Consider the following 144,179-nt stretch of genomic DNA (forward strand, 5'->3'; position numbering starts at 1 on the left):
CAGACCCGGGGGGCAGCTCACCTCTGTGCATACCCCTCCTGTGGCATTTTCAGTAGATGCCCTTGTATGCATTTGAGAAGGAAAGAAAATCTGTCCGATAGTCCATTCTTCTAGCAGATCTTCCCTTTTCCTTCTGAGGCCAGATGTTAATCTCAAAAACAGCCCTTTCTCTGCTGTCTCAAAGAGAGAACTGAAAGTGCAGTATCGGCTGAAAAAGACGAACTCTCTGCACACAAACCCAACACCTCCTGCAACAACCGAGAGGCCGGAAACTTCATTTGCTTTGTTTCTACACAACCGATCAATTGAAACCAATCAATGGAACGCTGCGGGTTTGCACGTTCCTGCCTCTGTGACGCAGGTACGTGGTGCCGCCTGGTCTGAACAGCAGATCAGAGTGAGCGCACACGTGAACACAGGCCAGTGCATGCAAACACACACCAGCACACATGCCAACACACACACACAAGCAAACACACGAACACATGCTCCTCTAGTGGGATCTCAAGTCCTCATTTGGGCTCTCAGTGGGGAAAGGCCAGTTCAAAGCAATCATCCTGAGTGACGGGATATGTCTCAGATGTCTAAGTATTGTATAAAGCTCAGCCTGCATAAAACTAGGTTTTTATATCCCTTTCCTCCTCAGTGTTCTCACTAAATTCAGCCTGGAGAAGAGAAGGCTCCACGGAGACCTTATTGTGGCCTTTCAGTGCTTAAAAGGGGCCTGTAAGAAAGATGGGGACAGACTTTTTAGCAGGATCTGTTGTGGTAGGACAAGGGTGATGGTTTTAAACTAAAGGAGGGAGATTCAGGCTGGACATAAGGAAGACGTTTTTCACACTGAGAGTGGTGAGAACTTGGCCCAGGTTGCCCAGAGAGGTGGTAGATGAACCATCCCTGGAGACATCCTAGGCCAGGCTGGACAGGGCTCTGAGCAACCTGAGCTGGTGAAGATGTCCCTGCTCATGGCAGTGGGGTTGGACTGGATGAGCTTTGATGATCCCTTCCAACCCAAACTATTCCATGATTCTATGATTCACCTGGTTAAAATCTTAGTCCTTTACCCGTCTAGTTAACTATCACCCTTATATTTTTAAGGAGTCTGTGGAAGGGCTCCTCAGAAAAATCCCCATAAGAGCCACCCCCCGTCCCTGTTGGAAACCCGTATTTGCCACCAGGATCTGCACAATGCCACACAATATAATGACAAATATCATTTTCCTTCCCCATGTTCCCCTGTTTGCCTGAGCCTCCCCATTTTCTGATGTCTCAATCTTGGAATTGCAAATGTAAGGGTTTGTTGGGCAGCACAGTTTAGCCCAGCTGCAGCTTCTCATCCTATGGCAACAGAAACTAGCTATAAATAATCAGGTGGTGACTCATTAAAACCAATAACCTCAATAATTAGGCTTACTTAACATTTCCAATTATATAAACAACAAAAAAAATACCTTAAGGTTTTCCAATATTTTTTACTTCTCCAGTTTCTCATACAGAAATTATCAGCATCGGGCACTTGTTTCAGTCAAATTTCCTCTCTACACAACAGTAAATGCATAGAATGGGGCGAAACATTTGCTTTGCCCATATCCCACTAGTGCTAAAGACTCTGCAGCGCTTTTTCCCTTCTGAGTAAGGAGGAGCCCGACTGCAGCCCTGCGCTGTTCCAGCTGCCACCGCTATAGGAAATAACATAGGAAAATAACTAACTAACTAAATAACTGCAGGCAGAACTGTCCAAGTTTCGAGTTCCTGAAAAAAAAAAAGGCAAAAATATGTGTTTAAATCAACAGGGATAGAGTCTGGATGCAAATTTCTGTCTGGATTTGAGGCTCGGTGGGTGCATCTCTGCAACCAGTTGAAGTTGTGCCCTGGGTACCACCTCTTTTCTGCTACCTGCCCCTCTCTAAATAACCCTTACCTGCCCATTGCCTCTTGCCAGGGTGTAGAAAGAGTCACGGACCAAGACAAGAGCTCTTGCCCGCTCCCAAAAAAGCCCCAGCAAGTACAAAAATACAGTGTTAAAAATGGAAAGTGCTTGTGGAGGGAGATCAGCTTGCTTTGTTATGCAGTTTTATGTCCTGGAGTTCCTTTTGATGTAAATGTGTGAAATTACACATTTATTGCAAGATTGAAATGTAGCCATGGCAACGTGATTATCAAACGGTTGCATATGGAAGTATAAATCCATACGTGTTTTTGGCGGGTGAGATTAGGCCACCCGGGAACGGGACTCAATCTATGCCAAGCTCAGGCCTTCCGTCTCCAAAAGGAATCAGCTCTGGCTTCTGTGCTTGGGAAAACTGCATTTCTTTGCATCCAAATTTTCTCCATTCAGCCGCGTTCCTCACCCAGGGGATGCAGAAGGGCAGCTAAAATAGCTGGTACGCTCAGAAGAGACACAGCATCAACGCTGCCGCCAAGGCTCATTTAAACCAACTCCTTTGCTCAGCCTTGCGAGGGACGAGGAGGGTTCAGCCAGGAGCTGTGTCCCTGAAGAGCCGGTTTAAGTTACACCTTGAGCGATCGTCGGGCTGTGTTCATAGATAAACACCCCAGGCCAGGCTGGATGGGGCTCTGAGCAACCTGAGCTGGGTGAAGATGTCCCTGCTCATGGCAGGGGTGGCACTGCATGAGGTTTGAAGGTCCCTTCCAACCCAAACTATTCGATGATTTACCGTGCAAGAAAACAAGCTGTGCAGCCAATGGCACCGCGCTGGGAGCTGCCAGGGAACTCCCCCACCCACGCTCCCTCATGTGACAGCGATCTGGTGACATCCGAGGAGGGGACGAGCAAAGCTGGCACGTGTACTAGCTGCAAGGAGGAAAAGGCTGTGCCCTTACAGCCTCAAAAGCGTGACCTTGCCAGCCATTCTTTGGAAAAAGGGCCCATGGATTAGTTTTCCAGAGCCACCAGTGACAGGCTGAGACACAGTTTGGCAGCTGAGGAAAGTGCGTCGGATTCTTCTGCCTTGGACATGAGGCGGGCTCTAAAACTTCACACAGCGGTGTCTGCACCTCAAGTCTGCTCAGCTTGGTTCTGTCATGTCTGGAGTGAGGAGTGAAGGGAAAGGGAAAGGGAAAGGGAAAGGGAAAGGGAAAGGGAAAGGGAAAGGGAAAGGGAAAAGGAAAGGGAAAGGGAAAGAGAAAGGGAAAGGGAACAGGAAAAGGGAAAGGGAAAGGGAAAGAGAAAGGGAAAAGGGAAAGGGAAAGAAGATAAAAGGAAAAAAGATAAAAGGAAAAAGAAAAAGAAAAAGGAAAAAAAGAAAAAGAAAAAGAAAAAGAAAAAGAAAAAGAAAAAGAAAAAGAAAAAGAAAAAGAAAAAGAAAAAGAAAAAGAAAAACAAGGAAAAGAAAAAGGAAAAAAAGGAAAAGGAAAAGGAAAAGGAAAAGAAAAAGAAAAAGAAAAAGAAAAAGAAAAAGAAAAAAAAGGAAAAAAAGGAAAAGAAAAAGAAAAAGAAAAAGAAAAAGAAAAAGAAAAAGAAAAAGAAAAAGAAAAAGAAAAAGAAAAAGAAAAAAAAGGAAAAAAAGGAAAAGGAAAAGAAAAAGAAAAAGAAAAAGAAAAAGAAAAAGAAAAAGAAAAAGAAAAAGAAAAAGAAAAAGAAAAAGAAAAAGAAAAAGAAAAAGAAAAAGAAAAAGAAAAAGAAAGAAAAAGAAAGAAAAAGAAAAAGAAAAAGAAAAAGAAAAAGAAAGGGAAAAAGAAAAAGAAAGGGAAAAAAGATAAAAATGAACGTGCACCCCAGCACGCAAACAGGCCAGTGGGGAGCAAACAGAAGTTTCAAATAGACATTCAAAGTTTGGCTGAATTTGGTTGTAGATGAAAACAGAGTAGTCGAAGTGCACGGATTTGTCCTTGTTTTGCTTTTTATTTTCCAGAGACCTGAGGTGGCTCTTTCAGTGAGAGACACAGAATTAGGGCACAGTCCCCTGACAGGCACTGGAAAGGTGTCCACAGCACTGAGGTTTGGGTGCCTGAGGCAGGAGCCCCAGCAGCCCTCTGGGGGCAGCAGAAAAGCTCCAAAAACGTGGTGAGCAGCTTATACAGAATCACAGAATATCAGAGGATTGGAAGGGACCTGGAAAGCTCATCCAGTGCAATCCCCCCATGGAGCAGGAACACCCAGATGAGGTTACACAGGAAGGTGTCCAGGCGGGTTCTGGAACTGAGGGGCCCAGAAGTGGACACAAGATTCCAGTTGTGGTCTCCCCAGGGCAGAGCAGAGGGGCAGGAGAACCTCTCTGACCTACTGACCACCCCCCTCTAACCCACCCCAGGTACCATTGGCCTTCCTGGCCACAAGGGCCAAGTGCTGGCTCATGGTCATCCTGCTGTCCCCAGGACCCCCAGGTCCCTTTCCCCTACACTGCTCTCCAACAGCTCCTTCCCTAACTTATACTGGAACCTGGGGTTGTTCTGCCCAGATTCAAGACTCTACACTTGCCCTTGTTCTATTTCATTCAATGTTTCCCCGCCCAGCTCTCCATCCTGTCCAGGTCTCTGATGGCAGCACAGCCTCTGCCGTGTCAGCCACTCCTCCCAGCTTGGTGTCACCAGCAAACTTGCTGACAGTCACTCTGTTCCCTCTATTCCTGATGTCCAGTCTGAATCTCCCTCCTTTAGCTTAAAACCATCACCCCTTGTCCCATCGCAAACAGGCCCTGCTACAAAGTCTGTCCCATCTTTCTCATTAACACGTATAACAGTTCCCATGTGACAGCTCGGGGCGGTTGCCATCAGGTGGTTTAGTGTCCGACTAAGCTGTTCTATAATTCTATATGAGGACAGCTTCCTCAGCAGGATGTTCGTCTAGTTAATTAACCCCTGATCCTTATTTCCAGTGGCAACAGGCTGCCCAGGGAGGTTGTGGAGTCTCCTTCTGTGCAGACATTCCAACCCGCCTGGACACCTTCCTGTGTAACCTCATCTGGGTGTTCCTGCTCCATGGGGGGATTGCACTGGGTGAGCTTTCCAGGTCCCTTCCAGTCCCTGACATTTTGGGATTCTGTGAACATCTCTTATTTATGTCCCGAGCGAATGGCTCTTGTAGTTCTTTGCCTAATAGATCAGACAACCTGCTCCAACTCGGCACCTTCTCCTGCCACACGTGTTTCTGGGCACCCACCACATCTCTTTTAATCTTCCCTCCTGAAAGGATCCACCACCCTCTGCTTTCCAAACCTTTCCATCCATCAGCCGTCCTCCTCAATTTCTTTGGACCGTGAGGTTTTATAGCAGAACACCTTTACTTTTTCTCAGAGACTATTTTAAATAGCGATTTCACAGGAAATCTCTGGCTTGAATGAAATATAGGGTCTCGTCACTAAAGACATCCCCTTCTCAGTAAACACGAGGCTTTTGATTTATATATGGTTCTTAACTTAAAAAAAATAATAAATTGTTGTTACGCAAACAATTTGCATCAGTTTCTGCCTGTGGCCATGCAGACATGGGTCATTCTGCACACAGACCTGCAGCAGATTAAATAGCTGATATTTTTGCCTAACCGTGAATTATCACTGAAATAAGGGCAGCACATCTCTACCGTTAACACGGCCTGATGCGATGCCCGGTCTCCTGTGACGTGGGTGTGCTGCTGAATCGCCCAACATCTGGACACGATGCCGCCACGACATCTGCTCCCCAAATTTGGTCTCTGCTGCTTAAGCAAACGGACCAAAACCCTCTAAGAGGGGACGCGGAGCTGCCATCTGCATCTCCTCATTGCACTGCCCTTTGTAGCCCTTTGATCCCTATAACCGGAGAAAACTAATGGGAACACTAGAGTCTGAAGTGGCTTGAAGCCATTTTCGTTATTGTTGGATTAGTGCCGGGTGGGTACGAAATCTGCCGGCGTTTGGCTCAGAGCAAGTCAAGAGCTTTCTGCGTTTTGCAGAGCGGCCTGCCTACTGCTTTTATGAATGGAGTTTAAAACAACAAACACTGTGAGGCTGTTGCTAAAAGCTTTTCTTATTTTCTTTTTCTGGTGTCCTGTCTGCTCGGGCCAACACAAGCCCTGAAATCACAGAAATGGGCAGGAAAAGAGAAGCAGAGGTTCCCTTTCTGTTCTCTGCCCGTACGTAGTTGAGCAATTATACAGTTCCAGGTCTGCAATTATTCCTGGCAAGGTTTATTCATCTCATGGGAGACTTTTGGAATAACACGATGCTTTTGCAGGGAGTGTCAACCGCCAGGCGAACGTGCCTTCCAGATCTTTTATTTTTTTTAAATATGTAAGTAATTGTTTCTTTACGGTTTGTTCGTTGCCTTTTAATGACTCACATTTTTACCTTGTCAGCTTTCAACAAAGGCCCTGCCCTCCCTCCCGGTGCTACAATCCTCCCAGATCTCACCCGCCGTGCCAGGTCACCCAGGGTGAAATAGGGGAAAAACGAGAATCCGTTTTGTCGGTGCCCTGTCCAGATGTTCTGCTCGCAGGAGCTGATTTTAGGGGGCCACTGAAGCTACGGGCACAGCATAAAAAATGAGGTGGAAGCACGTCTCTAATGCATTCAAATAGAGGTTTGTCTGTGGTTTATTATTTGGACAAACACATGCATTTTCATGGAGACGGCGACAGGCTCTGATCCCCAGCGCTGCGTCCGTGCCAAGCGTCTCATTCCCATTCCAGGCTCCTGCGGTGCAAAAGTGCTCTTCAAAATTAAGAGGCAGAAAGCTTAAACATTCATAAAACTGATTCTTTAGCTTTAGTCGCAGTGAAATACAACTGCGTCTTTTTTAGAGGGTTTTTTGGTGTGTAACTTTTCCCCCTTCATTCCGCAAAAAAAAAAATGTATTCCACTTGAAGCAGGGAGCAATTATGGAAAATTTCAGGCTGAACGGTTCAAGCGTGGCCAACTTGTAAAGTAATTGGAAACATAGAAAGGAAAGTGTTTGGCAACATGGGATAAAAGGTGCTGTGTAAGTGGAGGATTCTTTTTTATTGCAAGCTCTTCTCTCTCTGATATGTTAATTGTGTTTTGCCTGATCCCCTTGACAGTTCATTAATTTTTTGTCCAATTGCAGGCTGTTGAGTGCAGATAAATTTCAGACTATTATGGGAACACCCTAGAAGTTTGTATAGAAAGGAAACTCTCTGTTTCCTGTATCATCCTTCTGGGGATCTTGAAAGAGTTCACAAAAGCCACTTAAGCAAACTTTCTTTGCTGGATAACGGAAGGAAAGGAAACTGTGAACAAGCAAACAACACTCAATTCCATGAGACAAGAGATACTCACAGGTCATTAGAGAGAAAGTAAAGTCGTTGAATGCAACACACAGACACACAAAGTATCTTGTGCTCTAAAAATAACAGGAATTTCTGCACCTGCACACCATTTCTGATCTATAAAAAGGTAAAGCATGGAAACCACCAGTGAGACAACGAGGTGGGTTGTTTGTCCCTACAATGCATTAAATCTTTTTGAAGTTTTTCACGGTTCAAATAATAAACTGCGGGCTGAATTGGAGATGGTCATGGATCAGCTGAATAGCTTCAGTTTCTTCCTGTCATTAACAGCACGGTTGCCGGAGATCTGCCACAACCAGCTCTGAAATGTTGGTCCTGTATAGATCGAAAGCAAAGCTCTGCACAGCTCGAAGGTTTCCAAGGGCTGGCTTGAAGGCACAGGATTCAGATGGAGCTCGGAGGGATTGGGCAAAGCAACAGCGTTATTGGAAATATCGGAGATTTGCAAGTGGCTCACATGGAATATGGATTTGGTGGTATTTGATATCATATAGAATCACAGAATAGTTTGGGTTGGAAGGGACCTACAAAGCTCACCCAGTGCCACCCCTGCCATGAGCAGGGACATCTTCACCAGCTCAGGTTGCTCAGAGCCCCGTCCAGCCTGGCCTGGGATGTCTCCAGGGATGGTTCATCCACCACCTCTCTGGGCAATCTTGGCCAGTGCTTCACACCCTTATTGTAAAAAAGAATTGTTCCTAGCATGACTAAATGCACATCTCGTATCTGCTTAAACCACAGGAAAACTTCTGGTTGAATTTTACAGTCCACAGCAAGGCACGAACCTGCAGGAATAAATCGTGTGGGGAATATTTGGTGAGCGGTCAGCAGAGCAGGGAGTGGGGAAGGGAATAAAAGGGCAGATGCACAGCAGCATCTTTCATTTCTGAGAAGCTCAAAATAAGCCAGAAGGGATGACATAAAGCTGACATCCCTACAAAACACACTCACCCTTCTCAGAAAAGGAGGAGTTTGTGCAGCAGAGTGACTGAAGATCAATATGAAAGAACCAGGCCACATGACAGGTAATTTTGAGGACTATCTATTATCTTGGGCATCTCAGAAAGGAGGTGGAAGAGCAAATGAACTATGGAGCCAGCACCAGCAGGTCTCCAGTTTGAGTCTGATAGATGATAAGGAAAAACAAGAGGCGGCCGGTGTCTGTTCCGTACCTGTTGTATAATTGAAGAGCGGATTTCCGTCTCCAAGGGCACTGACTGGCAACTTTGGAAAAGCATTTAAGAAAACATCGATTGTGAAAACATTGTTTCTGGAAGATTCTACAACATATGCTTCTGGTCTGACCAAAACCACTAACAGGGAAAAAAAGAAGAGCGAGGAAAATACATGAAACTCGCCAGCAGGAAAAATAAATATATTTTGTTCAAATTTGGAGCGATCCAAATCCCATTCGGGCCATTTCTTGTATCATTGGGACTGGAAAAGGCCCTTTTTTTGCAGAAACACAACTGATTACTTGAAAAATCCAAAATTCTCAAAAACATTTCTCCTGGTCTCTTCTTCAAGTTCTCCGCAGTAACAGTGTTTCCCCGGGGAGCTTGTTAAACCTCCCACATAACCTCATTGCTAGGAACTTTCTCTCCTCGCGGTTTTATTAATTTCTTTATTAAGGAAGAAGCCATAAGCTCTCAAGTCTACTCTCAAGGTCGTACATAATCTCCAGTCAAATAGTCCCCTCCTGAGCTCCTGTCGTCTTTCTGTGCTCTGGCCCAGGTGAGTGCTAAGATGTCCTCATGAAGAACATCTGTCTGCACCCTGAATTAACTCATCGCCTGTTTGGAAAAACGGGCTGAGACCCATTCGAGGAGAAAGGTTCTTTATTCTTGTTGTGACATATTGAGAAAATGTTCCCGGTTGTGTTTTATTCAGTAATAACAGAAGAAAAAATAAACAGGAATACAACATTTTTGGTCGTACCGAAACAGCCCTGGGTCTTTGAGGTACTTGAGTTGGGAGCTTAGTCACCAGGCTCCCCTTAAAATAAAGATGCTGCTGAACTGATAAGATTGTCTAAGTAGGAAGAGCAGAAGGATTATTGGGTTACCCAGAAAAGTGGTGGATGCTCCATCTCTGGAGACATCCCAGGCCAGGCTGTTTGGGGCTCTGAGCAACCTGAGCTGGTGAAGATGTCCCTGCTCATGTCAGGGGTGGCACTGGATGAGCTTTGAAGGTCCCTTTAATCCAAACCGTTCTATGATTCTATGGAAGGACATCTCTGTCACCTTCCTGGTTTCCTTGCTGTTGGCACAATGTCCACAGGCACATCTAAGAAAAAGCAGTGGCACCTCCGGGTCCCCCTCCAGCAGGTTGTGGTCGTCGCCTTGGGAAGAGTTTGATGAAGATGATGAAATTGCTTGAGAAAGAACTGGAATTTTTATAGTGAGAACTGGACGGTGACCTACCCTGGGAGAGACAATATTATGTGAAAAGGTCTGACCATGATCTACTGATCTCTATGAGCTGAAACAGGGTTTAGGATTGTTGCTTGAGTCAATGTGTGTGGTTTATCCAGCAGAAAACTATTCCATCTCTATGTAGGACTTCCCACCAAATCAGCTAGATGAACTGACTCATCCTGAGCGTATACGATGAAAAGGAAAAGTTGCTCCTTTGGGGAGCAACGAGCTTTGAAATCATTTTAGCTGTAAAGTGAAACTAGACCGCAAGATCAGCAGTGCACAATATCCACACCGCTTGAGGTAGAGGGACTTCTCCAAATCAAACATTTCACGAAAATTCAGGACTGTCCTGTTACTCAGTTCTAGGAAAAAGCAAAAACTGTCTTGAGTTAATTCCACAAACTGTGAATTTGTCAGTTTTCACCGAACTTTTTTTTGGGGGGGAACAATTAAAAGAACCGTAAAAAAACCCCTATATTTTGCTGGGGGTTTTAATTTCCACTCCAATCAACTTCGAACTTTGTAAATGCGTTTTATTTATTCCTCAAAGTTTAAAATTACTTTCATATGAAACGCTTTGGGGTCTGCAGTTGTTTGGTTGTGTTTGGAAATTCAAGCAGCTAGAATAAAAATTATTCACCCAATTCATTTCAGTTTGCCGGTCACAAGTACAACACGAGTCTGCTCGGCGTTATTCTTGAGACTTGGGTTGCTTAAGTCATTCAAATAGATTTCTATTTCAGAAACAAAACGAGAGCCAACAATTTCACAATTAAAAGCTCGAGGGTTATAAAACTTGGCTTCACCTAAGACTCCTAACATTGTTTTTATTATCTTAATCACTAGTTTCTTTACATACTAATTTTCCATCCCGTTGCCAACCAGTGCCAATCCAACTCACTTCTCCATCACCCAGGTGAGTGTTACTCATGTTTTCAGGGGAAGGTAAAAAAACCCTGAATATTGTCAGCACAACAGTGTCTATTTTTGCTCATGGACTTCTGCTAACACTGAGTCACAGCTGCAGAAGTCACCAGCTCAGGTGTAGCTCCTTCTGTGTTGTTTCCTAGGACTTCTCCAAAAATACAGACAACACGGCTGGTTTTTTTTGTAGATGAAGTTTTCATGACACAGGGCTGAACAATTTGAAATCATGTCTATGCTGGGATGCAGAATATTGCAAACTCTGATTAGGTATGTGACCGATTAAGCAAGGGGAGAGATGAGATAAATCACAGCACGTGGTTGTAACAGGCCTTAGCAGAGCAAAGAGAAAAGCGAGTCCTCCAGGAAGGCTACAGAGTCTCCAGGTCCCATGTGGGCGATCAAAACAGACGTGCCCAAAAACACCTGTGTGATTTAAATCCAGCTGTAGCGAAAAGGCTGCAAAACAAGGCGGCATGAATAAATGCTCAGTTAACTTGAGGTCATGTTTTAGTGTCTAGAGATATAGAGTAAGACACCAGAATGCTGTGCTGCCATTCAGCAAGACCTGGACAGGCTGGACTGGGCAAGGGAAGAACCTGATGAAGTTCGACAAGGGCAAGTGGAACAACCCCAGGCACCAGTACAGGTTGGGGTGGAGCTGCTGGAAAGCAGCTCTGCAGAGAAGGACCTGGGAGTTCTGGTGTACAACAGGTTGACCATGAGCCAACAATGTTCCCTTGTGGCCGAGAGACCAATGGTACCTGGGGTGCATTAGGAGGAGTGTGAGCAGCAGGTTGAGCGAGGTTGTTCCTCCTCCTCTGCTCTGCCCCGGTGAGGCCACATCTGGAGTTCTGGGTCCAGTTCTGGGGTCCCCAGTTTAAGAAGGACAAGGAATTACTGGAGGGAGCCCAGTGGCTATGAAGATGCTGAGGGATCTGGAGCATCTTTCTTACGAGGAGAGACTGAGAGAGCTGGGGCTGTTCAGCTGGAGAAGAGAAGCTGAGAGGGGATCTCATCAATGTTCATAAATATCTCCATGGTGGGTGTCAAGAGGATGGACCAGACTCTGTTCAGTGGTGCCCAGTGACAGGATGAGGGGCAACGGGCACAGACTGAAGCACAGGAGGTTCCTTCTGAATATGAGGAGAAACTTCTTTCCTTTAAGGTGCCAGAAGCTGGCCCAGGCTGCCCAGAGAGGTTGTGGAGTCTCCTTCTCTGGAGACATTCAAACCCACCTGGACACATTCCTGTGTGATCTGCTCTGGTGAAGCTGCTTTAGCAGGTGGGTTGGACTGGATGATCTCCAGAGGTTCCTTCCAACCCCAACCAGTCTGTGATTCTGTGTTGTGACCAGATAAAATATGCTATTTTATTCTGCAGTGGACTACCCCAGGTGGCTATCATCTGTAAATTAATCCGTGAAATGTCATGTTGTTATGAGAAAGCCTCAAGGAACCAAGATCTCTCAGGTGAAACTTCAATCAAGTCAGCTTTCCAGCAGGAGCCTGTGAAGCCAGAATATGAACTGGTCATTTTTATTGTGTTCACCAGTGTAAACTGGTCAGCTTTAACCTGGGTAAAGCTAATAGGAATGAAGCCACATGAAAATAATCTCAGACTTAAGCAGCCTTCTGTACTTCAGGCTTTAGTTCAAGGTTTTGATTCTTTGCAAATGCAATACGATGAAAAGTCTCTATTTTTCAATTTGGCTTTCAGTAAAAATAAAGAGACCAAAATACAAATATCCCTGTGCAGCAATGGAAACCTCATCAACATCATAGTCATGGCTTAATGTCAGGCAGCTTGGAAGGAAAGCTGACTAATCTCAGCTCATTGCCCAAGCGGAGAGGAACAGAAAGAGTAAATAGCATTTAAAAAAACAAAGAGGTTCTTGAATGTCCATTGCAAGGGAAGAAGTGACTGAACTGAATAAGCCCTGCAGTTCTCGGTGCTTAAGTGAGGACTAGAGCCAGCATTCTTGAAGGCCTGTCAAGTCATCCCTTGTCAGCTATAAACTGCACCGGAGCTTAATTCCTCACAGTTTTATCATGGAGATAATTATAGACCACATACATTCAAAAGGCAGGATAATGTTTGCAGCCATTAATCTGATTTTTTTAGCTGTGCAAACCAGGAAATAATGATAGGGAACTCTCTTGTTCTTCAAGCCATGAACTCATGACGAGACCTCACAAGTGGCAGCAGCGGCAAACGCATCTTACAGCCTGGATCTTGCCAATGTAACTGCTACCAGCTCGAGTCTCCACCACAAACTGTTTATTTTCCATATGGGGATGGTATGGGAAGGTATAGCTGCTGCTTTTAGTCCAGGTTTCAGCCCAGGAGAAAGGTAAAGAGACCCTACACCCGTACCACCCTGTTTGCTTCAGGTGGTTGACATTGCTCCAAGTGAACTTTGGGCGCAAGACCAGACAAAGGTCTGTACCCGCAGGTCCTGTCTGAAGCCATTTGCCTCTCCGAATTTCAAAATCAAGTTTGGCTACCGCAGGCAACCTAAAACCAAGCAGCAAATCCGCCTGTCTGGGTCCCAGTCACAAAGTCACAGGCGTTATCCTGCTGTCTGTGACTTGTCTGCTCGCGGAAAGTCTACAGCCCTTATGTGACAGGCAGAAATAAGAAGCACCCCAATGCTTTTAGGAAAAGGCATCAAGGGACACAGGCTATTTTACACAGTAGTTCCAGCTTAATGACAGCATGTGTTGGGGGAGGGTGTGCAGAAGGATAAACAGCAGTTTCAAGCCCAGAGCACGGATTTCCCATCAGATATCTCACCCTTTGTGAGAGATACCCTGGGGATAAGTTACAGGCCAAATATGTAAAAGTTAAGACACATTTTTCAACTCCTGCTCACAAGTGTCCTGGCTAGGAGACCTCACCTGGGCTTCTGGGTGCTCTGATTTGCTTTAAGTCCAGCCTTGGGCTTCCCAAAGCCACCTGAAGGAAGAGACACCTCTATGAGTCGGTTGTGTCAAATGTCATTAAGTCTGAAAGTAAATCAAAACAATCCTGTGAGGTTTTGTCCATCCAAATGAAGAATTGTCTTTTTTTTAAGTCACAATTTTCAAGGGTTTAGGAGAAGCAACAGTCTCATGAGATTTGGATAATCTAGGAAACCCTGTGTTTCATGTAAAGCAAAAATCACAGTCGATGCGAGCACTGGCAAAGCGTCAGTTAAATCCATTATCGCATGATAATGCTCAAACATTTCATTAATTCTGAACCAGCTGTCCTCTGCTCCCTTACCCCTTTCATCATCCAAACATTTCTTTAACTGTCTGAGGGAGGGGAGAGGGAGGATCAGACACAGCCTCGTAAAATTCCTTCACCCGCTTTGCCTGCGGCAAGTTATTTCTTTTGACACGCATGTAAAATAATAGTGGGGGTGTTGTTTGTTTGGCTTGGCTGGCTGGTGAATTTTCATAACCATTTTGTAAGCCAAGTACCTGTGAAATGGAGTAGAGAGAACTCACGGCAGCTTGTTGATGATCCTGCCGCCTGGTTAATTAACGTGTTTCATTAAAATTGGGAAGACCCCTGGCTCTGATTTCTACGCCAAGACAGAAGGTATGGCTTTTAGAGCGGGATATTGCTCTCCAGTGTTCAGAGGTCCTGTATATATTATTTTTTTAAAAATCCTTGATTACTGCACACAAAACCAACCAGTGGAAGCAAGGACAAGTGAGGGATCGGCACCATGGGGGTTTCTCCATCTGTGTGACTCACAAAAGGGAAATGAGCAGAACAAGAGTCATGGAGAGATTTTTAAGGTGACTTCTGGATGTTTCCTTCAGGAAAAGCTCTCGCTGAAGCACCTCAGCCTAGGGACACGCCAAGGAACGGGACTCAAAACCACTGAGGGTGGTGAAACACTGGCCCAGGTTGCCCAGAGAGGTGGTGGATGCCCCATCCCTGGAGACATCCCAGGCCAGGCTGGACGGGGCTCTGAGCAACCTGAGCTGGTGAACATGTCCCTGCTCATGGCAGGGGTGGCACTGGATGAGCTTTGAAGGTCCCTTCCAACCCAAACCATTCTATGATAAAGGTTGAGCCTCACAAACACTGGGAAGGAGAACATGTCTCTAGCCTCGCTCTCCACCACCGTTCAGGGGCTTTTGTTCCAGCCCCACAAACACCAGCACACATCTGGACAGCACATCAGTCGCTTGAATGATGCTCGTGCCTCCCCTGCCAAGACCTGAGGATGCGTTTATTTATTATGGGTTAAATATTTAGAGTTGAGTAAGAACCTCAGAGGAAAAAGGCGGGTCTGCTCTCTTGGGTAGTGTTTTTTTTTCCACCCCCTCAATCTCATTATAAAAAATTGGATTTTTAACATTAAAATGTTTTATGGAAAATTACCCTTTCTGACTCGCGGCTCCGCTGAAGCCTGACAGTCAACAACCCTCAAGCGAAAATCACTTGAGGAAATAGAATGGAGAAATATCCTGACAAATCGAGACACGTCTGGACGTTGCCTGAACAGGCCTGAAATGTCAGGGTGAGGTAAAGACCACACTTTGCCGCAACAGCGGGCAACAAAAGGATCCAAAAAAGTGGGATTTCTTCCAGTTATTTTAAAACAAAGTGCCAAAATGTCAGGTTGACACAAATTTATGGGTAACAAGAAGCATAATTTAGAGGTTGTAACTACACCTGCACTTTGAGACTCCTGCTTAGTGATCTCAGTTGTGTTAGGGTCTCATATAATTTCCACTGAAGCCTTTTCTCTGACTTTTCTACTACTATAAACATCGGTATATTTTGTTTCTTCTATGGAATAAACTTGAATGTTTTATTAAATTATACTGCATACATTCCGTAGTGATATAATGGATGTTGTTTTGCTGCCAAGAGTAGGTGTTACACTGGGTTGTTGTCAGTACTGTAACTTTATCTTTATCTTTTGGCTAATTAAGATAATTATTTTGTGACTTTTTTTTTTTTCAAAAAGCAAGCAATGTTGTTACAGTATTTTTAAACATCAAAAACTCCATCATTATTCAAAGAGAATTTGGGAATCCTCACCAAAGGGTTGTTAATTTAGTGAGCTGTGCATAACCATGGTCACGCATGCTTTTCAGTCCTTGGTCTGAATTAGCCTAAAAATAAATATCTATTGATAACAGCATTCTAGAATAAAAGATTTTAGTTTTTCTGTTTCTTTAGGGCCCGCAATCATGGTATTTTTGGTAGTCTCAAGCTTTTTAACAGCACATAGACGTGCACAGTTATTCCACTTTGCCTTCTGTGGTTTTCCTTTTTCTGCAGCCTGGTATGCTTCGTGGTTTATTTATTCATGAGCTGCAGAGAAAGAAGTTCACAATAAAAAACAATTGTTTTGGAATATATATACTTAACGGCGTGCCGAGAAACAAAAAGCAATTACGCTTATGCAAGTAACGTGCATTTTTACATGCCGCTCACACGCTACTTTATGCATCCCCGGTTTATGTAAGTAACGAACATTAAATATTACGCTGCCCTGCCCAACGCAATCAGCGCAATTATGAAATGTAATTGGGAATAAAAAAAGCATACACAATACGGTGTTTGATGGCGAATTTGCAGGGGGTGCTCCCGACACAGCAGGACTGTGGCTGCCAAGCGTTTAGATTTCCCGGTGGTCGCTGCGTGTTGTATATTGAGTGCTGTACGTTGTAAACATGACAAACGCTTAATCGCACCCTTGGTCTGGCGTGTGAGATGCTCTTAAAGTGGAGAAGTGGGATGACACCTCACGCATGGCCAAACCTATGGAAAAGGTGTTATTTTTCCTCCCGATGAAGGAAAAATTTTGACAATTTCAGGCTGGCGTGTTTGCAGTATCTCAGATAGGGACCTGCACTTTCCGATTTGTTTGGAGCTTTGCGGAACTTTTTCTGAGAGGGGAGAGGGGCTCTGTGCCGTGTTTCTGTGGAAAATACACTTTTATCTCTGAAGGGGCAGGTGAGGTGGCGGCCTCCAATCACCCCCAGGTCACCACTCGGACACTCAGCGATCACAGAATCACAGAGTATCAGGGATCAGAAGGGCCCTGGAAAGCTCATCCAGTGCAATCCCCCCATGGAGCAGGAACACCCAGATGAGGTTACACAGGAAGGTGTCCAGGCGGGTTGGAATGTCTGCACAGAAGGAGACTCCACAACCTCCCTGGGCAGCCTGGGCCAGGCTCTGCCACCCTCACCAGGAAGAAGTTGCTTCTCATATTTAAGTGGAACCTCTTGTGTTCCAGTTTGTACCCATTGCCACTTATCCTATCACTGGTTGTCACCGAGAAGAGCCTGGCTCCATCCTCCTGACACTCACCCTTTCTATATCTGTAACCATGAATGAGGTCACCCCTCAGTGTCCTCTTGTCCAGCTCCAGAGCCCCAGCTCCCTCAGCCTTTCCTCACACGGGAGATGCTCCACTCCCTTCAGCATCTTTGTTGCCCTGCGCTGGACTCTCTGCAGCAGTTCCCTGTCCTGCTGGAACTGAGGGGCCACAACTGGACACAAGATTCCAGGTGTGGTCTCCCCAGGGCAGAGCAGAGGGGCAGGAGAACCTCTCTGACCTACTGACCACCCCCTTCTAACCCACTCCAGGTACCATTGGCTTCCTGGCCACAAGGACCCAGTGCTGGCTCATGCTCACCCTGCTGTCCCCCAGGACCCCTAGGTCTCTTTCCCCTACACTGCTCTCCAGCAGGTCGCTCCCCAACTTATACTGGACTTATACTGATCTCCCTTTACACACAGGAACAGCCTTGGGAAGGTGCCGAAGGGCTCGTCATCCCCCCGAGCAGCGGGAGCGGCTGCTACACCTGTCCCCCCACACCCCGCCCCCCCGCTCCCCTCAGGTGCGATCGCCCCCGCCCCTGGGCCGAGCCCCGGGCAGCCCCGTAGCCCGTCCGCCCGTCGCCCTGGCAACACCCCCTGCCCGCCGCCTCCCCCCCTCCCCTCCTCCAAGCCACGCCCCCTCACTGCATATTCATGACCCCCGGCGCGGGGAGGGGGCGGAAGCGGAAGCGGGAGACGGTTTCCGAGGAGCCCAGTATAAAGCGGCCGCTGGTGCCGGTGTCCCCGCCGCGCTCGTGCCGCCGTGAGTGACCTCGCTCCTTCCTCCTCCCCCCCCACCCTCCCCGTCGGCACCGCCGCCTCCCCCCACCCACGCCGCACGGAGCAGGTCCCGGGTGCAGGGGGAGACCCGGGGGCAGGTAAGGGGAGCAGCGGGTGAGGGGCCTCGGGGGGCGGTTGGGCCTCAGGGGGCGGTTGGGCTGTGTGGAGTGAGGAGGGGGGTGGGGAGGTAAGGAGCGGTTGGGGAGCTCTTGGGCGAGGGTTTGAGGTGAGGAAGGTGAGGGGCTGGGGAAGGTGAGGAAGGGTTTGGGGTGAGGGGCTGGGGAAGGTGAGGAAGGGTTTGGGGTGAGGGGCTGGGGAAGGTGAGGAAGGGTTTGGGCTGAGGAAGGTTTTAGGGGAAGAGTGAGGAAGGGCTTGCATAGGGGAAATGAGAGGCTGGTGAAGATGGCAAAGGGTTTGGGGTGAGGGAGATGAGGGGCTGGTGAAGGTGAAGAAGGATTTTGTGTGAGGGGGATGAGGGGCTGGTGAAGGAGAGGAAGGGTTTGGGGTGAGGGGGATGAGGGGCTGGTGAAGGGGAGGAGGAGTTGGTGGAGGTGAGAAGGGTTGGGGGTGGAAGTGAGGAAGGGTTTGGGTTGAGGGGCTGGTGAAGGTGAGGAAGGGTTTGGGGTGAGGGAGAAGAGAGCATAGGGAAGCATTTGGGGTGAAGGTGAGGAAGGGTTTGGGATGAGGGGCTGGTGAAGGTGAGGAAGAGTTTTTGTGAGGGGGATGAGGGGCTGGTGAAGGTGAGGAAGAGTTTGGGGTGAGGGTGGTGAGGGACTGGTGAAGCTAAGGAAGAGTTTGGGGTGAAGGTGAGGAAGGGGTTGGTGAAGATGGTGAAGGTGAGGAAAGATTTGCAGTGAGGGAGATGAGGGTTTGGGGTGAAGGTGGGGAAAGGGCTTGGGGTCGAGGCGGAGGGGCTGATGAAGATGGGAAGGGTTTGGGGTGAAGGTGAGGAAGGGTTTGGGTTGAGAGCCTGGTGGAGGTGAGGAAGGGTTGGGGAGATGTGGGTGGGACTGAAGGTGAGGAAGGGCTGAGATGCTTTTGGGTGAAGGAATTATGGGACTGGAGAGGTGAGAAAAAGGGAGGAGGAGCTTTGGGTTAAGGGGTGTGCAGAGCTGTAAAGATGGGGAGGGGTTGAGGAGCTTTAGGGTGAGGGAGATGTGAGGCTGCAGAGGGGGGAGAGGGATCAGAAATCAGGAGACTGAGGTGAGGAGACATGGGGCTGCAGTGATGGAAATTGGAAAGGGTTGAGCTCCATGGTGAGGGCTTGGGCTAAAGGAGATGTGGAGCTGCAGAGGCTGGGAAGGGGTGAGGAATGAATGGCAGGATGAGGTTGGAGAGGCTCAATTAGAATGTCTGTGATAGTCCTAATGAGCTGGAGATGGGATGAGAAGGTGGCCAAGTGCTCCTTTGGGTTTATAATGGGTGGTGAGTCTGCTGGAAGGGGACTTGACAAAGGGACAAAGATGAAAATACCTGTTGCTTTTCAGACTATTAAACTTCACTAGTCTGCCATTTGAATAATATGACACTTAATCTGTAACCTGATCTCAGTGCTTTACCATAAAACAGTTGAGTCTGGCCTCACCTATGATGGTGGGAGTGGACTGAGGGAAGAAATTTCTTAGCACTTAATTCTTAAACCTCCGGTGAAAGCTGCAGTTTTCCTTAAGATAACATTATCAGTGCTGTGCAGCCCTAAGGTGCCCCTTTTTTAGTACCTTTAGCAGGTGTTGAAGCTGTTTGACCTTGAAAAATACTGTCCCCATGGGGCACTTTTCTGTTGTAGTGACTGGTCTCTGGTGTGTATAGAGGAAAAAAGGAGGGGAGGGAAAGCTCTGGCCAAAGGCTCTGGGTGCAGTGAGTGAATCAATGTTGTTAGAGCTTGACTAATGCAGTGAATTACAAATGGGAAAGGATGGGAAAGATATTGCAGGATGTTGAATGTTGGATAGAGGAGGTGATTTCTCCTTCAGGAAAGGAGAGATGGTATAAGGCATGGACCCACAGGAATCGGCAGCACTGGAAGTGCGGAGCACAGATATCCTCACAACACTGCAGTTTCCTGAGAAGAAAATGCGCTGTTAGAGCATGTATCCCTACTGCTCTGTAAAAACTGCTCCAGTATGATCTGTGTCATGTTCCACTGCCTCAATCAGACCCTACTATAAAATATTTAATGAAATATGCTTGAGCAGGTGCTCAAACTCCAAGAAGGCAAGCTGGTGTATACCTTCTGCCTCCCTCCCAGGGTTTTTTGTACCTATCTAGCAGAAGTGGTTGCTGATGTGATTGCGGTGACATAATTTGTGCATGTCTTCATCCCTCACACCAGTATTGCAAAGGATAAGGTCTTCCTCACTTGTTTTGATGATTATACTGGATTGATGAAATATTCAGTGGGCCTCATTTTTCCTTTCCTAAAAAAGGAAAGGGGTTTCAGACAAAAGATTAAGGCATTTATATATAATAGATATATTTAGTCTATAATATAAATATCTATAATATAATCTATATATTATATAGACTATCTGTATCATCTATAATATAAATACGCTATAAATGCTTCCAGAATACCTTTAACTGTAAGTTTGAAAAGCTGAGACTACCTTAAGCTCTTAAAACTGCATCCTGCAGTCTCCAAGGCATCTGAAAACATCGATGAGTTCTTGTGTCTGTCAAAGGTAGTGGCAGCTGCTATCTTGGAAGTGAGAGCTTCATTCCTGTACTAATGAGATTAAATGGGGTATTTAAGGGAGTTTTCATGACAAAATAGCAATTTCCATGATGTAATGGATGGGATCAGTGAAACGGCTTCTATTTTGGTTGGGGATTTGTAATATCAGAGGCCAGTTTACATGTGTTGGCTCATGCCTCTGAGCAAGTAAATTATAGCAGTTCTTGCACTTAATTATGTATGACTGAGGCATCTTCAGTAAAATTGAAAACGTATGGTTCTATAGATAACCCTCTTGCGTAATGTGTGTTAATTCCTGCTGGAACCTGCTGCTCCCTGGGAGTTTGTGAAAGGAATGAGCAGTATCTGCTGACATGATCTTGTTTGGATGCTGTGAGGGCTGCTTGCAATAGAAAGTAATCCTCTCCCTCAAAGCTAAAATGTATCTCAGCAGTTCTGTCTGTTTTAAATACACTTGGGTTGTAATGCCTTAAGCTAAGGGAGGATGTCTTCTGCTGGAAGTGTCCTTTATTAGTGGTGAGAAGGTGGTTAGAAGACTGAAATAGCTGGTGAACTTGCTGCTCCTTCTTGTCATGCCATGACTGAAATACAATGTTCTTCATGTGCCTTTTCAGTGTGGCAACACAAGGGGAGTATTTACATGGCTTCCAACAATGCACAGTGTAACTCCAACTGAAACAATATATGTAGGTCTAAGTACATGTCACCTTAATTTTTCACACTGAAGCAAATGTGTAGCCTAATTGAGGGGCTTTCTGAAGCAACTGCCTTTGTTCTGCCATGGGGAAATACAGGCTCTGAGCAGCTTAGAGGAAGCAGGCTGAATTTGGAGCCATCTCACAAGGCTGTGACCTCAGAGGTTAATTAATTACCTTTAAACTCTCTCCAGTCCTGGATTCACTGACAGCTGGAAAGTTAGCTCTTGATAAGTTAATATTGCTCTGCTTGTGTGCCAAGGCTGGAATGTGTGGACTCTGCCTCTGTCCCTATATAAACTTGTTTTAAATGGATTGTTTCTAAAAGCTTTGAGAATACTAACATTGGATGGCATCTGCAGAGTATTTCACGAGTGAAACTGCATTTAATGTCTGGAAAAAAAACCTAAAACCTCCTTGAAGTCAAAATGTTTTGCCAAATTAGAAAAGATGCTTAAGGTTTGAGTGGCATCTTATAAATGCCCAGGTGGGAAGCTGATGGCAGAAATGACCCACAAGCTGCTGGATAATGCCTGCAGTTGTGAATACAGTTGCATGTAACACTTCTATACTTTGAGCAGACACTGATTTAAGCAATAAATAGTTCCCTTACCCTGTAGCATTTGATCTTGTCTAGTGTAATCTGTAAACTCTGCCTGTAATATTCTACTGTTCATAGCTTCAAGCTTCAATTCGTTGAGCAGGCATCCAGTTTCACCCACTGTATGTGAGCACCTCTATTTGCACGTTAGGCAAAACCAGTGAAATCCTTTCTCACTGACCACAAAAGCTGCAGCTGGCAGTTCTCTTTGAGCTGAACTAGCAGCCTGTACCTCTGCTGTTACCCCTCACAGCAGAAGCTGCCCTGAAATACTTGCACCAAGCGATTGAGCAGTGTGTGTTGAGCAACAGTGCATGTGCAGTGGTGTCATGCTTGACATAAAAACAGGCGTCACTTCAGACTGACTTTAATGTGGGGGTCAGTGTAAAAGCAAAGCTACTGGAGTTGAAGTGGGGCTTTCCAGTTGATCTGCCAGGAGAGCTGCTATGGAAGTGATGAGGCTGTCATGTAGTGGAGGGGGAGGATTTGGCAGCTTGCGGAGTAACTGGTAATATGAACTGTTTTGTGCTGTGTTTGAGTTTTGCAAGAGTCACTCCCCTTTACTTGCAATACTTGCAAGGTCCCTGGCTGTGACCTATTCCAGCTGTAGGCATAAGATTCACAAAACTGCGCTGACAAGTGGCATAACCCTATGTGCAGCTGTTTACATTAAAGAAGGCTTAACTTATTTGCTAACTATTCTCCTAGAGCTCCTGGTCCTTCAACTTGCAGCCCTACTAAACAGCTTCCCTTCAGCAGGGTGGTTAACTTGGGGAATACAGAGTGCAATGCTTGTCACTCGGTTCATACACCAGTGCTAAACTGTTGTGTCTGAAACACCGGAATACTTTTCCTAAGCAGAGCATTATTCTGCCCAGTAGCTGCTTTAACAAGTCCAATCATCTTTCTATCAGAGCCGTGTGTTGAAGTCACCATACAGAAGCAGAAAATACAAATTATTTGGGCAAATCCAGTTGCCAGACAGTTGAAGCAGAATGTTGGTTGTTGGGATGAGTGACACTGTGTGTGTAGCTTGATGCAGCTGGTGTTTGTTTGAGAGTCACCTTCCAGACAGGAGATCCTGGACAGCCCAAAAACCAAGCCTGGGAGCAGACACTTAAACTGTGGAGCTCTGTGCTGTGGACTGAAGACTTTACATGCTTTCAATAAGCTGCTGCTCGTCAGGTGACTGTTTTAAGGTCAGCAGCTTATCAGTAACCCACACATCTTGCATTTGGGTCACAGCCCTACTCAGGGTAACCGCCCAAAATTTGTGCTGGTAAAGGATCTTGTATCCTCCAGCTGGGACTAAAGGGTCTTTTGAATCCTCGTGCTGAGTAGTTATCGCTGTCTTGAATAAACTGGTTATTCTGTTATGCTTGTGTATCACAGTTCACTCCTTTCAGAGTGGAACAAGATACTCTGCATGAAAAAGAGCTGAGTTCATACTATTAAATCTAGACCTGATAGAGTTGCTGGAGACTGAATTTGCCTCAAGTTTAAGCTGAGTTTTTGGCACCTCAGCAGAGGATTTGGAGCTCCGCAGTGGCTGAATTAAGGTGGTTTGTGTGCTGTGAACTGCCATCTTAGGGAACCTGGCACACGGTAGCTCAACTAAAGCCCCTTAGTGCTGGTATTTCCAACAAGTGCTGTAAAGCCATTTAGACTGCAGCTGGCATATTGCATTAAAACAACTTGGGAGAAGTAGCCAGCTTTCTCATCAAACTTGCTCTTGGCAAGCGACTCTGGCAAGCATCAGGACATAAGCCTTTTGTTGGGTAACAATTTGGTTTGGCTTAGGAGCTGCTTCTGACCTTGGTTTGGCTCATAGTCCACTTGAACATGAATCTCAATATATAGATGATGGGGTGTTGGTATCCACAACGTGGACAACTAATAAAACTCTTCCTCAGCTCTAAGTGGGTTTTAAGACTTGCTTTTCAGGACTCATATCTATGAAGGGTATAGGCTATTAAACTGGTCTGTTTAGCTTTAGAACACCTGGCCAGCTTGATAGTTTAGGTTTGACTTGCCATCTATTTTGCAGTGTTATATGAAGACTAATGTGGGGACCTGAGGTGCTCCAGGAGTGGACCAAGACCTGCTTTCCTTACAAGACTGAAATTGTCAGTCAATAGCTGCTACACACTTATGATGGTATAGAAGGGTAGAAGGTAAACAAAGAGCCTTAAGGAATAGACTGAAGATGCTTTTAAAAATCTTGGTGTGTAAATAGCAGCAGGAAAGCACACCCTCAAATTGTTTTGCTAAACTATATCTGAGGTGGATTTTATTGATGTTCCGGGGAGAGCAAGGCTGTCGCTTTTAGTAGAGTGGAGAGAGAACTTAGTTTCCTCATCTTGTTTTAAATGAGAGCTCTAATGTTTTCGTAACTGAAATTGAAACCAGTGTTATGCTGACCCTGCATATTTTCTATCCTCTGCTGGCTGGCCTGGACTACTTCTGCATGCAGCATAGTTCATTTATTTTGGAGACTTGAAAACAAGCCATTATCACCCTTTGGTGCCAGATAAATAAATGATCTAACTGGAGGCTGAACCCAAAGTGTTCTTTTACAAAAGCACAACTGCATGTCACTCTTACCGTCTTTATTTTGTCCTTGAATATATGATCTGTCTTCCTGGACCACATCCAGAAACCAGTGGCTTAACACAACAAGCGATGACTACAGAACAGTCAGATTTCTTTGCCACTTAATTTTCTATCATCACTTACATGCAGCAAGTGGTCTTCCAGAATATACTTATTCTGAGTGCTGCTTAACCTACAACTTGCTTATCAATTGTGGGACTACAAATAGGAAGAACAGAATCAACTATTAAAGTAGCATTGGTGCTGGGGTTTTTTTGCTTCTTGGTAACAAGAGCTTCAGGATTTTTTCTTTTGTGGGGAGGGAAAAGGTGCAGGGTAAAAATACGGCTTCCATTTTACACGGGGAATATCTAAGCAAGCAAACTGGCCTGTGCAGTCTGGCTCTGGGTACTCCCAGAGGAGCGATTTGACAGTCTGAACTATTGCTCCTTAGAGTAGTGTGGTTGGCCAGCTAAATCCCAAGAGTTCAGAAAAAATAACCCAAAACAAATGCACAACTTGCTTTAACACTAACACATCTAGTGCACATGCCCTGTTTGCTGTCTGAAGTGGATCTGGGGGAATCAGCTTGTGATGTAGGTTTGTTCTTTTTCTTGGCTCTGGTTCTGCTTCTAACTTTGGTGGAGAGAGGGAAAAGGCTTACATGTCTCAGTGCGGGACTTATCCTGATTGTTTCCAGCACCGTAGCACTTCTGTAGCTCCAGCTGCCATTCACATTGGTTGTCACAGCCTAAAGGTCAGAAAATTTCGCTCCTTCGATGGGCTGAAAAGGGAAGTGACTTGACAATTATCTGTACCCTTCATGTTTCTACAGCCATCGCTGGCTTTGGGGTTGGAGCTTTTTCTGCTGCTTTGCTTTCAAATCACTGTTCCAATTTGTTGCCTTCTGTGTGATCTGTTCAAAACTCTTTAATTTACAGATGTATGGTTAGTAGATCTCTGTCCACCGCCAAAATGGCATTGAACCGGGTAAGATGTGTCCTCTTCCAGACTGTCACTCTGGATAGCTTGCATGACAACTCAGGATGCTCTTGGAAAATAATAAACCTTTTGACCTTACAGTACTACTGTGATCTCTAATCTTCTTTGTATCCTATGAACTGGACTGAAGTGCTAGATAAGTGGCCTTTCCACTGTGCAGTAGCTGTACATAAAAGGGTTTGGGTTCCCATCCCATCTTGTGCTAGCGTTTTCCATTGATACTAATTCATCTAGTAAGCTTGATATTTAATTGCTAATAATTCTTTTACTAGTTTGGAACAGCAGGATATGCTTGTGGGCAAGTCAAAGTCTTTGGTGTGATGACTTAAGATAGATCCTTACTGTGTCTCAGGGTATTCTTAGCCCATTCATGGCTGGGTCTAATTAATATCACTGTATGTGAAACCTAATGAGTCTCAGGGATCATTGGTATAAATTTGACTCTGTGCTCCTTGACCAAATTTCTTTGCATCTTCCTATATCTGCACAAGCATGGAAAGATACTTAGACAATTAAAGTACTCAATAACTGAAAACTGCTAAATGTACATGTTCATCAGGCTCCAGACTTCAACTCATCCAGCAGCCCAACATGGCACAGTATTTCCCTGAGCTGTACTTAACAGCTTTCTTTTCCTCATTAACCACGCTCATGAATTAATGCTCTTTCCAAGAGATCAGTTCCAGTTCTGTGTTAAGGCTGGTTACTGAATAACTGGTTGTAATGAATGCCGGAATTTATCATAGGGACAATAATAGCTACACTGTTCCCTCAACTTCAGCCTCTTTCAGAAGCTTTTGGTCAACAGACTCACTGTCTGGGTGGCTCTGTAAGGAGTGTATGTAGGTATTTCTAAATATCTTCGTTACAGGATCTTTCAATGAACTTAAAGCTTCCTTGGTTGTGGATCACAACCTCACTCTGCCTACTGGGAATTTAGTAGTTGTTATGCCCCTGATGATCTTCACTGATATTTGAAGTTTTCGAAGCTTTCAACAGATAAAACCACAGGCTGGTAAGTGGCTCATGGGCAAACATCCCTACTAGAGAAAGCTTTAAATCCCTCCATAGCAATTATTGTATTAAGACTGAATACATACACCGTAGCTTACGAAAGACAAATTTTAAGTAGGGAATAAGACTTTAAAATTACTGCATTCCAAATGATTTGGAGATCTTGCCTCTAGGAAATGGGACAAGCAGGTGCAGCTTCGTGCCTCAAGCATTCTTGGTAAAATTGCTTTGAATTTGAAACAAAAATCTGAACTAGAGAGATGTTCTAGGAGCAGTGTTGGTAATAGTTCCCAAAGGTTTAATACCAAGGGTATATTGTCTAATAAGAGCAAAGTCTAATGCTGATGCATGTAAATACTTTTCTATGCATTTATAACATCTTTACTGTGCAATATACTGTCCATTTTGCATAATGAAAGCAACATGTTATCTCCAGTAAGAGCATTCAGTTCACCAACATTGCGTCTACCTGTAACTTGGAAAATGAGTGGAAACCTGCCAGTGGCAAATACTAAATAAAAATGAGTTCCTTCTTTTTGCTTCAATGACAGCCCAGCATCCTTTCTAATTCTTATCTGGTGTCGTTATGCTGCTGCTGTTATGCTTCATTTTCTTGCTCACTGTTGTTGTAGGGATTAAATAACTTCCTTTTTAATTGTCTGGGTAATAGTGATATCTTTTCAAATAATAAGAGTGCTGGCCAATTCTTGGCTTTCACTGAAGAAACTTATTAAATACTGGAGAGCAAACCAGGAAGCCCAGTCTGGAAACTTCTCAGCTCTGTTATGTCTGACAAAGCACGAGCCCAGAACTTTCCTTTATTAACAAACTGTGTCTCTATAAGTTGTTTGGTGAAAGCAGGTAAGACTAAAGCTAAGCTAATGTGTCTTTTTGCATCTGAAAGGGTTTTGACTTGTAATAATGCTGTCACCCTTATAAGAGACTGAAAATATAGGAGGCTTACATGACTGAATACATCACAAATTGGTTTTACCTGGGCTTGTAGTTTAATGTCAGATCTACACTCCCCAGACTGCTAAGTAGAAGGTTAGACACAGACTTAAACTTCAGATTAAGCAGGTAAAGCCTAGAAGTCTGGCTGGCTTTTCTCATCAAGTGCGCAGTTTAATTTACGGTGTATGGCAGATGTATCCAAAGTGACAGACAAGTGTCACTGTTCACCATCTCTTGGGATTTGGAGGATGGATTTCATTGTATGGCTGCCAACACTTCTGAAATTAACTTAATTGCAGCAAATGGTAGGAAGTGTTTAATAACAAGCACGTGAGAAGGTGTGTATGTGTGTATTTTCCCTACAGCAAAGAAATCTGGGATCAAGTCACTCCTGATCCTACCCAGATGGCTGGGTGAGTTTCCCCATGCCTGCCCTAAAGTAAACTGGAGTCTGTTTTGTACTATCCTTCAGTAGGAATTAACATTTCATACCAAACCTGGGAGACTTGTGTATATGCTCATTTCAGTTCCATGTTTTGAAGGCTTTTATATTTACAGAGTTTTGTGCTCCATGCCAGCGAAGGTTTAAGCCTGGTTGAAGCTGGTGGTTACAGGACAAATATTCTTTCATTGAGGAGAATACAGGATGTAGTTGCACATTTTATATTCATCCTGTTTCTCTAGACTTCACGTATAACGAGTGGTGGAAAGTGAGCTTAGAAAGCTTTCCAAGCCAACAGTTTATCTGCACAGTCCAACTTGAGTGTGTATAAGTAGGAAGAACTTTGCAGACATCGCATGAATTCTTTTCCTGTGGCATTTTTTTCCTAGTAAACCAATAATTTTTTTACCCTCTAACTAACCAAATTAAATTATCTTAAACTCTGCTGCTTGACTGAAAATGAGGGTGTCAGCTAAGGCTGTTTAAATGTGGAATTGCAGCTTAGAAATAGAAGTACCTTTGGGGTTTAACATAAAGGTTTAAAACAATGAAAGTGACCTTTTGGACTATGTTTTGCTATATGGTGATATATATGTCTCCAGATAAGTTAATGGGTCAAAAGTCCAGCTATTGGAAATATTTTTATAGGGGAAATATGTCTGACTTAGGCATTTTCTACTGGAAGAACAAACTTTAAACTGTTACTGGATAATAAATGCAGTTCACTCAAATGAGATTAACAGATGTGGTGCCCCTGTTTTGTCTGTTAAATTTTGGCCACTACACAAAGCAACATTAAGAAACGTCAATTCAATTTAGGCTCTTAAAACCTAAAATATTTAAGGAATATTATGCTTAACTGTGCATTCTTAAATCATAGAATCTCCTGAGTTAGAAGGGACCTATTTCTTCAAATCTTACTTCTTCAAAAATCTGGCAGGTGACTGTTCAAACAGTAAACACATTAGTTTATTGCATAAGGTGGTGCTTTAAGTTGAAAGGTAGAATGACGAAGCACAGCTGCCGAAATAAAACAGCCCAGAAGGGCAAGTGATGCTTTTCATTCAAATAAGCTTCAACGACAATGAAATGTTTCACCTTAAGGGCTCTGGAGAGATCACTTTGTGTTCCTTAAACAGCTTTTACATTTGAAACCTGCTGTCAAGCTTTACTTTGTTTAAGAAGAGTCATGTGAGGTGATCCTCACCCTTATTATAACACTAGAACAAAATGAAGAATAGCAACTTTCAACAGGACCCTGACCTGGGTTTTGATTCTCTGCTGCAATCTATAGGTCTTCCTGAAAAACATATACTCCCTTCTCTAGTTAACCCTGCTAGCAGGAACAATTAATAAGTATTTCCAGTTTATTATAGTTTAATTTCACTGTCCTTTGCCATCTTTGTAGCCTTCTGTTCAATAAACCTGCTCAACCAACTGGTGATGCTTCCAAACCAATGTGAGAAAACTCCCAAAAAGCCACTTAAAAATACTGGTTTGGAGTCACTACTCTTTGTTGCAAAAGATGTGGAAAATGTTGTAATGTTCTCCAAGTGCATCTGAGTGTTCTACCCACTTCTGTGGTGGCTTCATAGAAGGTTCTCAGATCCTCACTATAGGGATGTGATATAGGCATTTGATTTTGTTTCCCTGCTCTTAATAGCCATATGTATGATGCTTCATATACTTAGGACTAATATATACTCCTGTATCAAGGTAACAATATTTTTTCTGCTCATCAAGTACCAAAGCAAGGACTTAAACAGGTACAGGGTAAAGTTGTTCCTTAAGCTGAATGGCAAGTTAATACCAATGAACTGTTGCCTATAAATATCTTGCAAGCAATGATGGAACCAGCCCAAAGCAGCAAAATAATTTAGGGGCAGATGTGCTGTCCCTTATCAACTCCATGTGGGATAAATGGATTTAGCTGGTTCTGATGTTGGAGAAAGGAATCCTGCAAGTGTTAACTATCTTCATGGGAACTGGCTTGCAAGCCAAGCTGCTATCTTGTACCCGAATAAACTGATAAGAGAAAGTATTCCGTTAAAAGTAGAACAGTTATTTAAAGAGATAGTATTGAAGACCTAAAACTCTTTTGAAAATGTATTAGGTAGTATTATGCAGCACTCATTCAAGTACTTTGGTTTTGCAACTTGAACTCATCCCTTTGTAGGAATTATGACTGTCCTGTTTTTCCACACAAGTGTAAGCCTGTGATTTCTTCACCATGGAAATTAAGAATCCCTTTGAGATTTGTCCAGTCCTAATCACCTAACAGCTTCAATCAGATGTGTGTTCACATCATACTTGATCTGGCCTCTGCATGTGGTTTGTAATGCTCCTTGCTTGGGTTGCTGCTGTGGGCAGTTGTCATCATGTCCTGGAAGATGAACATCAAGTCAGTTTTGAAAACGGAGAAATTAGCAGTATATTATAGCAAGTAAAAGCTGCCAAGAGCTGATCAGGAGTGACAGATGAGGGAGCTGGAAGTGTAACATCTAGGATAGTGTGAGGTCAGGCTCAGCTTTCCAGGGGAGCAGTGAGGAGACTCTGCATCCATTATCCTTATAGGATCAGATAACAGAAAACAACGAAAGCTTCAAGCGAAGAGCTGAATGCCCAAACTTGTGATGTGCCTGTTCCTCAACAACTTCTGCTGAACCACAAAGACTAAACCAGAGCAAAGAGTAGAGGCTAAAGGTCTTGTACCAGTATTTCTTTTACCAGAGATGAAGCTGGACTGAATGTGAGTGGAGCAAGATGAGGAACAGTGTGCAACCACAAATTTTAAGAAGGATAATGGTGTGTGGATGACAGAACATGAATGGAGATCTGTTTATCTCCATGAAGCCCGTGCTCTTGCTGTGTGATATTACTCGAGAATGGTCTAGTAGGTTAGAGAAGGCTCCTGATGACCTGTCAAAAGGTTCATTGATCAGCTCTCATTTTGGTCGGTCCTTCCTCTGGTATGTTCTGTGAATAGCTGTACTGCCTTTGAGACAGGACGTCCCTTAATAATGTTATTATTAGATGTATATTAGACTAATCAGAAAGGCTTATCAAGCAAGACATTGTTCCTGTTGATCCTTCAAATGAACACTCTGAACAACTTCACTTGCCACTCTCCAAGTTCTACTTCATATGCATCTTAAATATCAAGGAGGTAATCAAAAGTCTTCATCTGTATACACATGACTGGTTCTGGGGTCCTGAATTTAGCTTGTAGCTGTTATTTACATTGAAAGTATGCTCATATAGACTATGGAGTCCCTTTTCCTTCCTCCAAGATGGCTTGCACTAACTGCATTTGTATTTTGGTGTCTCTTAAAACAATCCAGGCACAAAACCCAACCTGTTTTGGCAGGTGCTCGGGTTGCTGCTTCTGTCTCCGTCTCTGAACTGAATTTCCCACTTGGCTTGAGACCTCAGGACTGATTCACAATAACAGAAGAAGAAAAATGGTTGCTGGTTCTCTGACTCCAGTGAATGCACTGCTGAGAAGAGGATCTAATGCCTTTCTGAGGATATTAGATGCTTAATAGCATAACCTGCTAACTCAGCTGCTGCACTTGAGTACCATGCGACTCTGCGTACTGAAATTCTGGCATTTATTTTATTGTCCTCCTTTTCTCATGCAGCATTCAGTGCCTTCAAGTATTAAAGCAGCTCTGCCTACCAACAGAAATACCTGTGATACTATCTGACCACAAATTCCTTCTGCCTCGGCGAACAATCTCGAAAGGTTCTCTTGCTGGTATGCAATTAGCTGCACATAAAGAAGCAACCACTAGATTAACTTTGCTTTCTAAACAATTGTTTGTATAGGTTGAACTTCTCGCTACCGCATTCTTTACGCCAGCAATCCTGCGTCTAGAATATGACTCAAGTGTAATCAGCTTGAACCTTTCAACTAAGTAAATGTTGGCTATGATTTGTTGACCTTAAATACCATTTTTAAGCAAAGCAACTCTCCTCCTACTAGAAAAACCTTGGCTAGTCCCATAGAAATTATTGCAACAATATTTTCTTATGAACACTCAAGAAAAAATTAGGTGTGTAAGATTGATTCGCTGAGGATGTTTTAGGTAACGTAAGGCTGCGTATCTGCTAGAAACCTCCAACAGAATATGCTTGTGGGAGACCAGATGCTTTTCAAACCTTTTTTTGGGGGAGGATAATAGTTCATAAGGCAAAACAGTGGTGAAATAGCATGGACGCTGGAGCTTGTGCAAGAGAATAGTGTCTGACAGTCATTCCCAACTTAGGTAAAAATGCCAAATTCTGACAAGACTTTGCCAAGTGTTTCATAGCTTGACAAAGTCACAAATGGGAGAGGTCTGTGTCCTTTAAATATTTCCCTGTCTTTCTGTATCAAGTCCAACTGCCAAGCACTTACAGCCTCTTATTATTTCAGCATGTGTGTCAGTAAATATCTTATCCTGCCAGTTCTGACAGGGTTGCAGCTTGGCAAAACACATTACTAAAATAGCATTAGTTCCTAGGCCAGGATCAAAATATGTATTCATCAAGCTGCTCTTAAACGTGGCCACCAGCTTTCTCATATTACTTGCACTAAAATTGTCTAAAATGGATGGTTTGTCTGTTTGTTACCTGCATTTCTTTCTCTTAGTGTAAATTTTAAAGGGTATGTTTCACCTACTTTGCTTAAAGTACCATTTGTGGAAGCTCTTATTGTATTGTTTGTAGATGCTGTAAATCTGAAATCAGTGTGGTGATGCCACCCTTGTGAGCACTGGTTTATCCATATTACTGGCCAAACAGTATTCTTCTGGTATTATTTAATATTTATTAATTTAATAGTCTTTTGGTTATCTTATAACTTAAAATATATAGGATGTGCATGACAGCTAGGTCAGTTCAAATGTTTATTTAAATAACTGAGAAAGTAAATCAAATAGGGGTATTTCATAAACATAAATGCGTCTGTCATGCTTGGGACAGTCCTGAAAACCTGAAGTGCTTGAGCTATAATGCTTGTTTCTAATCACTTGTGCTTCAAAAGGGAGACACCGAAGATGTTTACCATAAATCTGCTGCTGCGCTAACCTATAGCACGTTATTAGTGGAAGGGAAAAGATCTTTCTCATTGACGAGAGTTTCCAACGTTCATAGTGAATCAGTGCAGGCTCAGACTTATTTACCAAGCTGTCACAGTGACGATGTGCTGGTTTGATCTGTCAGTTCACTCAAAGAAGGGAAAATGAGAATATTTAGTGTAAGGTGATATAAGCTGTTATGTGTAACTGTTTACAAACCCTTCGGAAAAGCTGAAATGTGAGAAACCCTCTTTTTGTTTTTCTCCGAAGGAGTAATGATTTCTTCAGAACTAGTAAAATCCAGCCAAACCTCAACTTCTCAGCCTTTCCAGAGTGAATAAAATTCTGTGGATGCTTTCCTTTGGCCAGGAAGGCCAATGGTACCTGGGGTGGGTTAGAAGGAGGTGGTCAGTAGGTCAGAGAGGTTCTCCTGCCCCTCTGCTCTGCCCTGGGGAGACCACAGCTGGAATCTTGTGTCCAGTTGTGGCCCCTCAGTTCCAGCAGGACAGGGAACTGCTGCAGAGAGTCCAGCGCAGGGCAACAAAGATGCTGAAGGGAGTGGAGCATCTCCCGTGTGAGGAAAGGCTGAGGGAGCTGAGGCTCTGGAGCTGGACAAGAGGACACTGAGGGGTGACCTCATTCATGGTTACAGATATATAAAGGGTGAGTGCCAGGAGGATGGAGCCAGGCTCTTCTCGGTGACAACCAATGATAGGACAAGGGGTAATGGGTGTAAACTGGAACACAGGAGGTTGCACTTAAATATGAGAAGCAACTTGTTCCTGGTGAGGGTGGCAGAGCCTGGCCCAGGCTGCCCAGGGAGCTTGTGGAGTCTCCTTCTGTGCAGACATTCCAACCCGCCTGGACACCTTCCTGTGTAACCTCATCTGGGTGTTCCTGCTCCATGGGGGGATTGCACTGGATGAGCTTTCCAGGTCCCTTCCCACCCCTGACATTCTGAGATTCTGTGAAAATCTTAATTTAACAGTGTTTTCCTGAGACCGAATGATCTTAATGCGTTTAGGGACTGGTAATTGGAGATAATTCCAGCGAATTAGACTTTGCAAACTTTAATGATATGCTGAAGGAAGTCAGCTCATGATCTATGCTGTGCTCTTTTTTTTTTTTGTCTTGAGCTATTGAATTGCTTCTGTAATTGTCTAATACATATTCTGGCAGTATTTGGGTTTCTGAAGCATTTACAGCCTGAAGAAACCAGCCTGAAATTTTTAAAGCAGTGAATAGAATTAGTTCAAATGCCAGTACGTGAAAACGAAGTATTGCACTTTTAGCGTAGGTACAGTAACATCTGCAAGGAATATCTAATTTTGCGTATATTAAGTAATCAATCCGGGATTGACTGTTTTTTTGAGATGAATATTCATTCAAAACACTAGTCTCAACCTATTATAGAAAGCATTGCTCATTCTGGAGAGTAATTTGCAAATGGTTGCGCTGGTAAACTTCATTTCTCACCCTGTGCAATCAAGAGAACAGCCTTGATGAAAGAACTTGCAAAGAGAAGAAAATGCTGGTGGCAATGATGTACTGATATTGAAAATGATTCTTGCACCACCAGCCCCACTGGGTTCATTGTCTGTCTGCAGGAAGGGAGGATGGTTCCAGTTAATCCACTTGGTAACATGTTAAGATGGCAATAGCTCTAATTTTGTTTTCCTCTGCCCTACCTGGTTGAGACAGAGGGAATGGATCCATTGACTTCTGATGGGGGAGAACTCCCATGTTCATGGTTTAAAAACTCGTGCTTTTTAGTGCCTGTTTTACCAGCTGTTACATTTTCTGCTATCTGGGAAGGCTCCTCTTGCTATTTATGCCCACACCACCTTCACTGTTTACCCTTTTAATGTATCTATATTAATGGACATGAGGGTAGCAGGAGCATATGTGAAGTTTTCTACCAAGCAGCAAACCAAACAATAAGTTGAATCAGATAATGCTACCTCCTCAGTTTAAGAAAATGAAGTATTTCCTACTAAAAACACCAGCAGCAGTGATTTAACAATGTAACCTGATCTAATATTAGTAGCAGCCTGTGTCTTCGGGGAACAGTATAATATCCAATCCACTGAATTAAGTCTGTTTCACATTAAATTCTGGATCCCTTTTAGAAAGATGGCTTCCTAGAATTGTTTCAGTAATATCATGAAGACTCATGGTTTCCTGCATCTTTTTTTTCCCAGTAATATGATCAGGCCAGGGAAATCACATTGGCCCCCAAAATACAGAGAATAACTAAGTGCTGTCTAATTATGTTCTCCCTTATATCATGAGGACCTTCATCTTTCCACCTGACATCTTAAGCTTTTTATTCCTCCCTACTTGTCTGGGCAGAAAACAAAGCCCATTGGGGAGTTTGTTATGCACAGGTCGCCGTCTGTGACCACATAGTCACATGAACTAAAATATTCTTGATAATTTTCCAGGTAAGCTGGAATTGGGTGGCAAGAGGGTCCCAATAAAGCAAGGGGGCTTCTAGTCATGGCCACGCTTTACAGAAAGACGAAGGCAGGACACCCTATAGCAGATTTAATCCTGGCAAGGCTGGAGTTGGAATCCTCTTTATGTCAGGTTTGAATCATTTCTGGAATTTTGTATACATACTGAGGAAAGGGTGCAACAAGCCTTCAGCAACCCTTTCAAAGTGAAGCTGCACACACTGTTGCTCTTGTATTTCTGGGGGTGGGGGGGAGATATCTGTATATTTTTATGGATTTTTGGGGGGGGGTTGAGTATGTCCAACGTTCCACATTGACAGCAGAACTGCTGGAATCATTTGCTTCTCTTAAACTAGTATATTTTTCAAGAGTTATGCCCTGGCTTAAACAAGGGCACGGCGGAGGTTGTAAATATATCACGTGGATTACAGCGTGTGAAGAGTCCCGAGGGCAGGCAAAGTTTACGTTGCAAGGAATGGAAAAAATGCTGCTTCTCCATGTGAGGTGCATTGCTCCATATCATCTTAATTGCCAACATGCTGTATCATTTCCACCCTCCCAGACCTTCCTTCAGTGGCTTAAATGGTGGGGTAGCCTCAAAAGTAGGTCATGATGCAAAAGCATTGTGCTGGGTCCAGGGGTTTCAAGAAGAACTTGTTAAAATATATATTTTGTATTGTTTATAGGGTTGCTTAGACATTCTTGTAGAGCAAGCTGGTGTGTTTCAATGCCTTTGATCACCGGAACGATGAATTAAACGTTAGGACATGTCAAACGTGGTTCTTGATTGCACCCGGTCAGCCTTAACCTTTTCTTCCTTTGGCAGGCTTTTAGTGGTTCCAAACAGGTTAGTCCAGTTTAATGTAAGAGTGTTTTAAAATCAGAGGTTAACTTTTCTCTCCGGATCTGGAGCAACGTTGCTCACACATGTGGCTGTTGTTAAGTAATATGTGGTATAATAGCCTTTTATTAAAAATTATTCCTGAATGAGTATAGTTTCCCCCTCTGATAGAGTTAATACAGAGAAAGCAGTAGCTAAAAATCTTGGTGTTTGCATGTAAGAAAAAGTCTTAATGGAAATTTAAACAACTACTTGCCTGTAATTGCTGCCTTTTTGAACCAAAGGCCTCGTGACTCATATGATGGTGTTTCTAGAAACTCACAGGATGTTTTTTAGTCTACGCTTTTATGAAGGATCAACATAATCTGACTATGGAAGGATAATGCCCCTTTGCTGAACTTCAAGTAAAGTAGTTGCACAGATTTGTCCAGCTGGGCCAAAAGCTCCAGGTACGTTTTCTAGATGCTTTTCATCCCTCTGCAGTGGCTGAACATTTTGAGTCTCGATATGGGCCAAAGAAACTTCCCCTGTGGCCAGTTCTGTTACTATAAACAGCTGCTAATAATTAGTAACAGAGCCGCAAAACAACCGAGGAGAAAATAGCTACCTGTTGGCTTTGCACGTGGATTCTGCTGTGCATCTGAGTCCTAGGAGGCAGAATACACATTGGGATTGCCAGTCATGCTGGGAGAGCTTCTTCTGCCTTGAGAAGGCATCTTGAGCTGGGTAGGTGAGTCTGCTCTTTGCCCTTGTAGCCACAGCCATCCACCGACAATGGTTTTACTACGTAAGCTGCAATTTCACATGGGGTGTTGCTACCTGAATACTTCTGACTGCCCCTATCCCTCCCTTCCCATGTTGTCTTGGTATGGATCCATACAGCCATGCAATCAGATCAAGCCCAACTGACTTTATAAAGGCTTTTTTTTGTGGTTTTCTCAGCTTAGTTTTCAACCTACATTGGTTTCACCGTCTGGTTTGCTACTCAGACTGTGCAGGAAGGGGTGGGAGTGAGGAACCTGGGGCAGAGAAAAGGAAGAGCAGGCTGCTGCTGTTGGACGAAGTATTTGTGATTGAGAAACCTATAGTATAATAAGCTGGTAATGTATTTTATGCGATATTCCTGTGCAGGCAGCTCACCTTAATCCAAAACTAGCCTTGCTAGCAAAACAGGCAGATGTAGTTTCCTGTTATAATTTGAAGCTGCAATCAGCTTTGTACTACACCGAGTATCCGTCTAGCTGCTGTCTCTATGAAACAAACTTAATCCCAGGGGAGTCATCTGTACAAAATGTGTTGGATGGGCACCTTAGAGTCATTTTTAATGTATTTTGAAAATGGGTAAATTTTTGTGCTGGAGCCGTGAGAGGAATGAAGATCAACCTTGTCTTTAAGAGCTGCTCTTGCACAGCAACGTGCTATTGCTCTGGCGTGGTGGATTTGAACTCAAAACATCAGGAATTATCCTTGGACAAATGCCATTTTACTCTTGAAAAGGCACAAGGCCGAGTGATGGATCATTTTGCAAGCAAGTCAGATGCTGAAGCAGAACCCAGTGTCCATTTTTCCACTGGATGATAGAAAGAATAATAAGTGGTGTTTGTCTGGAATACAGGGGTAGGAGCGTTCAGCCAAACATTTATTTAGTCTGAGGAAAAGCCAGATAAACTCAAAATGCCTTTCTTTCCAATACTAATATTAAAACTAGACTTAAATCAGTCTAGGTAACTTTTCAAGAGGTTACTTGAAAACCTTAGCATAAACCAAGCTGGCAGAAAAGTAAATACAATAGAATGACTGAGCATTTATAGGCTTGCCAGGCTAATGTGATTCACAGGTGAAATAGTATGGTTAACAATGCGTATATGTGGGATGTGCTCATTGAAGAATTAAAGGAGGGTATGGTGTAAGACTCTGGAAGTCAAATCTTGTCCTGTTAGCTCATGGACTCTTTTTCCAGTCAAATAGTTGAGTATTTCATGAAGTAGAAGTACATGTACCTTTCAGTGTGTTATGCAGAATATCACATTAGGATCTGTTAGTGACTCAGTGACAACTGAGACCAGAATTATTGAAGCAGAGTTAAATTCTGCAAAAATTGGTGCTCAGCTATTTATTTCTTGTGGTAAACCATGAAAAGATGTTTGTATTCAATGATGGCTCATGGTATCTCGTCATCCTTCTTTTCAGTGTCAAGAGGGTAGAATTGCTTTAAACTGGAGAATGATTGAACTGGAATATTTCCTGATTTGCTAGAAAACAGTTCCTGCAGAACAAAATTGAATGCAGCTCTTTACTATGATTTAAGGAGACTTTGAGCAATTTGTATACTTGCATGTCAAATAAATTAGAGGTACATTGAAATAATGGAAGAGAGATTGGAGACAAGACATGGCTGGGTCAGTGATTGGAAGGTAATGCGATGAACTTTAGAGATTAGGATGAGAGAAGTTCCTTCCACTTTTTCTTAGGCTGTGCTTATTTCTCCTTTCAGATTTTGTAGCTAATGCACACCTACCCTGTCAAAATAAATTTCATACACCAATAAATGCCTTAAGGATTGTCTAACGGCTTCAGAGGAAGAAAGAGCTGAGCTTAAGTTTCCTCATGGTATCCAGTTGGGCCCATTGAACTTTATCTACTTGCCAGGCTTTATTACTTTTATCATAAATTGTGTGTGATTACCTGAAACTTGCTGCCTACTTCATAGCTTAATTAAAGTCATGTGCCTTGGCACTGGTGTGGAAAATCTAGTTGTTGTCGAACAGTACATTCCTATTCCTTGATAGCAAGAGATAGATGGGAACATGAATTAAATATAGTTCAGTCTTCAAAGCTTCGGGCAATATCACCGTTAACCCCATTTATTGGGGAATTATGGGTGTACTGCCAGTCTTTTCTTTATGGTGGTGTCACATATGCAAAAATACCGCGTGTCAACCTCTAAGCTACAAACCAGATTGAAAAGCGTGATAAAAGTCATTTGCCCCAGGGAAAAGAAAAGCACTGATTTTGGGGGTCACAAATATTACCTGTCTAAGTTGTCGTGTTTGGAAACCCTAAAGAAAGGTGGTAATTTCCCTCTGGTTCTTTAGTTCACGTGCTTTGTCTTGAGCGCTGCCTGTTTTAGGCACAGGGTTATTGTGATACAGCCTCCTCAAGCCTGTAATGTTGTTTTGTGCTTCGCGTAGTCGTGTTATGACTTATGCCGAGATGGAAACTAGATAGGAAAAGTAGAACAGCTAAAATTACAAGTGACTTGAGGAGCTTTTAGAAAATTGCTTCCCGATTAGTTTTCAGAATATATCACTTGCCTGCATTGTTGAAATATTCATATGAACTACTACTACTACTGCTTTGTAGGTTTTGTTGTTGTCGCAATGTGGCCAAAGGTCAAGGCAGAAAACATGCAATTAGGCTGAAAAAGAGCCTGTGTAATCAGTCCCCTCCTCCTATATCCACTTTACAAGACCAGGAGTATTTCTTTAGATAAACTCTTTGTACCCACCCTCTGCACAACATCCAATATTAACCCATTCTTCATTCTACTTACTTATTCTTCATTAGTCATTAAAGTGCCTTTTAAAACTTGATGGGAATTATGAGAGTCTGTGGCAGAATGTGGGACGTGAGAACTTCATGAGAACTGATGTCATGTGCCATTTTTGAGCTATTTTCTTTAGCTGCTGCACGGCTAGATGGTCAGAAAGGTACAATTGAAAAGGAAATTCTCTTTCTGAAATATTTTGGCACCATACCTCCCGACGGGTTGGAGGAAGCAATGCTAGCTCTCTTAGTATTAATACCCAGTCTGCTTGGATGACAAGTAAAATAAGCCTAATTCATCCCTTCTTAAAAAATAATAGGCTGGTGTTATTATTAGGTGGACTCCATGCAAACAGAATCCCAGAATGTCAGGGGTTGGAAGGGACCTGGAAAGCTCATCCAGTGCAATCTCCCCATGGAGCAGGAACACCCAGATGAGGTTACACAGGAAGGTGTCCAGGCGAGTTGGAATGTCTGCACAGAAGGAGACTCCACAGCCTCCCTGGGCAGCCTGGGCCAGGCTCTGCCACCCTCACCAGGAACAAGTTGCTTCTCATATTTAAGTGGAACCTCCTGTGTTCCAGTTTGAACCCATTATTCCTTGTCCTACCATTGGTTGTCACTGAGAAGAGCCTGGCTCCATCCTCCTGACACCCTTTATATATCTATAACTATGAATGAGGTCATCCCTCAGTCTCCTCCAGCTCCAGAGCCCCAGCTCCCTCAGCCTTTCCTCACACGGGAGATGCTCCAACACCTCTGAACTGCATGACTAAAGGTAAAGGGACTGAATTGGAAATCACTGTGGATGCTCAATACTACAATAAAAAATTGTCAATTGGTTTACTAGCCAACAAACATGAAAAAAATAATGTTAGATGCCTTCTTTGGTATTTTACTCCTTTTACTTTGGAGTTCTTTGCTGCATAAAAGCGTCTGTAATGCTTCCAGCAGGTAAATGAATTTGTCTCCCTTTTCGATAAGGAAGAATGGCGCTATTCAAACTCGCCGAATTCAAAATGAAACTTGGAAAAAGCAGTGGTGGAATCTAGATCAGTGTAAAATGAGTCTGAACACAACAGGGCAGGACTTGGGAACGAGCTGGAAGACTTTTCTGAGAGGCTGTTGTTATTCTCTGGTATTAAATATGCACTTGGAGGCAGATAAAAGTGCTGCAGGAAGACGAGCGTTATGCTTCCCACAAAATTGGCGTAATGGAACAGTAATTCTCTGTTCCTTTAGATAAAACCTGCCCATTGTGCCTCTGCTGTTGCACTTGAATACTCTAACTGCTTTTTCTGGCATGTTTAAAATATATTGTTCTTCTTATCTCAATTACAGCTTCAAAGCCTGCCTCCATCTATCATCCATTATTGTCTCCTGAATTATCTGATTACTCCCTGTCATCTTCCACTTCAATACCAACTTTTTCAGTCATCCCTTAAGAGTCTCATTCCAATGGGGTAAATCTCAGATATTGTCTCTTGATCCTTTCCAGTGACAAATGTTGCAAGCCCAGTGTCGTCCCACTCACGTAACCAACTGTCCCAGTGCATTGTGAAGTTCTGGTGGGATGAAGTGTCTTTGTGTCTAATTTTGCTGCCCTCAAACTGCGTAGTATAATAAATGAAGTGTTTAGGCAAATTAAGTTAAATTCTTTATAGATTTTAAGCATTAAAAAAAACCCTCTACAGACTTTAAAGCTGTCGTGTACATGAGTGTTATCCATGACCCATAGTCATTGACACAACACACATATTCTGGGTGATTTCTGGATGATAAGACCTGATACATAAGCTTTTATATTCTACAGAGTGCAATTTTGCCTGATTCTGCCAACAATTAAACGTTTTATTACTAGTCTGCAATTAAAATAATTGCTCCTACTCTGTAACATGTATTTTGTAGATTTTACTTACCCAGAACTTGTGTTATAACAAGTGGATGTGTCTTTTTTTTAATACTCACAGTGCTTAATTTCATATTTATGACAAACCAATAGCCCTTCAAGGAGTGATTTGAAAACTAAGACAAGGAAAGATAATCACTTCCCTTCCCATCCTGATGCAAGTTCAGTGCTGTTCTAACTACTGGAAGGAGGACAATAAGCTTAGTAAATGCAAACCCGAACGGATGGAAAAACCTTAATAAAAACAAGGTATTTATGAAGAACTTGAATAAATACCTGTGTGTGCCATAATTCAGTAACTGTAGGCACTGCATCCCAGCTCCTCCTGTTAATTGAGTGCTTGTAGAAATGCTATTTTGAGTCAATTTTGTTCGGAGCGATTTAATGCGTATAGATTAAAATTTGGAGCTTAAAGTGCTTATGGATTAAAACTTGGAACTTAAAAATGCTTGTAGATTCAAACTTGGAACTTAAAACTTGGCTTACAGCAGTTGTGTTCGGTAAGTTCTTTTCACTTCTCTCATGTGATTTAAGGTGATTTAAAGGTTCGACTGGCTCCAAAGCAAATTATGGTATTATGTTGTTATTGATGTGATCAAATCTGAGAACTCTGGTCATCTTGGGGAACCTGGGGAAGAGGAAGAGCCCAGATCAGAAAAACACGTTTCTGAATGGAAGAACAAAACAGATGCAATAAACCCACTGAGGGTACCAGGAGGAGGGAGTTCTCAATGTGATCTCATGCTGCAGTTTTAGTCGAGCAGCGCGTCGGGTCGTGCTGCAGCCGAGTTGCTGTTCTGATGTGCTTTAAACCCCAAACATGTCACTTTTCTTTCCCGAAGGCTCATTTTTAGGTTCACCGCTTTAATGATCTGGTTTATGCTGTAGCCCACGAGGAGGTTTTTCTTGCCACAACTGAAGGGGCAGCAAACTGTGGCGTGGGGATGTCTTAGGCCAGTTTTGCTGCCAAAGCCAACATCTTGTGGAACGATACCCTTGGGGGGTTTTGTCCTGGGATACCAGTTTAGTCATACTCTGTGCATAGATGTAAATCCGCATCTGTCTAGTACAAATATTTTGCAATCTGACATTTTATAAAATGCTTTACTTTTTTTCTCCTAAGTGCTTAAACACATTTTGATTGATGTGTTACAGTTTGTGTGTCTGCTTAGACTTTGTGGCACAAAGGATGGGGAAATACAAGAGAAACTTGTCTGACTTGGTTGGAATACATATATTTTAATAGCTTTAGCATGTGATGGAAGATATTGTACCATTCTACTCTCATGGACTTCAGCAACCTTAAGGACGTGGGACTAAGATGCTCTGGTCTTGTGTGCAGAAAGTGAAGATGGAAGCATGTGCTGTATATCTGTATCTATCTATATATCTTCATCAGAAGCTTAAATATTTATATACCAAACCTCAAAGTTATATTCCTAATGGCTTCTTTTTGCTCGTGTTTGCTTGAGGAATGGTGGGATGGTTACTGCAAAGTAACTGACGACTTCCAAAAGTCTAAATGGAGATGTCTGTGCAGCCTAGGAGTAAATGGTAATTAATGAATCATCTTCCTGGCATAGTTCTGGAATATCCTCTGCTGTTGCTGAAATGGAACCTGCATTAAATTTCCCAGAACTTGTTTTGTGCTTGATGTTCTGAGGATCTGATGTATTTTTCTGTGGCTTCATGTAGGACCACAAACTGGAGGAACTTATGAGTACAGTCATTTAAATATGAGTAACTCCATTTCAATGGGAACTCCAGGGGTAGGAGGGAATGTGGAATAAAAGACCCTACACCAGGCAAGGACAATGGAAAGCATTAAGCAGGAAATAGGGTATATGGTTAAAGTGGGGGGGGCCACAATATCCTGAAAAACGCTATTGAAATTTTTAAATGCTTGCTTTTTGTTGCAGATTAATCAGCCGCTCGATGGGGATTAACAGTGGAGCACCTCTTTGTGTCGCCTTTCCACCTCTCTGTAGCAAGAATAACAACTTCAGCACTTCTTCAATAATAATTATGAAACTGGTATTAACTGAATGGCAATTATGGATTTTTAACTCTAACTCACAGTAAACCAGCAAGCCATATGTGGAAATTCCTACCAAATAGCTTTTCGTTCTTGGTGTCTCGTATTTATACACGAAGTTGCAAGATACCTGTTTGTACAAGAGGAATATCAGCGTTATTTGCCTGAGGAACAGAAGCTGAAAGAGAAGACACCTTAACTTGTTTGTGGAGTTATGGTAGTGTTATTTATGTAGATATAACAAATATATATATATATTTTTATGGTAATGAAAATGGCTCCCCAGAATGCTGACTCGGAATCTATGCAAGTTCAAGATCTACCTGTGGCGCAGCTTCAGAAACCAGAAACCAAGGAAAACGAAAGCGGTGAGGAGACCATTAGCGAAGGATCCATCGACCGGATACCGATCCGCCTGTGGGTGATGCACGGGGCCGTCATGTTCGGCAGGGAATTCTGTTACGCCATGGAGACAGCTTTGGTAACGCCCGTGTTGTTGCAGATTGGTAAGTAATCCTCATTTCTGTTGTTTGAAACGATATCTTTGTGCGTTGATTCGAGTCAGGGGAAGAGAGAAGTGGGGTTCTACCAACTGAAGATACACCAGGTAAAATGGACTTTGTGCTTTTGTTCTTGGCTGTGCAACAGATTCAATTGTGACCACGTTTAATTGAGGAAGATTTCTACCTACATTCATCTTAGGTCTAATATTGCTTCTGTCTGTTAAAACATTAACCCAATTTGTTTTGAGTTCCCATAACCCCAAAAGCTTCTAAAATTCTTTATTAACAGTTAAGTATCCTAGAAATCAGAAACAACATTAGACTCTAAAGAATTGCAAGGAAGCCTATTTTCATTTATGGAGAAACACATCGGCTTACAACACTTTAGAATAAGTAGCTAAATGGTCTTTTTGAACTGCTAGTGAAATGTTGCATTTGTTTCAAACCACTAGTGAGTCTTATTCTATGTGGTTAATTTGCCTAGTTTGTTATAATACGTAAATACACATGAATAAACCATGATACCAATGGCTTTAGATAATAATGGGGATTAGAATAGGAGTAGACTGTTAAATTTTGTGGTGAGTACTGCAACAAGGTTTCCAATAAACTGCTTAAAGTATTAAGAGTATCTGGTATTACCTTTATCAAATCCAGAAAATCTTGTTCTCTATCAGGTATCAGAAAATATGACATGGAACTGAATGGAAGTGCCAGACTGAGCATGTTTTGAGTGAATAAATCAAGGATGTGTGCGTACCGGATAAGTGTATCTATAATATATGCATATTAGATGTTTGCTAATGTTTGCTTTGGCTTATACATGCAGTTGTGCCTTAGAGCATGCTCAGTTGTGGCCAAACAAAACTACTGCACCACCTCTCAAAAATAGTGTTTGTTGAATACTATTTACAGCATTTTTAAAGTTTTGAGGTTAGCATCTCAAATGACACATCTGTATTTTTACATTTGACATGACAAAAGGGCATGAGATTCAACTGGTGCAGCGTACGAATGGTTTTATCTTGTCTTCCTATAGTTCAAAATGTGTTTTCATGTGAAATTAGTAGTCAGTTTATTTGGAATCAATGGGGTTCGCTAATCAGTGCGGTTAGTTGCCACGAGATGTGCTGATGGGTTATGCCTCTAGGTTTTCCTGAGAGTTTTCATGTTCATAGCCTATCAAATGTTCTTCTTGGATCTACTGGTGGCTTAGTTAAAATAGATTATGAGCATTACCCAAATAGGAGCTGAATAAAACACATGCATCTTCATCTGGGAATGCTTATAATGTCCATGACTTGTCTTTTGGGTAAGTTGAGATTTAGAGACTTAATTCCTTTGCTTTGGTTTACCAGGAGTACAAAAACTTGCATCCTGCTTTACATGGAGAAGACTCAGATTTATAAGTGACCTGTACTTTTTGATGGCTTTTTTTTGTTTGTGCTAGCACTTGCATGTTTAAAAAGGCAAAGCTGACTTTGGGTCAGACAGAATAAATAAACCAGCCTCTTAATTACTGACCAGTCCACTAGTTTATGTTGCTCTCGTGAGCTCTTCAAGCAGATCTGTTTCCTCCAGATAATTGAGAAATGTCTTTTCCCTTCCTCCCCTAAGCCCAGTGATCCCAATAACATTGGGATTTGGGGGGAAGGGAAGAAAAGAGCTCTTGCTTCTAGAAAAACCAGCAAACCCACCAAGCGATGCAGAAAAGGCTGTGGGGATGCAATGACGATGCTCAATACCTTGGAGATAAGAGACGGAGGCGGCTGGTTACAAATGTTCACACTTTGGGAACTAATTGAAATTGTTCGTGCTCCGGCTCACGTTCCCTCAACAGAGGAACAAATAATGTTGGATTCAGTGCAGGGTTAAGTTATTCACGGGTGACTTATCAAGCCTGTTTGGTAATTGCTTCTTCCATGGTTCTGTTTACCTTTATCACCCTCAACATCTGTCTGCCTCAACATAAGCTATATTTATTCCTCACTGCAGGGGGTTGCTTATTGCTGTCGAACTGCTGTAAAATTCCCTTTGCTTTGGCTAAAAGCAACATTCAGTTGTTTTCTGTCAGATTCAATTGGCTCCAAACTATTTTTGAGAAGTAGAACCTGAGGAAATGTGGTGATTCAAGCAACGAACTTTGCTTTTAATACATTGAAGAACTAGAAGTTTTAGGTGGGCAAAAAAGACTCTTCCTTACAGGTGTATGTTGAATATTGACAATTAAGCTTTACGGTGTGTGCTTGTGTTTTATATCATGGAGAAAACTTTGGCCGTTGAAATAATCTCAGTTATCAAACACCACCATTAAAACCTTAGGCATGTTATTGTGATGTTACACGCTTTCTGCTCACAGGTGTTTGATTTTCCTCGCAGTTTCCATACCCTGGATCAGAGGCGTATTTATGATTTGGCAGATGAATGACCTGTCCTATTTGTTCTGGAAGCCACGAGATTTCGGCAACTGAAGGAGATGGTTCTTTTATAGTCCCTTCCCAGTTCAACAGCAGTTGAATTCTCAATGTTTCAAAATTTTCCTGAAGTTTGGAATTTTTAATAAAATGCAGCAGTGAGAGCTGGATCGATGGATACTGTGAAGTGGAAAGGTCTGCTGTACCCCTTCCCAAAATAAGGGCTGATTTGCTGGGCTTAGATTGATGTTACGTTGCCATGTCAGAAATGCAGCTACAAATCCGTAACAGCCTTGTACTCACAGAATCCCAGAATGTCAGGGGTTGGAAGGGACCTGGAAAGCTCATCCAGTGCAATCCCTCCATGGAGCAGGAACACCCAGATGAGGTTACACAGGAAGGTGTCCAGGCGGGTTGGAATGTCTGCACAGAAGGAGACTCCACAACCCCCCTGGGCAGCCTGGGCCAGGCTCTGCCACCCTCACCATCAAGAAGTTGCTTCTCATATTTAAGTGGAACCTTTTGTGGTCCAGTTTGACCCATTAGCCCTTGTCCTGTCATTGGTTGTCCCCGAGAAGAGCCTGGCTCCATCCTCCTGACACTACCCCTTTATATATCTGTAACTATGAATGAGTCACCCCTCAGTGTCCTCTTGTCCAGCTCCAGAGCCCCAGCTCCCTCAGCCTTTCCTCACACAGGAGATGCTCCACTCCCTTCAGCATCTTTGTTGCCCTGCGCTGGACTCTCTCCAGCAGTTCCCTGTCCTGCTGGAACTGAGGGGCCACAACTGGAGACAAGATTCCAGGTGTGGTCTCCCCAGGGCAGAGCAGAGGGGCAGGAGAACCTCTCTGACCTACTGACCACCCCCTTCTAACCCACCCCAGGTACCATTGGCCTTCCTGGCCACAAGGGCCCAGTGCTGGCTCATGGTCACCCTGCTGTCCCCAGGACCCCCAGGTCCCTTTCCCCTACACTGCTCTCCAACAGCTCCTTCCCCAACTTACACTGGAACCTGGGGTTGTTCTGCCCAGATTCAAGACTCTACACTTGCCCTTGTTCTATTTCATTCAATGTTTCCCGCCCAGCTCTCCATCCTGTCCAGGTCTCTGATGGCAGCACAGCCTCTGCCGTGTCAGCCACTCGTCCTAGCTTGGTGTTACCAGCAAACTTGCTGACAGTCACTCTGTTCCCTCATCCAAATCACTGATGAATATATTGAATAGCACAGGCCCAGCACTGCCCCTGAGGCACTGCACTGGATACAGGCCTCAACTGGGCTCTGCCCCATTGACGACGACTCTCTGGCTTCTTCCCTTCAGCCAGTTCACACTCCACCTCACCACCCGATCGTCCAGCCTGGCTCCAGCTGGAATTATATTAGTTGGGCATTTTCACAAGTTTTGATGTCTGGAAATCGTCATTAATCTTTTTTAGAGACCCGTTCAATGGGAAGTTCCTCCCAACTTTACTAGAAAAATAAACTGACAGTGCCTTCACGTGTTCATCAGTCCAAGGTGTTTGAGAAACCAAGTCATTTGTGTTAGTCTTGAGTATGTTCTGTGTATTACTACTACTGTTTGCTTCCCCTGTCACATTTCAGCCATGTCTTATAAATTCTATGGGAGCAGGATGAGGCCTTGGTCTTAAACATCTGGTACTTAATGCTGCTTGTTGGTCAGAGGGAATTAAAATCCCTGCTATTGTTTATTAATTACAGTGTATTTTCGTCTATCATTAAACTTGCCTTCTAAGGATTCAATCACTCAAACTACGTCCAGTTTGTGGAAAATTTGGATGTATTTTACAAATAACTTTGCAAGGGATTTGGGGTGAATAAAGGTGAGGAGAAACTGACGACTGGTGTGGTGTAAACTTGGAGAAACTCTTAGCTTTATGAAGCAACTTTTTCTATGAAATGACAATATGTGGTTTCTGTTAACACTTTAAACCATTAATAACGCAATTTGGTTATTTCAGTGGCAATTGAAGCTCAATTTGGGTTGTAGTGCAACCAGTAGATCTATTTCAGTTCTTCTGAAAGTTGGAATCCATGTGGCTCTTTCATTAGGATTAATATTCTGTGTCTTGGGGTGGCTGCTGCTTTCAGCATGAGAAACTTGCTGTCTAATGAGCAGCTGTAAACATGAGGCTTCAGGTTTTATATTTAATATGATAAAAGCTTTGCCGAGCCTTTACTGCTGCATCAAAGGCTCTTTCCATCGCTGTTGAGTGTTTTATGAATAGTTAATAGGCACAGAAGTGACTGTCAGAACCAGAACTGCTCCTCATTCCCCTGCTTAAATTAAATAACTTACACTGGTGCTTTTAAAAAGGAACTATATACATTTACATAAGACGCCAACAGTTGACATGTGCTGCTTACCTTTATAACGTCACTTAAATGTAGGGACGGTACCCTACAGGAGCAGCCTTTATTTTTATATGTTTCATATCTGAGTGCCCATCTGTGATATTAACAATGTTATTATGTTTTGCTGCGAGAGATAATGGTCCCTGGTAGGAAACATTAGCTAGTGTAGCATTAAATATTAAAGTAGGTTGTTTTAAGCTTAACCCTGAGCATGATGCTCTTTTTAGGCGATAACACTAAGGAACAGCGTTTCTGCAAACTCTGTATTTCAGTGCTAATTAACAGTTTTAATAAAGGCTGAGCTAAGCAGGACAGAATACCTTAAGTTATTTTTGTTTGGAATACAGATTATTTCATTGCGTGCTTTTGAATCAGCAAAATATAGTTGCTCTTGAGACACATTTCCTACGTGTGTTATACATGTAGAAAAGCAGTTCAGGGTTCTGGGCTGTCATTTCTCAGTTAAAGCATTTAGACAGATTATATCAGAAAGAGAAACTTATCTCCCATTCAAAATCCTTCCAGCCTGAAGCTTGACAGGCCGTGCTTAAAACGTCTTGAAATTTAGTTCATGGGAAGCTGAACTGGGTGGAAAAAAGTCTATTAAGCAATAACTCAAACTGCTGATTCTGAGAAATCTCCAAAGCGGCAGCTGAGAAAGGATTTAATATTACGGAGTGAATTTTTAGTATGAAGTAGTGAATCTCCCCATTGAAATTTAGTGTTGATACCTGTCTGAGGAGAATGCATGTAGGTAAAAAGGAGATTATGGAGACATGTTTAGAAGCCAAGCATGAAATGTTACAGATAAATGAGCTTTTAGGTATGTTTCTTCAAAGGAATTAAGGTACCAATTGCTGACTCAGTGCAGAGTGGAAGGGGATAGTTCCTGTGGCCAAACCTGAGATGAAAGGAGATCTAAAAACCTTAAAGATCTGGTGTGGGAGAAGGGAACAAAGGCACCAGATGAGCTTTTAGAGGCTGCCTGTAATTCAAGTGAGAAAGGACTCGTGTAGATGGAGCTGAAATAAAGCAGCACTATTTCAGCTCAAGTAATTGAGTTTATTCTGCATCTCTGCCAGAGGTGACATCTATGTTCACATTATGTGTATTTACAACTTTCTATGAAGCTGCATCTTACCTGACCTTGTCTTAACCGGAATAAGCTGTTGGAGTTGCCATAACCTGCTCTTTGACTCTCCAAGTTTAATTCCTGGACGATCCCGCTCGTTTTGGGCTCCCAGGCGTAGCTGCATTTGATTCGGAGTCAATTCCAGGATCTGAATTCCTCCTGGGAAGAATTAACGGCTTGAGAGCTGACCTGTACCAAGAAGGGATTGTAACACGGGTAACCTAAGAATCAAATTTACAGTGGACCCAGAATAATAAACACTTAATGAAATACATTTTTCAGCCTTGTTGGCTTTGAAGTTAAAATCACGCAGTTTGCATTCAGATCTCAAGCAGTGGAATGTATAGAACTGCAAATATTGTGCCTGAGGCATGTGTTAATCACTCCATAAAACCTCCCCACCCATCATTTTTTACTTATTGACTAATTTTACGCCCACTAAGGGGTTGTGTAAGACTAATTTTACTGTACTCCGTCTGTTTTTTTAACTAACAAGCAAGTCAGTATGGCTTTCATATCATGTACCGCTGTTCTCTTACACAAAGTATCTTCTGACCTCAAATCAACAGCAGCACGGTTCTTGAACACATGTAGCCCTTAGTTTGGTTAATCACAGAATCGACTGGGTTGGAAAAGACCTCAGAGATCATCCAGTCCAACCCTTGGTCCAACTCCAGTCCATTGACTAGATCAGGGCACTAAGTGCCATGTCCAGTCTCAGCTTAAAACCCTCCAGGGTTGGTGAATCCGGCACCTCCCTGGGCAGCCATTCCAATGCCTGACCACTCTCTCTGCACAGAATTGCTTTCTAATAGCCAGCCTCAATTTCCCCTGGCAGAGTTGAAGCCCATGGCCCCTTGTCCTATTGCTGATGCCTGGGAGAAGAGACCAATCCCCACCTGGCTACAACTGCCCTTCAGGTAGTTCTAGAGAGTGCTGAGCTCACCTCTAAGCCTCCTCCAGACTAAACAAGCCCAGCTCCCTCAGCCTCTCCCCACAGGGCTTGTGCTCAAGTCCCTTCCCCAGTCGTGTTGCTCTTCTCTGGACCCGCTCCAGCACTTCAATCTCTTTCCTGAGCTGAGGGGCCCAGAACTGAACACAATACTCCAGGTGTGGCCTCCCCAATGCAGAGCACAGGGGAAGGATCACTGCCCTTGTCCTGCTGACCACAGGATACCTTTCTTTAAAAGAAGGGTGCTATGCAAATATTAAGATATTTTTAATCCTGGGGGCACTAGGAGCACGTGCTTGCTTTTCATATCAAGGCAAATTCCACGTGTTCTGGCAGTTGTGCAATAACTGGTACTTCCAGAGCTGCTTTTTATATCGGTGTTCTGTGTTTCTTTAAGGGCACAACTGATAACACATTGTCAGCTGGTGTATCATGAGGATTCATGCAGGCTGTGTGAATTTAGATGAATAGTTTTACTAGGAATTCAGCAATGTCTCCCATAGCATGGAAGTCATTTCCTATTAGAGCAGCAGGTAACGTTTTGGTCCCTTTTTTTCTCTTTTTGGCTTAAGATCCGCAGGAGAAGCTGCTTCTAAAATAAATCTCATCCTTGCTCTGCTGCTTTCTCCTATTGCAAACTTTAATTCCTTGATCTTTTAATCGTGCGCTGTAGGAATGTTAATACTTTCATTTCTCCCTGCTTAAAGTGTTCACAGCAAACCTTGTGTATGAGAAACACCTCGTTGAACCCTCGGTTTTGCTTGAGAGCTTGTGTGACCTGAGGTTAGTCCAAGTGACCGTACGTGACACACAAGAAACGCTGACGGGTCTGAGAACTGTCGACTGATAGAAAGAGGACTCTACAAGCCAAACCATGCTGTATAACAATGAAGACCGTCAGTTCTTATATACAGATGGAGGCTTAAAAGCCATTTTTAATGTTGTCCTTTTGTTCTTCAGATCCGCTTTTTAGTTTTTGGAGGGGCAATTTTAGGCTGTGATTTGTGAGAAGAGCTTGAGGCCTCCAAAAAGAATCCCTCCCTAAGAAGGCAATGGGCATCTCTACCCTTACATCGATGATTCTTTCCAACACTAAATCTTCCCCGTCCAACATTCTGCCTCCTTTTTATCTTTCGTAGCCAAGGTTTGAGCTTCAACTTCTTGCAATGGCTTAAGTGTGCTTTGAAAATTTCTTTCAGTTGAGTGTAAATGGGCTTTTTTACTTCTCTTTTACTGAATTGTTTTGCGATTCTTCCCTCCCACACATATTGGACCCACCTTGTTGCTGTAACCCAGACAGGCTTAGAGCGTTTTTTTCTGCTTTCAGGGGCAGATCTATAGTAGAAAAGGGTATGTATAGGACTCAAGGGACTGCAGCATCCCTATATTTTTAGTGCTACACTAAGATTTCCTGGGGATGGTGGGGAAAGGGTGAAATAGAGGAAGACTTTGGCCTCCTGAAAATGTGCTAAAATTGAGTGGTTTTAAGCATGTCCCTTTACGCAACCTCTTTCCTCGCCTAAACCCTTCCTCTTAATCTGCTTTCCACCCACATACACTCTCAGCCAATTTTGCAAAGCCCACGTCTTTATACTTTGGTCTGAACACCCTCTGGTACATCAGGTGAACCTGTGAATGTACATGCAGGAAAAACAACCACCTGAGCTTCAGTTTTCTGGTCAGAATTTGAGTTTGACCCTCACTTCTAACCAAGATGTAATTTTACCATAGTGATAACAGATGTAACACGATAGTTCTATGGTTTTTATTACAAAGTAATTGTCACTGGGGTGATTTTCCAGCAGGAATTTGCTTGTTCTTTGCTGTAAAATAGAGACTCAAATAGATGCTTTTCTATTGAATATGGATTGTGAAACAGGTTATAAAAAGGGAATTGCTGCAAACTCCTTAATGAACAGGAGTCTTAATTTTCAAGGGAATAAAAATCTGGCTTTTGAAAAGAAATGAATGTCAAAAGGCCATTGGCAAATCAGTTAATAAACCTTGTTTCAAAAGGATTTCAAAGCAAAAAGTTTTGTGCTGCTCATTCAGGTTGACAATAAAATTTAGTACGAGTCCATTTAACTAAATGGGGGGGAAAAAACAGGTCATAGATTTGATTTACATTGGTTTGGATAAATCCTCAATAGCTCATGTCATTCCTCTCTCTGAAGTTTTGACTAACAGTGGGTACAAAGCAGCAGAGCCGCAGGTTTTCCCATAAATCAACCCAACAATATTCTATATTGATATCTGGTGATCTTCAGTTGGAGCTTCATGGTGAAGTTTTTGCAGAGCATGTGAACTGAATATGACACTTTTTTCCTACAGAAATAAATGGGATTTTAAAGGATTTCATTAGACAAGCAAAGCGTAAGTTGCTCACAGTCTGAATTACCTCAAAGCCTAAAAATCTGTAAAGATGAGGAGGTAGTGAAGGGGACTTGGGGACAGTGACGTGCAGGTGGAACTTGGCAAGTGCTGCTGCATCTGGTAGGTGATTCCACTTTGAGATTTAAGTCCTTTATTTATTGTCGCACCTCATTTGGGATAAAAGGTGTCAACTCCCACCACTGCAGAGGATATTCAGCAAACAAGGTTTTCCCCCCTTCTAGAGGTCTTAGGAAACTGTTCTTTGTATAAAATAGCATAAAAGTTCATGGAAACAGCCTTGCTAAATAACTGTGCTGTCAGTGTAGCATCTCTCTCAGCTGTCCATAGTTATGTTGAGTCCCTATATGGAGTATGTGTTTTATGAAGTTGTTTCAACCTTGAAATGCTCGGTGTCCATGCGACCTTCTGAAAGTTAAAGAGCTGGATGCAAAGACCACCTTGGGATTGGGGAAACAGAAGGATTTGAGCCTGAATTTCTCTTCTCTATAGGGAACGGTGCCTGCTGGTGCACAGCAAGCTTGGATGGCTCTGGGGAGCGTTCAGGTGAGGACAAGGCTGAGTTTTACACAGACACACAGGCCACTTTGAGCGTCTTAACTTTGAGTTTGTCCTCGTCTGGATCCTGTTTTCCGTTCTCTGGCTCAAGGGATAAACGGAGCCGGATCGTTTTCTATGTGTTCTCATGTCCAGACTGTTTACAAACACAAGTTTCCTCCTTTTATCGCTCGTGCTGCTCATAAACAATGGTCTTTCAATAGTTCAGTCTATTAGAGTTGAGGTCCCTCCAGGATAATTTGCAAATTGCAATAATATCCTCCTGGCTTTAAATGAGCTCTTGATCTGGAGGTGTTTAATATTACGTCCCAATGTTATATCTGGACACTTCTGGAAATTAAAGCATTTCTTTGGAGAACGGAGATCAAGTTCATGTAGATGGAAGGAGAATTAGTATTAAATTAGATGCTCTGAAATGAATATTCAACTTTGACACTCTAGCAGAAAATCTCCACAAATCTAAACCTGACCAAACGTCTTGAATATTCAGATAAATGATTAAATTATTATATCCTGGGGTAGATGAGTCGCAGTGGATACGGTTGCAGCATTCGCTGTGTTTTCTTTGCCCAATTTAGTCTAGAAAACGTTACAAAAATAGGTTTCTGGTGGCTTGACTTTGCTGTTTGTCACCTCTATGGTAGTTCTGTCATATATTTAGAAAACTGCTTATTCAAAGGGTTTGGGTTTTTCCCTAGGGGATATATATATTCCTTATATAAATTGAATGATGCTTTATACTGACTTTAAACGAAGGTAGAAGGAAACTTTCAGGATATTTAGGGAGAAAATAAGATGATATAATGAGTTAAAAAGCTGAGGGTGGCTCTTTTTTGGTCATTTAATTAAGGAGTAGTCATACCAAGCGTTCCCTCCTCTGACATCAGGGTCATAAATCGCATGGGACTCAATTGCTTTGGAGTCAGATGGGCGAGAGGTGATGGAGATAAATGAAGGGGAAGGTTATTTTTCTGCACTATGGATTCCTACCCCGTCGATGCGGCAAATGTGTTTGAAATAAGTTTTAAATTGTTCTAAGCTGTAACCTTCAACTTTCTGTTACGTAGGATTGACAAAGTCAGTCTTGAAAGTTATTTAGGTTTCTTTTGTTGGATGGCTGAGTAATGCTGTGTTGCTCACTACACCTGTAACATATAGATATATATAACTCGTTCTGTTGTTTAAACGACAAGAAAAAAGTTACAAGTAGAGTTATGTAAAGCAAAACTACTTTTCGCAATATGATAACAATACTTGTCTGGTTGTTTGAGCAAGAGTTCTATTGCAACAAGACTGGGGAAGGGACTTGAGCACAAGCCCTATGGGGAGAGGCTGAGGGAGCTGGGCTTGTTTAGTCTGGAGAAGAGGAGGCTTAGAGCTGAGCTCAGCACTCTCTAGAACTACCTGAAGGGCAGTTGTAGCCAGGTGGGTATTGGTCTCTTCTCCCAGGCATCAGCAATAGGACAAGGGGCCATGGGCTTCAACTCTGCCAGGGGAAATTGAGGCTGGCTATTAGAAAGCAATTCTGTGCAGAGACAGTGGTCAGGCATTGGAATGGCTGCCCAGGGAGGTGCTGGACTCACCGGCCCTGGAGGTTTTTAAGCTGAGATTGGCCATGACACTTAGTGCCATGATCTAGTCAATGGGCTGGAGTTGGACCAAGGGTTGGACTGGATGATCTCTGAGGTCTTTTCTAACCCAGTCAATTCTATGATGCTGTGATTTTGTTCCCATTAGGGCCTAATTCTCTTAATTCACCCACTTGGGAATGAAACGTTTGCTGTCTTAGTTGCTGGCGCACTCTGCTTGTTTAACTTCAGATATTACTGGCAAATTTATTCTTCCATGCGTGGCCTCATAGATTGGGAAACAACATGTGCGAGTAAAGACTCTGCAGTAAGAATTCTTTTTCATCTTGTGTGATCACGTTTTATTCCAAGCTATCAGTTCCAGTTATTTGGTGCAAAGCGACTCCATGGATCTCATTATCCTCCGTGATGAAATGCAAGGCGACTAATTTTTAAACAGCTCGTTAAGGGCGGGGGATGCAGTAAGTGTTTTAGTTGGAGTTCTGCCTGGGATTTGGGGGTTAAGTTCTGCTCTAATGACCAAAATTGCCCACATGTGCAACTTTGTAGTGTGACCCTGCGAGCTCAAAATACCAAGATGGAGATTATTATATGGGTAGAGTTCAATGTGAGAGCAGCTCTGCTGTTCAATCTCTGCAGTGCACGTGGAGAGCGTGTCTCATGTAAGTTAATGTTCAAGCCAAAAACATACCAGTTTCTATAAGAAAACATGTAGGAAAATGTGGAGTTTGAGGCAGGGTATGTAAACACCAACACTGTCTTTTTCATCAGCCCCCATAATTTCATTGGTAGAGGAACATCACTTGTGTGGGGGACACCCTCAATTAATTAAAATCCTCCTTTTACTAGCATTTGGAGGTCTAGAAATTGTTAAAACAACTGCTGGACTGCAGCATTTTGCCTGAATCAATGATCTGCACAGAAAACCCTCCCTGCAAACTGCAACTCGCAGTTCATTTGGTGGAGCAAATAGGAAAAGCACTAATAGGATTTATAGAGCCGTGTGAGGAATTACCTCAATAAAGGCGAATGCGTAGAGGAATGCAATTTCTCTTTAGGAGCTTAGTGTGGGTTATTTTCAAAATACCTCCTTTTTTTTTTTAAGTATACAATGAATAATGAGTTATAAGAATCTGTGTGTTATTGCTGCAGAATTCAGCGACGCTTTTAAAATAGCAAATCATTGAAATGCAGCGTTCCTGTTCTTAGCTGGTAGGGCTTCCCACTTGTGACAAAAATGATCCCAGGCGGAGTGTTTATTCTTATCATAAACAAACCTATAGTCCCAAAGACTTTAGAAAGGCCAGAAGGTCGATTTTTGCAGTGTAGTAACAATTAACAATACACCTTTTGTAAGCCTGTTGTGGGAATGGTGGCTTTTTGGGAGGCTTTGAGGATTGAAAAGAAGGAGAGTAAAGCACTTTGTGACCTGAGAACATAGGTGGAATCCATTCAGCTTTTTTCCCCCCTGTGACCAGTTTGGGGGCATTTTTAGCTGGGAAAATAATGGCTTTTAGAATATGAGCTTTACATGATGTACTTATAATGTTTATTAGCTATTTTTTTGTGTTAAGTCAGCTAGGGTAATTATAGAAGGAGCTGACCCTTAAAGGGACGATGCTAATGTTATCCTGGCTGAAATGGAGAGAAGATGAAGGTTCTCGGGTGGTATCTGCATGGGGACACAGGCCAAAACCCACCTTCTTGAGCCACTGTTTTCACAAGTGTGTGCTCAAGCTTAGAAAGTGGGGAAGAAGAGGATGATCTTTATCAACGTGCAAAGATGAGCTCCTTGCATTTTACTCTGCTGCGCATTTATTTCCTAATCCACGCAACTTGAGGCTACTTGCAATTCAAGGCTGCGAATGCCGTGCTGACTGTACCCTGCCTGGCTGCCTGCTCAACCAAAAAATGCTTGTCTTGGCTACCTTGGAGTCTGTTTGCCTTCCTTTTCCCACTTCTGTTCCTGGATACACTGAGCAGATGGCATGCTGGGCTAAGTAGATGCCAGTCAGTTGTTTGGCAGCATGAACTTGATCGTTCCTTGGGGTTTGGTGGGGTAGAACGGGACACATCAGGAGTCATTCTGCTGCGGTGAATGAGAGTTTAGTATCTAGTATTTTGAAAGTCTTAGGCGACTCATAAAATTTGGGATGTCCTAGCCACGTTCTTCATCTTGCCCTTACTTAGTTTTGTTAATTATAGAATCATTTCGGTTGGAAGAGACTCTTAAGATCATTGAGTCCAACCATAACCTGACTCTGGCACTAAACCATGTCCCTAAGAACCTCATCTACACGTCTTTTAAACCCCTCCAGGGATGGTGACTCCACCACTGCCCTGGACAGCCAGTTCCAATGCCCGACAGCCCTTTCCATGAAGAAATTGCTCCTAATATCTAATTATGGTTCCACCATAATTGAGGGCTGGTTAGAGCAGTGCAGAAGGGTGGTCAGAGCTTCCCTTGGACACTAAATCCTTGCACCGCAGTGCAGGACCGGGTCACCCAAACAAGGGCTCCGGCTGCACCCACACAAGTCTGATTTTAATTGAAAATTAATTGAAAATAAAAAGGGGCCTATAAGAAAGATGGGGACAGACTTTTGAGCAGGGCCTGTTGTGACAGGACAAGGGGTGATGGTTTTAAGCTCAAAGAGGGGAGGTTCAGGTTGGACATGAGGAAGAAATTATAGACACTGAGGGTGGTGAGACCCAAGTTGCCCAGAGAGATGGTGGATGAACCATCCCTGGAGACATCCCAGGCCAGGCTGGACGGGGCTCTGAGCAACCTGAGCTGGTGAAGATGTCCCTGCTCATGGCAGGGGTGGCACTGGATGAGCTTGGAATGTCCCTTCCAACCCAAACCATTCAATAATTCTAATTGAGAAGTTGTTCATCAACCAGACTTTGTTAACAGAGTGTGGGAAAGGGTTAGTTGAGTCTCATTGAACATGGATTTCAGAGCTAATGGTTCAGGTTTGACTCTACTTAGAGGCAAAAATACATGTTAATGCCAGGTTTTGGTTAGGATTTGCTTCAGATGTGTAAGTAGAGGGTCATATTCCAAGGTATTAATGTGTTAATTGCTGCAACAAAAGCTCTGCTGTTGATTAACAGACCAGCCTTGTGAGTTGATGCTGAAAGATTTTTCTATTGTATTTATAAGAGTCTCTTTAGTTGGAGAATTCCAAAGCGTCCAAGTGCCTCTGCTGATAAATTTGCCAATATTCGAGAAGCAGTGACGAAAACCCATATCGAGCTTCGGAGAAACTGGGATGCCGCGTATCTTCAGGCGACGCGTGTCACGGCGATCGATGTCGGTTGTGTAATAACGCACGGGGAGCCCAAATGGGGCATCGCGCTTTAATTACAGCCCGTAAAGGCAAGGGAAGGATTAGCGTGGCGAAAGAATTTATCGATTGCCGCGTTCCGTATACGTTCAGACGCTTGGGAGTGATGGGAAATGGATGTTGGAGCTGTGTGTGACCTTTGAGTCCTTCTGTATGTGCAGCTTGTTTAACTGGCCAGCAATAGGGCGTTTGAGACTGGGAATAAATACCCTGACGTTGTGAAGTTAAGCCTTGAGTGGCCATACTGATATACATATATATATATATATATATAGTTTAATACAACCTGCGCTTTTCTGGGACCGCGAAGGAAGCTCTCAGCTTTTTATTTGATATAAACACCATTCTTCTATCTCTAAATCTGCTTTTTGGTGGAGGTTAAAAGACTTTTCCTTTAATTACTGCTGGCTCAGCACGCTGGAAGTTGCATCAGATTTAATCTCCATTCAGTTTCAGCTCGTTAAGCTCCGTGATGGAAATTTATCATTAGTGTCAAAGTGCTGTATTTCTAAATATCGGTTAAGAAGCGAGGGAGGAAGAAACGTTAAAAACAAGTTTCCCGGAGCCAAAAAAGGATGGCACAGATAATATAGATGACTACAGTGATTCAGGCTGAGTAGTTGATAGGAATTCTTGGCAATGGTGCATTTCTTTGCCCTCTCTGGAGCTTAATTACCTGCTGCCACCTGGAGAAAGCTCATTATAAAGATTATAAAAGGTTTTGCTGCTGCTTAGGTAAACCTGGCACTTTTCAGTGGTCTGAATGTCCCTCGGCAAAAATAAACACTATTGTTTGGGTAAGGATATCATTCTGTGCAAGCTATAGGAATTGCTAAGCATTTTTACTATAATAATAATAAATAATTACAACAAAATAATGCAAAATGTCCTCACTCTTTCCCTGAGCAGGACATGTGTCATATGTGTGGCCTTTGATAAATAGTTAATATCAGCATATCTGTCTGTTAGCAATTTTTTGATATATTGGATAAGGAAGTAGATAGTGGGTTATTACAATGGCAGTAAGCTAGAAATTATCTACCTGAATTACTACAGGTTAGTAGGTTGCTACTGTAGGTTAGTAGGAGGGTTAGAGACTTTAACATAAATAATTAAAGCTCTAAAAGCTTTACTTGACAGCGTTTGTGATGACGCTAGGAGGAAAACCCTATTTGCCTGCTGTGGATCTGTGCGGTTGTTCTTTCTCCGATGCCTCAGCCCTCAGCTGTTCGGAGGCTTTTGCTCCCCCTTTCCCCTCCCATACGGACCTTTGGCTCCCTTCTCTTCCCATATGCTTCTCTTTCCTGACACAGCACCATAAAACCGGGTTATGAACCAGAAACCATCGGGGAAGCCGCATAAACCTTTCGACAGCTTTGGCGGAACAGCGGCGGAGCTTAATGAAACGTTCATGCCTCCCACGGTTGCCAAATAGAAGGGGAGGACGGTTGTAGGAGGTTGAGAAGCAATAATCGAGCCAGAAAACGGGGAGGACTGGCTGATGCAATCCTTCAAGGAGCCTGTCACTGCTTCCCTTGATTCCATTTTTCAGAAGGGTTATTTAACCCCGCGTGGTCGCCGCTTGCGAGGGTGATTTCCAAAGCGATTGCTATACCCAAAAGCAGAATAGCTTTGCTTTCCACACCTTAAAAACACCTCCAGGGCTCTGTACGAGAAACACCACGCTAATATTTCTGTCCTGAAGCTGTTGGAGAGCTAGAAGGCTGGTTTATTACCAGTTCAGTTGTGGTGGCTCTAGTCTAGTTGTAGGAGTGGCCTGTGACAGTTGTAATAGCTTCCAAATCCTTGGAATTTGATGTTGCTGCAAAAGTGTGACTTGTTTGCATCCAGCTACTGAGGGAACTTAAAATACAAGTCTTAAGGAAATGCTGGATGTTTTTTCCAGCATCTCTAACCTAATTTCGTCCTTTTGATATTCCTATTAATTGTTTTGTTCAGATATCTTAAATCTAGATCCAGGTTTCCTCTGTCATTTTGTCCTTGTGACTAAAGCAGAAATGTAGCTGCGTTTTAAAGGTGAGAATCTGCTGTAAAAGGCTTGGATGTCACAGTGACGCTGGTGTCCCTGTCCCAGAATCACAGGATGTCAGGGGTTGGAAGGGACCTGGAAAGCTCATCCAGTGCAATCCCCCCATGGAGCAGGAACACCCAGATGAGGTTACGCAGGAAGGTGTCCAGGCGGGTTGGAATGTCTGCACAGAAGGAGACTCCACAACCTCCCTGGGCAGCCTGGGCCAGGCTCTGACACCCTCACCAAGAACAAGTTGCTTCTCAAATTTAAGTGTTCCAATTTACACCCATTACCCCTTGTCCTTACCATTGGTTGTCACCGAGAAGAGCCTGGCTCCATCCTCCTGACACTCACCCTTTATATATCTGTAACCATGAATGAGGTCACCCCTCAGTCTCCTCTTGTCCAGCTCCAGAGCCCCAGCTCCCTCAGCCTTTCCTCACACGGGAGATGCTCCACTCCCTTCAGCATCTTTGTTGCCCTGCGCTGGACTCTCTGCAGCAGTTCCCTGTCCTGCTGGCACTGAGGGGCCACAACTGGACACAATATTCCAGCTGTGGTCTCCCCAGGGCAGAGCAGAGGGGCAGGAGAACCTCTCTGACCTACTGACCACCCCCTTCTAACCCACCCCAGGTACCATTGGCCTTCCTGGCCACAAGGGCCCAGTGCTGGCTCATGCTCATCCTGCTGTTCCCAGGACCTCCAGGTCCCTTTCCCCTACACTGCTCTCCAGTGGGTCATTCCCCAACTTACACTGGAACCTGGGGTTGTTCTGCCCAGATTCAAGACTCTACACTTGCCCTTGTTCTATTTCATTCAATTTTCCCCGCCCAGCTCTCCATCCTGTCCAGGTCTCTGATGGCAGCACAGCCTCTGCCGTGTCAGCCACTCCTCCCAGCTTGGTGTCACCAGCAAACTTGCTGACAGTCACTCTATTCCCTCGTCCAAATCACTGATGAATATATTGAATAGCACAGGCCCAGCACTGCCTCTGAGGCACTGCACTGGATACAGGCCCCAACTGGGCTCTGCCCATTGACCACGACTCTCTGGCTTCTTCCCTTCAGCCAGTTCACACTCCACCTCACCACCCGATGGTCCAGACCGCACTCCCTCAGTTCAGCTGTGAGGATGCTGTGGGAGACTGTGCCAAGTGCTTTACTGAAATCAAGATAGAAGAAGAGATAGAAGCAGACAGACAGATTTCCCACCCTCTCCCCTACAAAATGTCCCTGTGGATTTTTCCCCCTGACTTTTCCTGGTAGCTTTGCAAAAATATTCTGCGTTGTACCCTTGGCTGTCAGTGCCCTGAAGCACCGTGCTTTTTATATCCTTGTGATATCTGTTAATTATTCGTTCTCTTGATTGCCACTCCCCTCAGTGCCAACAACCCCATCCAAAGGGCTGAAATTGTGCTTCATCCCTCCACTCTTGCATCCCTAGCAGCCCTATCCTTGCTTTATATCTTCTGGAGCAATAACAGCCCAGCTGAGCGAAGCCGAGAGAATGAATTCATGGAGTGAACCAGAGAATTGTCCCTGCTGACAAGAGCTGAACAGGAGGGGGAAGGAGAGGATGGACGTCTTGCCTTCCAGAAAAGTACATTCAGATTGCAGGGCGCACGTCCTGCTGCCTGTGAGACGTATAGAACGTGCTGACGGGTTGCGAATGTTGCAGGCTAAGCTCTTATTTGACAAGCGCAAGAAGAATTTCAGGATGTGAATTCTGCCAGCGGGAAGATTTAAGCCACGGTTTTGATGTTGCTTCTATTAATATTTTACGCAGTGTTTATCGCAACAGGTCACTGACCGAATAAAGATGCCTGACAACTCGAAAGGCTGTTGGTTTTATGTAGAAAGCTGGCAGCTATTAAAAACCTCATGGCGCTGATTTTATTCTTCCTTGCAAGCAAAATGATCATACGTACCGGTCAGTATAATCTCCCTCCATTATCATTGTGCAGTTAGTTAAGAGCAGGGCAATGTTGTCTTATCATACAGGCTGGGCAGGTGTAATTTGATAAAGAGCAAGATTTTCACATAAAAATCAAGTCTGAGGTTGGGTTTTCACACCAGCAGCTGTAAGATACTGAGCGTTTAGAGGTACAAACTAGAGACTGCCTCTTAGATAATCTCAGACTGTGATTTCAAGTAGCACTTCAAATTATTTCCTTCTTAAAAGCTTGTACTCGCACACTTGGAAGCTGCTCAAATCATGGTAATGGGCACCAGGAGGAATTAGTGTGAGTTTTCATATCCCTCCCCTGTCAGTCAGAGTTGTTATTTCCACGCAGGAGTGAGAAGGTGAGTGCAATAAACTCAATATCTGAGTGCTGACCATACCGCAATATAGTGCTCAGATCACCAGTCCAGCCTATTCCAGTGCATCAATTCAACATATATTGGCTCAGGTTTGGGGTTTTTTTGGCAGCTCGGAGTCCCCCGTGAGCTCTAAACCATTGGAAGGTCTAAAATCTGAGGGGAGGCAGCAAGAAGCAAAGGGTTTGTGGTTGAAGTTTGATGGCGATACAGTTGTCAAAATAGGCGTGAAGATTGTTTGCAGTTTCCCCAGGGCACCTCGATGTGTGGCAAACTGTGTATTTATTATAAATACAAGGGAGTGGGTATCAAAGTACATTTATTCACTGATTGCAGCTGCGTTCTGTTCCTCATATAGACACTCCAAAGCTAAAATACTTGAGTTTGTAGTGGTTTCTATGATTGTCTTTTAACAAGATGAAGAGCAGATACTGAGGTTCTTAATTCTTCACAGCTTTTTGACAAGCGTTGGTTTTCCTTGCTGCACTCTTAAAAAATACAGTCGAAACAAAGCAGCTTGGATAAGCACTGTGTTTTTAAACAGATCAACGTGAAATATCTTCAGCAACACACAGTATTTGCGGAATATAAAGTATTTGCAGGGCATGAGAGCTTGTTGTGTTGGTTCAGAAACAGGCGTGGTGTTTGCTTTAAGAGTAACAAACACGTCTCTAGGTGATGATTTCTGACACGTGAAAACAGGAGCTTAGCATCCTATTCCCATATCAGATCGTATTGTTAAGCTTATAAAGAACTATTTTTCCCCCAATAGAACTTATCAAAAAGAGGTTTTGAATAGAAAGCGCTGCACGTGATTCAATCTCCCCTGTAAGCCGTGACCTGACGCAGCCCCTGTGCTGACGGTGACACACTGAGCATTTCCTGTGAACCCTGAGCGCTGCTGGTCCCACTATTGTTGGGCTCTTTTTTTTTGGTCTGGGAAAAAAACAAACCCTTATTTACTAGAAGCCAGTGTCCTGTTTGTTTGTAGCAGGCTGGGAAATGCCATATTACCAGGGTCTCAGTGGCGCTCGGCGCTGCTTAATAGAAGCTGTTGTTGTGTTTTGCTCTTTTCTTTTCCTCACTGATTTGTATGAGACTTCTCAGTCTGCCTTGTGACCCGCTCCACATTCAGTTCACGGCACAAATACTAACCTTGTTTATCCAATATGTTGGGTTTTTTTTCCCTCCTCGGTATTTCCTCAGATTAGCTGTCAGCAGAAGCCTAAATAATAATCCTCTAGTTATTATTCCTCCCCCAAAAAGGCCACCAGGTTGCTTTTCCAAGTTGGCGGATTCACGGTTAGAGCTGCTACCTGGCAAGGCAAGCGCGGTGATGGAAAGTTACAGGCAAAATAAGAAAACAGCGTTAAACCGGTAATGGGATGCAGCTGCTTTGGCCTTCGAGTCCACATGCGAGTCTCCGCAGCCTCTGGTAAAGCATTTCCAGCCCGATACTTCTCTTGGCCACACAAAATCCAAGTGACAGCCCGTTCCAGGTGGGTATAGCAGCTCTAAGCGCTTGGAACGGCTTACATTTGGCTGTAAGAGGTGGTGGTGAGGCGGTTGTATGGATGACAATGTAGTCAAAGATCTGTACGTTTGTTGTGCACGGGATGCTGGCCACACATATCGCCACAGCCAATTGATTTAAAATACATTCTGCATCAGTCCTTGCCACTAGATGGAGGTATCGGAAGGAGCATCTTGGTGTCAGAATATTCCCCTCCTCTCTCCGTTTCTGCTCATCATCATCTTATCCTGCCTTGGATGTCTTCTTAGCTGTCTTCCCATTTTAATATATCCTATAAAGTGGTGAAGTTCTATAGGTATAACAGCATATATAGGCAGAGAAAGGAACCATTAGGATATGTAATTACAGAATCCCAGAATGTCAGGGGTTGGAAGGGACCTGGAAAGCTCATCCAGTGCAATCCCCCCATGGAGCAGGAACACCCAGATGAGGTTACACAGGAAGGTGTCCAGGCGGGTTGGAATGTCTGCACAGGAGACTCCACAACCTCCCTGGGCAGCCTGGGCCAGGCTCTGCCACCCTCACCAGGAACCAGTTGCTTCTCAGATTTAAGTGGAACCTTTTGTGTTCCAGTTTGAACCCATTACTCCTTCTCCTATCACTGGTTGTCACTGAGAAGAGCCTGGCTCCATCCTCCTGACACTCACCCTTTATATATCTGTAACCATGAATGAGGTCACCCCTCAGTGTCCTCTTGTCCAGCTCCAGAGCCCCAGCTCCCTCAGCCTTTCCTCACACGGGAGATGCTCCACTCCCTTCAGCATCTTTGTTGCCCTGCGCTGGACTCTCTCCAGCAGTTCCCTGTCCTGACCTTCTTACCTTCTTTAACTTCAAAGTGCCCCTTGCAGACATTAATTTCTATAAAATTTCATTCTTGGCGCTTATTCCTGGGAGGCAGCAAAGCTCTGGAAGACTTGGGAGGTTTTGCGTTGTTCATACATACATATATATATATATATATATATACTCATACAATCTCTTTAAGTACTTCAGTTTTCAGTTCCCTTATTTATTTTCCTTCTGCCGCCAAATCATGCACGCCAACCTAAATATATATATCGTGTATGCAGACATTCAAGAGACTAAAACCAAAATAGCCTCTTTTAAGGAAAAAAAAGTGTTTTGGGGTTTAAATTCTCCTCTTTTGTCTGGAACTTTTTTGTTGATGTGTAAATATAAAATATCCTTCAAGTTGTGCTGGGGGAGGTTCAGATTGGATATTAGGAAAACATTCTTTATGGAAAGGGATGTCGGGCATTGGAACAGACTGCCCAGGGCAGTGGAGTCACCATACCTGGGGGGGTTTAAAAGATGTATAGACAAGGTTCTTAGGGACATGGTTTAGTGCTTGAGTCAGGTTAAGGTTGGACTCGATGATCCTGAGGGTCTCTTCCAACCAAAATGATTCTATAAAATGTCTAGCACTGCAGCAAACCTACTATTGAAATGCTGAAGGTGCTGCTGTATGAAGCATGAATTTGAAGAACATCATCTAGAAGGAATGGTTTGATGTCTTGGGACAGCGGAGGTGGTGCTCATTGCCTCGGGAAGCTCTTTCCTGCAAGACCCGTGGTAGGACAGGGCTGTGAGCTTTACAAAGTCTGACTTTCCAGCAACAGTCCTGATGGAATCATTTGGGTTGGAAAAGACCCTCAAGATCAAGTCCAACCATTTAACCAAACACTGGCGTTAAATCATGTCCCAGAAAACCTCATCTATGTGTCTTTTAAACCCCTTCAGGGATAGTAAAGGTCTCCCCTCAACCTCCTGTTCCCCAGGCTGAACCTCCTATTAATTTTTCCAGCCCCAGCTTCCCACCAGGAATCTTCTCTAATACCTCTCTTGAGCAACCAACTAAATTCTAATGTGACGATATCACCGGTTACGTACTTACGATAAAGTCATACGCTTCACTTAATAAATTATAACTGTTTTGAACTCTGCGTAACTGTATATAAAACACATGTGATGATGTTATGAACTGCTGGCTTACGCTTGGAATTCAATTTATAAAAGCCCTGCCACTTTGGTTATAGAAGTTGTCCTATGGCATTACTGCTCCAGCAAGAGGAAAAGCAGGTTGTGTTTGCGTTGATTATACATTTATTATATATTGATTACATTTATTATACATACCATTATACAATCTGTGGGAATTGCTTCATTTGAAACGTATCCTTTCCTGTTTACGTGGAGGAGAACTGAAAGCTTTTTGGAAATTCTTCCATTTTTCTTAACATGAAACTATTTATTCTCATCTAGATTTTTTTCATGTCTTTTGCACAGGAAGATGTTTTTAATGTAAATATTTGGATTTAAGCTTCAATTTATGATACTTAGATGTTAGGAAGATCACCCTTTTCGATCAGGGAAATTAAAGCCAGTCTCTGTCCCCTGACTCCTACAGGGAAGGATAAGCCTCCCAAATTGTAGATTGGGGAAAAACCCTTTCTTCCTTTCTTTTACAAACACAAATGAGGGACTTACTCTGATTTGGAGTTATTACAAAGTTGACCTTTAAAGCACTGAAGTCAAGTAATGCTGGCTGTAAAAATCACTGTGTTTTTTAATAGTCATAGGACATTTCTATGAGAGTTGGTTAACTGTGGCTACAAAGCACATTCAGTTGTCTCAGTGTATGTTGGAATATTAAAATAAGGTCGCTTAATTGTATCCGTTTTATTTACATCTATCTATTTAAGGCTGTTTATTCATATAAAATAGGATGATGCTTGTAATGCTACTACCGGAGCTCTCACCAGCCTTCAGCCCTTGTGTTTATGTAGAACAACTGGATGATTTACTACAAAACCTTCCCACCATCTCTCAAGTGTTCACTGATGGATGAGCTCAATGGAGATGTCCCAGCTCATCATTCACAAGTCACAACATCATTTAGAAGAGAAACTTGTGTTCCTTGGCAGTGATATGACAACAAATGATTTTGGATATCGGTGACAGTAGAGATGTGCTGCCCTTATTTCACTGATAATTCACGGTTAAGCAAAAAAATCAGCTATTTAATCTGCTGCAGGTCCGTGTGCAGAATGACCCATATCTGCATGTCCACAGGCAGGAACTGATGCAAAAATTGTTTGGGTAACAGCAATTTGTTCTTTTATTTTTAACTTAAGAACCATATTTAAATCAAAAGCCTCATGTTTAATGAGAATGGGCTGTCTTTAGTGACGAGACCCTATATTTCATACAAGCCAGAGATTTCCAGTCAAATTGCTATTTAAAATAGTCTCTGAGAAAAAGTAAAGGTGTTTTGCTATAAAACCTCACGGTGAGAGGTGAGTAACTACTATAATGATAAATCACAGAATCGACTGGGTTGGAAAAGAGCTCAGAGATCATCCAGTCCAACCCTTGGTCCAACCCCAGTCCATTGACTAGATCATGGCACTAAGTGCCATGGCCAATCTCAGTTGAAAAACCTCCAGGGCCGGTGAGTCCAGCACCTCCCTGGGCAGCCATTCCAATGCCTGACCACTCTCTCTGCACAGAATTGCTTTCTAATAGCCAGCCTCAATTTCCCCTGGCAGAGTTGAAGGCCATGGCCCCTTATAGAAACTGAGGAGGATGGCTGATGGATGGAAAGGTTTGGAAAGCAGAGGGTGGTGGAGCTCCTTTCAGGAGGGAAGATTAAAAGAGATGTGGTGGGTGCCCAGAAACATGTGTGGCAGGAGAAGGTGCCGGGTTGGAGCAGGTTGTCTGATCTATTAGGCAAAGCACTACAAGAGCTGTTTGCTCGGGACAGAAATAAGAGATGTTCCCACTGGAAATAAGGATCAAGGGTTAAATAACTAGAGGAACATTCTGCTGAGGAAGCTGTCTTCATAGAATCATATAGGATTATAGAATGGTTTGGGTTGGAAGGGACCTTTGAAACTCATCTAGTTCCCCCCTGCCATGAGCAGGGACATCTTCACCAGCTCAGGTTGCTCAGAGCCCCATCCAGCCTGGCCTGGGATGTCTCCAGGAATGGTTCATCCACCACCTCTCTGGCCAACCTGGGCCAGTGTTTCACCACCCTTGGTATCTAAAATTCCTTCATGTCCAGCCTCAATCTCCCTCCTTTAGTTTAAAACCATCACCCCTTGTCCTGTCACAACAGACCCTGCTAAAAAGTCTGTCCCCATCTTTTTTACAGGCCCCTTTTAAGTACAGAAAGGCCACAGTAAGGTCTCCCCAGACACCTCACAGCAACCTCCGCTGCGTAACTGCCGCTCAGCGGGATGGCTCTGGAGGCAAAACGGGATGAGTATTTACACATTGCCATTTCTTCCGTATCCTGCAGAAAAATCACTCACCCCCAATGAATCATAACCTGCCCACCGTTAGGTTTAGCTTGCCTTGAACTAAATGTTTCCTCTTTCCCATCGCTAAGTTATTTTGAAGCAGATTCCCTGTCTATATGCCAGCTCAGGCGCTGATCCGTGGTTGCATCCTGGAGCAGGTGAGGTGCTGGTTAAACACACCAGGATACTTTCCCCATTCCCCATGGGCACATTTGGTCCAAAAGTGCAGGTTGAAAGAGGTAAATTTCTTCTAATAACTCTTTACTCATTTAGGCGGCTGTCGCCATCAGCTTGTTCCTTAGCCAGAGTCCAATCAAATAGACCTTAAATGGCCTCAGACCTGGTTTTTTGAATCCTGATGATGAAACTGGTTATTAATTTAAAAAAATAGCATATTTTCCTATATCGTGAAGTCCGCGTCGCCGCAAGGAAAATCTGATTTATCTGGTGGGAGAAGCCGGCGTTGTTTGTCAAGATTTATTTGATGGTACTTTAAACACCAGATTAGATTTCCAAATTCGCAGCGTGGACTATTTTGGGCAGGGATTGGTATAATCCTGCTCGGTACCGGATGCCTGAAAAAGGCAGCATGAGGTACAGGTTGATCTCGCCAGCGAAGGTCAAACACGACTCAAATTCACAATATGTGGTTTTGCATAATAAATGGTTTTCCTTCCAGGGTAAAGAAACTGAGTTTTTCAGTCTTGACACTGCGAGAAATTTGGGTTGTTTTGAATGTTTTGCTAAGAAATCTGATACCTGATAAAGGGAGATGGATCTTGAAGGAGCTCTGGGTCATTCTGCCATCTGCAGGTCATTGCTTTTCACAGATCCTATGAATAGTCACCTCAGCTCTGAAAAACAAAAGGCAGAGATAAGCATAATGAATAATTGCTTTTTCTTTTCTTGTCCATTGTTCAAGTTTATAAATGAACATTGTTGTGCTTAGAAATGGGGCATTTCATACAACAGCCACATTCTTTCCATCGGTGTCAGTCTGTTAAACCTCTTTAAGGTGCTGGTCCTAGATGAACAGCGTCGCTATTACGTTCATCTCACATTTAACGTTAAAAGTTTTGCTAAGAAGGGGATTTGTGTCCGTGACAACCAAGTAACTTTCCGAGCATCCCAAAACTCTTGGATTTTATGGTCCACAAATGACCAGAGGATGCAGCAAAGCTATGGGGCTTCTACACTGGAGAGCTGAGGGATGCTTATACATAAAGGCTGGCAAAAAATAATCAGCACACATGGCACAAGTGTGATTTTTTGAACAGCAGTAACTCATCTAGACTGGTGATTCCATTGTTAGGGGGGTGTGTGTGTGTATATATATATATATGTTATTTTTTTCACTTTTATTTCAGTACCTTAACTATACCCTTTATTACCTTTAGGTATTTGAAAGTTTTATGATCTATACCGTCCTTAGGGTTTTTTAACCATTGATAAATCTTAACTGAGTTGTTGGAGAGGGAATTTACTTCTGCTAAATTTCAATTTAAAGCTACGACATGAGTGCAACGTATGGAGCGAAATGTTTTGTGTGTACCAAGCAACTTTTCAATGATATCTATTTTTCTTTCAGGTCTTCCCGAGCAATACTACAGCCTCACCTGGTTCCTCAGCCCCATCCTGGGCTTGATCTTCACTCCACTCATCGGTTCGGCCAGTGACCGCTGCACGCTGAGCTGGGGCCGCCGGCGGCCGTTCATTCTCGCTCTCTGCATCGGTGTCCTCTTCGGGGTTGCGCTTTTCCTCAACGGCTCCGCTATAGGTAAATAAGGAGGAAATCAGCCACGTGTATATCGTGACGACATACCTGCTTTAGGGTTTTTATGTAGGAAGCAAAGATAATGATAAATCACAGAATCGACTGGGTTGGAAAAGAGCTCAGAGATCATCCAGTCCAACCCTTGGTCCAACTCCAGCCCATTGACTAGATCATGGCACTAAGTGCCATGGCCAATCTCAGTTGAAAACCCTCCAGGGCCGGTGAGTCCAGCACCTCCCTGGGCAGCCATTCCAATGCCTGTCCACTCTCTCTGCACAGAATTGCTTTCTAATAGCCAGCCTCAATTTCCCCTGGCAGAGTTGAAGCCCATGGCCCCTTGTCCTATTGCTGACTGCCTGGGAGAAGAGCCCAATCCCCACCTGCCTACAACTGCCCTTCAGGTAGTTCTAGAGAGTGCTGAGCTCACCTCTAAGCCTCCTCTTCTCCAGACTAAACAAGCCCAGCTCCCTCAGCCTCTCCCCATAGGGCTTGTGTTCAAATAAGACAATAAAAAGGAAATCGCCCATGTATATCTCCTGCTAACACACCTGCTTTAAGATTTTTACATAGGAAGCAAAAACAATCATAAATAAGATAATAAATAATAAGGGAATCAGCCGTGTGTATATACTGCTGACATATCTGCTCTAAGATTTTTATGTAGGAAGCAAAGATAGTGATAAATAAGATAACAAATAACAAGGAAATCACTCATGTGTATTTCCTGCTGAATATCTGCTTTAAGATTTTTTTTGTAGGAAGCAAAGATAGTGATAAATAAGGGGATAAATAAGAAAATAAATAATAAGGAAGTCACCCATGTGTATATCCTTCTGACTTACTTGCTTTAAGATTTTTATGTAGGAAGCAAAGATAATGATAAATAAGATGATAAATAATAAGGAAATCATCTGTATCTCCTGCTAACTTACCTGCTCTAAGATTTTTATGTAGGAAGCAACAGTAATGATAAATAAGATGATAAATAATGAGGAAATCAGCCGTATGTATATATTGCTGACATATCTGCTTTAAGAATTTTATGTAGGAAGCAAAGATAGTGATGAATGAGATAATAAATAATAAGGAAATCACCCATGTGTGTATCCTTCTGACTTACCTGCTTTAAGATTTTTATGTAGGAAGCAGAGATAATGATAAATAAGATATTAAGTCATGAGGAAATCACCTGTGTGTATCTCCTGCTAACTTCCCTGCTCTAAGATTTTTACGTAGGAAGCAAAGATAACGACAAAATAGTAAAAAGGAAATCACCCATGCGTATGTCCTGCTAACATACCTGCTTTAAGAATTTTAGGTAAGAAGTAAAGATACACAACTGGTTTAACTTATGTTAAAATCTCATTTGAACTATTTGAACTATCCATTATTCTTATTCAAAAGTTGCACTGCTAATTATTGTACAACCAGAGCTCTAACGATGAACACAGCGTTATCGATACAGTGGCTGCCAGAATAACGTTTGCAGTCACCGAGACGAATCGGGGCGATCTCTGACATGGGAAAATCGTAGCAACCTGTTCACAGGGAAACGTTTCCTGTTGTGATCCGTTCTCCCTTTAATGCGTATCTGGCAACACATCCTGTTTCCAGCATTATTTCAAAAATTATCTTTTCACTTTTTCTCGTGCTTTTCTTAGCCCCGGTATTGAAAAAGCCCAGAACACAGTTAATATTTGTTTATCCAAAATTATGTGGGAAAATAAGTTTTCCCGAGCCCCCATCAAGCTGGTAAAAATAGTTTCCCTTGAACATAGTTTACTACTGAACTTAATCTACGATCTCCAATCTCTTTGTGAATTTAGTGTGAGAGGTGACAGCAAGAACATGTGGGGAAGTGTTCACATGGCTGTTGTACCGATGGAAACGAAAGGAACTTTGCACCTATAAATATCCTCTTGCCCCTCTTATTTTCTTAGTGGGGGGGTCAGACGCAGCTCTATTGTGAAACAGCTTTACTATTGAGGGAAACGCGTGGAACGTCACCTTAACTCAGCATTTTCAATTTTTAAAGCCAGATTGGGCTGCCATATGATGCTTTTTAATCTTCTACAAACCACAGACTGTTCAGATGAATGATATTTAGCTTATGTTTTTTTCTTAATTCACCCAAGCAATAAGTGTTGATTATTCGAATCGCTGACATACGGTATCAATTGTACTTTGTATTTCCAAGACTCGCTCCTCCTCATCCAGATGTGTGCAAGATGTTAATTGCAGCCCTCGCACCGGATTTTCATTGATAGGAAACTCTTATTGGTTTAGGTCAGTGGGGATTGATGCTGCCAAGCAAAGCTCACACGCACTTTATAGGTTTATTTGTAATAAATCAGCAGAAAACACTGATTTTTTTCTAATTTTTTGATACACAGTATAATGTAGTTTTCTAGAAAACCTGCGCTTTCCAGGTACTCCACTGCTACTTTCCAGCTACTCCAGGCCAATGAAACTTCTTTGAAACACAGAGGTTATTGCACCACAGCGCAAAGTGAGCCCTGTGCTTGCTGCAGCCATTCCTGGCATGTTCTGGTGGTAGATTTTGAACAAATACCCTCTTCTGAAAGCTATAACCACCACTATCCCTCATTCCGTGGTCTCCTCTAAACCCATTCTGGACTACAAGGCAGAGATTTGCCACCAACATTCAATTTTCATCAGCGTAAGGCAGCACTTGATCTACTATTTAGAGCAGATGCGCAATATGATGCAGTAATTTAGTCTCTTTTTAATGGAACTTTTGGAAATGGTGACTTGTGTCACTTTGTAGAGAGGAAAGACGTTGCTTACCAGGCTCTTGCAAAAGGGGGTGTCCGGCAGTTTGCAGGAAAAGGCCTCATTTGTAACCCGATTTTCTTCTAGATGGACCCTGTACACTTTCATTGTCTATCTTCCCATTTTATGTTCACATTTCGTCTCCAGTTCCTTGCAATCCTCACTTCAATTAGCAGGAGATGCTGCAAAAACACAAGGTGCTCGTTATATCTCACCCTTTTTCATAACCTTGCACTCGGAGTCATCGGGAGGGGAACAAGAAGCACAAGAATATGCTATAAAGGAGATTTATAATCCTCATAGTGATACAACCACATCCCGGGAGAACAGCTGCGTATCCATCTTATTCAACTCCTTTTCTCTTCAGGTTTCCAAGAAATCTAAAGCTCTGGCACCATTTTGTTCTCCTATAGGATTCAGCCGAGCGTGGAACACGTAGAAACTTCTTTAGCATTCAGAGGACTTGGTAGAAATGAGGATAGAATATGCAGGAATCGTAGCACTTGAGATTTAGGTGACTTTTTGGTGGCTTAGCCAGTTCATCTCTTTCCACGGGCATTTTCATCAGTTACGCTAATGGTTTGATCAGAGTCCTGCACGCGTAATGTTTAAATCTCTCCAATTGAAGTAATTCACGCTTATGTCGTGTCTTATTGCTTGAAGAATTCTCCAGCTGTTCTATAGACATTAATGCTGCCTTTTTCCTCTGTAGACAAAAAGCATTTCAGCCCTTGCTAGCAACAGAAGCTGACTGATGTTTCTTGCAATGCCAAATACCTTTGTGTTGCTGCATCTTCAAAAGTTTTGCTTCTAAAATTTATCTAGAAAACACAAATGTTTAAGAAAAGCAAAGAGGGAGGTGAGGGGGTTATATTATGCTTTATACTGTTGTGCAGCAACCGTTACATGTTAATCTCTGTGTCAGAAATGTATTTACCTGTAACAGATAGATGAGGTATCGTAGGATAGTTTGGGTTGGAAGGGACCTTTAAAGGTTTGGGTTTGGGTGTTCTCATCTTTTAGAAAAACAGTCTTCAGCATTTCAGAGAATCCCAGAATGTCAGGGGTTGAAGGGACCTGGAAAGCTCATCCAGTGCAATCCCCCCATGGAGCAGGAACACCCAGATGAGGTTACACAGGAAGGTGTCCAGGCGGGTTGGAATGTCTGCACAGAAGGAGACTCCACAACCCCCCTGGGCAGCCTGGGCCAGGCTCTGCCACCCTCACCAGGAACAAGTTTCTTCTCACATTTAAGTGGAACCTCCTGTGTTCCAGTTTGAACCCATTGCCCCTTGTCCTATCATCGGTTGTCCCCGAGAAGAGCCTGGCTCCATCCTCCTGACACTCACCCTTTATATATCTGTAACCATGAATGAGGTCACCCCTCAGTGTCCTCTTGTCCAGCTCCAGAGCCCCAGCTCCCTCAGCCTTTCCTCACACGGGAGATGCTCCACTCCCTTCAGCATCTTTGTTGCCCTGCGCTGGACTCTCTCCAGCAGTTCCCTGTCCTGCTGGAACTGAGGGACCACAACTGGACACAATATTCCAGGTGTGGTCTCCCCAGGGCAGAGCAGAGGGGCAGGAGAACCTCTCTGACCTACTGACCACCCCCTTCTCATCCACCCCAGGTACCATTGGCTTCCTGGCCACAAGGGCCCAGTGCTGGCTCATGGTCACCCTGCTGTCCCCAGGACCCCCAGGTCCCTTTCCCCTACACTGCTCTCTAATAGGTCATTCCCCAACTTACATTGGAACCTGGGGTTGTTCCTGCCCAGATTCAAGACTCTACGCTTGCCCTTGTTCTATTTCATTCAATGTTTCCCCGCCCAGCTCTCCATCCTGTCCAGGTCTCTGATGGCAGCACAGCCTCTGCCGTGTCAGCCACTCCTCCCAGCTTGGTGTCACCAGCAAACTTGCTGACAGTCACTCTGTTCCCTCGTCCAAGTCATTGATGAATATATTGAATAAAACAGGCCCCATTTGAAGGAAAATGCATGTGAGGAGCATGAAATAACACCCAAGGCTCTCAAAGGTTTAAGGGATACTTGAAAAAGAACATTTTGAAAAATAAACGTCAGCCTTAGAAATATAAAAATCATCATCTTTGTCCCACGTGAAGCTGTGTCAAAGAGTCAAAATTGTCATTTTAGTCTGTAAAGAAATGTTTCCAGTGAGCGTGTTGACTGCCTTTTCTCTTCTGCTCGTAGCGCTTTTCCCTTTTTGAATGACGTGCTCAGATTCCTCGTCCCTTTTCCCCCAGGTCTGGCTATCGGCGACGTCCCGGACAAGCAGCCCATCGGTATCGTCCTCACGGTGCTCGGTGTCGTGGTGTTGGACTTTTGCGCTGATGCAACAGAAGGGCCGATCCGGGCCTACCTGTTGGACGTGGTGGACAGCGAAGAACAAGACATGGCCCTTAACATCCACGCGTTTTCAGCTGGTATGGAATTAGTCCAGATGATTTTAGCGACTGTTAAGTCTTCCTGATGAGCCAAGTTGTGATCAAATTGATTCTTCCTGGCCTCACTTCTCATTTTTTCTCTTCCACAGGTCTTGGAGGAGCAATCGGTTATATGTTAGGAGGGCTGGACTGGACACAGACCTTCTTGGGTAGTATTTTTAAATCTCAAGAGCAAGTCCTTTTCTTCTTTGCAGCCATTATTTTCTCTGTCTCCGTTGCTCTCCACCTTTTTAGCATTGAAGAAGAGCAGTATAACCCTCAGCAGGACAGGATTGATGATGAAGGAGACACGCTTTCCAGTGTCAAATTCAGCAGTAGCCTCCCCCCTTTAAATCGACTGAATGTAATTAATGAGGAGGAGCCCTACGGGGCCTCGATGTTCCACGATGAGGTTCAGTCAGAGCACGATCTCAATATGGAGTTCCTCGACGTGAACATTGTAAGAAGTAAGAGCGACTCGGTTCTGCACATGCCCGACGCTACGTTGGAAATCGAATCGGAGCTGCTTTTTCTCCACGACATCGAACCCTCCATTTTTCAGGACGCTTCGTATCCGAACACTCCCCACAACACAAGCCAGGAGACCATGAAGTCCAAACTCAACCACTTGTCTGTTTTCCTCAGGGACAACGAGAAGGAGGAGGAAATGTTGCTTGATAATCGCCTCAATGAGGACAAAGGCCCAAACGAGAACGGCTCCCTACCAAAAGAGTTCCTCAACGGGCACGCTAGGATAGGCATGAAGCAATCTAGCACTTCGAACTCCATGCGAAGACGGCGGCACATGTTCTACCGTCAACCGTCTTACACCTTCTCCTACTACGGCAAAATAGGCTCGCACCGCTACCGCTTTCGTCGGGCCAACGCCATCGTCTTGATCAAGTCCTCGCGCAGCATGAACGACATCTATGACATGCAGAAGCGGCAGCGGCAGAGGTACAGGCACAGGAACCAGAGCGGCACCACGAATTCCAGCGGCGACACCGAGAGCGAAGAGGGGGAAACCGAGACCACGGTCAGGCTCCTGTGGTTGTCGATGCTGAAGATGCCGAAGGAGCTGCTGAGACTCTGCGTCTGTCACCTCCTGACGTGGTTTTCCATCATTGCTGAAGCCGTGTTCTATACGGATTTCATGGGACAGGTCATCTTCCAGGGCGATCCAAAAGTAAGGGAACCATCACCGTTGGCAGACATGCTTGTAATGACTCGTTTCTGAGGTTCGCTCGTTACAAGAAAACAGCTTTGTGTGTGTTCTTTTGTTGCAGGCCCCTTTTAACTCCACCGAATTACAGGCCTATAACGCTGGAGTTCAGATGGGATGCTGGGGACTGGTGATTTATGCTGCTACTGCTGCTGTTTGCTCAGGTAAGAGTCTCGGCACAATCGGAACGCACTTCGGACGTGTATTTGCGAGGTAAAAATAGGGTTTATTCAGTTAGCGTCCACCTCCTTGTTTGGGGTGAAGGGTGTTTTGGAAAAGCGTTTCATGTGGCCGTAAGGGGGGGATTTAAGAATCAATATTAAAAAATTCCTCCAAATGTAGAGGTGGGAATTGGGAGCAGATTGGTAAGTGGCGTAAAGCACAAAATGCTGTCAAAGGATATTGACGGGCACTTAGCCGCTCATTAGGAAATTAAAATTACGCTTGTTAGAGGATTCAAGTGTATATAAGAGGGTTTTTGCAAAGGATGTTTTTAAAATCAAAAATATATATGTCCAAAAGTCTTTTGTGTCCTCTGCTAACAGATAAACCAGACAATTTTGGCTTGGAATACACTCTGAAATTGTCACGACCACGTCAAAAGCTTCACCAGCTAAACTGATATCGATGTTTTATTCTCGATCTCCGCAGCCTTGTTGCAGAAATACTTGGACAACTACGACCTTAGTATAAAAGTGATCTACATCCTGGGCACGCTGGGTTTTTCTCTGGGCACTGCGGTCATGGCCATGTTCCCCAACGTGTACGTCACCATGATCATGATCAGCACGATGGGAATCGTCTCCATGAGTATCTCCTACTGCCCCTACGCGCTTTTGGGCCAATACCACGATATTAAGCAGGTAGGTGGAATATTTGAATCGAGGCCTAGTATTCCCATTTCTCTGAAGATCACAGTGGCAAAATGGGTTTATTAAATCCCGTGATTTGAGATACCTGCTTTGTTGGGCTGTGCGCCAAAGCACAGATTTGTCCTTGATCGTAAATAGCAAGAGCTGCCACTTCAATCAGATGGTATTAGCATCAATTGGCTCAGCGGGGTCACGATTGCTTTGCCCTGTGCTGAGGTATAAAAGGATTTGGCTGCATATGGTAGATGGAGAGAGATGAAATAATTATTGGAGTATTTATTATACACCTGGTTGTTGCTACTGTGGAGTCACCATCCCTGGAGGGGTTGAAAAGGCGTTTAGATGAGGTTCTTAGGGACATGGGTTAGGTTATTGTTGGACTTGATGATCCTGAAGGTCTTTTCCAACTGACATGATTCTATGTTTGTGTCATGTTATATTAGCATTACTCAGGTTCTTGGATACTGAGCTGAGTCTAGAAATACAGGTAGAAGTTTGGGGAGATATAAAGCAAACTGGTTCTGGAAACAAGGACCAATTTACTTTCCACTATTTAGCACCGTAGAATTCAGATACAAATCGCAAGATGATCATTTCTCTCAACACATTTCTGCACTGGGATTGGGAAGAGGATTCCCTTTTTATAATCACAAAAATCATGTAAATTTTTTTTCTTTACAAAACTTAATCTTGGAGCTAATTAAATATCTGCCTTTTAGTGTAAGATGAGGAGGATCACAGAATCACAGAATCGACTGGGCTGGAAAAGACCTCAGAGATCATCGAGTCCAACCCTTGGTCCAACTCTAGTCCGTTTATTAGATCATGGCACTAAGTGCCATGGCCAATCTGAGTTTAAAAACCTCAGTTCAGTTCAGGATGTTAATAAGTAAATGAGGAGGATGTTGATAAGTAGATGAGGAGGCTGTTGATAAGAGGAGGTTGTTGATAAATAGAAGAGGCTTTGGCCATGTATAGTCTCTAATGCACAAGGATGGCGTTAAGTTGACCACGTAGAAGGAATATTAGTGTTTAATTGTTTTCCCTCTTAACGTGTTCCTCATCTTTTCTACCCAGTACATTCACCACAGCCCCGGCAACTCCAAGCGCGGATTCGGCATCGACTGCGCCATCCTGTCCTGCCAGGTTTACATCTCGCAGATCCTGGTGGCCTCGGCGCTGGGCGGCGTGGTGGACGTAGTCGGCACCGTCCGAGTCATCCCCGTGGTGGCTTCGGTGGGATCCTTCCTGGGTTTTTTGACGGCCACCTTCTTGGTGATTTACCCCGAAGTCAACGAAGAGCCGAAGGAAGAACAGAAAGGTTTAGGTCCTCCCGAGCCGGCCGAGAAGCCGACGGTGCTGAAGCTCACGCGGAAAGGAGCTGCCGCCTCGGGGCCCGAGAGCGAATCCGCCGTGTGAGGCCATCGATTCTTCTTCACCCACATTCCAGCGAGTGCAGGTGCACCATCGAGAGCTTCTTTTTTCTTTTGAATTATTATATTATTATTATTTTTTTCCAGGAAAACAAATTAGGATCTTCACTACTTTGTAGCTAAAATGACAGAAGAAAAGGCAGTTTCGTGCAAAAATGTAAATGAAATTCTCTAGTCCTTCAAATAGGTTTGAACAGGTAGTCTGATGCTAATCGCTTTCTCTACAACTTAGACATGTCATTTCTGAACACTTTTTTTATTAAGAATACATTTAGGTTTCGAGTAAGTTTTATTAATCTGCATGAGACTCGCAGTGTATACAATTAGCAGTTAGAAAAATGAAGTTTGGGGCTGTTTTTAACCTAACTGAAAATGGAAGCTATCTTATAGTCTCTTGCTATTATTTTTGTCTAAACATTTCAGATGTCACTAGTGTAACAGCCGAATCAAACGCCAAGACACGGAACCGTTTTGTTTCTCGTAAGCGCGATATTACCGGTCTGACAGCTCTTTACCATTCGTTTTAGACCTCACGTTTTCGTTAGCGAAATTGCTACAGGATATAGTTTGATTTGTAATTAATTTTCTTGGTGTTATAAACATCATCTCTGGATGAAGCTGCCGTGGGGTCGGCTCGGTGGGAGGGGGCGTGAGGATTCTCTTTGGTAGGGAAAGGAATTAGTTCATTAATTGCACTTTTCAGCATCCTTTCACCTCCCGGCTGGGAACGCGGCAGCCGAGGGAAAGACGCGGCGTCCGTACAAGGTAAAACCTCCATCATTTTATGGTATGATCTGGGTGCGTAAAAATCTGCGTCTGAAACAGTTTTTTAGGCCTGAAATTCCAATCCACTGGGCGTACGTTGCAATTCCAGTCCCTGCGTTGGAGGAATTTGGGGCTGGAGCTGCTGTACCGATGTCATCGGCGCAACCTCCGTATCCCCCTCCCCTTGATTCAGGACGTAGCCGCAGCGCAAAGACATTTATTTAATGTGAAGAGTCGTATGAACCCGATTTCAAACAGCGTTTGGATCTACGGGCGGCCAAAGCTCAGAGATCCTTTTCAAGCTACTTTAGAAGCCAAACTTCCATTTGTCGTCTCGTAAAGAAGCGTTTGCGACGCTATTCGCTCCTTTCACACGGACCTCGGGGCCGCGCCATGTGCAAAACCAGACACATCACAGCTCGTCGGGAGAGTTTTGCTGCCTCAAAACTTGGCCCAGGACTTAGCTTGGTTGTTATTTTCCTCTTCAAGTGTCTGAGAAAGTCTTTTATTTTCCTTTAAGGTGACTATTTTTTTAGTTTAGAACACATACTGTGAACTGTGTTCAGACAGGGGAATGATACTACTGAAGAACATGAGACTTTATGGAAGAAATCAGTCGTGAGAAATACTTTGAACTTCTGCCGTGAACTTTATCATCTCAATGACATTTTATATATTCTGCTGACGTTCATATATAGCGGAGATGAGTTGCATTTCACCCTATAACTGGCATTCATGTAAAATATCATACACACTGAGTTAGACATTTTCATATTTGAATTTTGAAGCTCCTTTTGGTTAAACAAATGCTGGCAAGCGCTCCTTATTTTCATCTCTATTTCTGCGAAGGTTCTTTCACAGTTTAAACTCCTTTTCCCCACGATCTTTGCGGCTCAGCGTGGGTTCAAATCCCCGTTACTCCACGTAGCACCTTTGCAAGGCAGAATTCCTTTCTCACAGCATCATTGAGGCGACCGAGGTCTGGCAGCGAAGAGGGAAGAGAACTGCATGTTAAAATCCGCATTGAGGGCGTTTTACGGGGCCGTTTAATGACGCTGTTTAATTATTCTCCGTAACACGTGAACATGCACGCTGCCTTGCAGCAGGAAGCTCCGTTTCACTCCCCTGTAAAGCCAAAGGAAATAATTACCCATTGTAAACGCTGAGCTATTTGTAGTCTTGCCAGAAGAATTAAGTCGGGGAAGCCCCTGGCGAAGCGAAACCACCACGCGGCCGCTGCTTTTTCTCCAGTTGGAGTTTTCATTCCATTCCCGGCACTTCTCAGGGTAGACCAGGCAACGATTTATTTCTTCACGTGCCCCTTATTTTTTGATACGGGCATGATTCTTTTTTTTTGTGCTGATTTTATGCGTTTTTGTGTTGTGGGAAGAGTTGAAGGGGGTTTATTTTATCCCTTGCAACAAGAATCTTCTGTTTGTCGGTATTACTGTAGAGTCAAATTCATCCCGCGCGCTCCAGCTCTTTGGACCTTTCCCACAGCCGGCGGAAGGTTTAGTGGGTTTATCCCATTTTGCTCTATACTGTAAACAATTTGACAATTCTACAGTCCTCCTGGTGACCATGAAAAACCATCAGCGCTCAGATTGTCGAGCACCACGCATCTAGAAATATTTCACGTGCGAGCAGAGAAGCTCAAGCTTGACGCATTGGGTTTTGTACCATTGGGTTATTGCAAGAGTCCGCTCAGATCCCGGATGGCAATTGGAGACTCCAGAAGCAATAATTTCTTAGGAATGTTTCTCTTCCTGCTGGTTAGACTTTCATAGAGATTTATTACCTTAAATAGCCTTTTAATAATAGGAATCTGGCGGTGAGCGCTCACGGAAAGACGCGGGTTGTTCATCATCGGAAGGGAGGAAGGCAGTAAATCCAGAATCCCAAAACACGCTGCGTCCTTTTCCCCTTTGGCTTGGAGCTTCTTTCCAGGCTATGAAATAACAGGAGAACCCCACGATGTGTGAGTTTGTCTTTGAAATCCGGGGTTGGGTCTTTCTCATTCCCCTCTCAAGTCCCCCCGGCACTTGGAACGGCAGCGGTAACAACAGCGATTATCGCCATGTACCTCGTTAAAACTTCAGTCTCATCATCACAAACGCGTCCGCCCGCCCCGACTTCGGGTTTATTTGAGGCGCGTGCGTTTCTATACGTGTCTGTGTGTATATACGTTGATACACACGCTGCTCGGGCCAAAATGTTGCGCTCGTCGTCACTGTACTCGATATTTTCAACTGAGTTCTTCCAGGTTTCCCTCCTCGTAGTCCCATGCGAGATGAGCTCAGCTATAAATATGTATTTTATTTAAATAAATAAGCAAACTCCTGCATGATATTCCAAGCACATGTAGCAGCTTCGGCATCTGAAGTATCTATTGTGAAAGAGAAGCTGGTTTTCTTTGCAGCTGTTTTTGTCCTCGTTTCCTTTGCAATAGGCCAAATAAATGTAACGAACACCAAATGTTGCACAGAAATGTTATTAATGACTGTGTAGAAGAAATATACCAAATTTTATTTTTCTTTGCAGAAACTTTATGGTTACAGAGAGTCCTCTTGCTGTTCTTCTTCCTTAAACGACAAAGCTGAACGTTTGTAAAGTGCGTCCGAAATGGTCATTTTTTAACAAGCAGAGCTACCCAAAGTTTTCTGGTTCTCATGTTGCATCCAGAAGGAGCCGTCGGCACAAATATCAACCAACCTTTTGTTTTCAAGGCCCGGGCAGGTAGGAAATTGGGTTAAATCATCACAAAAAGGCTCAATTACCTTTTTGGAATGTCGTGTTAACATCTGCCTGGCCACTCAGGAAGACGTTCCTGCTTTTCTATTCATTATGAACTAAGATCACGTCCTGAAAAACCCAGGACATGGTTCAATTTGATGAGCTCCAACCTACTTTTTCTTACATTTTGAAGCTGAGGGTGAAGCTCAAGGAGCATTTAACCAAACCAAGAACCCTCTGATGTATCCAGACCTCAGCGACAGCCAAATTGTAGGAGAGCGCCCCCCCAAACCCACTTTTCTCTCAACAAATTGGCAGTTCCCAGTATTCCTCATTATTTTTCTGATGTAACATGAACACGAAGCCCTTTCGGTAGCCAAATGACCAGCTTGTTTTAAACGCCTCGTATGAATAGAAAGCGGCATATAGGTATCTCATAGTGGGGGAAAAAATAAAAGAAAATTAAAAAAAGATTAAAAAAAAAAAAGAGAGAATATTTAGTTCCTTTGTGAACTGGCCATATGACAACTACTTTTTTATCAACTTATTAAGTTGGGGCACTATAATAGCTCTTGCTGAGTTTAGCAATGTTTATAAGCATGTGTTAAACACATAACGTTAAGTTTTATGAGGAAAAAGGGATAAAGAAATGTCACAGATGAATGTTTGAGTGCGTAGACGGCATAATGTATGTATGGGTTTTTATTTCTACACTGTCGAGCTTATTTTCTGTTCAAAGGTTCAAAAGAGGTTTGTTGCATGAGAACTGTTTCATTGTGTTCCGCACTTTCTGTTCTTTTTTGTATAATCTTGACTATTTTTTGTTTCATTTACGCATAGAAAAAAATCAATTTAGAAATCCTCGACTCCACAAGACGTTGTGTTTCGATCTGTTGTTCTCAAGTTCGATCTTAATAAACGTTTCAGTAAGAGCTGGTGGCTCCCGGTGCTTTGCTGATTGGGGGGGACTGGACCTGAGGTTAAGGAAGAAGTAAAAACATAAAACACAATAAATCGTGACTTTAAGGCCTGGGCTAAGAGGTTGCTTAATCAGAGCCCAAAGTGAAGTGGGAGTTGAGTGAATGGGGACTGTATTACACCCCTGTCACAGACCAAAGGGATCTGAAAGCAGGAAAGATATAAACCAGAACCTCCCTGGGCTGGGTCTTGCAAGGCCTGACTCTGTCCGTGTATCTCCTCAAGAGGATCCATACACCAGCCCTAACGCCCTGCCAGGTGAATCCCAGAATGTCAGGGGTTGGAAGAGACCTGGAAAGCTCATCCAGTGCAATCCCCCCATGGAGCAGGAACACCCAGATGAGGTTACACAGGAAGGTGTCCAGGCGGGTTGGAATGTCTGCACAGAAGGAGACTCCACAACCCCCCTGGGCAGCCTGGGCCAGGCTCTGACACCCTCACCAGGAACAAGTTTCTTCTCATATTTAAGTGGAACCTCCTGTGTTCCAGTTTGTACTCATTACCCCTTGTCCTATCATTGGCTGTCACCCAGAAGAGCCTGGCTCCATCATGACACTCACCCTTCACATATCTGTAAACATGAATGAGGTCACCCCTCAGTGTCCTCTTGTCCAGCTCCAGAGCCCCAGCTCCCTCAGCCTTTCCTCACACGGGAGATGCTCCACTCCCTTCAGCATCTTTGTTGCCCTGTGCTGGACTCTCTCCAGCAGTTCCCTGTCCTGCTGGAGCTGAGGGGCCACAACTGGACACAATATTCCAGGTGTGGTCTCCCCAGGGCAGAGCAGAGGGGCAGGAGAACCTCTCTGACCTACTGACCACCCCCTTCTAACTCACCCCAGGTACCATTGGCCTTCCTGGCCACAAGGGCCCAGTGCTGGCTCATGGTCACCCTGCTGTCCCCAGGACCCCCAGGTCCCTTTCCCCTACACTGCTCTCTAATAGGTCATTCCCCAACTTACACTGGAACCTGGGGTTGTTCTGCCCAGATTCAAGACTCTACACTTGCCCTTGTTCTATTTCATTAAACCTTCCTCCCCAGCTCTCCAGCTGGAAAGGAATGTTGAAACCATTCTGCCAGCAGAAACCCTCTTCTTCCGTCGCAGGCAGGATGCAGAAACCTCGCTGGTGCTGCTGTTCCCGCAGGGTGATGTCCAGCGAAAAAGCGCTTCAAAATAATATAATTTCTAACTATATCTAAAATTCACACACAAAAGTTTGAAACTGTTTTCATTCGTTGCTCTACTCTTTTCTCCATTTGCAGTTGAGAAAGGTGCTTTACTCCTATTCCATCTGTCCCTCTCACGAGAGCTGTGGGATTTGCAGGGTCTGCAGAGCCCTTGGGTGGAGGAGCAGTGAACATTGGTCTTTGCTGGGCTGTTTAGGAATTTCGGGAGCCAACTTTAAGCCCCTGAGAACTAATCAGTTACACACTCAGGTCAGAAACATGAGAGTGATACAGCCAGGGAAAATCCAACCTTGTTGATTATGATTTTCCTTGACAGTGCCGTGGTGGGCAACCAGCCCTGGAGGGGCACAGCGATGAGAGGGGAGTTGCAGCAGGACGGTGGCCAAAATCCTGGGCTCAAGCTCCCAGCCCCTCAGCAGGCAGCGTTTGCCTCCTTTTCTGGTCCAGTGCCAAGTGGCATATTTGCATCATCATCCTCCATATCCGGGGGATGGCACTAAAGCCACCCACCCCTGCTGAGAGCAGGGGACCTGTGGGGTAGCTAGACATTGGAGAGGATCCTGCAGCTCACACCCTAACTGCTCCTCAGCCCCCAAACTGCAGCTGACCCCTTCACAGCCAGGACCCACATATGCCAGCCCTGCCACTGGGGTTCTGTGTCCCCAGGGCAGTTGTGGGGAGAAAGCTGAGAAGATGGCAGCTGAAATGGGTGTAGAAAGAGCAAAAGGCAACTAATTCGTGGCAGAGGGGGGAGGATGGGGGTTTTGCTTCATTCGCTCAAAAAAGCTGACAGCGAACAGCTCGATTCCTTGAGAAATGAGCCTCTTCCTCCAAACTGGCGCCGGTGGGAAGGCAAAGGACAGGGATGTCTCGTACCTCACCACATGGCCCCGCTGAGATCACAGCAAACCTGAATTTCCAAGCAGCTCCTGCCTGCGCCGCTGGGTTTTTTTCTCAAAGCAAACACTGCCATCCCTTGGTTTGAATGGTAAAATGACAGACAATCTCACACTGGAAGGGATCCATAAGGATTAGCGAGTCCAACTCCCTGCTCCTCGCCATAAAACTGAAAGCATCATCCAGACGCTCCTTGAACTTGACAGCGCTGGTGCCCCAACCACATCCCTGGGGAGCCTGTTTCAGTGACCAACCACTTCTGATCACAGAGTGTCAGGGGTTGAAGGGACCTGGAAAGCTCATCCAGTGCAATCCAGTGCAATCCAGTGCACTCATCCAGTGCAATCCTCATGGAGCAGGAACACCCAGATGAGGTTACACAGAAAGGTGTCCAGGCGGGTTGGAATGTCTGCAGAGAAGGAGACTCCACAACCTCCCTGGGCAGCCTGGGCCAGGCTCTGACACCCTCACCATGAAGAAGTTGCTTCTCAAATTTAAGTGGAACCTCTTGTGTTCCAGTTTGTACCCATTGCCCCTTGTCCTACCATTGGTTGTCACCAAGAAGAGCCTGGCTCCATCCTCCTGACACTCACCCTTTACATATTGATAACCATGAATGAGGTCACCCCTCAGTCTTCTTATTACAGCTTCATCGCTGCCTAAATGAAAAAAAAAATCAATAAAGGACAAAAATCCAAGGGCCACACCAGGGTAGGACGTTTTCTCATCACATCTTTAACTCAGACTTTCCTCAGAAGTGGGTCCAGTCACCATACTGGGCCTTTTGTTCCCCACAGAAGAGTCTCCTGTGACAATGACCCATCTTTTGCTTTGACACCGAGCGTAGAGTGACTCAACCCTGGTGACACCTCCCACCCAAAGGAACCATCATCCCCATTGCTGTTGGGTTCCTCTTGCAGAGCCTCGTACCTGTTAATCGAGGCCACCTGCGAAGGTGGGTGGTCACAGAAGAGAAGCCCCCACCGCACTTGGCAGGAACTTGTCACCATTGTCTCCATGGGCAGTGTCCCAACATGACCCTATGCTCCTTAGGTCAGTTGAGTTGGTATCACTGGTGCTCCTGCTCTTTGTTTTGTTCAAGGATCTTTACACCTCATGGTTTGGTCTGATGTGGTTTAACTCTTCTCCTATATACTGGTGGTCAGCCTGGTATTAAAGAAAGCAAAGTATTTAAGAAGGAGATATCTACTCAATAAATCACATTCCAATTCAATAAATTACGTTGGAGTCACTTATCAATAAAATAATTTACAAGCATCAAAATGTCCATTTCCTAGTTTTGCCACCTGACATTTTCACAAGTTGGGTATGAAGCATTTAAGACAAAACCAGGAATTAAAATCACTGCGGTGGCAGGTTGGTGCCATCGGGTTCATCTCTGCAGCAAGTGGAAGTTCATTAATGGCACTTCCATGTCTCTGTACAGAGAAATATTTTAATTCAGTAAATAATTCATATCACTTACCAGCACCAGCTGGAAGTTGCAGCCGAGGGGCTCAAAGGAGGACACGTTACTGGCAGGGAAAACCCCAGGGAATGACTCTCCATAGTACACAGGCAGGATGCAAATCGGCGCTAAAAACCATCATTCTTGTATTAAATTACACAGGAAAAAGAATAAGGTACAAAGAGAGGTCAGAGTATCAATACAGTGTTTAATATTCTTAAACTGATTTAAAAAACAACTAAAAAAGGTAAAATTTCAGTTAGCAACATATGATAAAACCTTTCCTCGGCACATTGAAAGAGTTAGAAATATTACACGGAGTATATTTCCAGTAGTTGACACTTCTATTAGTCCTACACTCTTATATATTTGTTAACAAAAGTAGCAGCCTCTTTTTTCATCTATTTACAATATTTTAAATATCATATTCCACTTTATTCAGCACACGTAAAACTCTTCTGCATAGATTGTTTTACTTGTAGAGAACTGTCATCAATGGAAAAAACAAAGTACATCAGGAAGTGATTAGAGAATCTTCTAGACCGCAATCCGATGGTGCTCGCTTCGGTAATTAAGGAGTAATTGGATGACTTTGCAGAACATAGCTTAAAAATTAAGCAGGTTCTAGACAAAATAACAGCAGTTCCTCTGATTATGGACACGATGACTGAAGGGAGGAGCGGCACAGGTTTGTTTGCACAGTAACAAATATATGGAAGTGAAAAAAATTAAGTGCTTCTGATGAAAAACAAAAATGGGATTCACTGTTACAAACGCCAAGTGCTGTGCGTTATATTAAAGGAAAAAACAAGCTTAAAACCAGTCATTAAGAACATCCAAGTGTCTTGTTTCACCAGCAGGGAGCTCTCAGTGTTGCCAGGGAGAGCCTGTGTCTAGATTTTAATTAATACATCACCATAAATATCCATACGGGGTAACGGACAGTCTTCCCAGCTAAATCCAGCTGCTAGTTCAGAACGATACTCAGCATTTAGGAGTTCTGCAAATCCAATAAATGCGCTTGGCTCCTTTCTTTTCATAGGATCACAGAATGATTTTGGTTGGAAGAGACGCTCAAGATTGAGCCCAACCGTTAATCCAACACCGGCACTAACCCATGTCCCTGAGAACCTCATCTCCGTGTCTTTTAAACCCTCCAGGGATGGCGACTCCACCACTGCTCTGTGCAGCCTGTTCCAAAGCCCGACGACTCTTTCCGTAACAAAACTTTCGGTGACTTCTAGTCCCTTCTACTTTGATTTTCCACAACAATGTAAGGACTAAAATAATAAATACAAAACAGTAACACTGACGGGTGGTTGAAATACAAGCAAAACGCTGGAGCGAATGCAGCCCAAGGTCTTCGCTTTTCTTCCGGCATGGGTAGATGTATTTTGACCAGCTGAACTATTCAGCTTTCCAAATAGCGATCTTCCCTTCGTCCTTCCCGGAGCCGCTGAGGACATATCTGTCCTCAGCCGAGCACAAGGCCTTGACCGTATCGGCGTGACCAACCAGCTCCTTCTCCACCGTCTTCTTCTCAGCACTGACCACGTAGATCTTCCCTTTGCTTTTGCCTTGCGATTTTCCATTGCTGCCCACCCACAGCTGAAGGAAAAACAAAACAAATCGAACCCACGATCATTTTCAATACTTTACGTTTCAGCCTAGGACACAGTCGAGGGGGTTTTACGTGTCACATCGATAGAATTAAGGTTCTCTATGGGTGGAAAAGGGAAACACTGAAAATTTCCTATGTGTATATATATATTTATATCTGTTGGGAATTCATGTCTATCTCCCTCTCAGACTCCCTGATGCTCCTCACCCCTTCTCACCTCCTCCTGAAGTTCTGTCACCAAGCAGAAGTTCTGCTCTTTGCACTGCGAGAGAGGATCCAGGGAAGAGAAACTAAAAGGAGATGCTGTCATATGAGCAAAGATGGAAAAATGGAGGACTCCTTAGGCTGGAGAGAAAGCAGCTAAGGAGGGACCACATTCAGGTTTACAAAAATCACACAAGTGCAAATAAGAAGGATGTAGAATCACCGTTCCAAACATCCCGCAATTAGAGAAGTAAGAGAAGCGCGTGGGAAGGAGGAGGTGTGGTCTAGACAATAGAGTAGTGAGGTGGGTTGCAAACTGGCTTAAGGAGAGAAGCCAGAGAGTGGTAGTCAATGGTGCGGAGTCTAGTTGGAGGCCAGTATCTAGTGCAGTGCCTCAGGGGTCAGTACTGGGGCCAGTATTATTCAATATATTCATTAACGATTTAGACGAGGGAATAGAGTGACTGTCAGCAAGTTTGCTGGTGACACCAAGCTGGGAGGAGTGGCTGACACGGCAGAGGCTGTGCTGCCATCAGAGACCTGGACAGGATGGAGAGCTGGGCGGGGAATAACCTAATGAAATTTAACAAGGGAAAGTGTAGAGTCCTGCATCTGGGCAGGAACAACCCCAGGTTCTTGTTTAGGGTGGGAAATTACATATTAGAGAGCAGTGTAGGGGAAAGGGACCTGGGGGTCCTGGTGGACAAAACAGGATGACCATGAGCCAGCACTGTGCCCTTGTGGCCAGGAAGGCCAATGGCATCCTGGGGTGTATTAGAAGGGGGTGGTCAGTAGGTCAGAGAGGTTCTCCTGCCCCTCTGCTCTGCCCTGGGGAGACCACACCTGGAATATTGTGTCCAATTGTGGCCCCTCAGTTCCAGCAGGACAGGGAACTGCTGGAGAGAGTCCAGCGCAGGGCAACAAAGATGCTGAAGGGAGTGGAGCATCTCCCGTGTGAGGAAAGGCTGAGGGAGCTGGGGCTCTGGAGCTGGACAAGAGGACACTGAGGGGTGACCTCATTCATGGTTACAGATATATAAAGGGTGAGTGCCACGAGGATGGAGCCAGGCTCTTCTCAGTGACAAACAATGATAGGACAAGGGGTAATGGGATCAAGCTGGAACACAAGAGGTTCCACTTAAAGTTGAGAAAAAACTTCTTCTCAGTAAGAGTGACAGACACTGGAACAGGCTGCCCAGGGGGGTTGTGGAATCTCCTTCTCTGCAGACATTCCAACCCACCTGGACATGTTCCTGTGCGACCTCACCTAGGCATTCCTGCTCCAGCAGGGGGATTGGACTAGATGATCTTTTGAGGTCCCTTCCAATCCCAAACATACTGTGATACTGTGAAGAAAGTATTTCTCTGTTCACAGCTGGCAGTGAGCTGCTGCTACAGGAAACAGCAGCACCGGTAAATTCAAAATGAATTTACTGTCACCATTCGAGGCAGAATACAGGGTTCACCTCCATCTGGTCCAAGCGGCAGAAAACAGCTGTGGTTTTCTTGTGCAAGGTTTTGCACTCACTATTATGTATTCGTAATGCTTGGCAGCCAGAACGCATCCTATTTCGGTCAGACACATCGTGCGATCGGTTTTGCCTCAGGTTTCTCAAAGACAACGGTTTGATTTTAATTAAAGCACTTTAAAAGCAAGCCCCTGGCACACATCGCTACCGATGATGTTCTTAAGCCTTCACCAGGGTGCAAGTTCATGCTCAGTAACTGCAACCCTGTGTAGAAGAGTAGGAGTAGGGATGCTCCAGCTATTACAACGGACTCCAGACTCCCCCTCGGACCACTGAGTCATTGGGAGGCTGAACACTCAGGTTTAGGAGACCGATCGCACAGGGATATTTTCCAGTTGTTCCTTTTGTGTCAATGAGTCAGACTACAACGTTAGCTAAGGTGGAGCTAAGTGAGGAATAAGTGGAAAAGCAAAGGAACAAAGTTTTTAAGTAGAACAGAAGAGAGCTTAATGCCTTGGGGTTTCCAAACAATCCCCTAGTTCCCTTAGAACAGGGGTTAAATACATCCATCTCTGCCTTGGGGAAGGGTATCTCAACAGGTTTTTTCCATTTCGGTTTACAAATCTAACTGAATACACAGAACACTTCCCTATTTCACAAAAAAATCATTTTTGACGAAGGAAGGAAAATCTGGGCAAAGGATCCCCAAAATTGCTTTCCCAACAGATACAAATTAGCTATTGATTTGCAAATTAGCCCTAAACTGGTCCATGTGGTATCACAACAACCACCATTTGCACAGCACCATGCAGAAAGAGCAGGTTCACAGCCCGAGGCCAATAATGACACGGACACGAGATGTTAAGGAGCTGTTGGCTCCTTTGGTCTCTGCTGAGTTAGGAATGTGGTAACTAAACAAGAAAAAGGTCATCTATAAAAATAGGCATCTAATTGGCATTTGTTGTTTGTCTATTAACCTTTCCCAAGGCTTACTCTTAGGAGCCTTGAGATTAAATATCAAGGGACCTAAACTTTCAGTTTCTACGGTTCCCTGAAAATGTCAATGGCTAATGAAAGTCATCACGCTTTTAATTACTGATGAGGCTTTTGGCTTGACGTGTGTTTTGGGGCACACCTGTAACAGCCACTTGTGTTGGGCAGTCATTAGCTATTCTGATTCCAAAGAGGAATCAAAGTTTCAAACCAGCAAACATCCAGCGAGGAAGTCAATGCCAGCCCGTGAGAGCTGCAAACAAACACAACTTTACAGTAAAAAATTCCACAAGAGGTATAAAGAGCCCAAATATCTCTCACCTGATTTTTAACTCTTATCATACAAGTAATCTCGGAGCAATCTTGTAGATGAATCTTTTGTGGTGCACTCGTAAAGTCTTTGGTGTTCCAAATATACAGGTCGCTACTCCCTGAATAAGACGCCCACACTTCATGTCTCTAAAGCACAGAAAAATACATTTAACGTGAGCGCTGCTGACAGGAATTATATTGCAATAAGTAAGTATGGCTTGTAATGCCACATAGTCACACTTCCTTTAAAATCTATTTAGGTTAAATGGAATACCTCGGGAAAAAGCTGGAAGCAGAGAAAGTAGGAACACACGTCCTTCAGGTGATGCTCAATTTTCATCTGTAGTCGAAATTCGTGAGTCGACACTACAAGTATGCAACTTCCAGTACCTTCAATATTCAAGATAAAGAGTTAGTAACAGAAGCACTAACTTCTTCTACCTCTATAAACTATGAGGTAAAAAAAAAGGCAAAATAAAATGGATGCATCTAACAACTGTCTCGTTTCTCAATCAACAGTGAAATCTTTGAGGTACTTCTTGCCAGTTTTGACAGCATCTGTTTCTTTAGATCTGTTGTTTCCCCAAGCACTAGTTACTATTCTGCAGCACATACACCTGTTAGTTTACAATCCAAAAATGATGAGAGGAGAAGAAACAAACTCCTTAAAATTAAGACGTCTCATACTTAGATTCATCTAGAACTGAGACCAAGTGTGCTACAAAGTGAACAGGGCTGAATCCTCACCCCCCACAGCAGGATCAGGGATTTCACAAGGTTTAAGTGCTGTTGTGTTAAGATCTATTCGGACCCAGGCTCTTGTGTGCTGTTGAAATACCAAACGCAATTTGCAACCACTGTTGCCACTCTAGGCTTTATTTTCTCAGAATTTTCCATTCCAATTTACAGGCATTGGCAGGGGAGGTCAGACAAATACAGCATAGCCAGAAGTCACACCCTGCAGCAGGGGCAATACCCCCAGGAGTGATCCAAGCCAACCACCTATGGAAGTGTTTTCATAAAATCATAGAATAATTTGGGTTGAAGGGACCTTCAAAGCTCATCCAGTCCCACCCCTGCCATGAGGAAAAACATCTCTGTCCTCTGACACATGGAAGGATAAGCCTCCCTAATTGTAGATTGGGGAAAAACCCTTTTCTCCTTTCTTTTACAAACCTGAATGCAGGACTTAATCTGATTTGGAGTTATTACAAAGTTGACTTTCAAAGTACTGAAGTCAAGTAATGCTGCCTGTAAAAATCACTGTGTTTTTAATAATCTTAGGATATTTCTATGACAGTTGGTTAACTGTGGCTATAAAGCATAAAAAAAACACTGTTTGTTTGTCTCAGTGTATGTTGAAATATTAAAATCAGGTCACTTAATTGTATCCATTTTATTTACACCTATCTATTTAAGGCTGTTTATTCATATAAAATAGGATGATGCTTGTAATGCTACTACCGGAGCTCTCGCCAGCCTTCAGCCCTTGTGTTTATTTAAAGCAACTGGATGATTTACTACAAAACCTTCCCACCATCTCTCAAGTGTTCACTGATGGATGAGCTCAATGGAGATGTCCCAGCTCATCATTCACAAGTCACAACATCATTCAGAAGAGAAACTTGTGTTCCCTGGCAGTGATATGACACCAAATGATTTTGGATGTCAGTGACAGCTGCAGTAAAGATCAGTGACGTTGGTTAAGATAGATCTTCTGTGTTTAAACAACACTACAGGGAGTTGGCATCGTAGAGCAGTTTGGGTTGGAAAGGACCTTCAACGCTCATCCAGTGCCACCCCTGCCATGAGCAGGGACATCTTCACCCAGCTCAGGTTGCTCAGAGCACCATCCAGCCTGGCCTGGGATGTCTCCAGGGATGGTTCATCCATCACCTCTCCGGGCAACCTGGGCCAGGCTCTCACCACCCTCAGTGTCATGTTTTGGAGGCCTTATCTATAGAAGGCTGGTTAAACAAGCTACGTGGAGAATGAGAAAAGAACATCATGTACACATACATCTGGGTTTGAGATTAACATATTGTTCTGTCTAATAAAACAGCATATTAAGTGAAGATGTAGTTTGTTTTTTTTAATTTGAGGAATGAACTTACAGCACCACAGTTGGTCATTATGAAGCTTGATGGAAGTGAGATTTTGGCAGGGCAGCTGAAAGACACGGTTAACTTTCAGAGTGCTGATGTTCCAAGCAATCACTGTGCCGTCTAAACTGCTTGAGTACGCTTCACTGTTGGTACAGATTAAAATACAAATAAAAATAATACAGTCTACATTCATGCTCAGAACAGACTTGCAAAGTAACCAATTTTACACTAATGTTCTTCATTTCAGAGACATCTGCCTTTCAAGCTGCTTATGTCTCCTATTGGAACAACAGTACTCTAGTACAGATATTTTTTTCTTCTTAAGATTATCCTTTACACCCTCTGTATCATTAGAAACACCGCAGGCTAATTCAGGGCTCTAAGAGAACTAGAGCACACGTTACATCACACACAAGGAGTTAAGTGCAATAAAAACTTTCTCTATGATACTCTTGAACATTGTTGCCTGTTGGATTTTCTCTCTTTTTCTCTCAAGTTAGGATAAAAATACCATATTTCCCCAAAAATAAGACCTATCCTGAAAATAAGCCCTAGCATGATTTTTCAGGATGCTCCAAATATAAGCTCTACTCCAAAAATAAGCCCTAGTTACAGTTCATTTAAAAAGTCAATTTAAATAGTGTCCAGGCATTTCCAATAGAATGCAGCAGGACAGATAGGGTTTAGAGAGTTATGATGACGTTCCAGAAGACGATGACGTGACTGTATTTGAATAAATGTTGATTTTTGTTCATGAATATTGGTAAATGTAGATTGTTGTACATGGAAAAAGGAAATAAAGTCACAAGAAATTCATGATGGAATTCAGGGAAGACAGAAGGTTGAGGCCTCCAGCCAACACTCTTCCTCGTGCTACCAAAAGATCGAAAAGGCACAAAACAATAAACGTATTCTTTGTTTTACGAACAGGCAGGAAAAGTCCAGAAGCAGGCTGTAAACATCTAGTCGATGATGTGCGCAAAGCAAAAATGAAGTGGTCTTTAAATTGCACCTGCGTTGATTCATCGCTGGGTGCTGCCAGTTCCTGGATGCTCTCACCCTTGTCCAAAAAAGTGTTTTCATCCTCTTTGTTTTGAAGTACATAATGCTCTTTCTTTAAAAAGGAAATTCTTCATTTACTATATACACTATGGGAGCTACAAAAATGGGCTAAATGAAAGCTTATGTTAGCAGCATAAGCTCCTCTGTTTAAAACAATACATTCTTTCCAACATTTTGGAAAATCAGTCACTGGTTTCCTATATGGGCTCTTTTTCTTTGAGCTCAAGTTCACTTTTTGCCTTTGTTTCAGTCAAATAACTAAAGCACAATAGTTTATCATTTGGATCTTAAACTAGTTTTCTGCTCACTGCTGGTCAAATTCTCTAGGCCAATAAATACTGTTCTAGCTATATAAAATGGCTTTTTATTTAATGACAGGAGGATTCTGCACACGTCCAGGACTCTTCTGGTGGTACAGACGTTCTACACATCTGCTTTTATATGTATTTTTAAGGAGAAAATGTCATTAAATATACCTGGGTATTCCGTTCTTCTTCTCCACAATGATGTCTGTAACATCAGAACGATGATCATTTAGTTGCTTATTACAAGACATACTATGGGTGTTGATTATATAAATTATGGAGTCTTGAGAACCGATCCACACTTGACTCTGTTCTACCATTATCATACACGTCTGGGGAGAAAAAGCAGGATTAAATAAAAAGCAGAATTAAAAACACTCATGTAAGATGGAAAAAGGCTTATATTAAGATGCTACAGCAGTAAGAGATGAAGAATCAGTGCACCAGTGTTCTATCCTCTGTAAATAATGAGAGGAGACATCTCTTTGCTGAGTTTATCTTTCAGTAAATAGGATTAATAATGTCTTAGTAACCAACTCAAAGCTGTTTCCTGGCCCAAACAAAGGTAAAGTTACAAAGAGCATCAGGGGAAACCACAGACGTTCATGCATTTCTCTCTTCTGGATTGGAAGCCATCCTAATCACCTGCCATAAATATATTAATTCAGTTAGAAGTGGTATCTAAGCAAATACTTTCTTCTACTATCTCTGGAACATCCTGCCCGCTTTCAGAAGCTCTTCATTTCTCTCCCTGCTGAGTCCCATCAGTTCCAACTTTACTCCTCTTTTCTTTCTCTTCTTTAGAATAGGTCGGTATCAGGCTCTTCTGGATTTCCATCTTCCCTCCACCCAGCCCTTCACCATCAGTTTTACCTCTCCCTTTTTGACTCTCATCCCCACTGATGTTTCTGGCTTCCCCACAGTCTGCAGCTCTGGGTCACCTTTCTCTTTCATGGAGAGAATTATTCTTTTCAACTGGTCTTTCACAAGCAACGCTCTTTAACCTGCTGGTTGAATCACGTTTTAGAGCACTCTAGCTCTTTCAATATCATCCACCTGGTTTCCTCACACCTTTCCCAAATTTCCAGTTCTTCAGCACAGGTGACTTTTCATCCATTCCTGGGGTTCGTCCCATCTCAGCCTGGAGAACAGGAGCTGAGGGGAGACCTTCTGATCTCTATAACTACATAAAAGGTGGTTGGAGCATGGAGGGGGTTGGTCTCTTCTCCTAAGGAACAAGCAATAAGACAAGAGGAAATGGCCTCAAGTTGCACCACGGAAGGTTCAGATTGGATATTAGGAAAAATGTTTTCATGGATAGGGTTGTCAGGTGTTGGAACCAGCTGCCCAGGGCAGTGGTGGAGTCACCATCCCTGGAGGGGTTTAAAAAACATGTAGATGTGGCATTTAGGGACATGGTTTAGAGGTGGACTTGACAGCATTGGGTTAATGGTTGGACTGAATGACCTTAAAGGTCTTTTCCAACCAAAACAACTCTATGATTCTATCTTCTCCTTAGATTGATTCTATCTATTATTCTTTCTCCTCAACTGTTTCAAACCCACGCTGTGCCATTAGGCCAGCAGGCTCTCCTGAGAGCCAATCCTTCATGTCCCACCAGTTGACTTGTTTCATTATGAATCCATTTTCTCTCTTTTTGACCTCAAAAAAATCTCCAGTTCTCCAAGTTAACTGCAGGCCAAACAACTCAAGTGCCTTTCTATAGCTGTTAAGGAACAACAGTACAGCGTTCCTTAAACGGATCCGACGGTCTGGGGTCACATATATTTTGCTATAGCAAAAAAACACCAAGCTAAAGGTGCATTAGTGATACATGCGTCAGTCTTACCAGTTTAGAGCGGCCCATTTTGAAACAGTGCTGTTGAATAGACCAGGTAGATGCGTCAAAAACCACCACTTTCCCCTCATTTAAAGCACACCATAGTTTCGGATGAGCGTTGCCAGGTCTTTCTGAAGGGTCAAGATGTCCTAGAAATGAAGCAGAGAAGATGAGAGAAAAACCATTATTAGGCAGAGCAGCTTTCTAATGAAACACACCTGTGCTCTGGAACTTAGACCACCAGTTAATGAACAACACAGTTTTCACAATGAATTTGTGCTCATTCTCATCTGTTCCTTAAGCTCAACTGATGGTTTAACCTTACGCTCCAAAGTTATTCAGAGCAGAGAGAATCTTTTCCAAGCTAACTGGGACTGCAGGAAGGCTTTTAAGCCCTATGATACATTAGTACAACTAGAAATCCACTCATTCTATCTGCTCCATTAGATCTCCACTTAGAAGCCTCGTACTACCAAGAAAGAAAAGTACCACTGAACCCACCACCACCCACCCAAATGCAGCTGCTCCTGCCCACTTTCTTAACCTTGGAATTTCACTAACTTTCCTGTTTTGTCTCAAATTGTGCAAACACTGGGAGTTACAAATGAACTTAGATCAGAAGACTAGTAAGGTTATAAAGTTAAGAGTTCGGAACTTCCAGAATTAACATATTTGCTACCTAAATTCATGCCTGTTGCACACAGTCCTTAACTTTATTTTCCCCTCCAATGCTTTTTGAATTAGGTATAAATGTCGAAGTATTAGATAAAAGCCCACATGGAAATTGATAATGCTTTCTTTAGGCTTAAATTACATGCAATGAAGAGTACATTAAATCACGTAATATACAGCGAGAGTTAAAGGCATATAGGTCTGGCTGGGATTTCAAGAGGTGGATTTCACTGCTCTGTGGTTCAACCAAACACCCCCATATGACTTAATTGAAACAATAAAAAATAACAATAATATTGATCAATGGCAGAGCATCATTCATCCACCTTGCTCAATAAATGAGGCAGAAGTCTTAATGAGAAATCAGCACATTAACACATCATTGAAGTCTATTATAATGCATATACACACAGGGAGACAAATTAAGATTGTGGAAGCTGTGCCTTGTATCTTAATATGCAATATTCCTCTTATTTTTAATGATTTTCTCTTTTAGTATTCAACGCACAACCAAGGCACGTCAGAATGTGAACAAAATCAGGCAGGTGTTATGAGATAACATGCTTTATAGGCTAATTAAAGATGGGCTAATGTAAGGAAAGCAATACATCACCTTACCTGGCGTGTAAAGTAAGACATCTATTGCCTGTGGAAATGTCTCACCAGCTGAGGGGTTGATCTTGTGCTTTAATGTCTCTGAAGTCGTTTTGGGGACCATCATAGGCACTGAAATAGATTTGTAAAAGGTTATTAAGTGCATGCTTAAGCCGAAAATAGATCTGTATTTCTTATAAGAAATCTGCACCATTTATTCATGTCTTGCTTTTTCTCCCCTCTAGCTTTAGCTGACTGGGGAGCCCAAACGCCATTTGTATGAATTCTGGTAACACCCAAGTACTCAAAACCACCAAAACAAAAACACAGCAGCCAAAAGAGAGATGCAACAACAGCATCGCTCTGTGACTGACCTTCATTCTTCATCCTGTCAAAATACGACAGTTTGGAGGCTGCGTAGATGGCTTTGGGGGACTGCAGGGCACCCACCACAGCGTCCATCAGGAGAACATTCGTCAGCGCTTGCTGGATATACTGAGGATCCTAAAGACAAAACAGCTTTGCTGTAGGTTATCCATTGCTCATTTTTCTCAAGGTTTCTGCAGCAGAAAAATACATCTTGCTCGATTCACTGAAAGGATCCAAGGTTCCAGCTCAACAAAACTCCTTGTGTGCATCATATTTTGAAGTAAGGTGGAGAATACTCTGTTAGGATCACTATTCCGGTATGTTGTGAACTTAAGAAACTATTTCACAGAACTAGGGAATAAATTAAAAGTTGCACGCCAACAGATGAGAAAAAATAATGTACATTTTTAAATATTAGTGCTCTTTTTTGTATTGTTCCACAAGTAGTAACAACAACATAAAAGGTTTATTACATATAGAATTTCTATGCTTCAGGAAACTAAGGCTGATGCATGAATTAAGAACAGGGACAGAAAACACATACTTCATACATATTTGGTTAGAAATTCCCATATTTATACCTTGTGATCATCGGCCATTTTCTTTCCAGCCCACATTTCCTTCACTATCAGGTACCAGAGATCACACTCGGTCTTCAGGTTCGCCTCAAAGACTTCTTTTTTAGATAACGTTTTAATCCTCAGAGTAGGTATTCTCAAAAGAAGGAAAGCTACAGTCGTGCTCTTAACATCCTGGAAATGTAGGGAAAACAAGGAAGATACACCAGGCAACCACAGGTAAGGTGCAGTGCTCATCCTACACGGCAACTTTATATATAAACTACAGCAAACTATTTCAATTGTCCACACAAAACGTTTTATGAAAATATAGGTTTCAAGCAACATCATACATACTGGCTGGCACCACAAATAAGCACATTTAATGTTCTTGTTACTAAACTTCTCTAGTTCTAAACCTCATGTGCTGTGCTTTACACCTTCGTAAAATGTCACAATCTCTAAAATGTATTCTACGTCATCCTAGCACCCAGCAAACTACATCATCCCCAAAATTCTTGGTTCAAAGACCCAGAATTTTATCTAATCACCCATAATTCACTGACTTCAGAGGTGTTGCCTACACTCCTTCCTGCAACTTTAAGTTGAGAGATAGATCTCTCTGCAGAACGGAACATCCAGATGCACACAACAGAAATATTAGTTATTTGATGCTTACCTCTATATCCCTGAAAGCAGCGATGTGGACGTAGCCAGGACGTCCTCCTTCGGTTAAAAGGAACAAACGCTTTTGGGTCAGAGCTATTTTCCCTACACCGCAATTAGTTTTAACTGAGCAGGATAACTTGTAGACGCATTCGTTTTTATCTAGATGTTCTATTACTGTTGGCGGCAGATTCACCTCTTGAGCTTCAGCTTCAGTTTCTTTCCAGTAGTTGTAGAAATCTCTGAATGTTTCGGGATCGATTTGCTTCTGATGTCCTAAAAGAATTTTAAAGCTGTTTACTATGAGAAACATTTACACAGATTTGCACAGAAAGACAGTTTTAAAAGACACTAAAGTTCAAATTGCGCCCGTAACAGCAAAATGGGTAAGCGAGGTGCAAAAACTACATGAAACAGGCCTATTCTACTGAATGCTACTATATCACATATTTACCAACCTGGGAGAAAAGCTGAAGTTGTAACAGTTAAAGACTTCAGCAATAGGTATTCTAAGTAATTAATTATCCTAATTCAAATGTTTGGACAGCGGAGTCCTAAACGAACACAAATTCTTGCGAGATGTGTGTTACTCTCTGGCTTCAGAAAATCTTGCTTCAGTTTTGCTATTTTGAGCAATGTTTAATTTTGTGGCCACAAAATATTTTACAAAAAGCACCCTCAAACTATGCTTTTGAAATCAATCACAAGATTCAGATCTCATTCAGGAGAGACGTTCTCTCAAATATAAACGTAACCTCTTCTTTTGCTATGATGGTTTTATAAAAACAGAGGTATTTTCCATTAGCAATTAGGACAGTCTTTATTCACGTTTCTCACAATCTAAGCCCAAAGCAGAACTGCACACTATCAGATCACAAAACTGCCTCACCTACACAACCTGGAAAACTGTAAATTGTGTGCCCAAATATAAGTAGATTCCTTGTTATTATTGTGGATGCAATTACAGACATTGATGTATACATTAAATCTATTCTCCCTAATTAACCTATTTAAATAAAAATGTCCATAAAGTTCACATATTGGGAGTTTTTAGAAGCCCAGATATATTGAATAATAATTAAAAAGAAAAACAACTGCAGACAAATTTTATTTTGGTCCATTAAAAAAAACAACTTGAAATTGTCATTGCACCATTGTTGATGGTCACTAAAAACACATCTTACACTCACCTACTGTTAGGGCATCAAATAACCGATGTATAGTGTCTATATCTTTGACAATCCCAGATTCCTGGATCCTCTTCACAAAATCATCCAGTTGCATGTGTGTTTTTGGCAATTCAAAATTTTTCACGTGGTCATCGACTTTGAGAACTTCTCTTTGTTTTTCCATCACTCTACTTATCAGCTTCTTCAGCTCGGGTTTGCGATCTGCTTGAGAACGCTCCGAAGGAGGCATGGTTTCCACTATTTTCCTTACGAGATCAGTGGGGAAAATTCTTAAATCTGTTTTATCTAGGTTCTGAAAGTCAGAAAGTGCATTTAGTAGTTTCCCTTGCATCAAGCAAATAAGGCCCCGGAGGTAGAAGTACCTTGCCAGCAACGCTGAGTTATCAGGTGGTGAGGTATTTATAGCTTTGCTGAGGTGGTTGAAGAAGTCTGTGTAGTAGGAATGAACACACTGGAACATCAGAGGAAAGTGAATTTCTGGGATTTTGAATGTGCTCACTGATTTGGAGGGCGTTTTAACAGCTAAAAATGAAACAAAAGCGTAGTGATTAGTAGTATTAAGCAGTAAAAGTGCGAGTATTTTCACAACTACAAAAAAGACAGCAACAAGCAATTACATCGCATGAAATTCAAGTAAGATTACAGCTGTGCTAGGGATACAAATATATTTTTATGTCCACCCTTCTTATTATCAGAATGTTCCCCAAGCTGATAAAATCAATTCTTGGAAAGAACAAAAGAAAAAAAGGGACCCCAAACATGCAGTTTCTATAGGATTTGCTTTGTTAAACAAGGATAAACCTAAGCCTATATTTAAACGTAGTCGGGAACACACAGAATCACAGAATGCCAGGGATTGGAAGGGACCTCAAAAGCTCATCCAGTCCAGTATCCCCACCGGAGCAGGAACACCCAGATGAGGTTACACAGGAAGGTGCCCAGGCGGGTTGGAATGTCTGCACAGAAGGACACTCCACAACCTCCCTGGGCAGCCTGGGCCAGGCTCTGCCACCCTCACCAGGAACAAGTTGCTTCTCAAATTTAAGTGGAACTTCTTGTGTTCCAGTTTGAACCCATTGCCCCTTGTCCTATCATTGGTTGTCACCGAGAAGAGCCTGGCTCCATCCTCCTGACACTCACCCTTTACGTATCTGTAACCATGAATGAGGTCACCCCTCAGTCTCCTCTTCTCCAAACTAAAGAGACCCAGCTCCCTCAGCCTTTCCTCACACGGGAGATGCTCCACTCCCTTCAGCATCTTTGTTGCCCTGTGCTGGACTCTCTCCAGCAGTTCCCTGTCCTGCTGGAACTGAGGGGCCACAACTGGACACAAGATTCCAGGTGTGGTCTCCCCAGGGCAGAGTAGAGGGGCAGGAGAACCTCTCTGACCTACTGACCACCCACCTTCTAAAACACCTCGGGATGCCATTGGTCTTCCTGGCCACAAGGACATAAGGCGGACATAAGGTGGGTGAGGATTGAACGTGGTTACCGATGCAGGAAGCAAATCTACAATATCAGTCCTGTTGTGACCAGTCTTTTGTGGTAGAGCAAAACTTAGAGCAGGCTCAGCTCAAAACGACCCTCCTCACCATTTCTTTCCAGCATGTAACACTATTTTGGTGAAAATTATTCAGCAATGTCACCCATAAAGACAAGAAAAAAGATGCTGTATTTGTTCAACATGTTCTTCCCTTACCGACACCTGTTTCTATTCTTCGAAGCGAGGAATTTCTGGTCGGGCCCTCTGGGAGTTTGATATCTTGCAGATTAGGCATACTGATTACCATGCGCCTGTTAATCTTGTATTGTGAATTAAACAGTTTCGAAGCCATTTTCTCCATAGTCATTCTTCTCGGGGTATGAAACATCAAGTTGAACCTAAGAAAAATGTTAAAAATATATAACTAGTTTAAAATTCAGTATATATACACACACTAAATCACTACCTGATTTTATTTTTTTCTGTATAATATTATTAAATTACAATTATAGTACCAATTTACAATGTCAACAGCCACAGCTGGTTATGTTCGTGTCACTCTTTTCCAATAATCTTAATAAAATGGCCTATCAATTAGTCATAATCTTATTCATAGACAACCTGATCTCCTACCAATAGATTCAAATGGACTTTTAGCAGTGATATCAACAGAAGATTCAAAATCAGCATAAAGAATGAGAAAACGTCACCTGTCCTCTTCAGACTGGGTACTCAACTCCATCCGAGCAAACGCGTCCATTTTTCTGTTCAGACGAGCTTTGAGAAAAGAGTGAAACATGTAGGTCTCTAAAACCTGCGAGACACAAACTGGTTAAGTGGGGATCATTTCCAAGCTCCATTTTTATCATTGGTACATATGCAGAGCTGAGAACTTCCAATTTAGCAATCAAAAAAGCAAAACATTTGAAAGCTTCAACAACAAAAAACTGACTCTGTTTCCATTCACATTCTTTATCTTCACTGTATTAGTGGCAACCAAGAATCTCAGATCACCTTCCAGAAGATGAAATCAAACAAAATCAAGAAACACTGATCAAAACACAGTTTTAGCTACTGAAGCTCAACAGTATATTTTCTGCTAAGTACTGACAATACTGTCTGTGGTTTGGAATACGAAGTTTGTGACACTCGAGATTCTGTTATCAAATTGAAAAGACGAGTGAGCCACCTTCTCTCTGGTAACCCCCAAAATTGTTCCCTGCTCAAGGTAATTATTATGGAGTCATCCAGAAATAATTTCTAAAAAGTCAAATTGCTACTTATAGGAGAGAGGGCATCATCAAAAATGCCAAGTGTGAATTTAAATCTCCCACCACTGGAAATTAATACAAGATGAAAAGTAATCTGTTCAGAAAATCCAATGCAAACTGCATCAGGAGACAATATTGTTATAATCAGGAATACTGTCTTTATGTTCATACAACCTCCAGCTTTTAGAAACTTACTAACAAAAAGACAGTTGTGTCTTTGATTGTAACTATGAAAACACTTTGATTAATGATGTATTTCAGCAGTTTGCCTAAGGTACCTTTCTTAGTCTTGGAATTTAACACAGGAAAAAAACAACATGACACTGATCAGACGTCAGTGTATTCCTATGATGTATTTTAAAAAACGAATGAGCAGGATTCAAAAGGAATTAATGGAAATATTTCACCAACAAATAGGTCGTTCCAATTCAAGATGCCTCTTATCAATGCATTTGCAACGTAATCTGTAAAATGGCATCTACAAAAGCATTAAGATTTCTGCTTTCAGGTATTTCTCCAGTAGATGGCATCTGTTGTTGGCAATTGTACGTACAGGGGATGACAAACTGCAGGAACTGCATGAGTCCTTTCTAATGATTTTTGGAGTTCTGGTCAGAATATTTCTAATTAATTTAATGAAGAGATCTTTTCACCAGGTGTAAAACAGTTACTCTAGAGAACAAACCACCAAGTTCCAGTGGCAAAGGAAACCTCTGTAACTTTCATATGGAACATAATTAAAAGGAGATGCACTTCCTTACATTCCTTGTTAAAGATTTGCTTTGACCCACAAGATGGTTAAACAAGCTACAGTATCACCAAAAAAAATGCAATAATATTTTACTTTTGAGAAGCTTAAATGGCAGCACGTTTTACAGTAGGGTATAATAAGAAACTACTTAATAAAGTATCTGTTAAAAACTATAATGTAAATTGCACCAAAGGGTGCAAGAAGCCAAGAAAGACGTCTTGCATCCCTTCAGAACTCAGGTATTGACCACAGAACCACAGAATCATTTAGTGGGCAAAGACCCTTAAGATCATCAAGTCCAACCAAAAGCTAATTCTGGCATTAAATCATGTCCCTAAGATCCTCATCTACATGTCTTTTAAACTCCTCCAGGGATGGTGACTCCACCACTGCCCTGGGGAGCCTGTTCCAGTCCCTGACAACCCTTTCCATGAAGAAGTTTTTCCTAATATCCAATTTAAACATCCCCTGGTGCAACTTGAGGCCATTTCCTCTTGTCCTATCACTTGTTACATGGGAGAAGAGACCAACCCCCTCCATGCTCCAAGCTCCTTTCAGGCAGTTCAGAGATCAGAAGGTCTCCCCTCAGCTCCTGTTCTCCAGGCTGAATCAGAGAAGTATCTAATCAGCTGAATTAGCAGAAGGTTTAAGAAAAAGCAAGAGGGGATTCCAGGTTGTCCTTTAGCCTCCAGCACTGTTGGGCCTGGCCTGAGGCTCCACGCTGTTTGAATATCACTTTATAGTTTTCTCCAGCACACCAAAGTAAGCTATGGTTATACTACCTGGTAAAGCACGTCAGCTAAATCAATGTATGTCCCGTGTGCCCTGTCACTCTGCAAGCCCTGAGGACACCAGTGTCACACATTGTGGAAAACAGGCACATGGCCTGGGGCCACCCGACAGCAGAGGCCCCACGCGCTATTGCGGATAAAGCAGGTTTTAATACCTCCATTTGTTTCATCTGAGCTCCTTTCTACTGCGCTCATAGGCTCGCTGAAAACTCCCGTCTACATACGGGCTTTGCTCCAAACACTTTGGACAGATGCCTGTGCTTAAAAAACAGTTTAGACGTAGCTTTACTGACCATCTGCTGTAGGTTAATCTCAACCCCAAGGAATTACGTTTAATTTGCTCTGGAATTACATAGTACCTTGCTCTCCAAAATGTTTCCTAATATCTGTTTACAGTAAATAAATTAAATTTGGTAAAGCATTCTGTGAAAGTTCATGGTTCAACACCACCACACTGTGACCATTCTGTTAATTTTTGGCATTAATCCTAAAATACAGATTAACAACAAAGAATCACAACATATTTAACACTGAATTTACCTTTTTGTAAAATGGCTGGTCTCCGACTGCCCTTGTTTTTAGAAATTCTTCACTGTTAAACACTCTATGTTCATAATTTAGATGGTCTTTTACCTCCCTGGAGACAAAAATAAGCAAATAGATAAATATGCTTGGAGATTTGTAAGTAGGTTACACTTTTGCAGTAGCAGCAGCCCACTGGTACAACTAGAAATAAGCTGCAGCATGAGAAGGCAAAACAGAAATACGCTGCAGTATCATAAGGCAAACTCAGTTTTAATGAACAAGTCTAAGTTACTGAATCATAAGAGTTTGCATTCTTTTTGTATAAGGAAGACAGGCCGCCTGCTTCCACAGGCATTTCAAATCAGCAAATTCACTTAGAGCCTGCGGGATCAATTTTACTGACCCACAGAGAAGAATCTATATATTTAAGTCATGACTTGGGCTTCAATCCTGGTTTTTATATACACAGTTCTTGAACGACACAAACCCATCTGGAGCACTAAAAAGACAAGTGTGTCCATCCACATCAGCAATTTGAAAGATGAAGGCCTATAGATCACTTATCTTCCATAAATCAGTGATAAAAACCCATTAAGAGTTTACCAAGCTATAGGAGTTCAGAGAAAAAGATCAGTGAAAGTACAGAGTTCAATAATTCTACATAATTTAGCATTGTTTGCTTTAAACACAGAACCTCCACACACACAAAAATACTACTGAGGACGGTAGCAACTGGCAGCACAACTGCATCAGAGATTTACTTTCCTTCGACTCCTGGCCGCTGGTAGATAGAGCATTAGGAGACAGAAGAAACAAGGCTGAAAAAAAGAACAAAGAAAGCAAGTTTGAAGGAAAAGAGAAAGAAAGCAAGAAAAGATTCACCCCCTTCGCAAAACATCTTCTCTCTTAGAGAGCAAAGCATCTGTTCATTTCTGTAGCTGAGCGTTAAGTGTGGTAAAGAGTTCAAGCTGTTAGCAGCAAAATGCCTTTCTCCTCGTCTTTATTTGGAATGTATTGTTGCCAAACACTGAAATCCACCAAATCCCACAGTGGTAGTGCATCAGGTTGTAAATGGATTTCATTTTCCTTATCTAGCTGTGTTGGCTGTAAAGTCTGTTCATTTTCATGGTCTACTATGTTAGAATCTACGTGCAAATAAATGAAGCATGTGCAAACCAGCCATCCATTTGCTGCATTTTTTGTACAAATCACCTACCACACTTCCCTCTCCAAATACAAGCAAATAATCTAATAGCAGCATTTACAACCAGTACCCAGACTGATATGATAAAGCAACTGTGGGTATCAACACATTACATTAGATTAAGAACAAGGAAAATTAGCGTAGCTTGACCTTTTTCTAGAGAAAAAGAAAAACACAACAAAAACAAACTACTTCACAGCGTTATTAAAATGTCAGTCCCAACCACACCCAAGACGCATCTTTCTTGTGCCAACACTCTCTCTCTGAGCTCCTCTTGCTCCTTCATCCTCATGTGGTTGCGCTCTCCAGGTAGCTCTCCCATTCTCAGCATTTGTTCGGTTAAGCAAAACACACCAAGGTGTTGTGAACTCCCGATCCTGCTTTCAGCTCTTCTACCCTGTCCCAGTTCAAATTCATTTTCCTCTAATAGGAATGACTGTTTTCCAGTAACAAATTAATATCCATACTGGGCCTTAGGCTTTTCCTAATCACAAAATATGAAGACTGCACTTCTCTTCCTGGAATCTTCATACAGAAGACATACAAGTCCAAATAAGGACAATTTTATCTAAGATGTCCTAGCAATGTATATGTACCCAAATACATTAATTATTGCTATTCCAGCAGGCTAGCGGGACCTCCTTTTCATATTCCCTCACAAAACGTAAGATATTCACTAAATATCTATCCAGTAAGACAAAATAATATTTTCAGTGACAGTGGAAGTGTCTTAACCAGTACTATATTCTCTTATAATAAAAAAATAATAATAATATCTGCTCACCTGAAGATATTAACAATTAACTGCAAAGCTGTTTGCTGAACTTCTGTATTCAGCTTCTGCTGCCAAGCCCTTCTGCGCATTTGGAGCTCACCAAGATCCACGCTGGCCCGGAGATGGCAAAGCTCTAGGTCATAATGCAGCTGAAGATTCTCCACTCTACACAAGGAAGAGAATTATCAAGTTACGTTGTAACACCAAGCATTTTTTCATGCCTTTTAAAGAAAAAGTCATTTAGGCCTCGTGCATTTTCCAGCTACAGAAAGTGCAAGATTGATTTGCAAGTGTTGACAAGCTAAGAAGGTTCCTGGAAGTCCTACTAGTACGTGTAAATCACAGCGTGTTCAGTCTGCTGTGTAAAGAACAGTAAAGTTCAGAGAATAATTCCTATCAGTAATAAAAAAGAAGCAAGAACTCCAAGTAAAATAATATGGTTATAATTATAACTGCTTAAAGATATCTGCATATTAATTAATTGAAATTTTCAATTTGCCCTTACCAAATGGAGTTTATATGAATAAATTAATATAATAATAAATAATACAAATGTACAATTTAAGAAGAGCACCAAGCATGATTTATACACTAAGATAAACACAACTTCGACATCCTTTCACCTTTTTATGAAAGTTTCCGCTGCTTGTGCTGGAACATCTGGAATTTCGGGTTCCTCTTCAACCATTTTTGAATGTGTAATATCTCCATTATCTATATTAATTAGAATTAAATCTTCAGTTTCCTTTTAACAAAAGAAAATAGAATGACTGTAAATATACGTATATTGTTAAAACATTTACTCTTCCTTTGTGTACTCCTCAGACAGTGAATTATTTCACCAAAGAGGTAAACTAGAAAATGATTGACTTGTTTTCCCCAATAGAAGACTGTGTGGATAACTAAACGATTACTTTCAATAAAAAGAAATGTCATTAAATTGAGATTAATCTCAGTACATAAACATTTATTAACCTAATAAGCTCTCCATGGAGAATTACATTAATACTGGATCTCTAAGCGCATCCTTGAAAAGCTATAAATTATAAGGATATGATGTACAAAACAATATATATGTACACCAAGAAGCTCCCAGAAAGATTTCTCTATTGAGTATTTACTGCTGCACTTTTGCCATGGGATGACAGGGAGAGGGAGGGTTTATATATTAGTCTCAAACACAGAAAGATGTGCAAATGCACAAAAAGTCACACAGAGGTAAAGCCCACGCTGATCTCTCAGTTCCCAATTTTAATAACCTTAAAGATCAGTCTGCAACACAGTGTATATACAAGCAAGCAGGAAATCTTTCCAATTATGTCAAAGAAAAACGTGATCTCTAATCTCTACTTATTTCTGGTAGTGACATCATCTTACCACTAACTAAAATAAGTATTTATCTGCTTCATTTTAACTTAATTCTTTGTTCATTTTGGACTTGCCTGAATGGACCAGTTTCACTTTGGCTTATAATCAGATGGATTCATCTAATATAAATTCATATAATTTTTCTCTGTTCGATTGCTCAAACTTACAGAAACTCTATGTAACACCCTCAGAAAAGTATATTCACATTAGCCCTCCACTACGAAACTGACCTTTTCTTAAACCTTTTTAGGTGACCAGGATTAACGTTACCCACTGAGAAAGGCTTAGTTAACTAAGATTCTGAAAAAAGAAAACAAAAGGCCTCCATAAAAATGGTGAAATTCTATTCTTTACATTGCTTTTTCCTTTTTAATAGTATTAAATACTTAACATCACTATGGGGAACAGCAGCATTATCAGAGTATTTCCAAGTGCATGCTCAGTACTTAACCCAGATGCTTGGAAAAGGTACCTAATTGATCCCACACAAATCCAAGCAAAAAATAACCTCGCCAACCTGAAGGGAAACTCTTTATACTATACAAATGACACGTTGGTAGAATATTTCCCCAAATGAAACTTGAACTCACAAAAATCATTATCCTGCAAAGAAAAGAAAGGTAAGGGATACAATAAAAAGTTTTTTTTCCAGTAAATCAGTGGTCACATCACTATGTTCCATTACTTTTAATTTCTTCTTGTCTCACAGATCTAGAGAAAAAAAGCAAGTTTTGAAATGCATCTGAAAGAAGTTAGGGGACAAATGCACTGAAAGCGAATAGCGAGTGGTAATTGTCTAAAACATACCGTGCTAACTACTTCAAAATGATCAGTATGACATCCCATAAGAAAAGATGTTGGGGCCATGACGAAATCCAGCATTTGACGGGACAGAATAGGCACAAACGTGTGTTGCCACTGAAGAGGGTGGAGGTACAACATAAAGCATTCAGCAACGAGCGTCAACAGAGCCCAATCCGAAGAGAAGAAAACTATTCTCCGCTCAGTTAAAATACAGGTCATAATCTGGAAAAAAAAAACCACACCCAAAATGTTAAATGTTTACTGAGTTGTATTAGACTGTAAAACACCTGTAAAAAGCACCCAGATGAAGAATATCAACAAACCAACCTTTGGTGGTGAACACAAAGACTACTGAGGTTTTAGGCGTCTCAGCCAAACATTTATTCAAGACTAAATGGTCACATTCCTCATGGTGCCACTGGAGAGCAGTATTTCCACAGAGCAATTTGGGAAGGTACCAGGAGATGCCCACCCTCTTCCACTGAGAGAAGGGGCCCCATCTAAGCACCATACTCAGATGTTACAAGTTAGGTGGGATGAATTCAAGCCAAGAAGCCTTGAAGACACACAGGACATCTCACAGAGGTGCTAACAGATAAAACTCCACGCTCAATATGCACTAGATCAAAGAATCACAGACTGGTTGGGGTTGGAAGGGACCTCTGGAGATCATTCAGTCCAACCCACCTGCTAAAGCAGGTTCACCAGAGCAGATCACATAGGAATGTGTCCAAGTGGGTTTGAATGTCTCCAGAGAAGGAGACTCCACAACTTCTCTGGGCAGCCTGTTCCAGGGCTCTGACATCTCAAAAGAAAGAAGTTTCCCCTCATATTCAGATGGAACCTCCTGTGCTTCAGTCTGTGCCCGTTGCCTCTCATCCTGTTTTTGGGCACCACTGAACAGAGTCTGGTCCATCCTCTTGACACCCACCATGGAGATATTTATAAACATTGATGAGATCCCCTCTCAGCTTCTCTTCTCCAGGCTGAACAGCCTCAGCTCCCTCAGTCTCTCCTCATACGAAAGACGCTCCAAATCCCTCAGCAAGTTCGTAGCTCTCCACTGGACACTCTCCAATAATTCCCTGACTTTATTAAACTGGGGAGCACAGAACTGGACCCAGAACTCCAGATGTGGCCTCACCAGGGCAGAGCAGAGTCAGAGGAACAACTTCCCTCAACCTGCTGCTCACACTCCTCCTAGTGCACCCCAGGTACCATTGGCCTCTTGGCCACAAGGGCACATTGCTGGCTCATGGTCAACCTGTTGTCCACCAGAACTCCCAGGTCCTTCTCTGCAGAGCTGCTTTCCGGCAGCTCCACCCCAACCTGTACTGGTGCCTGGGGTTGTTCCTCCCCAGTTACAGGACCCTACACTTGCCCTTGTTGAACTTCATCAGGTTCTTCTCTGCCTAGTCCAGCCTGTCCAGGTCTCACTGAATGGCAGTTGCAGAGGATCATTTAGGATTTGAGATAGTTTTTTTTATTTTAATTCTGCCATATGTGCATGTTATGAATAAAACTAAGCCAGGGCTGCCTGCTCTCAGGACTGAGGAGGTTTGCAAGCATCCCCTGAAAGAGGCCTCCAACCTGCTCTTTTTAGAAGCACCAATAATACTGATGACCTTGAGCAACCTAATTTAACTTCACAGGTGGCCTTTCACAGGAAATCAGACCAGGAAACCTACAAAGGACACTCCACACCAAAATTATTGTGAGATTCTATGAAGCACTGAAAAAATTATTTGCAAATAGCTTTTTGTATTTTTTTGTCTTTCTACAGCATTTACACTTTATCTATATGAGAGTGTCAACTGCTACCAATCCATCCTACAGGTCCCTTTCTTATACACAAAAAAGTTCTTATGAATCTTGTAGAATTGCATGTAATGAGAATTCAAAATAAAATCTGTCAATCAGCTTGGGTATTTATATCTTAAAATATACTCTTAAGAAATTCAGCACCTACTGCTAAGCCACAGGAGAAAGAATTCCAACATGCTTTAATCTAATCCCGTCTATAAATAAAGTATCTTAGGGAGAAGTATATTTTATTGTCCCATAGCTCTAATATGCAGAAATAACACTATAACTAATGTTTATAACTAAACATCTTGATTTTTTCTAAATCACAAATAACCATGACTGTCAATCTCTAATACATTTTAAAGTATCAGTTAGCTTTACCTGCAGCACTTGCTCTGGCTTGAAACACAGCAATGGAAGGTGAAGATCCAAGTCAATAATTGGACCGTCCGGATCCTCTCGAGAAGGAATAATTATTTGAAGAGGTTTCATATTAAATACCTGTAATAGCAGATGTTTTCCATTTACTTCTTAAAGAAAATGTTCCCACAACACACATAATTCAGGATTTTAGTTGCAACTACGAAATACTAAGATTGAAAGCAAAAAAGATATTCATGTACTGCAGAAAACTGAAATAGCGAGGGAAATATTAAAAGACATGATCAGCTTGAAAGATTAACATGGACTTTGTCTCTTTTCATTCTCATAGGTTATTTAGCCAATAAAATTTTATATATATATATTAACAGACTTAAACTTGTTTCAGAGCCATAGAATCAAAGAATCGTTTTGCTTCAAAGAGACCCTCAGGATCACCGAGTTCAACCATATAGGCATAACAAAATAATAGAATTTATATTAATATTTGTAGATACATCTGGGAAATCAGAAGTACTGATAAAATTCAGACAAGAAACAGAAAAAATAGGAACAGAAGAACTGAGCATGCGTGCTCACGTTAGAAGATAGAACAAGCCAAAAGGAGGGAGCTCATCCAGTTTTTCAAATAATCCAGCCAGATCCTGCACGTGCTCCACATTTCAGCACTCAGCAGCTGGATCATTCAGACAATTTTCCAGCTGTGCTTTTTTTTCCTACCCCATCATCCCAGGGTCAAGGAAAGCAGCTAAGGAAAAGTCCGTGGCTCAAGCATTGCTTCCCTAAAATCCATTTCTGTAGATACAAGGGAGAGTCTGCTGCAATCACTGACTCAGCTAACATAGAGTTTGACTTGGGAAGGGTTATGAAGAAGAAAATACAGCCCACACACCTCAGCTTCTACAATGAATACAAATATTTATGTGTTTCTCTTCTCAGCAAGGTTTTATCCAGGCAGCAGCCAACCCTGAATATTTGATCCACTTCACACTGTTTTGCTTCGCCAGTCATACAGATACAAGAAAATAACAAGTCCAGAGCTTTACGTGTTGTTCTAGCAAATTATTTCTTTGGTCTCTTTCCTCTCACAGGGACTGCGCTGCTTCTCGGTCACACCACTGCACTTCCACCCATCACATAATCAAGATGACAGGCACGAGCATCCACAAGCTGTGATTCATCTCAGTTACACAAGGTTTGCTGTAGGAAAATCTGGAATACACTGAGCTCCACTGACTCTCCTCACCAACTTTCTACAGCTGTACACAATGAAAAGTATTGGAGTTGCAATCATAGAAATGAGAGAATCATTTCAGTTAGAAGGGACCCTCAGGATCATTGAGTCCAACCATAACCTAACTCTGGCACTAAACCATGTCCCTGAGAACCTCGTCTAAACACCTTTTAAACCCCTCCAGGGATGGTGACTCCACCACTGCCCTGGGCAGCCTATTCCAATGCCTAACAACCCTTTCCATTAAGAATTTTTTCCTAATATCCAATCTGAACCTCCCCTGGTGCAACTTGAGACCATTTCCTCTCATTCTATCGCTTCCTACTTGGGAGATGAGACCAACGCCCTCCATGCTCCAAGCTCCTTTCAGGCAGTTCAGAGATCAGAAGGTCTCCCCTCAGCTCCTGTTCTCCAGCCGAACCCCCCAGGTCCCTCAGCCGCTCCGTTCCCTTCTCTCAACTCGCTCCAGCACCTCAAGGGCTTTCTCATAATGAGGGGCCCAAAACTGAACCCAGGATTCAAGGTTTGGCCTCCCCAGTGTCCAGGACAGGGGGACAGTCACTGCCCTGGTCCTGATGGCCACACCAGTGCTGATACAAGCCAGGATGCTGGTGGCTTCTTTGGCCACCTGGGCATACTGCTGGCCCATGTTCAGCCACCGTCACCAACAAACCCAGGTCCTTCTCCTCCAGGCAGCTTTCCAGCCACTCTTCCCCGAGTCTGTAGCAGACATAAGACATGGAACTCCCACACTTTGGTTGAGTGATACTTACTGGAGTTTATACAGATTTATTCAACGAGAAGGCAATGCCATTTCAGGTGAAAAGTAAGCTTTCATTCTTACAGAGTAGTTGCAGACTAGTTCCAACCAGTTCTAGCAGATGATATGTGGGGTGCCCCTCTAGAAACCAAAAACTAGATAATGCCGTCCCCAGACCTACTCAGGCATCATCTCAAGACAGTAAATAGTTGGGGTGTGCTAAATCCTTCCCAGGAGTGTGTTGAAAATTAAATAGCACGACTAACTGGTATGCCAGTGCTCACACCTGCACCCTGGTCACACCGTTATTTTATGTACAAATAATGCATAGCCTTATTTTCAAAGCACAGGTACTGACATTAGTTTTCTATCAGCAATATATCTGACCTGACACTGAAGAATGTCCCCAAATTTATAGAAAACAACATCTTCATGCTTTGTAAGACATAACGTTACAGTAATTATGAAATTCAACATCAGTAATTACCAAGTGGAGTGGTCCTGGTGGCGGGCTGGGTATTAAAAATAACTTTGCTGCAAATTCTTTTATGTGCTCCTCAACATCTAAATCCTTGAAAGGCCGCAGTTGCACTAGTAAGCTGAAATTAAATTATAGAAAATTAGTTATAAATAGTAACATGCAAACAGAAAAAAAGCCTTTTTGCTGATAACCTCAAGCTACAAAAAATTATTAGGAGCAATGAAGCTATTATTCCAGCTAATTAAATTCTAATTTATTAGATACTTTAGCAGCTCCATTTAATTTTAATGAAGCTGCTGTGTCAGAAGCATTTTTTTTTATTATTTCCATGCATAAATAGTGCTCCATCATATAAATCAGAGGATTCGGACAGCACACTGGGTGTCATGATGGCAAAGAAAATCTAGAGGTGAGATGCACCTAAAGAAAGTGTCTTCTAGATATTGCTTGAGGAACAAAACACCCACAAGTTGTAACATAGCGCCACGGTGTTTCTCCCACCCCAAGCATCAGACATCAGCTCCGGGATAAAAAACAACATCAAAGGAAAAGGGAGGGTTTAGACGTGGGCTTAACTGTAGAGGAATGTGAAGCAAGAGCCGTATTTAGCATAAGGCCTCGGCCCGCATGAACTTTGCTCTTTGCTATTGTTCCTACCCTTACAAAGAACAAATACAGTTGTGCAAACCTGCCAAATATTTCCATTTTAGACCTGTATTACCCTAGCGGTGGCAAAGCCACAAAGGTCACGTGGTTTAGATTATACGCCAGATCAATTCATGAACATTTAAACATTCACGATATTAAGACTGCAAACCATTAAGTCCAACAGCATTTCTGAAATGTAAATTAAGTTAAACATTTGTAGTCAGAAAGGGGATTTAGGTCAATATAAGACTCACATGCATGTTTATAGAAAAACAACACACCCCAAGCCTTCACAAAATCAGAAATTTAAGCCTGAAAATCTATACATACAGAAACTAGGAACTTAATATGGTTATATCCCACCTTGAGGTTTTATTTCAGTTTGCAGTTTTATTGGTTTCCTGCTGAAAAATACTCATTCTTCAGAAAGAAAGCAGATTAGAAAGCAACTGAATGGGTCAGGAGATTTATTAGAATCCAGGACATCATATGTGTGTATGGCATTTAGATTCCCAAATAAAAATATTGTCATATATTACTGAGATTTTAACTGGATTAATGAGACAAGTCAGCTTGCTAAAGCCACATTTGGACTGTGTACTATGCTGTTAAACATATTCCCAAAAAGTCCATCAGCTATTTAAAAGTGCAAAATGGGTGAGGGGGGCGGAATTTAAGAATGATCGAAGAAAACCAGACAGTAGAGTCATCAATTTAAACAACTATGCTGTCACACTTAGTAATGCCTTGGATGTGACATAACAGCATAGGTAGACCTGCTGGTTTTTTGTTTTGGGACAAAAAAGCCCATATCAACACATCCAGTAAATGTTTCAACAGAAACAACCTGACCCCCATGCTGAAAAAGCAACAGATATACAGAAAGGACAGTAAGAGCTCCCTCATCACTGTGCCCAAAATGCAACGTAGCAGCAGCTGACAGCTCCGCACTACAAACGCCTGCTTGAAATAAATGAAGTAATCTCTGAAACATTAAAGCAGAGAGATAAGGAGTTTATAAACCTTCCATTACCTCTATTAACTGTCCACAGACAGATTTTTTCAGAAAGGTCCTTTGTACTGCCTCAGTGCTGTGAGCTATTACTGTTTGAATGGAGTCTATTCATCCATCCAAGGTGGGAGTTCATCCAGAAAGAGATTACTGCCAGGAATATTTCACTTTTCATGTAGCTTAATAGATTGAGGTAAGACTACCTGTGCAAAGTGCCCAAACCTCTCAATTTCAAGCTGAACCTCTTCAAATAATGTTGTAAGATAATCCAACAGTTGTGAAACAGTCTAGATGCACATCTGCTTGCTTTGGAGAGAGGCAGACACATTCCATTCAAATTGTTCTGGATTTGGAAGCACTGTACGCTAGTAATGTGAATTAGTTATAAAATTAATTACAGAGAATACAAAGACCTACGTTACTATGATGAAAGTTTGCAAGTTCCCCTGGCTGTTCAAAGCACCTACATGGACTTATATTTAGACGTTGCCTTTGTATCTCAGTTTAGTCTCAGTTTTTAGCTGTGATTTCTTCTGTGACATTTGAAAAAGTTTAAGAACCTGGATTTTATCTGGGAAGGCTTATAAAAATAACAGACTTTTGAGGACTCTCCTGAACGAAAACAAGTACCACCCCACCTATGAACAACCCTGTGCACTGCAGGTCCTGGAGAGCACAATTCTGGAGGAAAATGAAATATCTTGCTGCAAAACGCTCCCAAATAGAAGCAGAACTCCTTTAGATGCTACTTCAACATCAGGCCCTTACTAGCGATTACAAATAGTGGTTTTTCACTAGTTCTCACAAGGGAAAGGCTATACACTAGAAATAGGTGGTTTGAGGTCCACCAGCAAGTGTTTTGAAATCTCCAGACTTGCAGAATGATTCAGCAGCTGAAACATCCTGCAAAATACCAGTGACGCATTCCAAGGATACAAGTGCACTGCTGAACAAGTTATTATTTGTTAAGTATAGGAGGCACTACTACCTGAGTGCACTCGGTCAACGAAAACATTTAATTAGATTTGTAACCCATCAGCCACCTGATTACAGCCTAAGGCACCCAAACTGAAAATAACTCCCTTTCTGGTTTACAGGAAAACTATGTCAATGTTTTGTAGCGCTACAAAAAGCTGCAACATCTCCATCTGTACAGCTGCTCAAAATATATCACTGAGGTCTTTAGTGTAATTGCCTGTATTCCATTCAGAACAGCCACACATCCCAGCGGTTGTTTCATGCCATATGGAAAAATTTCAGTAACGCAACCAAGATAAGGAAAAATGGTACCTCTCCACCCCTTCCTTTCCTCCCACTCAAGTATACTCTGGCACAGTAAAATACTTAAAAAAAACAAAGTAGGGCAGACATTCTGCAATTATCTATCAAATAGTATCAAGGAAAATACATAGTGATAATGAACTTTAAATAAATAAATAAAATCCAGCAGAAAATACCATGGAAACTTAATCAGTGAGTTCCCAGTACAGTGGGGAATGCAGGTTTGTCACTTGCTTACCCCTCGCCTGCCAGTTACACACATTTGCATGTTACACGCAGATGCAGCAGCAAAAATGAGTGAGAAGAGCTGTGCTATTGTCTGAAATTCCCTTGCTAAATGGCCAGGACAACACATGCTACTCACATGGAAGGCTATTGAGCTGTTGATAACTCCTTTTCATTTTATTTATTTATATATTTACAAATGACTTAAAGCTTAGATAGTAGGTTACTGATAAATCTGAACTCTCCTTAGAAACTAGTACAGGATTTATATCAGTACAGGATGTATAACCAGTACAGCCTCAACTTACAGGGAAAAGCCATTCATAGTAGTTAGCTTGGATATTAATGCTTTAAATAGGTGCAAAAACCTACTACACATGATCAAGGCAGAAACATTTAATTATAATGTTTAAAAAACACACACAGAGGTGTAAGCTTTTATCTCTAGAGAATTAACTCCACCTGGTTCCTGTCTGCTCTAAACAAATAGAAGCGACATTTTTGTAATCTCTGGAATTTTCCTTGGTTTTCCTGAACACTTTCCCACCTCTCCCTTAGTGGGCTATTTAAAAAAATCCGTTTGCAAACTGACTGCTTCTTCCAGCTCAGAAATGTCTCACTTGAGAAAAGAGATTACTCACTGATGAATATAGTGTATAAACCACTGATGAACACCATAACCATAAAGCTGAGCCTATATTCTTTTCCACCCAGTGGAACACTAGTGTGTTCACAGCATATAAAAAAAGAATGAATGCTATTTTCAAGACTGGATATAAACAGCAGAGCACCACAGCTCAGGTATTCAGCTGTAAGAGTTAGATTAGAGTTTACTTTGGATTTGAGACTATAAAAAGGCAGCAATGAATCAGTTCCTGCAATAACAACAGCTGAGGTAATTGGCTTAAACATAAGGAGTGGAAAAAGTGATCTAGGCAGGAAAGGAGAAAGGGAAACAAACATTCCCTTTTTATTAATATTTTACAGATCATCTTGATTTCATACTAACCTGGGAATACTTAGTTTCCATCATGTCCCTTGTGCGCATTAAACCAATTTTAAAATGACTGAGCAGAGGTAGCATGAACAGCGTCAGTGGTGTTTGCTCATACTTAAGGGCTGCCAGAGTGTCTCATTTTTGATATCACAGCTTTTTTGGAGGCAACATCTGAACTGGCCAAGAAGAAGGCACTGCTTTGCTCCTCCAGGGCTCCCTCTTCATCTAAACCAGGGCAAGGCTGTTGGTGCTCCAACCAGATCCAAGCCCACAGCACAGAATCATAGAATAGTTTGTTTTGGAAGGGACCTTCAAAGCTCATCCAGTGCCACCCCTGCCATGAGCAGGGACATCTTCACCAGCTCAGGTTGCTCAGAGCCCTGTCCAGCCTGGCCTGGGATGTCTCCAGGGATGGGGCATCTACCACCTCTCTGCGAAACCTGGGCCAGTGTTTCACCACCTTCAGTGTCAAAAATTTCTTCCTCATGTCCGGCCTGAATCTCCCCTCCTTTATTTTAAAACCATCACCCCTTGTCCTGTCACAACAAGACCTGCTAAAAAGTATGTCCCCACATTTCTTATAGGCCCCTTTTAAGCACTGAAAGGCCGCAATAAGGTCTCCCCAGAGCCTTCTCTCCACCAGGCTGAACACCCCAACCCTCTCAGCCTGATCTCCCAGCAGAGCTGTTCCAGCCTCTGATCATTTCTGTGGCTCCTCTGGCCCCTCTCCAGCAGGTCCATTTCTGTCCTGTGCTGAGGACCCAGAGCTGGACCAGCACTGCAGGGGGTCTCACCAGAGCAGAGGGGCAGAATCACCTCCCTGACCTGCTGTCCACGCTCCTTGTGATGCAGCCCAGGATACAATTGGCTTCTGGGCTGCAAGTTCACATCTCCGGCTCACATCCAGCCTTTCACCCACCAGCGTACCCAAGTCCTTCTCTGCAGGGCTGCTCTCCAGCACTTCATCCCCAGTTTGGGTTGATACCAGGGGCCACCCAGTTGAAGGATCTTATGCTTGGCCTTGTTGAACCTCAGGCAGAAGGTTCATGGAGAAGAAGAGCTGCACAGGGCATGGAAATGAAAACTCATGTCTTCTCCTGGTACAGAGTCAGGTTAGGGACTAGTGATGCACCTCAGCTTGTACCCAGGACACACACCCTCGCTTACTCATCTGCTCAGCATACCGACCGCTGGCAGGACAAACTGGAAGATCCAAGTTCTGACCTAAAACTCTTAACATCTTTCAGCTTACGGGTAAGAAGCAAATACCTGCAAAAGCAAAACACCTCACTTCAAATTTGACTCTAGAAAGCTTGACTGGGATTCAGTGAAAAAATGCGTCTTCTACCTTTGGACTACAGGTCTGCAAGTGAAGATTACCCAGGAACGTCCAACAGAGACAGGCTCCCCGATGCAAGGAGTTTTTAATCCACTTCAGAATAGAAGTGCATAAATTTTAACAATTTAACCATAAAGCAACACACAACCTAAAGTAAGTTAAATAACAGGAGAGACCCATGTTCACTTATCTTTTCACTCATCTACACTGCAGTGTTTCTAACCCCTGAAGTACTCAGTATCTTAAGACTTTCTCTCCTAGTTCTACAACAGTCAAGTAACCATTGTACTCACCTCAAGTAACTTGCATTATTTAGCTGAAGTGTCATTAACAGCTTATCAATACATACATTCATGTTCTTATGACATTTATTTGGTGCATTATGAAAAGGTTTTTATGTTTTCAAAGTGATTTTCACCAGTGTGGCAAAATTATAGCGAACTCTCTTCCAAAAAATACCAAAATCTTTGAGAAATCTGTTCCCTGCAAATTAGTATTTTCTAGTCTCACCAAAAACCTTGAAAAAAACAAAGACAACATCATAACTAATTTGTTTGATATTCAGAACTTGCACTTACTGTCTGGGTAACATTCACATCACATTCATTCTTTTCCTCTCCCACAGTCTCACACTACCATAATTTAAAGCTAACGCCTGTTTTCGCATTAAGCAGCTATCCCAACCACATCACGTAAATTCATGTATTAAAACCTGCACAGCTATTTCCAGGAGAAACAGACAGGAAAGCAAATCTTACCAAGAGAGACAATCCTTGAGGGCATTGAAATATGGATATCTGGATATAACACAAATAGCAAATGGTACAAAACAGACAGGCATCTTCCCAGTCTGCACAGATTCCCAATGGGCCTGTCCATTCAGGGAAATACAGCCATCCTGCAAGAAAACTACAGATTAATGTGTTTATGTTAATCATGAATATATAGCTGATATTTTCTTGAGAACTCTAGAGATACAATACCAAATTCCCTCTAAATTTCAAGGGAATTTGGATACCTATATCCCTTAAGCCCTTCAGAAAAACATCAGCTCGCAAGACAAGCATATGCATTAAAAACAATTTCAGCGCAAAAGACATTTAGAAAGAACACAGGATACAATCTTCACCAAAAACATGTCCAAGGGACAAAGTCTGCTCCTAAATGTTCAAAACTCCTAATTGAAATCCGTAACAGTTTTTCCTAATACAATAAAGCTCCAATGTACTTAATTTACAATGGCAATATAAAGTAGGATTTGTTCTGTATTCCTACAAACACTAAAAAAAAAAATCTGTTAACTCACTTCATAAATCAAACCTGACATGATTTTGTTTGATTTTATATCTTTTAATATATTTTAATAAAAGCATAACATACTTGCATAGGCTGGTAGTACTGTGCAACAACACCATATGTTCTGTTACCACAGACATCTGTGAAGACCAGGAAATGAATGTGGTCCTCTTTTGATTCAGAAGTTACAGAAAGTCCTCCTGCAGTGAAGACAGAAACCTCTTTTTTTAACTACATATTTAATTACAGCTGCTTGAAAAGTAATTCATGACAAATACTGCACATTTCCACTTAATTTCAAGAGAAATTTCTCATTTTAAGAGATTAAAATACACATCCACTTGATCTTAGAGTTGTTACAAAGGCCGTAAGCTGCACACTAGAAAAGAAAGAAAAATATTATATGAACTATTGAGTATTTTAAGTGGCAAAATAAAATAGATGGGGCTTGTTCACTTTTTTCTTTCAAGGTATTTATAAGGTCTGCAACAGCAACATGCATCTTAAAACTTCTGCAATTAAACCTGGAGCAAACAGTAACTACTTTGGGTGTATCTTAATACCAAATGAAAAGTGAAAGAGTACTCAATCATTTTGGAAGGAAAAAAAGAAATTAACAGCTACTATTGTTCTCAGGTGCATTACAAACAACATAGCCATAGAGTAAGAGCACCTCATTCAGGTAACAGCTGCTTTCATCACTGACCTGCTCTATTTTTTTTATATTGTGGAATATAAAGAGATAGAGAAGATGATCATTTAAAAAAATGGCTGTACTATGGATCAACAGATATATATTAAAACAGTTCTCCTGTACCTGGGAAGCAAAGCTGTGGCAAACCAATAAGATCAATGTCCTTCGGAACTGTAATATCTTCGGTGTCAGGTGCTTTCTGCTCCCCATTGAGACTCTTGAGATTTTCAATCTTTGGTCTCTCTTTCTTCTTTCGGAAAGACCGGCGTTTGCTTTTATTCAAGTGATTACCACTTGTGTTAGTCACCTGAAAGTCATCTCGGCTGATAAATGGAGGCACAAACACAGAAAGAACTTCTGGATCAAGAGGAGGAAGATTTTTGGGTTTTCTTTGAGTACCCTATAAAAACAAAACAAAATTTAAATTGATGCTCATCCTGATAATTTATTTCAAACCATTTTTAGCCCTGTTTTTTCTCTACTCCTAAAACTGTGGGTTTAGAATACATTTTTCCCTCTTCCTAAATAGTTCCTTCTAATTTCTTGCTTTACCTATGTTAATGCAAGGGGAATACTCTCAGCATTTTCAGCAGGCAAAGAATCATTCTTCATCATTCAAAATGTACCATATCAATATTATGCCTTTGGCACAAGAAAACTAACATATCAAATATGATATATCGTACTTCAAAGTGTCAGGATCAAGCATAAGCCATACTTAAAATATACACTGGCAGTAAGAGAAACCAGGCAACAAATACACAAAAACAAAGAAAGACAGCTGAACTCTCTAGATAAGTCTTTGTTTAACTTGAGGAAAAGCTATATTTTAACTCAGAATAAGTGCTACAAAAAAAGAAAACAAAAGATACACACACAAACTTTCACAAGACAACTTTTAAGTTTATAAGGCAATCAAGAAAGTACACTGTTACAATAAACACGATTTTAAGACATTGTACCACATGAAGCCATAAAAATTTCTCCACATACTGATGACAAAGTGGAACAGGCATCCCAAGAGCATGTACGAAATTACAGCATTTTTTAGTAGGCAGCTTTGTAAAAGTACTACTGCACTGAAAGCCCTCGGTGCCCCGCTATGAAAAACTTGTGGAGGAAGTCATCAGAAAAGGACATTTCCTTGTACTTGGGAGCACTCTTTGTATTCTTGACCACATAGTAAAGACAAGCAGCTGCATTTTCAATTACTTCACTGCAATTATAGTTCTTCCTGTAAGGTCAAAACAGTAAGTAAAAGCTTTGTTTGGTCAACGGATATTTGGAAACAGGAAAGGCAAACCTCACTGCGGCTGAAAAGCTGTTTCGTTTTCAACTTTGTGCTGATTCAAAGATCATTGAAGCATATATGTTGCTTTTACCTTCAGACATGATGCATTGGTATTACTTGTATTTAAGATATTCCTTGAGAACCAAGGCCTCTCTCACAATTTCCCTAATTTTTAAAATAGCTACAGCATACAAAACTCTATTGCTTCACTAAAGCAAATCCTCCACCATCCAAGTTTTGGAGCAGAAAGCCTCAGCTAATTTGTCCTAGTAGATGAGTCCACCAGTAGTTTTCTTCTCATTTGAGCATCATAGGAAAAATAAGAAAGAATACTTACCTTCATGATATATTAGTTATTGCATCTTAAGCTCTATATTCTATACTAAGATGCTTGCAAGTACTTCAATAAAAATAAGAAGTGAAAAAACAGTCTTCTAATGAACACACAGAGTCTGAACTAGAAAGAAATTAGAGTAGAAAAGATAAAAGTTCAGATAAATATTCACTGGCATATTCAAAAGATAGCAATGACTTTGAAAAGCATGTTATAAATTGGGTACTGAGTGCTATATGCTGCCATGCTAAAATCTTCAAGTGTCCTTTTCCTTAGTTGGCAGCTGAGATCCATTTCAAGCGAAGAAACTGGAAATGCAGATAAATCCAACATGATCGTGCACAAAATAACACGTAGCTAAACATTTCAGAAGGAAATTAAGAATTAAGACTCAGCCCTGAGGCTGTTCTGCAAAAAATAAAGCACAGACCTACTCAAACACCAGCAATCTTAACTTGGCAGATTTGCCCTGCAGAGGTTTTCATACAAAGTTGCTTTGACAGGGCAACTCCTGACTTACATTGAAGGCATGTCAGGGCTACCAAACGCTGGATGACAGCCAGTGATTTAAGAGCCTCACAGTCTAACAGCTTCTGAAATGGCAGGTCCTTGATGTCTTGAACTACAACACAGGAATTAAACACCACTTTTTTTTTCCCACAGAACAGCACTGTCGCTGACTCAGTGACTCAGTTGTCAGCATTCAAGTCAGCTCTTATTAACATCTATGGCCAAAGTCGTATTTTCTTACCCTTTCAGTTCAATGAGAATGAATAGGAAGCAACAGAACAATACTAACTTGTTTCTACTATTCTTCAAACATTTTATATTCTCTGCTTCTACTCTTACTTCTTCATTTTTGAAGTGCTTCTCTTTTACTATCAAATGTCCTTGCATCATACACAGCTTCTTATAAACATTAATGCCTTTTCTTTCCTGCAAGATTCCAGAAGTCAGGGATTTTATTGCATCCCCATTTACTGATTGTGTTCCTGTAACAACAGTGCCGTATCAGACACAGGTAAGAGACAGACTTTTTACAATGACCACCCTATTTTAGACAAAAACAAGAAGCAGTGTATTGAAACCACAGCTTGTAGTGTGATCTCAGCTATTCGGTGTTTCCTTGATCTCATTCTCCTCTTCCCATCACTAAAGAAGTTAATTTCATTTTGAATGTCATGAAAGAACTAGGTTCTTTAAGGAATAATTGGGCAGGGAAAAGTATGAAGCTGTAGAAAAATGAGGTTGGAAGTGGCCCCTGGAGGTTCTAGTGCAACACTTTGCTCAAAGCAATGGTAATTTTGAAGTTAGACCACCTTGCTCTGGGTCATCCAGTCAAGTTTCAGAAATCCCATCAGAAGGAGATTCTTTCCCCCTTGTCCTCCAGCCCTCTTACTGGTCAGCAGTTCCCTGCTATCACAGTACCCAAATGTCAGTGAGATGTGACCTCAAGAGTGTTGAGTAATAACAATAATAGCAATAATCCCTTCCCTTCACCTGAGAGCTTCGGTCATAGAATCATGGAATCATTTCAGTTGGAAGGGACCCTCAGGATCATGATGCAGCCTTTATACTGTTACTTTTCGCTGCCAGAACCTCATGCTGTTGACTAATGCTCGACTTGATCACACCTGATTTCTTTTGCACAACTTGACACACAGGAGGGCATCACAAGAAAACAAAAAGTCATTTGGTAGTTATGTCTGCATTAGCAGGGCCAGAAAGCACGATGCAAACACTCGAAGAGACAAGATCTGCACCACTGACTGTGGTGGGTAGATGCGGAACCCAGTGCTGGGATGATAGGAAGATCTGTGGCATCTCGCAGGCAGCTCGTACATCACAGTTGCCATATCAAAATCCAGCTTTATAGCTGAAGATAGCTTGGGGGAAAGAAGTCTTGTCAAAGATGCTGTATAATCTTCACTATTGTACATCTCATTCTTACAAAATACATGCTTCCAACACATTTAGCTGCAAACAGCAGCCTTTGATCTCTTCAAATTCAAATCTTAGGGTGACAATTATCTTGGCAATAAGGACAACTGATGGATGACAGCCCAAAAACTTCAGTTTCATGATCTTCAGTGCAAAACTGTATCTTTCTTCCTGGAATCCCCATGGACAACAGGTCAGTCATATAAGAGTTTTTTACTTTGGGAGTGGTTTATATCATGTTCCAACTGACTTCATTGACTTTATTACCCTGTATTGCAATAAAGAGTGCACAAACACAGTTTCAAGACCAAGATTTGAAGCACTCTCAAGATTTTTACTGAGCTGTTTCATCGGTAAATATCAGAGGTCCACTACTTTCCATTGAAATGTTATTTTTTCCTGTGAATAAGATCTCTTTTTTCTACCCTCTCTGAAGTCAGACACAAAACATATTCCACCATTTCCTCCTGTAAATAGCACTACAAAAGGAACAGCAAGAAGAGTAAATCTATTAACCTGTCCTAAGACAGTGACTGAAATCCCCAGGGTGTAACAGCTTCCAGGGGCACCACTATAGTTAATATTGACAAGCATCTGACACTCCATTTTATACCTTGAGCAAAGAAATAATTCAAAACTGCCATGCAATTGGAATATCAGAATGGCTGCTACTATTTGTAGCCAATTTATTTGCTATTCTACAGATTTTTTGGAAGCAATGAGACCAAGCTGAGCAGATTGAAGGAAAAGATAAATTCCCCTTCTTTTGGGTTTTCTCATGTAGATGCCAAAACAACACATACACAACGATTTCAACAGTCTGGTGGCAACACGGCACAATTACTTCCCCAGTTTGCATGTATATACGTGAATGAGATCGTGGAATTTGAACTTGGCTGATATCACCTAAGAAGCTGAGATCAGCAAAAGCCGTCTCCCGAGTGAGTAAGCAGCAACCAATTTAACAAAGACTTCTTTATCTAATGCTATTAGAGCACACAATCAAATTTAATTTCAAGCAAAACACCCAAAAACCCTGGGAGCAGCTTGGCCGTTCGGCACGTGCTGGCACCGCAGCTACTCCCACTCGTTGGTATCTAACAAAACCATCGGAATATTTTAACAAAGTAAAATCAAGAGGAGGACTTTAATTATTAACTCATATGGGACATGGCTACAGTCATAAACAAATTATAAACCACATATTCAAAGCAGAAACCAACCGATCAGCTTCTGCTCTGTCTGATTTGGCCGGGTTGTGCTGAATTCAGAGCATTAATCTCACAGGGATTCAAACCTCATGTTGTCCTAAGGATACAAGTTACCAGGCTTTATTTTTCTATCTTCGGCTTTTATCTCCAACGGAAGATGGGAAATGGGATTTCATCCAATAAAGGATATGCATTGTTCAAGAGTTTTGCTGTTCCTGCTTATACAAAGCTACATTGCATCCTTCATCTAAGCTCAGACCTTTGAAAAGTGTAATTACTTAACGCTGCTACAAAATCATCCCTACTTTGATCTTCCGTCAAAACAAGTTTTCTTTCAAGTGTTTCTGCGCTCTCCGATGGTAACAGCAACGAGGCAACCCCTCGGTTTTAGTCAAATTCCTGTGAGGGAGAGAGGCCCGGCCAGGGAGGAGCTGACCCGGCTGGGACTCCCAGCCCCGCGCTGACAGAACCTCACCTCACCGAACCCCCCCTCACCTGCAGCAGCGCTCTCACCCGCTCCCTGGGCACTCCGACCAGCAGACAGATCTCCAGCAGGCCCGGGGGCAGCACGTCCTCCATGGTACGGCGGTACACAGGGGCCGCCGGCACCGCGGGTTGCGGCGCCTCCTTCCCGCTGGGCCGCTCCCTCCCGCCCCGCGGGCCGGCCCGGGCTGGGGCGGGGCTGCGCCCTCACACAGCGGCCCTCCCGCCCTCAAGGTAACGCGTGTCTTGATTGGCTGCTTCTCCTGTCGCTCTGAGGAAAATGACCAATCAGAGCGGCAGGACGTTGGTGGGCGGGACGCAGAGGCTGAGGTACCGTGTGCCCCGTTGTCCTTTCCTCCTCTCTCTCCTCCCTCCTCACATCATCTCTTACCTTTACTGGTGGAACCGCTTCCCGACCCCAAGGGGAGTTTATTTTAATCCCGTTCAGCAGCGGGCTGGTTTCCCAGTGGGGCCGTTGGCCCGGAGGAGCTGAGGTGCCTCAGGGCTGCCCTCAGAGGTCGGTGAAGTCATGACCTGGTGCTTTGATAAGCGGTGCCATTCCCTCCTGTTTGCTGCAGGTGACTCAGCAGGTGACAGTATATCATTGCAACTAAATAAAGAGTCTTATTTTTATCACGGGTCATAGTTTCAGTGAACTGTAAGCACAGAGCTTGTTGCAGACTGTGTGGTGTTTTTTCTCTGTGGGAGCTGCCTGCACAGCACAGAAACAACACAGGGGACTCCTGGATTTCTTATTGAGCTGTTTAATCTAAACAGACAATGAGTCACTCTGTATGTATTGACTGTGTGTAGATTTTTCACTGAGAGAAATGTGTTTTCCCTGGGACCTGAGACTGTAGACGACAGTTTCTCTGAAACTGAAGGTATGAGACATAGTTTCATTGCAGCCACAAACTTTTTCTGTGGACTAGAGATCACGTAATTAAAAAAAAAGAAATACATATGTATAAAAATGGCTCCAGGCTTTCACGAGTCTGTTTTCAGTTCAGGGTTCAGAAGAGACTTCTGCAAAAAGTACAAAGAACGTCAGAAACATGAGGTGTGGTCTTCATGGGGATTTTATGCATTCTTGTGGTAGTAAAGCTCAGGACTATATGGCTTCTGGTGTTCTCAAATAACTTACTTAGAGGAAATTACAAATGCAGAATATAGGAAAGTATGTTTATATAGCACTGACTACAAGAAGGAAACTCTTGAAAACCTGGAAGTTCAGGGATCACTTCTTCAAAGTGACAGAAGACAATCATAGCCTCGGAGATTTATGTTAATGAACTTTAAGGTCATAAGGGATTGTTAAAATCATCTTGTTTAATTTGTTTAGCCCCATCCATAGAATTGGAGTGATTCCTGTATTAAATTTGTAACTCCTGGGTGATGCCAGGAGTTCCTGCAATAGGAATTACCGTCACTGTTAAAAGTTTGGCGTCTCATTTTCTGTTTAACTGTTCAGCTTAGCTTTTTGCCACTGGCTCATGTTATGGTTTGTCTGCTGCTTGGACAGAATCTTTACTACTAAAAGATTGCAGACTTCAAGATATTTAATTCCAATTTATTTTTTAGAGGTTATAGAACTCATACTTCTAACTTTCTTTTTCCGAATCACTTGCGTGCATCTTTTCTCAACCTTTTCAAAGTTTTCCCAATATTCTTTTTGAATTATGAACACCAAAAATAAGTTTTACTATTGCTGAATATGCAGTGGGAAGTCAATTTGCTATTTCTAACTGATTTCCCCACCTAATTAAAACACAGAAAGACCGATAGAAGAATCATTCAAAAAGAGTGTAATGTTTAATGGGTTATCCACTGTAACCCTGTACGGTTTTGTTAGGGTTATTACTTCCAACATGACAGTCCTGCACCTTATGTTCATTGATCTATGACTACGACCTAGCATTTGACCACATTAAAAGAAAATTACAAATGGAGCGAAGCTATTAAGCAATCCAGGTCACCCTGTAGTTAATTAATCTGTATCATCATTAGTTTCCGATTTCTCTGCTATCTGCAATGATAAATACTGGATGATTCCTGTTCATAATTAATGCAGCCCCCAAAGCAATAGTACGCTGAACTTATTATCGAAACAGAACTACAAGATGAAAGGTACTAATGTGAATCTGATACAATTTCAGGAACTCTGGGGGTAGGAAATCTGCTATGGGGTCACTGATAAGAGACAAAATAACTCACATAGAGAATAATCCCTCTGTGCTACAAAAAAAATCATGTAGTTAAATCAATCTTCTCCTAAGAAAATTTATCAGCTGAGGAAGCAATGCTGGCTTCTATCATGTGTTTTCTTTTTGTGAGGTCACAAATACAATACAAGTTTGTTTGTCAACTATCTGCTGTGGTTCCTTAGAGCTATATGCAGAAAAAAACTGCTGATCTTGATATATCCTGAACATGGATAAGGTGTTATCAGACCTGAGGGCCTTAACTGAATAATTAACGATTCCCTTGACATAGAAATCTGCTTCAGCTTCCAAATAGAATCACAGAATAGTTGGGGTTGGAACGGGCCTTCCAAGGTCATTTTTTGTATTTTAGTCAGACTGCCTCTGTTAAGAGGAGAAAATAATTGTACCAGTCATATGTTTCTTTTATGCAGTCTTGCTTATAAAATATAACCTACCCAGTTAGATGAGAAGCCTTGAGCTGGCTCAAGCTTTAACAAGGCCACTCTTGAAATCTCATGGGTGATAATAATACAGCCTTCCAAAATCATCTCTAAACTTCTTCCCTGACCTCTTTCAAATTAGTGCTGTAAATTAGGAACAGCAAATGGCATTCATGCTGTAGACTGCATGGGAACGGTTGAGTTGCTCTCCATCAACCCTGAAGGGAGCTCAGGGTAACTTGGTGAGTTATAGACACCTATATTATGAACATCTCAGTCTTCAGGGATATGGGCCAGGTGAAGAGCAGAGTCAGGACACTGAATTTGAGGAAAGCAAACTTTCAGTTGTTTAAGGAATTAGTGAATGGGACCCCTGAGAAACTGCTCGTAGGGATGAAGGAGCTGAAAAGAGTCCCAGCCTGTGTAATAGTGAAGCCATTCGATGTATCTTCATCACAGCATCTTCCCTCACACCTATGTCTTCTTTTATCTTTGATGGCCATGAGATAGAACTGGGTCCTCAACCCTTTAATGTTCCCTCCCAAAGGATATGAGAAGACCACTTGATAACAACAGCTTTGAGGTAAAGGTGAGAAAGGAATTTGCCCTCCAGAAGCTCTAGGACTGTAAGCTGTAAAGGGCCTGAGTGACTTAGGGAGTTTCAAAATATTGTGATTATTTGACATGTTCTTTGGGTGCTGATTTTTATTGATATAGCTTTTCCAATAGCGCTGAGAGCTATATGCAGTCTAACTCAGGACTTCATACATGAATTCTTGCAGAGTTTCATTGTCATGTGTATAAGGACTGCAGGAATTTCCTTTTGAAACTGAATATAGGCATCATATGTATTGTGCAGGTTTATTGATACATTGCTGAGTTCAATATCCTGTCTTTTGCTTATGATGAAGGTTGTTGCACAGCAGTATCTTTAGGTGAGAACTGAAACTTAGATCACTGCTTCCTTCCACTGCATGGGTCACAGGAATATACATTTTTGTGTCTATGCTAAGTGAGATTGCATAGATAAGAAGTATTTATTCTGTCTGGTAAGAACTGTATGCTCTAGCCAAAGAGAAGACAGGGCGTACAGAATGAAATATGATGCTCTAATATGTATCTTCGCAGTTTAGAAGTCCATGAAATATCACCACACCTCAGGATTTTGAACCCCTTGTCTCTCTTTGCATCGCAGTTCCATTTGCATCTTCTTTCTTTTTTACTTGGCTTGTCTGGTTTGTGCTGCCATCGTTTATGGTATAACAGAAGACCAATTTTTTTGCAACATTAACTGCAATTTAGCATGTATGTCTTTAATAATACATAAATATAGTTGAAATACTTTAGTCTATTGTTTTGTTGTCAGAGGACATCTATGCCATGAGTTATATCAGTTTCCATCCCAACTTGGATTTCCAAATTTTGTAATAATTTTTGATAGGCCTTTATTTGTAAATTAAGTTCTTTTCTGGGATAAAGATTATTTTTAGAACGCTTAAAACTGGTTATTTTGTGAATCTCAGAGACTTAACATAGACATATTTCACTATCATTACAGAAAAACAGTAGCAAAGGACCAGTTCTTACAACCTATCACCAGATGGGATTTGTTGTCTCCACAGGAGGAAAATCCTCAGCCAGTTGTACAGTCAATGACCTTTCAATTTAACTCAAATAATTGTTTTGTGATGGGATAACTGAGGCCTAAGGAAATAGCTTTGGGTGTTAATGCAACACTTATTCCTTATAGTCTTTACATTTCTGATAGGCTGTAGTTTTATTTTTCTGAAAAAAAAAAAAGTCTGTTGAAAGTCCTGGGAGGGGCAAAAAAATAAGAAGCTGAACTTTATCACAGCCCCTTCATCTAGAGAAATGTACCAACATTAAGCTGTCAGGCCTTGGCAAAGAACCAGACCAATGTGAGTGCTCTGAATATTAGAAACACTTTGCATTGTAGATATTGTGAGATATTCCTGAGGCTACAGAAGAGCTTATTCCTGAATCTAGTCACTCGAGGCTCAGTTTTAGCATTTAGATATGCGGGATGCATAACAAGTCCCTCAAATCTGACTTGCTTAATATGACATTTATTATACTTCCATCTGGCACACTTTCAGGCAGCCAAAGAGATTTTGCAGCTGCTTTTATAGTAGCATCAAGACTTCGTACCATATTTCTTTTTATTGCAGTGCTGGCAAGTGGTGCAGATTCAGAATTACTGAAGTGGTGAGACGAGAGAGGAAAGGTCAATTAGTGAGCAAAGATAGTCAGATACAAAAAACAGAATTTCAGGTCAAACAGTTTTTGTGTAATAATTTATTGTACATGTCAATGTAAGAAACTTTAAAGTACATAAACACAGATGTAATAGTTCACAACTATGAACTGCCTTTTTTTTATATATATAATAAAGTAAACTTGTTTTTGCCACTGGAATCTGAAGAATCTCTTGAGATGCTCCACTGTGTTGGAAAAGACCTATCTGCAGTTCATAGCTCAACAAAAGTACAATATAGTAAACTTCACCAGTATTTAATGTTAGCTTAGTGAAACATATTAAAAGCCAAACACTTTCCCTCTTGATCTTTTTGTAGCTGCACTTACATCACTCACTGTATGAAAAAAAACGGCATATATAAATAAAATGAACTTAGTTATATAAAACCCAATCTTCTCTAAGCTTGGGAACTGTTTAAATATGATAAGGTTGTTCATTTTTAAATATTCACATTACAAGGCTGCTGAAGAAGATTAATTCAGCTTTGGATCCAACCAGAATACCAAACAGTTGTATTTTCCATATAAAATATTTACCTTCCAAGTGACCTCGGTTTACCCCCAGATAAAAAATGCATCAAGAAGAGCAGCATACGGTGAGTATCCTTTATAGCAGCCTAATGTAAACACAAAAAGAAATGAATCCATGGACATGAGACAGTATAGTTATGTATAATGTGAGGCCATTCTAACTTGACGGATGTCATTTACCTTCTCACAAAGTGCGACACAGTCTCCCATCCTTGTAGGCAAACTGGGAAGATACGGACTAGATAGGTGGACTACAAGTTGGTTGAAAACTGATGGTTCAGAGACAGCATAATCTCGTTCTTCAGAAATTGTTGAAATTTGGCTGGATGGGAAGCGGGGCAGCCCGATCTAACTTTAAAGTTATCGCTGCTTTGAGCAAAGGGTTGGACTAGAGACCACCAAAGGTCCCTTCTAAACAACATTTGTCTTTTAGTCTATAATTAATTAGGCCTATATTGTCTTATTTGCATCCAAGGGGCCTTAGAGATTAAAAAGTGCAGCAGACAGTGAACAAAGTTCAACCATTTGCATGGCTAAATATATCATGTATTTTAGGTGTATTTCTGTATCACTATAAAAGAAGTACATTTAGATATTGCCTGACACGTCAAATATACCAATTAGGCACTTGTTGCTGTATCACGTATGACTGAAACTGGACAGAACATAACTTCTCGTAAATAAGTAACTCCCATTTACCGCTTCAAAATCCCTGATTTGCATGAGGATATCATGAGGCAACTTCAATCATGAAAGCGGTTATGCTGTGCTGCCACACAGCCAAGGGGGATTCTGCACAGCTGGCCCTATAAAGAAAACTCGCAGCAGTACAAACACCACTCAATAGCCTGTGCTTGTTTTCTGTGTTGCACTTTTCCTAATATTAAAAAAAAAAAAAAAAGGAATTGCCAAATTTGGGGTTGGAAAACTTAATTGACAGCGTGTCCCCACTGTCTTGTTTTTTATACTTCTTGATTATCCCTCCTTTCAGTTTTCTGGAGGGTGTCCAGTTAGTTGAAAAGCAGAGAGAATACTTCATCTCCAAATGCGAATTATTCATCAAAGTTATTTTAAGAAATAATTTTTAGAGCAATTTAGGTGGTTTTTGGTTTGGTTGGTTGGTTGGTTTGTTTTTGTTTTGTTTGTTTTGTTTCGTTTTTCTGGCACAGCTGAATCTAATGCTGTCTTTCCTTATTTCAATTGATCTTTTGTTGGTGTTTGGAGAATTTTACAGAGGTGATTTACCTCAAATCTTCTAGTGGAGAAAGTGGCCAAAATACAACATTTGAATTTGGTGAAGTAACGTAACCTGACAAAATGGCAAAGACTGAAAATTATAAAAGTAGGTTCATGATCCACAAAGATTAACCTTATGTCCAATTTTCATGTGTCAGAAAGTGCAAACTGTTGACGACAACTCTGGCCTTCTCAGCATAAGATGATCTTTCTGAAGGTGGCTCTTGGTTTTCTGTGTTTGCAGAGCACACACAGTGTCAGCTGGCAAGTACTTCTGTAATATGTGACAGGAGTCCTCATGGTGATTGTCCAAAAAGAGAGTTTTCTAACTTATCAAGAGTTGTTGAGAATGCAAAGGCAATTATTGAGTTTTAGACCGGAAAAGTAGTTTGTCATGTGGGCTGAGAAAGCTTCAAGAGAAGCAGTGACTCAGAAAACACTGCTCATAGCTTCTTTAATATTGTCACCAAAACTGTTAACATCCTGAGGGTAAATTATGTAATATAAAATTACAGAGCATTTTCAGAGCTTGTATTAAGTACATTTGTATGAAAAACTAAAATTAGATACAACCCAAGCTAAAGTTGGAAACAAATTTATTAGTTCTTCCACAGAGGCCAGTGTTTATTTTAAAGTCCTGGCTAAAAGAGGCAGAATTTTGGAGTTTTCAGGTTATGCAGACCAAAGGCTTAAAAAACATGTTATGTATTGACAAGTTCACTTGCTGCATCCTTTCCAAAATGAAGCTTTCAGCCCTCAGTTTCTTCCTCAGGATCAAGCCCACACAACTCTTTATTGCATTGCAACCTTAGACTGTAAGTGCCTCAGGCTAGGAGCCATTTCTCCCAGTGTGGTAATAACATCTTGTATACATCAGTGTAAGGAACTTGAAAATACTTAAGCACATAACTATGAACTGCTTTACTTCTCTTTAATCCTACAGAGCAGGGCACTGATCCAAGGCATGCAGATAAGTGCACAGCAACAACAACTCATTGCTTTCTGGTATTTCTTTGTTAAAGTTCTGCCACTGCTTTTAAATAAAGCTCCTTTACATCTTTCAGCAGATTGCATTGTGGCCCTTTCCCCAAACATGGCTGAGAGTGAGATTAATATAAATGGTGAACTAAATCATTCCGCACTGTCCCATATTGCAGTAAAAGAGAGGTAATTTTTAAAGCATGCCAGGAATGTGTAGTTTGGCACAACCACATGAGGCATTCCCTTTCAGGCCTTTCTTCAGGCAGTGCAAGCTGCTTATAGGTCAAAAAGTTGATCATACGATGATAGAATCCATGTGTTTTTAATGACCAGAGCATGCGCTTCTAGTAAATGTTGGTTCAACACTATTTCTTGTATCTTTCCTATTTTTCCTTGGCTATTGTTATAAGAAAGGAAAGCAGCATTGTGTGTTTAGCTCCACGCTAGTGGAGTTAATAAACGAATCTATGAACAGATTTTCCTGCCAAGTCTGTTATTTGATTCATATTTCCTTGGGTTTTCCCCTGGATTTAACAAGATCTTTCATGGAAGCTTTCCTACAGCAATTTGCTGCCAATATATTGCAGCACCAGTAGAGCGCTTACTGACTTGAACAAGATCTGATCACTTCGTCATAATGACATGCGTGATTACCCCTGCAAATCATGTAATTATGATGAAGATTTCAAAGCAAAGAAAGTAATTCATTTACGTCCTGTGCAGAAACTTTTAGTCTCTTGATGTGGAGCAAAACCTGAATCTTAATATGGAATCTTTAGAATTACTGCAATGAGACTGATCTGAGTTAACTGGGAAGGAATCAAAGAAGCTGTTAATAAAGCAGTGCTGAGAAAAGTGCTACAGGGCGTGGTGCTGCAGTGTATCTTTACAATATGTAATAAATACTGCATTTATTTCAAAATTAACATCTTTAAAAAGGCAGTACATTTTCTTTGGGAGAAAGCAACCCTCAAACTGAGTTTCCAAGTGATCTGAACCTGTCTAAATCTTGTGAAATAACAACAGCCAAGCCGTTTGTTTTTCAGCTCAGCCAAAAAGCAAACCTTAAACATTAACAGCACAAAAGCTTTGGCACTAAGCAGAATCTGTAATTCAGCACTGAGCCAAGTATTGAGTCCCCAGGACTAATACTGTTATGCTCCGATTTATTTTCCTAATATCTGAATACCCCAGGGGGGCTTGAAACACCATTGATGCTACAGACCTATGACACAGTATTTTCTCCAAAGAGCTTTCAGAAACAACAGCCAAGCATCATGGGCTTGTTTTGGTTTTATTCTCTGTGTACAGATGGTGTTCGGTTCTGCTAAGTTAAAATACATATCAGAACTTAAATATAACAGCTACATCCTCCAGACAAGTGATTGCATAAATATGCAGAATTAGCAGCCTTGCTTTTGTATTAGTTCTAACTGCATCTCACATATCATCAAGCAATGTTTTGCCATTATTATCATTCACTAAAGGTCTCATTTCAGACAGCAAATCCAGCTCCAAACACATGCTTGTTGATAACAAAACACCCATGGATACCTCTGCAGTCCATGGCAGAGCTCTGAAAAGCTGTGCTTACCCCTCCATCTGCCAGCAAGGAACAGGGAGAAGGTGAGATGAGGATTCAGAGGTTGCCGGCACATAAACCACAGCTACTGACGCCTACTTTCCCATTCTGTTCCAGGCAGAAAGAGCAAGCCCAGCTCTTCATGGTTTCCCCATGAGTTTTCTAGCCCAGGTCTTTTCCTTCACCTGTTCATCCTGTTTCCCATGCCAGGAAGTGCTTGGTCTCAGCCAGCTGTCTGTCCTCACTCCTTAGGATGACACTATTCACATCGCAATAACGGTCACCCTGAACTATCCCGAAAATGGTTTATAGGCATCCTCTGATTTCAGAGGTTAACATTTGCTAATGTTGCTTTCATTCTGTAGCACCACTCAAAAGCTTGATTGAAATACCCAATGAATCATTATTTCCTTTTGTCACGTTACAAGATATTTTCTGATTTGCAGTGGGGGAGCATTCAAGGTTTCTGTGAAAAACACAGGGTCAGGTTATCCATTTTTTCAGTTGCACATGGTTTTCTCTACAGACTGCGTGACCCTTACCTTTGGCGATGGAGCTCAAAATGACTCCTACAGAAGTCATTAGTCCTTGTTCTCCAGTGATACCTAAACCCATCAGGATCCAGACTTGGCTTAAATGCAGTATAAACTCATAGTCTTTGCCTTAGGGGACATTCACTCTCCATCTTTCCTTATCCTCATTGCATATTCTGCCCCAAGGCAGAGTGGAAGCACTTAATGGTGGCTGTAATGATGACTGCTGTTATGTGAACACTTCCCACTGCAAACTGTGTGGATGTCAATACTGATTTGTCATCAAACACAGTACTGATTTCATGGCATCCAGCCACCCCCAGTAATGGCTAAGTCCTAATTGCAAACTAGGCTCTAATCTCCACTCTTGCAATCATTTACCCATCTAGATTTTCTTCCTTTAATTGACAAAGAGAAGTGGTGAAATGCCCATTCCTGGACAACTTAATCTCATTTGCATGTTACACCTGCTTTGAGCAGGGGATTGGGCTAGAGACCTCCAGAGATCTCTTCCAACTGGATTTTTTGTCCAATTCTACATTTTATAAAAGCAAGTGTATCAGGTGTCCATGTCCAGGGGTGTTCTCAGTGAGAAGAGGCCAAGGGCTACCACTGCATCAGACAGAGCCAACTCCAACCAGCTTTCCAATAAAAGGAGTGAGAAAAATATGAGAGAAAAAATATCAAAGACACCAAGGTCAGTGAAGAAGGAGGGGGAAGAGGTGCTCCAGGTGTCAGAGCAGAGATTCCCCTGCAGCCTGTGGAGAAGACCATGGTGAGGCAGGTTGTCCCACTCTGGCCCATGGAGGACCCAGCTGGAGCAGATATCCACCCATAGCCCATGGAGGACCCAGCTGGAGCAGAGATCTACCTGCAGCCCATGGAGAACTCATGCCAGAGCAGGCACCTGGCAGGAGCTGTGGCCCTGTGGAGAGAAACCCATGCAGGAGCAGGTATTTTGGCAGGACTTGTCCATGGCGGACCTGCACTCGAACAGTCTGCAGGACTGCACTCCATGAAAACAACCCACGCTGGAGCAGTTCTTGAACAATGACAGCCCATGAGAAGGACCCACACTGGAGAAGTTTGTGAAGGACTGTATCCTGTGGGAGGGACGCCACACTGGAGCAGAGGAAGCGCATGAGGAGGAAGGAGCAGCAAGGATGAAGTGTTATGGACCTACCACAACCCCTGCTCCCCATCCCCTGTGCTGGATGGGGAGCAGGAAGGTAGAAGAATTGGGAATGGAAGAATTAAGTCAAACCTGGGAAATAGCGGGGAGAGAGGAAACGATGTTTTAAAGTTTTATCTTTGTTTCTTACCATCCTGCTATATTTTTAATTGACAATACATCAAATTAGGTTTCTCCAAGTTGAGTCTGTTCTGCCCATGACAGTATTGCTAAGCGATCTCCCTGTCTTCATCTTGACCCGTGAGCTTTTTAATCTTATTTCCGCCCCCCCATCATGTTGAGGAGGGGGAGTGAGAGAGTAGCTGGGTGGGGGTCTGGCAACTGGCCCAGGTCAAACCCACCACAGCAGGTATTGAATTTTACAAGCAATTGCCCTGATGACTTTAAAAACATGAACAATACTATAAAATTCATAGCAGGATTTATTCAAGTGCATAAAGACATCAGGATAAGCCCTCTAATGATTGTGCTAGATCTCCACCACTACTGAATCCCTTGAACCTGTGCCCAGCAGAATTCAAAAAGTGTTGCACTCTACCCCTTACAGTATAAAATGCTAACGTATAAAAATATGTGTCTCATTAGAGAGCTCCCAAGACTGGTGCACCCGACAGACTACTACCCGCTGCTGGTCTTCCAGACAGATGGGGAGGAAGCTGCTTCCCGTAGTCTGAGGGCAATGAAGAATGATTTCAAGGTCTTGGGAAGGATGGTGAAAGACTCAGGGGCTCAAGTGATCTTTTCTTCACTCCTTCCATCTTCAAGTGACGATGTGGGATGGAATAGGAAAATTCATTCTCTAAATGGTTGGCTCCAAGAGTGGTGCTACAGGCAGGGCTTTGGATTTTTTGATAATGGTTGGTTCTATAAGACATCAGTCCGGACAGCGTCACGTGGGAAAGGTTTATCTCAGAGGGGCAAAAGAATGCTGGGGCAGGAATTAGCTGGGCTCATTTGGAGAGCTTTAAACTAGGCTCGAAGGGGGATGGGGTTGTAGCTGGGCTTGTCCCAGTGGGGCAGCATTCTAGAACTGATGAGGACCAGGTGGCCTCCTATGCTCCTAGGGAGAAATGGGAGTGCTCTGCTCGCTCCTTGAAATGCCTGTACACCAATGCGCGCAGCATGGGGAATAAGCAGGAGGAGTTAGAATCCTATGTTCGACTGGGAGATATGACCTGGTGGCAATTACAGAAACATGGTGGGACAGTTCACATGACTGGAATGTGGTCATGGATGGCTATGCCCTTTTCAGAAAAGACAGGCCAGCCAGGCGTGGTGGTGGAGTTGCTCTCTATGTGAGAGAGCAACTACAATGTACTAAATTCTGCCCAGGAGTGGATGATGAGCAAGTTGAGAGTGTATGGGTCAGGATCAAGGGGCAGGCTGGCAGGGGTGACACTGTTGTGGGCGTCTGTTACAGGCCACCAGATCAGGCTGAGGAAGTTGATGAGGCCTTCTATGGGCAGCTGAGAGTGGCCTCGCAGTCACAGGCCCTGGTTGTTGTGGGTGATTTTAACTTCCCTGATGTTTGCTGGAAGGACCATTCAGCCAGCCAGCCACAGTCCAGGAGGTTCCTCCAGTGCATTGATGATAACTTCCTCATGCAGATGGTGGAGGAGCCGACTAGGAGAGGTGCACTGCTGGATCTCATCCTCACTAACAAGGAGGGTCTGGTCGAAGCAGTAAAGGTTGAGGGCTGCCTGGGTTACAGTGACCACGAGATGGTGGAGTTCAGCATCTTGTGTGGCAGGAACAGAATAGCAAGTAGAATTGCAAACCTGGACTTTAGCAGGGCTAACTTTGGCCTTTTCAAGCAATTGCTGGGGGAAATCCCATGGGCAAGACTGCTTGAAAGAAAAGGGGCCCAAGAGAGCTGGATTGCATTCAGAGATTGCTTCTTCCGCGCTCAGGATCAGAGCATCCCCACACGTAGGAAGTCAAGGAAGGGAGCCAGGAGGCCTGCGTGGTTGAATAGGAATCTATTGGGTATGCTCAAGCAGAAGAGCAGAGTTTACAGGTCATGGAAGCAGGGGCTGGCCACTTGGGAAGAATATAAGGCTGCTGTTAGAGGATGTAGGAAGGCAGCTAGGATAGCCAAGGCCTCCTTAGAATTACAGCTGGCGAGAGGGGTCAAGGACAGCAAAAAGAACTTTTTCAAATACATAGCGGATAAAACTAATACCAGAGGCAATGTAGGCCCACTGAGGAATGGGGTGGGTGCCCTGGTGGCGGAAGATACAGAGAAGGCAGAATTACTGAATGCCTTCTTTGTCTCTGTCTACTCTGCCGGAGGCTGTCCTGGGGAGCCCTGTACCCCTGAGACCCCAGATGAAGCCAGGTCAATGGAGGAGCTTGCTTTAGTTGATGAGGACTGGGTTAAGGAGCAATTAAATAGACTGGACATCCATAAATCCATGGGTCCAGATGGGATGCATCCGCGGGTGCTGAGGGAGCTGGCTGAGGTCATTGCTGGACCGCTCTCCATCATCTTTGCCAAGTCTTGGGAAACGGGAGAGGTGCCCGAGGACTGGAGGAAAGCAAATGTCACTCCAATCTTCAAAAAGGGCAAGAAGGAGGACCCGGGTAACTATAGACCGGTCAGCCTCACCTCTGTCCCTGGGAAAGTAATGGAACAACTTGTCCTTGGTGCTATCTCAAGGCATATCAAGGATAAGAAGGTTATTAGGGGCAGTCAGCATGGCTTTACCAAGGGTAAGTCATGCTTGACCAACCTCATAGCCTTTTATGAGAATGTTACAAGGTGGATGGATGATGGCAGAGCCGTGGATGTGGTCTACCTTGACTTCAGTAAAGCCTTTGACACAGTCTCCCACAGCATCCTAGTTGCTAAGTTGCAGAGGTGTGGTCTAGACAATAGAGTAGTGAGGTGGGTTACAAACTGGCTTAAGAAGAGAAGCCAGAGAGTGGTAGTCAATGGTGCGGAGTCTAGTTGGAGACCAGTATCTAGTGGAGTACCTCAGGGGTCAGTACTGGGGCCAGTATTATTCAATATATTCATTAACGACTTAGACGAGGGAATAGAGTGTACTATCAGCAAGTTTGCTGATGACACTAAGCTGGGAGGAGTGGCTGACACGCCAGAAGGCTGTGCTGCCATCCAGCGAGACCTAGACAGGCTGGAGAGTTGGGCGGGGAATAACCTAATGAAATTTAACAAGGAAAAGTGTAGAGTCCTGCATCTGGGCAGGAACAACCCCAGGTTCCAGTATCGGTTGGGAAATTACATATTAGAGAGCAGTGTAGGGGAAAGGGACCTGGGGATCCTGGTGGACAACAGGATGACCATGAGCCAGCACTGTGCCCTTGTGGCCAGGAAGGCCAATGGCATCCTGGGATGTATTAGAAGGGGAGTGGTTAGTAGATCAAGAGAGGTCCTCCTTCCCCTCTACTCTGCCCTGGTGAGACCCCATCTGGAATATTGTGTCCAGTTCTGGGCCCCTCAGTTCCAGAAGGACAGGGAACTGCTGGAGAGGGTCCAGCGTAGGGCAACCAAGATGATTAAGGGAGTGGAGCATCTCCCGTGTGAGGAAAGGCTGAGGGAGCTGTGTCTCTTTAGTTTGGAGAAGAGGAGACTGAGGGGTGACCTTATTAATGTTTATAAATATATAAAAGGTGAGTGCCATGAGGATGGAGCCAGGCTCTTCTCGTTGGCAAACAATGATAGGACAAGGGGCAATGGGATCAAGCTGGAACACAAGAGGTTCCACTTAAATTTGAGAAAAAACTTCTTCTCAGTAAGGGTGACAGAGCACTGGAACAGGCTGCCCAGGGGGGTTGTGGAGTCTCCTTCTCTGGAGACATTCAAGACCCACCTGGACATGTTCCTGTGCAACCTCACTTAGGTGTTCCTGCTCCACCAGGGGGATTGGACTAGATGATCTTTTGAGGTCCCTTCCAATCCAGAACATACTGTGAAACTGTGATAAGCTACAACTGTAAACCTGGATCTCCTTATGAAACCATTGAAACAATGCTAAGATTTCAATGCTACTATATTTTGTATACAATACTGAGGAAAATATGAGTGAAAGAAAATCTTGCAGCAAGGCTTTTCTATTTACAGTTAGACAGGCTACTTAAATCATTTAACATCACTCAAACCATTTAATAATTTCCTAATTTAATTAGGAAACACTTCCAATTATCAATTTAAGTTCTTTGCCTTCATTGCTGATCTTTTGGGTGAATAAATACAAGCATGATACATAAATGTAACACAGACTATTTCTCAATAGGGTTAAGTAAAATATGAAAACCCAGTAGTAAGACAATACCAGAGATGGCAAACCAGTGTTAATTACTCCAAACTGAAAGACTGATTGGTTTCACACACAAAGGTAAGCAGGAGTTGTTTTTATCTCCCTTCCTTTTCTCTCTGCAGCTATTTTCTTTGTAGGTTTTAATCCCCTGCTCTCACCAGTGTCCACTTTTTTCCAGAAGGAGGAAAAAAAGTACTTCCTGAAGCACGGAGGATGGAAGGAATAAGGAAAGTACAAGCTTGGGAAAAGGCTGCACACATTTACTAGTGAGTAGTTTGGAGCATTTATCCTGTATATGTTGGTAAAAGCTTTGAAGGTTTCAAACCTTGGCACTTACAGATCAAAGAAAAGCAAAGCTCCAAAATTTAGCAGCCGCAGAGCAGTTACAGGCCCACATGACAGCTAAGGAATCAGCAATGCCAAATTAAGTATCACAGTAGATCACATTAGATCACATTCGATTCACACTAAATTCACATTAGATTCACAACATCAAATCTAGCCACCCCTTCTTGCAACATGTACCAACACTAGCTCCATGTGAATAATAGGAAAAAAACAGGAGGTGAGTTGGTAAAAAAACTTGGATGGAAACATGACTTTCCCTAGAGGAGAGAAGGGAAATGCTGTATTACTATTGATGTATTTCATATGACAGATATGACAGCTATTTGTGACACATCATAGACAGGCAAGGTCCTGCTGGAAGGAATCTGTCTGTATATGCAAATATCCTGGATGCAGACCATGAAACTGCAAAGAAAGATGGAAAGGTCTGATTTTGAGTAGTAGTGGTGTGTGCAACAGTGGCACGAGACAATAGTTGTTGCTCTGTAACCAGATGTTCCCTGTCTACCAAGACTACACTGAACTAGAGAAGGACCTGGGAGTTCTGGTGGACAACAGGTTGACCGTTAATCAACAACGTTCCTTTGTGGCCAAGAGGCCAGTGGTACCTGGGGTACATTAGGAGGAGTGTGACCAGCAGATCGAGGGAGGTTGTTCCTCCCCCTCT

The 144,179-nt window shown here is 42.6% G+C and overlaps 2 protein-coding genes across 3 annotated transcripts; one reads left to right on the forward strand and one right to left on the reverse strand.

Moving 5' to 3' along the window:
• Nucleotides 1-17,749: 17,749 nt before the first annotated feature.
• SLC45A4 (solute carrier family 45 member 4) lies at nt 17,750-83,966 on the forward strand. Of its 2 annotated transcripts, none has more exons than XM_080340379.1 (9): nt 17,750-17,810; nt 43,439-44,060; nt 70,591-70,779; nt 75,830-76,009; nt 76,120-77,195; nt 77,296-77,395; nt 77,883-78,094; nt 79,181-79,562; nt 80,240-83,966. In XM_080340379.1, the coding sequence occupies exons 2-8, from the start codon at nt 43,817-43,819 to the stop codon at nt 79,520-79,522; spliced, it is 2,343 nt and encodes a 780-aa protein (XP_080196505.1). In that variant the 5' UTR covers nt 17,750-17,810; nt 43,439-43,816; the 3' UTR covers nt 79,523-79,562; nt 80,240-83,966. The 2 variants fall into 2 exon arrangements, with proteins under 2 accessions (XP_080196505.1, XP_080196506.1); XM_080340380.1 differs by lacking the exon at nt 80,240-83,966 and adding an exon at nt 79,960-80,160.
• A 5,004-nt stretch (nt 83,967-88,970) lies between these two features.
• Nucleotides 88,971-128,004, reverse strand: DENND3 (DENN domain containing 3; the record flags this gene model as incomplete). The annotated part of the gene is made up of 23 exons (XM_080339272.1): nt 88,971-89,171; nt 92,172-92,309; nt 92,437-92,552; nt 94,277-94,410; nt 95,806-95,966; nt 97,484-97,623; nt 98,765-98,872; nt 99,115-99,244; nt 99,691-99,861; nt 100,346-100,608; nt 101,523-102,044; nt 103,222-103,403; nt 103,716-103,819; nt 106,359-106,455; nt 108,332-108,487; nt 108,946-109,067; nt 110,498-110,716; nt 112,682-112,801; nt 115,163-115,274; nt 121,417-121,556; nt 122,039-122,154; nt 122,772-123,048; nt 127,921-128,004. The coding sequence occupies 23 exons, from the start codon at nt 128,002-128,004 to the stop codon at nt 88,971-88,973; spliced, it is 3,813 nt and encodes a 1,270-aa protein (XP_080195398.1).
• Between the last annotated feature and the right edge of the window lie 16,175 nt (nt 128,005-144,179).

Source organism: Nesoenas mayeri (genome assembly GCF_963082525.1).
Source record: "Nesoenas mayeri genome assembly, chromosome: 2".
Lineage (NCBI taxonomy): Eukaryota > Metazoa > Chordata > Aves > Columbiformes > Columbidae > Nesoenas > Nesoenas mayeri.

Coding starts and splice junctions, on each gene's coding strand:
- SLC45A4 (XM_080340379.1), top strand. CDS start 43,817: ATGGTAATGAAAATGGCTCCCCAGAATGCTGACTCGGAATCTATGCAA. Junction 70,780..75,829: donor CCTCAACGGCTCCGCTATAG/GTAAATAAGGAG, acceptor CTTTTCCCCCAG/GTCTGGCTATCGGCGACGTC. Junction 77,196..77,295: donor TCTTCCAGGGCGATCCAAAA/GTAAGGGAACCA, acceptor CTTTTGTTGCAG/GCCCCTTTTAACTCCACCGA.